Source organism: Electrona antarctica (assembly GCF_951216825.1).
Source record: "Electrona antarctica genome assembly, chromosome: 15".
In the NCBI taxonomy this organism is placed as follows: domain Eukaryota; kingdom Metazoa; phylum Chordata; class Actinopteri; order Myctophiformes; family Myctophidae; genus Electrona; species Electrona antarctica.
Window position 1 is genome coordinate 8,884,301 of NC_136796.1, and position 144,179 is coordinate 9,028,479.

Consider the following 144,179-nt stretch of genomic DNA (forward strand, 5'->3'; position numbering starts at 1 on the left):
CAGATTCCAATCTGGATGTGGCTCAGATCTGATTCAGGCTGGATTTGGCTGCCAGTGTAAATGGGGCCATAGAGCAGGGGTTCTAAATTTTTTTTGCTGGGGACCCCCGGAAATGCTTTTGCCATGTCTCGCGACCCCCGCACCCCCTCCCCACCCCCAATACAAACTGACTGCAAAAACAACCCTATAATAGAGAAAATATATCATAAATGAATACTGAAACCAGATATAATCATTAAGGAAAGTTTATGCATGTACTATGTGTACTGTATGTAAACTCTTCATTTCCATATTCCAGCCATTCAGTTGCAATTTTTTATTTTATTTTTTTTTATAATTTGGGTACCCCCCAAAATAATTTGGCGACCCCCCGAGGGTTCGCGACCCACAGGTTGAGAACCCCTGTCTTAGAGGCACCTAAACCATTGTATACTACCACATTGCGAACCCTGCATGTAAACACAGCGTGTCCATGTTATTAGAACGTAACATAATACGTCTTAGCACCTTGAGTTCCACACGACGACAAGATGTTCCTTCCGCGCACTTTGAGGCGTTTTGAGGCGATCTCGCCCCGTTTTGCTTCTACCTATCCAAACAGCAGTTTCATATCTCCAGTATCTGGGTGGGAAGGTCGTACGATCTGGTCGTTTGGCGTACTATAGGCTCACATCCAGGACGATGCAAGAAGGAGATGGGGGGGGGGGGGGGGGGCTGGGGGTCAGCGGTTGTACTGTAATGTACAGGATAACCACAGCGGAAGATAATTTCTGCCTCCAAAAGCCCTCTGACATTGTGGTATAGATTCTTTTGTTATTTCGTCTTTGTTTTTGTTACGATTTTGTCCAGTGCTCTGTTGATTGAGTTATTTAGTGTTGTTGTTGCTGTTGTTGATGATTTCCTGTCTGCAAATTAATCACCTGCGGGCAGTTTTGTGTTTTCAAGTTTTTGTTGATGTTCTTTTTTCTTTTTCTTGTTTCACTCCATGACAAAGTGCTGAAGTTTCAGAACACTTCCGATTATTATCACAGTACATTCTGGGCCTGTTGCCCAGGGAACCAACGACCCGGCTTCTTCTGTCAAACTAGACGAGAGAGAGAGAGAGAGAGAGAGAGAGAGAGAGAGAGGAGGGGGGGGAGAGGGAGGGGGGGGAGACAGGGGAGAGAAGAGAGAACAAAAAGGAGATGGGGAAGAGGAAACATAGGATGAAAGCGAGAGAGGGGTGAGGGATGGCGAGGGAGCCATTTTAAGACTTCCTAAACGTACCGTGGTTTGTGTTGGTTTTGACAGTTGGCTGGTGAGAGAGGAGGGGTGTACAGAGTCCAGACTGCAGACTCAGCCCCTGTGTGCGCGCATATGTGCACACAAGCGTGTACAGTGTGTGTGTGTGTGTGTGTATGACAGATAGAGGAATAGAGAGAAAAGAGAATGTGTGTGTGTGTGTGTGTGTGTGTGTACAGTATGTGTATGTGTGTCTCACACCAGTGTGAGCTGCCAGTCAGCGGCGGGACGTGTTTGAAGATTTGTGGTGAGGAGTCAGGAGTCTGAGCACCGCAGCACTGAGCGCTGCCCATGGCACTCACACTCAGCACAGATCAAACCATCCTGCTCTGCCTTGGCAACCCAGAGAAAGATACCATTACATTAGATAGACACATTACGGACAGACAAACACCCACAGTTTGACTCTGAATAATCGGAACGAGCGACATCACAGAGTAGGAACTGCTGTCGTGTCAATTTGAGACAGCCGTATGTTGTACTGTTCAGGTTAGGGATGGGACGATAAGAAGATTGCACGTTGCGATTATTGTGGCAAAAATGATTGCGATTAACGATATTATCGTGACAATCAAAATATGCTTAAAACTTAAAATGGCACTTTTGTTAACCACTTGAACACCCAGCATCCCAATTCTGTCCGGGGAACATTCGCCATAAATAGCCGATCTACAAGCTCACACTGTGAGCTTGTAGATCGGATAGATTAGATATTTGTTTAGATTTTAGTTTTTGGCAAATCGATTTGTGTAGAGTGAGCGTACCAAATGCGCTCTTTACAGGTCTGTTTTATCATGTATAGAGGGTTCAATTAAGTGCTGAATTTGCAGCTCAACAAAAGCTAATTCATCCTAGTGTTTGAGGACAATTTCCTGAGTGTTTTTCTTTTTTCTTTTCACAATTTTGTTAAACACAATAAACGATAACGCTTATCGTCCTATCCCTAGTTCAGGTCATTTCCAATTTAGATTTTAAGCGATACTCATTTTTACTTTAATAGATCAAAGGCTATTGGATTACTTTTAGCTTTAGTGAATAACAGATATGTATTATATAATATCTGTATTTTGTGGCGTTTCCATAGCATCCTACTGTTTTCATTCTAATGTATACAAACAGATACTTGACAGTAAGGTAACTTATTAAAACTGAGAATCAAATCCATAACAGCATCTAGTGGAGGTAAGTATTCACATTCCATGTGGCCCGTTCTCAAACGGGCTTACAGGTTGTCGTTGCAGACAGTACTGTACAACGATGAACAGATATAATGGTTACGCACATTTATTTTCCAAAGTGGGTGATGGCTGGAGGACAAGAACAACCAATGCCAGACAAATATTTGTTTGCTTTTCTTCTAAGCATATTCATTTAGCTTTTCCATGTTGTTTTAAATCAGTTTTAGCATTGTATATATTTCATAGCATCATGTTTAAAGGAGAATTCCGGACCAGCGATTTTCTTACCCAGTGTCGGAGCTGTGCTGTGCTTTGGATCTTGTTACGTATTTCTTTCACCCGTACCACTCATTATTTGATATAATTACAACAGATTAAGGAAAGAAACGGCTTATCCAGAATTCTCCTTTGAGCTTTAAGTGGGATTTAGTTTTTTTGTTTTGTTGGAGGGGTGGGAGCAGTAAGCTTCGGTCAATACTGTTTCCAGCATTTTATTAAAGATGGCAATATAAAACAATGATAGGCCTACCATAAACAAAAACGGAAAAACAACCACCAAACAATTGCAGTTTACAGAGTCGTCAGCCTACTGAAGACTTTGAAGGAATCTTATAAACGGTATTAAGTACATTTCTGGCAAAATGCAATTTGAAGTTATCTCTACATTAACCCATGGGCGTATGGAACGTGCTTTGTGAAGTCACCTTGACTTTGGACAGACAAGGAGGTATAGCTACAAATACCTTCTCGGAGTCTGAACTGAAACTGAATTGACCCGAACTCTACTGCACATGTATAATGTGGGGGAGGGTGCGGGACTCTCTGAGAATGTATAACCAGTTGTAAATATCATAACCAGTGGATCAGCAACAGAACAAAACTCCCTTAATTGTCAGTCGCTCTTGGACGATATCAGACAATACCTGTCCAGGTATCACACAGGATCAGCAGATCTCTGGTCTAAAATCGACATGCACCAATATCATGATTTCGGGTGAGCGTTTGGCACAACTGCCAATCAAAGTGACTGTACTGGCCAATCGCAATCACAGTGCATCATTTCCGGGACTTGGCTAAACACATAACAGCAAAACCATAACATCTGATTGACTTTTGAACGCAACAAATAGTGTAAAAGTCCTTTAACTTAGCTTTCTGCTCGACTGGGATGAAGAAATGAAAGACGCTAAATGTCAAGGAGTGAACGATCTGGTCTCTCCGTGCCTTGCCAGCTTTGATGTAGCAGCACTGCAGCGGTGCAGGGAAACATCTCAAACCAGGGCATGGTTGGAACTTGAAAGACTTCGGGGTTCGAGGAAAAACTAAAAAAAACCTGCAGACACGTTGGTGTTTGCAGGTGACTGGCTGCTGCTGGAATATCTCACCGTCTGGTTCACCGCCGTCTCAAGCAACGTGCTGTGTGTGATGTTAGAATGAAAGTGTGTACTGTATGTGTTTCCTCTAGGTCATAATAAACTCCTAAAAATCTGTGCCGCAGCGTTGCTCATTGTGCCAGATCTTATCGATGCAGATCAGGACAGGATGTGGTTATAGCACCGTTGCTGCCTCACAGCAAGATCGAAGGTCCTGGGTTTGACCCCGGCTGTGTGGCGCTTACTATGTGGATTTTAGACATTCTCACTGTATTCAAGTGGCTTAGGGACAATCTGATATCGTTACATCATCTTGTAGTCATCGTTTTGTACACATCAGGCCGGAAACCCTCTAAACCAGAACATCCTTTCCCTCAAACCGGAAGAATAATACAAGCGTGACTCGTACTACGCCACATCAAGCTTTTATTGGGAAGGTATTATTCTTCCGGTTTGAGGGAAAGGATGTTCTGGTTTAGATGGTTCCGGCCTGATGACTACAAAACAATGACTACAACATGATGTAACGATATCATCCGCTCCGACCAGATCACACAGCAATTTAGTATAGTACGGCAGCCGGGGTTGTGGGGTGGGAAACTTGGTATATAGTCTTTTTTATTGGCCTAAAATATTGTCTATATACATACATTCATGAATCCACTTGCTGACTGGCTGTCAGTATTGAGCTTTTTTTTTCCCATTAACATCATATATAGGCCTAAGGCAAAAATGTCAACATTTAATTTTGCTTTAAGTAGCATGTCAAAACATGGGGGTTTCATGATTCTGAATCCATTCCAAGTATAAGTTTTGCACACAAAAAAAAACACTCTTTGGGCTAAAAACGGCCATTGCAATCATCACAAATGTGATGAGGTTTTTGGGGAATTTGGGCACATATGGGCAAGTGGCTATGGCCGTTTTTAGCCCAAGGAGTGTTTTTGTGCAAAACTAATGCTTGAAATGGATTCAAAATCATGAAAACCCCCTAGTTTGACATGTCACATGCTACATAAATGAAAATTTTAAAATCTTGCCTTATATAGGATGTCAATGGTATGGTTAAAAATAATTGCTCAATGCCGACAGACGGTCAGCAAGTGGATTCATGAATGTATGTATATTTCAGGATCAACTGTCATTTGAGGCCGGTGGAAGTTGATGTATTCACTTGTGTGAGAAAAGGACAGGAGACAAAGAAAGAGTGACTGACTTTTGTCACAGTGTGACTTTGACCTGTGACCTCTACGCTTCTGACAATCAGCACTTTACCCAAAGCCCCTGGCGAACTTTGACCCCAGAGTAGCCCCATTCACCAGCCCTTTTGTCAATGAAGTTCTCAGAACAAACAAACAAACATTCTGAAAACGTTGACCAGTTTCTGTTTGAACCCGGCATCCCCGTTTTGGGCATGGCAAAAACATAGCCGATCCACAAGCTCACAATGTGTAGCCATATGTAACGTGCTGTGAGCTGTAGATCAGCTATTTTACCTATTCGTTAGAAGACAAAGTATATTTGACTTAAGTGGCTAACTAATGAGAGATGGAAAAGAAAGGAAAAAAGGTTTGAGGACAGACAGACAGACAGACTGATGAGAGGACCCACGGCATCGGAGACGGAGAGCGAGCGAGCGTATGAGTGAGCATGCCTTAGACAATGTTCCCCTGTGGGGTTTTGACACAGCAGTGTGACAAACTGCACAGACACTCAATGTTCAAACATTATTAAACGAGCCAGTGTTTTCCTTGGCTGCACTCAGCACCGATCCAGTCCCACTCAGGTTTCACCAGACGCACCCACCAAGCCAAACCTCCCCTCCTCTCTAGGATAGATTTATAAGCAACTAAAGGTTTTATAAATCAAAGGCAGGTGGACCGAAATTAATTCATTCCTGCTGAGTAAACTTTCAGATACAAAAGTTGCTAATATACTGCAATTGGCCCTGCTGGAAAGAGAGCAATCCCATCACAACGTTCTATTCCGTCTCTCTTACACGGTCTCCCTCTCAGCTTTCCTACTGTCCGTCGCTCCTACACCTTCTCCCTCTCAGCTTTCCACCCGTCCGTCTCTCCTACAGCTCGCAGCTTGTATGCCTCGTCTCTTTTACACCTCAGCTTTCCTACTGTCTATTTTGTGTTATCCTTTTAGCCTAAATGTCTTGACTGTACCTCGTGCAGTTTAAATTTCTGACTAATAAAGTATTCAATCAAATCTCTCAGCTTTCCTGTCTCTCTCCTACACTGTCTCCAGCTCAGCTTTCCTACTGTCTGTCTCTCAAGCTTCCCTACTGTTTACAGAAAAAGACTAAGGCAAGACAAATTAACTGTCTACTCTCTTACAAAACAAACATTGCAATGATGGCTAACAGATGAAGTTTGGAAGTTTACTTTTTGTAAAAAAGGACTGTAGATAATGTAAATATAAGACATTTCTTTATTTTAAAATAGAAAAAAAACAAAATACAGTGGAGGGCTGAAAACACTAAACATTGAGACTGCCCTCATCATTTTCATCATCATAGCCATTGAGCCCGATTCGATTCGTACTTTGTCGAGGGTACTCGAATGTCACAGGGGTGGAGTACCTCTCCACATCAATGTGGAGTCTAGGGGGTTTGGATCCACCGCATCCGGCTTGGCTGAGCGTCTATACGAAGCCAGGTGGGGAGCGGAGCGCATGGAATGCGTGTTGCTGCACACATTCCTACGGGCGGTGCCTGCCTGTCAGTGGAGGGGGGTGTTGAGCAGGCGCAATGTCCTCCCAGTGGGGGCTCCTCACCGGCAAGGTGAACCAGGAGTAGAGAACAACAGCAGTGGCAACACAGACGTGTGTTTTGGAGAGGAATCAATTGTCAATAATGACAATTAAACGATAACGACGATAAAAACAAACAAAGAAAAGGCCACAAGTCATTTCCTCATTGAGTCACCACGTCCACCCTGCTGACGAGCATACTAGTGCACAAACTCACACAGCGTAACAAAAATCTCCAACATCAGGAAAAAAAAAAAACTGTGACCAGTCAGGGCAGCTACTGTAAACACTGGCAAATAAATAAGAGACGAGAAGGGGGTGGGGGTGAGTCGGATTGTTTTTGCACTTGATTTTCAGTCTTTAGCCAGTGTGATTGTGATGCTTTCTAACTCTCCTCAGTCATCCAGGAACTCATCGATGAACTCCACCACCTCCCCCTGTGGACGAACACGAACACACACACACACACACACACACACACACACACACACACACACACACACACACACACACACACACACACACACACACACACACACACACACACACACACACACACACACACACACACACACACACACACACACACACACACACACACACACACACACACACACACACACACTTAGAGCTTTGTAATGGTGTGCCTGTCCATGGCACACCATTATAATGTTCTTATTTTGACCAATACTGAGAGTCAAGTCTCCAGGTTTTCTTCAGAATATGTATGACACGTATTAATGACGACACTATGGCATATTAGGAGTCCAACTAGTGCTACTGGTTCTCAAATGGTTTATTTGCAAGGACCCCCATAACTCTGAGACCCAACTCCGAGAACCAAAAGGACCCATCTGTGTTTCCGCTGAACTACTGCTCATTTTGTATGCCAAAGGCAAAAAAAAAGTATTTTGACAGAAATGTCCACCACAAATCAGCATGGATTACCCCTAATTCTCACAGATAAAACTCAAGTGCTTCGTTGCAGTAAATACCTTACTCTAAAATCTTAGTGTCACGCTGCCATCTAGTGGCCATTTGCGGTAACGCGTTAGTGATAAACAGGCCAATGACTGCAGGCAGCGATCAACCATTGACTGGATGGCTCGAACTAAAGACACTTTGTTTATGTGCTTAATTCCAGACAGAGGCTAGATCATGAGGACTGTAAACAAGCTCAAACTGTGACGGTCACACTTTTCCAGGGATCACGCAACGCGATTTAGATGTGCATCTACTCGCCTTAAATCAAAATGCCAGATAACATTCAGGAAGCATCATGTGACATGCCTGCATACACATACACACAGACACAAATATGTGAACACAGACAAGACACGTACCTCATCGTCGCTCATTAGGCGCTGTTTGGAGAACTCCAGCATTTCTAGCTGCATGGTGGTCTGGTTGAAGTACCGCACTGCCTCCTGTAACACAGACACGTTCATGTTTGTATCAGCATTCATGGAAGTGGGGGGAACAAATTCATGGGTAGGAAATTCTATGCATATTCAGTCATTTTGATCTCATGTCATACTCTGGGCGGTATAAACCCTGTAGTAAATGTGTGTCTGACCGCTCTGGGGAAGAAGTCCTCGTCCGTCAGTTCCCACCTCTCCCTGTGGAAGCGGTAGTACGCCACGTTGTTCTTCATCACCTCGTCGTTGGGATCAAACAGCATGTAGCTGGCCACGCACGGCACCGCGTTCTTCAGGTCGTCCACTGGCCACAGACACACAAACCACACATTGTCATTTAGGAATGGCGAGACCGGGCCAGCTGCAGAGCCGTTAGCCTTCATGGCTACAAGGACTCACAGCTCAGAGAGAGAAACACCAAAACAACCTATTTAGAATGATGATCTATGATGCAAGGTCTAAAGCGCATGGTGTAAGTGTCCACCTCCAGGTTCGCTAGTTAGCCCATTGAGACCTGAGGCCGATTCTAAAAACGCCTTCTAAATCCTGACCTAGGCCTAAGGCCCAATAAATTAAAATGATGTATTGAGCAAGTACGGTAAATATTTCCTTGCAAATGATGCAAGATGGTGAGTGCCGTGGAAGTACTTTCTTCTGCATTAGTCAGCCTGTGGTCTTCTCCGACACACTTGTCGATCTTTGAGCTTTCTGACTTCTCACTGTGGCAGCGTTACTATATCTCTGAAGCTGGGAATGCGTGCACATCTCCTTGTAGTTTTTTGAGTGGTGTAAACCACTCCTACAACTGGCTTTGTTAGTCCGTCTGTCTGTCTGTGCTCAAAAAATGAGCACGGTTGCTATGGTCACCCAGTTCACACGGGTGTGATTTCATTACGTCAGACATTACGTCAGACCACAGCTGATCAGTCTATATAAGACCTTACACCACTCAGTTCACACGGGTGTGTTTTTTTGTACACACTCAGGTTGTGTATTTCATAAAACTGCCTTGTGTTTTAGGCCTTTTAGGCCTCAGCCTAAATGGGTTAAGACCAACATGGCCATGGGTAGATTAGTCTGTATAGATTAGTGCAAGACGTACATTTGGTGCTTAAACAATGTAGACCCTGGGGTGAAAAGTACATCTGCGCTGGTTGTAAACTAGCAGTGGCGTTTGCGCTGTGAGAATGAAACCAGGTGTGAAAACACGCTCACTTTTGTAATAGGCGAACTGCAGGTAGTGGTACATGGTGGCCACAAACTTCTCCACAACGAAACCTCCCACCACCGGGGTCAGGTCACTCTCACACGTCACCTTCCTCTCCAGCACCTCGATGTAGTGGTCTGCACGGGGAACACAAGAGAGCACAGGGTGAAGCTAAATTAAAATCTCATGACTGTCTGAAACATTTTATTAGAATTATGTATGTTTAGGTATCATCGTTCAAAACCTGTTCTACATACAGCCAACCAGTTGAAGAAATCACAGATTGAGGCTTTAACCTTTGCTTATATGAAATATCTGAGACCATTAGGGTTTTGTGTATGATGCTTCTGAACATACATTCTATTCTGCTACTTGGACCAATCCTAACACTCTTCAAACACTATTTATTCTATTGCTAGTTTGACCACTCTTTAATCTTAAAAATGAATAACCGAAAATAGGACATCAATTTACAATTTACAATTTAGGCATTTAGCAGACGCTCTTAATCCAGAGCGATTTACATTAAGCAAGAACAAAAAACATGGGAATACATCACATATATAAAAAGCATTTATCATGAAACATGCGTAAGCTAAGAACGTAACAGTGGAATATCTATATAATGAAACTATACATATAAACTATACATATGTACTATGACGTGCTAGGACTACATACAATGCAATTATAGTGCTGTCTACATAACATGCTAAAAGTCTGTATCAAATGCTATCTAAGTCTACAAAGATGCTATCTAAGGTGGTAGTGTAAGTGCTATGGGCCATGATGGAGTCTGAAAAGGTGGCATCTACATACTTATGGTGAGTGACACGCTTCCGTAGAAGATAAAGTTGAGTCTGACTTATATGGAATCCAAATGACTGAAATCAGTCGTGGCGACTGAGAACATCAACCCATACAGAGAGACAACGCAGTTGATCTCAGAGAAGAAGACATACAGGTACATGTAGACAAAAAGATAGGGACAGCAGACAGACAGACAGACTGACCGGCGATAGACGGGTAGAAGTCTTTGAAGTCTTTGACGTCCCTTGCGCCCTCCGAGGCGGCCAGACATTCATCATAAACTTTGAAGAAGTCCCGCAATGCCAGCTCCATGTCGGCCACCGAGGTCCGGTAGTTGGCTCCGTTGTACGCCCGTACAGAGCGCACAAACAGAGTCTGGGACACAACATTACAGAAAAGGTTGAAGTGGTTAACCTTATTTTGAATTAAAAGGTGTTAAATAATAATAATAATATAACCATTGGGGGCTTTTATGCTTTTTGGAAAACAATTGAATAACTAGAAAAAAGTGGTTGTAATTTCCCTCGAGCAGCTCACTAAGTACAGTATGATGATGATGTATTGACCCACATGACATCATAAAAAGTTTATCCGGAATAAAGTCAGGCAATTACTATACTCTGGTTGCCTTTGGAAAACACACTAATAATAAATAACACAAAATAAAATGAAAACATTTACACTAGGAGCCAATAATGATTAACTGGTCCAAGAATAATAATTCACTGTTGGATTTTGGCTCAGAAACTCTTAAGACTGTAAACGTTCATTAACTTTCTGGGCATTAGAGAAAAGGAGTTGGTATTTGAAGCAAAACATGTGCTTCTGTGCCTCAGTGCACGCGAGCAGCTGATGAAGAGCATTAGCTTGAAATGCCACTGCTCTAAATGTCACTACACTCCAATACTTTGTAGGAAAATACAGTGTACAGTTCATTTGTCTTCTTTTGGTCTAGCACCTGCCTAAGGCTACAGCCACACCTAATTTTGTAAAGTTTGTGTCTGCCTATGTGGCTGTCTTTTTTGCATGGTTATAAATGTAAACGGACGTTTTGTTTTGCAGCGCTTTCTGTGTGTTGTGCACACTTGCGTTTATGTGCTACACAGCACCTCAAGTAGAGTCTATTTGAGGAAAGATAAATGCTTGAGACCGTTGCTGATTCCCCCCCCCCCTGTCCAATTGGATGAGTCTGGGAACATCAACACAGAAGGCACATCAAGCTACTCCTGTTTTTTAGGCTGTGTTGGCTGCCCAAAGCGTATATCTATTCTACGTCCGAGCATAGACATGGTAACGCACCGCCTGCCTCTGATTGGCCTACCGACACTGCCGGCCTTACCAGACTTTCCTCCGAGGTGGGTAGCTATATGCTGGATAGTCTGCCAAGAGGTTACTCCGTGGTGGGAAATAAATAAATAATACAAGTACGATATAATACAAGAGAATGACAGCTTGGCACGCGCGACAGTAACTTTTATGTTTTGTAGAAGAGGCAAACTAATATATTGTTTATGCCGTTTATTTTACATGTAAACTTGAAACATTATTGTACTGTAAAAATGTGTCTTTTCCCTTGATCTTTATTAGTATAATAGTATTAGTTTACTATAATTAAATTAATACACGATAATCAACACTAACACTTTAATTTAGAACACCCAAATCAAATCATACAAATACGTGTTCAATCAATCAATCAATCATTCATTCATTCAAAGCAAACGGCATAAACAATATTAGTTTGCCACAAATAAAAGTTACAAGTTACTGTCATTCTCTTGTACTTGTATTGTTTCCCACCTCGGACGGAGGTGAGACCAGCGGTATTCTGTCGGTAGGCCAATCAGAGGCAGGCGGGGCGTTACCATGTCTATGCTCGGACGTACAATAGATATACGCCTGCCCAAAACAAGCTGTGTACAGGTGCTGCCACACTATCGAAAGAGCCGCGCACGTTCTCGGCTGCGCGCAGCTTAAATTCTGAGTTTTAAGCTGCGCAGAGCTTAAGAAGTGCGTGGCTGTCGACCGTTTTGCGCTTAGGTGTGGAAAGGGCTTACCACCTGCATAATCAGCCCACAACCAGTGTGCAGGTGTGACCATAGCCTGGCTAAAACCTTTATGTACTTGTGTGTGTGTGTTTACCTCATAGGATTTGGTCTCCAGGTCTTTCAGGTGGTCTTCGGCTCCAGGCAGGCTCTTGTAGTAAGCCATGTTCCTCTGCATCATCTCATCGTCTGGGTGTTTGAGCAAGAAGGTGTGGGCTGCCGACACTGCCTTGGCAAGGTTGTCAGACTGCATGGGGGAGTGCAGTAGCTTAATTAAAACCTAATTTCAATATAATTTACTTCTCTTGAAATTCTTATACAATGGAAATAATGTAGACAAAAATCTTAAGGCCTATTCATGCTCCAGTTTTAAGTGATAAGGTGAGTAAAAACAGAGAGATGTGTTTGGGTGAGCGGTGAGTCGCTTCCCAAGTTCCCAGCAAGCACGGTCAGGACCAGGACGAATTAGTGAGCAGAATGTGACGAAAATTAAAGCCTGGGAAGTGGGTACCGAGGCTAACGAATTAGTGGCGTCTCTATTGGGGCCAGATCAAGTCAAACCAAGACTAGTCTGATCTGGCCCAGAATATCACCTGATTTCAACCAACATACATTCTGCCCACTAAAACGGACATCCCTGGATGAATCGGAGAGAGTCCGATTGAGGCCAGATCATAACTAGTCAGATCTGGCCCAGAATAATCTATATTATTTCAACTGGTGAAGACATCCTGGAATTGACGTAAAGATGATCTGGCCTAGTAGTCCTGACCGTCACCGGAGGACATCATCATAACGTAATTTGGCTTGCTGGGTTACCACCAGGGACGAATAGTTTTCATAATCCTCAAGGGGGCCCGTGCCGCCCCGCCTCCCCGCACCCCCCCCGCGGGGAAAATAAAAGTTGTTGTTTTTTCTTTTCACACTAAACTCAAGCGTTTAGGTTCTAAACACTTATTTGTAACACTTTTTAAACGTCACAGTGTTTAGTTTATAAACAGAAGAGCATGTTTAAATGCCATGATTGCAGGCTATAGTCCTGTCTGGCATCATGAGTTCTCTTTCTCTCTCTCTCTCTCTCTCTCTCTCTCTGAGGGCCTAGCTGTCTCTCTCTCTCTCTCTCTCTCTCTCTCTCTCTCTCTCTCTCACAGACGCGGTCAATAATATATAGCATAAATAATAGGCCAAATTTCCCTCTATCTGTGACTGTGATCAGCTCCTCACACACATACCTGGCAGGTTAAGCACCCAGATTAGCATTTCAATGCCTGATCTGCATGTGTACAAGGGACAGGCAACGCGGTCCACCCCCCACCACCACCACCCCCGCCCCGGACAGTGAGAAAAACAGACGTGTTAAGGTGCCAGACTTGGATGGTTAGAGCGGCGCGATTGTATACACAGTCAATGCAAGACGAGAATTGCGCGAACGGGCGCGACCTGATGCGGCACAAACGGGACGAACCGAGGCGAATATATATTCAGGTCCAATTCCTCTACTAGAAATCCCCTAAAATCATCAAGGGGGCTCGAGCCCCGCAGCCCCCACGTAGTCGTCGTCACTGGTTACCACTGTGGCGTGATGTCATGTTGTAGTTTCCGGTGGTCACCTTATCACCTATCCTTGGAGTATGAAAAGGCCTTTAAACATCTTTGCCTATTTTAAATGGGGGTACAGTGGGCTAGTCAAATTCAATGTGTGGGTCAGTGACATGAAAAAAACAACAACAACCAAAAAGTGTCCCAATGAGAACACGTTTTGCCTGGTGGAAAGCCTGGTGAGGCGAGGTTACGTTTTGCCCTCAAATGACCCTCACAGAAGAAAGTTGGTTGAAGGACAGTGAGCCCCCCATTGCGCATCCGTGACATGTGGGTCATATGCCATAACGTTTATTACATAATAATAATAATAATAATAATAATAATAATAATAATAATAATAATAATAATCCACCCGTGAGTCTGACATTATATTATTGAATATGATGCTTGATTGAACCATGATGGGACACACACACACTGGCCTCACATGCATGTTTCACACAATACAACATTTTGTATGGAACTTGTTTGTCTCTCTCTCTCCACTCACTTTGAAGTAGGCGTACTGCAGGAACCGGTAGGGCTCCCGTCTCTCGAACTCGTCCACGGTGTCGCGGCTGGGCATGGTCTGCCTGAATGCGGGCAGGCCTCCCTTGCAGCGCTTCAGGCACTGTGCGCGCTTCATCACGTTGCCGAACACCCGCAGCTCCGGGAACTCCGTGAACTTCTCCTCGTCTTCCATGCGCAGCGAGCTGCAGTTGAGGTTGCAGAAGGCCTCGCTGTCGCGCAGCAGCCGGTAGAGGCGCAGCGACACCTCCAGGTACTCCACCGTCTCCTTCCACTTCTCGCCGGTGTACTGGTCCAGCGCGTACTTGTACGCCGAGTCCAGCGGCATGAGCTCGTGTCTGGGGAAGCTCCGAAAGCTGTACTTCTCGTACTGGCAGTAGGCCGAGCAGAATAAACAGAAGAACAGCACTACGGTGGCGAACAGTTGAGAAGATGTTGAGGAGGAGGCCATCTTTCTTTTGAGCTTCTCGGGTAGCTACGTCCCCAAACTTTGCTTGTGGTGGTGGGTCTCTCTCTGGTCTGGTCTTTAGCACCGCCTCAACTTGCACCACGTATCCGGACACATCACTCCCTGCCCCCGGTTGACTGGGCTGGGGTGGGTCGGTGAAGGAGGGTGGGTGCTACTGGAGCTGCTTGCTCCTCCCAGTTTAAATCACTGTTGTGTTTACACTTTACAGCCGGGCTCAGTCTCATGTTACATGTTACAGAAATACTCACAAGTAGAAGTCCAGAATTAAAAATGTACTTGAGTAAAAAAGTACTAAAGTAGCCTATTGGTATCAAAATATACTTAACAACGGTAAAAGTATTGTGCAGAATGTCCCATTTCAGAAGTTTTCAAACGCATAAAATCTATAAAGATCTATAAAGTGATGTAGCCCTAGAATATCTCCTGTTGTTACATACAGTTGTACAACTTAACTGTATGTAACAACAGGAGACGAAGTGATGTAGGTGTTAGGTTAGCCCCTCTCGGGACCCCCGTAAAGGTTAAACATTTGGAAGTTTGAAGGTAAACATCCAAATGTTTAACCTTTACGGGGGTCCCGAGAGGGGCTAGTGTTAGGTGTATGTTTTGTAATAATAATCAAAATCTACAAAGCAACAAAGTTTGCCTCTGAGATGTAGTGGAGCAGAAGTAAAAGTACAGAAAATTGGAAATATTTGAGCACTGCTACTGTAACTTAAGCACAGTAGCAGTAGCACTGAACATGATTCACTAATCACTATTCAGTAGTAGACAGAAGGTAGTTGTTTTATTCCCTGATAGCATTACATTTATCCCCCCTGAATTAATACAAACTTTTTGGATTCGCAAATATAGCCAATATGTGTTTAATTTTTGCACGTTTAATTAAACCATCTTCAGTCTGTTTACAGTCAGACTGTGGATGTTCCCTGACCACTAATTAGACCCCTGGTGGTACCGAGTCGAGTGTTGAGAGACAGAGAAACGTCATAAATAGCAACCCCCTCCCATTGCCACGTAGAGACATTCCTCCCTGGGAAATAGAGGGGACCCCCCTCCTTTTTTATTATATCTAAGTAAACTAAACTTTTAAGATCCTAAAGTGCGATGCCTTCTTAATCCTTCCCCCACACGACCTTTTAAACAGCGAGGAATGCGCTCTGGGCTGGGCTGGGGGCAAAATAAAAATGAAAGTTTGGACGTTTTATTTTTGGAGGCGGGGTCCAAAGGGATCTTCAGGACAGTGGGAGAGCCCTATAGCTACTACGCCACACAGTACAAATCCCGAGTGATCGTTTAACCGCCCCCGACTGTCCGACACTGTACCAAACGGAACCAAACGGACCATTGCACGGGCTCCACTGCCACTCTGGATTTCACAGTGTACGTTACCACGTTTACACATCCGAGACGCCAAAGTGCGCATGAGCAATACGTGGTGCCGCAAAAAGTGCTTCCATTCAATCCGGACGGTGAGGATCAGAGTCAGACACGGGGAGGAGATCAACTAGAGACGGAGAGCCGATCGAGGAACCGAACCAGCCGACCGGACCCGTGCGAAACAGAAGACGGTGCATCAGTCATCATACAGTCGGGTTTTGACGTTATAGAGCTAGTGCTAAAGGGTATGAAAATGTTTACGTGCGTGCACGGGATGTTGTATCTGTCGGTTCTGGTGGCGTTCTGCGCCTGTGACGCGCCCCCGGTCCCGTTAGACGACATCGTCATCGAGAAGACCTTCGTGCCAGAGCAGTGCGTGCGTGCGGTCCAAGTAGGGGACTTTGTCAGGTACCACTACAACGGTGTGTTCCCCGACGGCAAGAAGTTTGATTCCAGGTGAGTTTTTTATTTTTTACTAGCGAAAACTTGTGTTTTCCTCTGACTGCAGACTAGCTGCTGCTTCGCACGGATGTGTGTGTGTGTGCGTGTGTGCCCGATGAGGAGGGGGGGGGGGGGTGTAGTAGTATAGGTTTGCCCCGTGAGCCACGCAAGCAGCTAGCAACCACAAGACCAGAGCTCTGTTTCTGATAGCACTCTGGTTCTGAGGACACCCTACAGACAGACAGGGCTATTGCAGTGATGTAAATAGGTTTTCAATGTAATGGGTACAGTAAGGGGTCCTTACTCAATTTAGTGAGTCTAGGGATGCAGGATGCAGGCTAATTGCATCACTGGACTATTGGTTCTGTTCTGGAGACACAAGGTTCTGAAGACAGACAGGCTGAGGCAGGTCTCAGGTTCTTATCAGACAGAGCTGTGGTTCTGAAGACAGAGCTCTGGTTCTTGTCTGTACTGACTAATATTACTGACTGTCGTGTGTGTGTGTGTGTGTGTGTGTGTGTGTGTGTGTGTGTGTGTGTGTGTGTGTGTGTGTGTGTGTGTGTGTGTGTGTGTTCTCCAGCTACGATCGTGGCAGCACCTACAATGTGTATGTGGGTAAGAAGCAGCTGATCGAGGGAATGGACAAAGCACTGGTGGGCATGTGTGTCAATGAGAGGAGACTGGTCAAGATCCCCCCACAGCTGGCCTATGGAAAAGAGGGCTATGGTAAGTGTGTGTGTTGTCTTGTGTCTGTGATGGTCTGTTTGCCACACAAAGAAGACATCTTTGATTGGTTATTTGTGTACAGTATGAACCGGTTTTAATCTAGGGGTGGCGGACTGGCGGTGGCTGAGCGGACATCAGAAGGTTGCCAGGCTTCATGTCAAAGTGTCCTTGAGCAAGGCACTTAACACTGCACACTCACCTGAGCAGCACACTGGTGGTTCAAATGCAGAAAATTAGCAGAACGTGGTTCTTCTGTTACTTACTGGAACAGAGAACATATGAAGCATAAACTGATCCAATATGTGGCTCAACACGGTGCCATGAGTGGAGTGGAACAATGGTGTGTGTTTGTGCATGGAGGAAGCAGAGGATGCTCGTCACGTTGGATCTTCATATTGGACTACATGTACAGCCATAGAGGAAGTGGGCCTCTCCCAATCCATACTGAATGATGTCACTGTGACATCATAGACCAGGAAGTGGGTCTGAGGTCTCGTCCCTCTCGGTGTTCGAGTTTTTTCCCCGCAATGTCCCGCCCCATATATGAATACTGGGACCTGGTTGGTTATAGCCTGGTTCCAGACTAATCTGGTTGGCCGTCACCATTTCGACCATGAAGTCCTCCCACAATCGTGAGGGGCGGCCTGGGGCAATATGCATTGCAAAGGCAGATGAAGGCTTGCTATACTACGCGAGGCTAGGTCTGAGGTGCTAAAGATCTTTAATTAAGTAAAGATCCTTGTTTATAACAACATAGACAATCACCCGTCCTTGGTTCTGGTGACTCATACTGCCCTCCTAATAATATAGGCGGACATGTTTTTTCAATTACTTTTTTCACAAGTTTGTAATATATATACAAACATGTGTTTTCGATGAGTCTATCATGGCACTTAAAATGGTGTTTGAAGTTACAATGGGTTTGTATAGGAAGGGGGCGGGGCAGCTAAAATGAATATCAAATATCTCAAGAATGAATCGAGAAACGTAAAAATCACACTTGTGTGAAGTGAGGTGGCGCCCACTGTGCAAACATTAAAAGTCCATAGACTTAGCTGCCACATGATGTCATGAGTGAAAGCCAGACGTTGGATTGGCTAGTGCTCCTCAAAAACGGTCTGGGGTGTTCACACTTCACAGAAGCCAGAGTAGATGATAAAATGACAAAGTTAGAAAAGAAAAAAGTGGAATATCCCTTTAAATCTCTTGACCACGAGACCTCGATGATGTATTACCATGTTTTTTGTTCTTGCTTACTGTATATTGCTCTGGATTAAGAGCAATTTACAGTAAGCAAGAACATGCTAAATGCCTACATGCTAAATGCCTAAAATGTAATTTTAGGTACAATATCATTGGTTACAAGGAAGCAATATTAAACGACTATTTGTGTCAATATAAATACATGAAAAAGGCCTAAAGGTCCTTCCAGACTGGAATCACTGGATGTGTTTTTCGGAAAACCGGAGGAAAAACACTGCTAAATATGTGAAAAACGCAGCAGTGTGTAGGGACCTTTAGGGATGTTTGCAGGACAATACCCATGATGCACTGTGTGGATGGACAGTGACAGTTCAATTTAGGCATTAGTTTGTAGTTTAATTCATTTCAGTAACTTATTAATGACTATAGAACATTACGTCCCATATAAATAAAATGTTGCAGTATTAAGAAACAAATCCCACGAGACTGCAAAACATTGCAGTATTATTTGGTAGCATATGATGAGCAGTGAATTTGACAAAGCAAAAAAAAAAAAAAAATAAGTTGAAGAGTTGACTCATGAAGAACCACTGGTCCCCTATGAAATAATACACTAAAGTCTCTAGTAGTGAAATCAATGAGTCTACAGACCCAGCGAAGGGTGGGATCTGTTGTGTATGAACGAAACCTTGGTTGGAGATTGGTGGTTAAGGTTAGGGTAAGAAAACAGGTTTAATATAATACGTATTGACTGTTTGAGTTCACTCACTGCCCAATCACCGCAATGCATGCTGTATTGTCCTGCTAACGGATCCATTGTAATTCCTGTGGATCATTAAGCGTTCTGTTAATTTCAGTGGAAACCAAGTACCGCAACAGTGGCAGAGATTATGTTTATTGCGTTGAAATCAAACCAAAATCAAAGCATCTGTAGTAACTGGCCTGTTATGTGTATTAGCATGGCTACAGGCTACTGTGTTCTGAGTCACCAAAATTAAAAAGTGTGTGTGTGTGTGTAAGTGTGTGTGTGTGTGTGTGTGTGTGTGTGTGTGTGTGTGTGTGTGTGTGTGAATGAGGTATAATTGGAGAAGACAAGAAAGGGTAAGGCTTGTGCTAACATGTTCAGGATTTGCTCTTTGCAATACTATAGCCTATATGACAGACTGAGTGAGAGAGATAGAGATGGAGAGAGAGAGAAAAGAAGGAACACAATGTGACCGAAGAAAAGGAGACGGGAGGGCTTTGCAGGAGGAGGCCCAGTACAGTGACAGAGACGGGAGGGCTTTGCAGGAGGAGGCCCAGTACAGTGACAGAGACGGGAGGGCTTTGCAGGAGGAGGCCCAGTACAGTGACAGTGAGTCTGAGCACTGCACACAGAGCTGCCAGCTCACCAGTGTAGTGTAGTAGTCGGGGTGTAATCACCTCCCTGCCCTCCTCCTTTTGTGCAGCGTGTTCCCCCCTCCTCCCTTTCATGCCTGTGTGGAAAAAACACCCAAGGAGGTACCGGTATTAACTTACATGACGCTGTATTTTGCCTCTTTTTGTTTTTGGCATGGATCTTCCTTGTGATCGTTGCGTCGTCCCAGTAGTACCACTCACTGGTTGCATGTGGTGCGAGGGAGACACCTCGTGCAGATCGCTGCACTTTGCAGGCACCTCATTAGTGGTATATGTCAGACATTGATTGGTACAGTTTACCTCGCATGAGAGCAGCACGGTTAAATGAAGAAGAAGGAAAATAAATATGTTGGAATACTGTTTGGCGTACATCAGTGATTCTTAACCATTTCAGGCTTAGACCCCCCCCCCCAAATGATCATATTTGAGCTGGGGACCCCCCACCCTGATAAGCACTTGGAATAGGAGTTGAGGCATTCACTTTAGTTCGACTCTGTTCAACACAAAAAATATTGTGGAAAAATAGCCTCTTTCTTATATTATTTGGCCAATCTGACCAGTTTTTATAGTATTGTTTGATGATTACTTTTGATGCTGTAATGATCAACGCGTGGCTTTGTGTGTATGAATGTCTGACTCTGTCCATCTGCGTTTTCTCAGAATTCCCATAGACTTCAATGTGTGGCTTTGTGTGTATGTTCAATCTATGTACTGAAAATATACACCTCTGTAAGTTATTGTGGGACCTTATCACGTCGTCCATGCATAGTGATACAACGCACGATTCTAAACTACGTCCATCTATAGACAAAGACCCGCCCATGGTAACGCCCCGTCTGCCTCGCCTGCCTCTGGTCTTCATTGGGTCTCAGAGACCTGATACATTTTGCACAAAGTTCTTAATTTGTCACTGCTGTTTGATCTACAGCACTGGTGTGTGTGTGTGTGTGTGTGTGTGTGTGTGTGACTGTGTGTGGGTGTGTTTTAGTTTTAGTTTTAGTTTTAGTTTTAGTTTAGTTTATTTGATCATCCTTCAGTTTCAGATACAATATTTAAAGACAATGAATGGAAGCTGTTACAAAAACAAAACAAACTAGAAAAAGTGCCCTTCTGGGCACAGGTCTCCACCAGGAGGATAGGATTGTTTAGGAGTAATATAAACGTGTGTGTGTGTGTGTGTGTGTGTGTGTGTGTGTGTGTGTGTGTGTGTGTGTGTTTTAAGGCTGTACCCTAGCCCTTTTTTTAGGACTCGAACTTCGGCAGGAATTTTCGAGCGAACATCCGGACCATTTATTTCTAATTAATTTAAAAAATAACCTTTGAGATGTCTCGATCAGAGCGCAGCGCGTCTCCCCTGCTCTTTATCAATCTCTCTCGTCTCTCCCAACACACACACACACACACACACACACACACACACACAGTCAAGCGGCTCCGCGAAAACAGCTGATCTGCGAGCTTGCTGGCAGACGACAGCGTATAGTTTGCTCGTTAGCTGTCACTCGTTCATTTGTTCCACCTGTGTAGAAGCGCATTGAAGTGGGCACAGGGCAAAAGCAGAACCTCTGTCACCGTGACCGTTTTGCTTAACAATGATCAGAGTTCACTTCTTTTTAGCAATAGGCTATGTGATGCTAGAGAGCATATGCTAATATATTATGGCTGCTAAGAACGGTTCCCTCTATCAGCGATCATGCTGGTGTGTGTGTGTGTGTGTGTGTGTGTGTGTGAGTGAGTGAGTGAGTGAGACGCGTCAGACATTCCATTTAATGGAACTCTTTTGTTCTCACAGAACAAGGTGAGAAAGGTCAATCACCTCAGCTGTAGGCCAATCAGCAAATTAATGTGCAGTTGTGCACGGGAGACTTTGGAGAGGGACAGAAGAACAAGGAGACATTTCTTTAAAAAAGCATAACTTCTGACAGGAATGCACTAGAAACCTACTTTTTTTTACATGCTCATATCGCATTCTCGCCGAGATATATTTTCGAGTAAATAAAAAAGGAAAAAAATAATATTTTTGTTTTAATAAAAATAATAAAAAATAAAAAAAACCGAATGGTTCAAGCACATTAATTAAGATTCGAGTGCCAACCCTAACGAGCGAACATTCGAACCTTGAATGTTTGGGGACAGCCTTAGTACTGTGTGTGTGTGTGTGTGTGTGTGTGTGTGTGTGTGTGTGTGTGTGTGTGTGTGTGTGTGTGTGTGTGTGTGTGTGTGTGTGTGTGTGTGTGTGTGTGTGACGCGACTTGGCCTGTTGTAGCGCCACCATGAGGCTGATTTGAAAACTGTCAAGTGGCATTTCTTCCTCAGCCTAGTAGTGGGAATAGGCATGCACAGTTTCACCGCAATCGGACGCTGCGTTGCGGAGTTGTGGCGATTTGTACAAAACGGGCTACTCCTGAAAACTTTAGAAGACAATCGTAGCCAATCAGGATGGATAATTATGCGAAATCAAACAAATCACATGATCACATGTGTTTTACATATGTCGGCCTCCTGGTGGCGCTATAAAGAGCAGATGTGAAAAATTCCAGGCAAAGGTTTTTACTTGGCCTCTAGGGAGTGTGCATACATGGTTTTACACAGATCGGTGCAGTTATAGGTAAAAACACAAATCGGCCAGTTATAGCGCCACCATGAGGCTGAGTTGAAAATCTTCAAGTGGCATTTCTTCCTCGACCTAGTGGGAATGTGCGTGCAAAATTTCACGGAAATCACACCATGTGTTCATGATTTGCAGCATTTTGTTTGAAACAGAGCACTCCTTCGAACTTTGGAAGCCAATCTTAGCCAATCAGGATGGAGTCTGAAAAATCTGAAAGACCCGTTTCGTTGAATGGCTCTAGAGAGACTGTGTACCAATTTGCGTAATGTTTGGACAAAATCTGTAGGTGTACTGTCAAAACATTTGTTTTGCACAAAGCGGCCTCCTGGTGGCGCTATAACAGGCCAATGTGAAAACTTTGGGGCAGAGGTTCAGCTCTGGCATTCAGGGAGTGTGTGTGCAGAGTATGGCTGCGATCAAGCCAACGGTGCCAGAGATTAGCTGTTCACAGACGGACGGACGGACGGACGGACACACGGACACACGGACGGACGGACGGACGGACGGACGGACGGACGGAGTGCAAAACATACTCTCTCCCCATGCCTTCGGCCTGGTGGAGACAAACATGAAGATGATCAAAATGAGTAGGCAGAAGCTAAAAGCTTTTAAATGCCTATCCTACTTACAACAGAACATGATTCGTAATACTCATTACATTAACATTAACAGATTCACAAAAACAAAAGTCAGATACGAGAATTCCACCCTACACCAACCCCCCCCCCAGTGTCACCGTAGAGATCCACCAGGATCCATATGAGTTACATAGCACTATATAACCATTAGATTACACATTATTATTGTTGTTATTATCCTTATTCACATTACCCTCATTACCAATGATCATTTATGTTGTTGCTGAGTAATGTCATTTTGTTCACATTTTTAATGTTAACATAATTACAATAATATTAATTAATTAATTATGAATAATGACAGCACTAATGACTATCAATACTACCACATTGATAGACTATCAATACTGTGTGTGTGTGTGTGTGTGTGTGTGTGTGTGTGTGTGTGTGTGTGTGTGTGTGTGTGTGTGTGTGTGTGTGTGTGTGTGGGCCAATCAGAGGCAGATGGGGCGTTACCATGACAGACGTAGTTTAGAATCATGCTGATACAACGTAATGTCTCTTCCCTCAAAACACGTAAAATAATGATAAGTTGGTCACAAAAAAATAAACCTCCCTTCCTCCTTCTCTCCCTCCCTCTCTCAGGTGACGTCATTCCCGCTGACTCCATCCTGCATTTCGACGTGCTGCTCTTGGATGTGTGGAACCCAGAGGATGCCGTCCAGACCAACACCTACCACACGCCCGAGGTCTGCGTCAGGAAGGTGGAGGTGTCCGACTATGTGCGCTACCACTACAACGGAACACTGCTGGACGGGACTCTGTTCGACTCCAGGTGAGACGCACGTTTGCAGCAGAGTAGCTCTCCTAGGATTTCTCTCTCCTTGGATTCCTTCTTGACATATTTTCTTTCGATTGACGCTAGTGATTGACAAAGACATGGCTTCCTACTATGCAGACATATCTTCGTCACTCTGTAACAAACAAGGGTGACCAAAGGTTAACAACCTGTGGTCACGGCTCACAAGTTGGGAATTGCCGTTTTTAGAAAGTGTTAATAATTTAACATGTGAATGCACCTAATCTTCTAGTCACACCCGCCTGCGTACCTATGACACCTACGTCGGCATCGGGTGGCTGATCGCTGGCATGGACAAGGGCCTCCTGGGAATGTGCGTGGGAGAGCGACGCATCATCACCATGCCTCCATCCATGGGCTACGGCGAGAACGGAGACGGTGAGTTTACTGCCACTTCTTCACACGTTACGCTGTAGATGACTTCAGATGAATCACAGGCCAGTTTTATATTTTCTTGTACAATGGTGCAAAAGTGGCGGATCCAGCCTACTCTAGATCTGATATTTTCAGCTTAAAAAAATTTGACATGCCCCAAAATAGAATTAGGAACGCTAGGTAGAAAGGTTAAAATAGATATGATCATTTCATATTATATATATTTACGAATAGAATTTCCCTCTGTATTTGGAAATGACTGCAGACAAAGTAGTGATATAGAAAATTAAGTCTATAATTCTGTAATGTCTCTCCATTTCTGTCATCCTCTGACGTGTCTCCTGGTGGTTTATTTGTCTCATCCTTCGTGTGTCTGTCCCCTTGCAGGAAGTGACATCCCAGGACAGGCCTCTCTGGTGTTTGACGTGGTTCTGCTGGACCTCCACAACCCCAGAGACGGCATCACGGTCGCCAACCAGGAGGTGCCAGAGCCCTGCACCAGGAAGACTGTTGAAGGAGACTTTGTGCGTTACCACTATAACGGCTCACTGCTCGATGGAACCTTCTTCGACTCCAGGTGTGTGTGTGTGTGTGTGTGTGTGTCAGTGTGTGTTTGTCTATTAGGTGTTTGTCGGGGTGGGGGTGGAGTTCACATGATTATTTTGGGGGGTCACGGCCTGAAAAGGTTGATAACCACATCCATAAACAACTGGGAAAAAAATCACACCTGTGTGAAGTAAGGGGTGCTCTTATCATCATATGTACATAATCTCATTCTGGCCAGTCACAATCTGCATCCTCACTTTTGTCTTCAGTGTTTGTGTTTACACAGACCCACAAAGCTGGACATAGGAGGGGCTAGCACCCCTCAAAAAAAGCATTGATACAACTGAACGCACGTTGACCCTTTTTACTGTTGAAAAGACATATGGGTTGTCTTGCTCAGTGATGAAGCATTAGGTCATGATGACTCATAACTCTGTGTTTCCACATAAAAATGGTTTTGGATCATTGAATTTAACTATCATTTACTGCATGATGAAAGGCAACGTGTGCCTGCCCTGCTGTTACTCATTTTGTCCACAGGGTGGCAGCATCTCCTCATTAACCAACAGGGCGAGTGAAAGGAGATGAACCTTTCTTGTTTGATGCAATCCATTTATTTTATAGACATCCTGCATGTGAAACTTTTTTTAAATGCCCAGAGTCAAGCCTTCACAATGCCACGGTGTGTGAGCGGAGTTCATCCCGAATGTTGAACCATGGAACGCTTTACAATTTGTTATGGTGTCAGAGCCAGTGTTGGGCAGTTCTAACTCATCACTAAGTAATATATTACCCAGTGTGTGTCCCCAGTGACAAGTACTGTGAGAGTATACAAGGACCAAAACAGTATTTTCAGATTAAGTTACTAATCCGGGTATTCCTGCATTTCTTTCTTGTTTGGTTTTTAGAATAGACTTTATTAGCCATTTGCACAAGTGCATAGGAAATCTTGGAGCGCAGCTCCCAGGGTCAGCATTAAAAAAGTGAGGGACAGGTGAGAAAAGAAACATAGAACATACAATCCTGAATAAATAAGTGCTTCACAATCTGCCTAAAACAGTGCATAAGTGCACAAATTCATCTTTCATGGTTCAGTTCATCTATCATATTGATTTCCGTTCCTAATGTCCTCTGCTACTAGTCGCACAGTAGCAGGGAAAAAACTGTTCGAGAAGCGTGTTGTGTGGGTGGAGAGATGCTCTCTGGCCGGTGGTGTCTCAGGTTGTGTCCTGAGTCCCTCCACACGAACAGAGAGAGAGCAGGATGGTGTGGATCCTTAAGGATGCTCTGTGCTCTCCTCCTACAGCGCTGTGTGTAGATTGTGTCCATGGCAGGGAGATTTAATCCAATAATTCTCTCCGCACTTTTGACAACTCGTTGCAGCGATTTCCTCTCATCTTGTATTGGGTAGTGTTTCCAAACCACACCGTGATGCCGCTGGTGAGGATGCTTTCAACGAGTCCTCTGTAGGTCAGAGTAAGGGGCTGAGGACCAAGTCTTTCAACGAGTCCTCTGTAGGTCAGAGTAAGGGGCTGAGGACCAAGTCCTCTGTAGGTCAGAGTAAGGGGCTGAGGACCAAGTCCTCTGTAGGTCAGAGTAAGGGGCTGAGGACCAAGTCCTCTGTAGGTCAGAGTAAGGGGCTGAGGACCAAGTCCTCTGTAGGCCAGAGTAAGGGGCTGAGGACCACGTCCTCTGTAGGCCAGAGTAAGGGGCTGAGGACCAAGTCCTCTGTAGGCCAGAGTAAGGGGCTGAGGACCACGTCCTCTGTAGGTCAGAGTAAGGGGCTGAGGACCAAGTCCTCTGTAGGTCAGAGTAAGGGGCTGAGGACCACGTCCTCTGTAGGCCAGAGTAAGGGGCTGAGGACCAAGTCCTCTGTAGGTCAGAGTAAGGGGCTGAGGACCAAGTCCCCTGTAGGCCAGAGTAAGGGGCTGAGGACCAAGTCCGGCCTTCTTCAGCATCCTAATAAAGTACAGCCGCTGCTGTGCTTTTTTCACTGTAGCAACAGTGTTTTCCTTCCAGCCCAGATGTTTTGACACATGAAGGCCAAGGAACTTGAAGCCGTCTGCCTGCTCCACCTCTGTCCCCCTGGTGGTGAGGGATTCCAGTGTGTGTGAGGTCCCTTCCTAAAGTCCAGAATTACTTCCTTCGGTTTGTCCACGTTGAGGACGAGGTCATTGTCCTCCCTGTGGCTGATGATGTTGTTCACCTGTTCCCTGTACGTTGACTCGTTTCCTCCCTTAATAAGGCCCAGGATGATCGTGTTATCAGCGTACTTTATTATGATGTATCATGTTACTCTTCTGGGTGGAAACGCAGTCATGCGTGTACAGGGGAGTAGAGTCTAGGACTTAGGCAGCAGCCCTGAGGTGTTCCAGTACTAACTGTGAGCTTTTAGATGATATCTATATATATATATATATATATATATATATATATATATATAGGGGGGTACAGGTTGGTTGACTGGTTAGGTTCATTATTGTTCCAGATAAAGTGCTAGTGGATTCAGTTATAAAAGGTGCTTAAATGTCCTAGGCAGGCACCTGGGCTGGTAATCTGGCAGTGTGTTGCGTGTTCGAGTCCCGATCCCGACAAACTTTGCTGCGTGTCTTCCCCCTCGTCTCAAAGGCAAAAAAAGCCCCCAAAATAATTTAAAAAAAAAGGTGCTTAAACAGGTTGTTTTGCACATCACCTTTTCGGAAAGTGTGGTGCGTAGCAAAAGTAATATAGCAATGTAACGAGTAATGAAACTAATTACTTTTAATAATTAAAGTAACTTATTACACTTCTACAGTAACGCTGTTCAGATGTCACAACATCCTTTGGCACAAGACTACTATTATCTAACTCCTAGAAATATCTCTTTGTAACATTTTCCCTTCTTTTGGCAGCACATTGTTTTGGTAATATTAGTGGCTAATCTGTTAAACTCAATAACAGAATGTTTTTGTCCAAGGCTGAATTACTGTTAAATGCCAGCCAGTTTAACAGTTTAATCAAGCATAGTGCATCTTTGAATAGTCCAGTGTTTCCCTTTGCAGAAATAGCAGTGTCTGCAGTTTATACCTCCGTTTGTCTTCTGACAAACGTAATAAAGCGGCTTTGTGTGCTGAGGTGAGGTGACCACATCACAGCTTATCCCCCACACAGCTCAGTGGCGTGATGTTTTATTTATTCCCCACCCATCGAGGTAGGTTTATATGGTTGATGGCGAACATTGGAGCATGTAGGGGCCTCTGGCTTAATTTGTAGTTGTTGTGCGGCGGTGGCTTCGGATGATGCACTAAAAGGGTTGTCACTAAATCACAGCAAATCAGATGATCCAAATCCAATACGTGGTTAATTGTGGAAATGCACAACGTATGTCGCATCCCTGCCACGTTGAATACATACACCTTTAGTGCCCTGAATGTTCTCCTGAACATTCCTAGTGTGTGTAATATGTTCCGCCGTGTGCAAATGTGTCTCTCTCCCTCCCCACCCCCTCAAATTCTAAAGTTTTGGCCATGTTTCAAGGTCTCCCAGCTGCCACATAACTGGTTTTACAGACTTCATGTCCACTTTTATAAAACCTCCCACAGACGGTTCCGCCAGGGACAACCAGAGAGCTAATATCATGACCATCACACAACCACTTTTGCATAACAGGTTCTTACTGTGCCAGTAAAAGCAGATGTTGCTGCTCTTACTACTATTATTAGTAGTGCTGGTGGCCAGGGATTCTCAAATCCTTTTCTGAGTGTCATACAAGGAAGGAAATGCATTCTTAAAACTAAATGGGTAAAAAGAACCAACCATGTTTGCAGGACATCGTCTTTAAAGTATGGAGAGTGATGCTGAATTACTGTCATGATCATGTATTTCTGTCTCTCTGCATTACTGATGTTTGCTAATAACCGAACCATGCTGTTAATTTCACAGCTACTCTCGTAACCGCACCTACGACACCTACGTGGGGCGGGGCTACGTGATCGCCGGCATGGATGAGGGTCTGATCGGGGTCTGCATGGGAGAGAGACGCACCGTCATCATCCCACCTCACCTCGGATACGGAGAGGAGGGCACAGGTGTGTGTGTGTGTGTGTGTGTGTGTGTGTGTGTGTGTGTGTGTGTGTGTGTGTGTGTGTGTGTGTGTGTGTGTGTGTGTGTGTGTGTGTGTGTGTGTGTGTGTGTGTGTGTGTGTGTGTGTGTGTGTGTGTGTGTGTGTGTGTGTGTGTGTGTGTGTGTTGCAGATAGTAGTGCACTATCTGTAAAACTTTTAACATAGATTACAAGAATAAACATTTATACAATTAGATTAGATTACATGCATACACAAAACAGGAGGCACTCAACAGAAGAACAAGTCAATATGTGTGTGTGTTTAGCTACCTTGCAGAGATAACTTGGTCATTAGTTCTCATGTTTTTTGTTACTGCTTTTTCTTGTCCACAACGTCACTCAGGAATGTCATTTAGATAGCATGTTATTTAAACACACACACAAATGTAAAAACCAGGAACTATCCCTTCTATCAAATCTAGTATTAGTCTTTAAAAAGTAATGACTTTTATCTTTTTTTTTTTTTTTTTTTTCATCAGGCACTAAGATCCCGGGTTCGGCTGTGCTGGTGTTTGACGTTCACATCATCGACTTCCACAACCCAAATGACAGCGCGGTGACCGTCACCACCCACAAACCCGAGCCGTGTGACAAACTGACCAAGAAAGGCGACTTCGTCAAATATCACTACAACGCAACGCTGATGGACGGCTCGGCCATTGACTCCACGTGAGTGAAGCCATAGTGTGTGGCAGAAATGATCTAGCCAAGTTTATACTGGAAACAAATGTGTCAAATAACGTGGTAAACATTCGGATGCATCTTTTGGCAAGCCTTTTGACAGGTTCCTGGGAACCAATCAGATTGCAGGCATTTGTACAGGTCATAGATAGGACAAGGTTACAATGCGTCACGCTGAACTTGTAGATCGGCTATTTTCAAGTGCAACTCCCGGCGCAACCAAACAGATCTCTTCTGTACTAGTCCCTCCCTAACATTTTTCCCTAGTTTTCATTTGTTGACGAAATTGTCAGTATATTTAGTCTTAAGGTGGCCTTACACTAGCCGATTTTTTTCAATCTGAAATCTGATACACACTACAGGATAATCGGAGCGGGGCAGAGCAAATTCTTGATGTTGATCGGGCCGATCACGCTTTGAGCGGTCGGGCACCCCCCGAGCGTCAAAAATGCCTGATTATCGGCTAGTGTAAGGCCACCTTAAGTCATCATAGCTTAGTTTCTATTTAGTTTTCGTCCCTGAAAGGTAGTCAACGGACATTTTCCGTCATAGTTTTAGTCGACGATATCGACACTGTTTTGCATCCGCTCTCACAGATACAGTAGAGACAGGAGGGTTTTCAGTTTGTTTGTGGAATGTGTGGGAGTCTGGGAGAGATTACAGTCACCTCAGGTGAAACCACCGCCGCAATACTGGCACGGTTCCCATGTTGGTCACTGTCACTGGCCTGAAGTACAGTAGCAGAGATAGTCTCTCTCATTCACCACCAGCCTATAAAACCCATTGATGTATATCACATTAAATGTATAGCAAGGTTCTCTCAGTTCCCACACTGTTTACCGTTCCCATGACCTGTGTTCCTATCTAGGCTGAGGGATCGTAAACGTAGCACAGGCACCATCTCTCTTTCACCACTATCCTATGAAACCCATCGAAGCCCTCATGTCACGTTAAACATTGACAGAATTATCCTTTGATGCTTTGAGTCCCGGGCCGGCAGCCAGGTGTAGCATTCTGTGACTGTTCATTTCCAGGTCAATTTTGAGGTGGCGCTCGGTCTTAATGGTGCACAGCAATTATGTCACTTCCACGTGACCCATGGTTTGTTTGTTTTAAACCCTGCAGTAATCCGTTCACTTAAGGTCAATTTAACAGTGCTTGTTAAGCAAGACACAAAGAACAGTGAGCAGGTCATTACTGAGAAATAAATAATAGACCTAATCGAATCACCCTGTCGCTTGTCACACCACTTGATATAAATATATAGAAGAACATAGTCCATGTTAGATTATGCCAGATCTGTTTGTCAGTTATGTGTACCCACTACCCAGCATTCACATTTTGGTAAAACATTTTTCATAGGATTGATTATTTTGTTGATTGTTGACACCCCACATTGCTCCTCTCTCTCTCTCTCTCTCTCTCTCTGTCTCTGTCTCTGTCCTGGGTGTGAAGGCACAACTATGGTAAGACGTACAACATAGTTCTGGGAGCCAACCAGGTGGTACCAGGGATGGAGGAGGGACTGAAGGACATGTGTGTGGGAGAGAAGAGACATCTGGTCATCCCTCCTCACCTAGGCTATGGGGAGAGGGGAGTCAGTAAGTCTAATGCACTCACTCACGCACGCACGCACACTGGTGCTTGTGCGTCACACCTGATCTCAACCGGTATATTGTGTGTGTGTGTATGACAGCTGATGAGGTTCCAGGCAGCGCAGTGCTGGTGTTTGACATTGAGCTGGTAGAGATGGAGGAGGGTCTCCCTGACGGGTACATGTTCATCTGGAACGATGACGTCTCCCCGGACCTCTTCACTGAGATGGACAAAGACGCCAACCTGCAGGTGGAGCCCTCTGAGGTACGTGTCATCATAGTGCTGTGTGTGTGTGTGTGTGTGTGTGTGTGTGTGTGTGTGTGACGGCTGTGCATCCCAGAAACGGTTCCCTTTATTGTCTGCCTGCCTTTCCTATCTCATCTGCCCTATGTTGTCTTTGGTGGGGAAAAATCTGCAAACCCAATGAATTTTGTGGCTAACAGTTGACTTCCACACAATTCAACGAAGACCGGTAGACTCGAATACACAACTCCGGGACACAACGCTCAAGGCGATGCATTCTTTAGTCAGTCTAGAGTTCTCAACGGGCCTGTAAACTAAGGCCAGGCCCTAACTGGAACCTACTGGGCGGGCCCGAGGCTCGGTCCAGCACGAGCCCAGCAGATTGGACCATTGTTTGGCCATTGTCGCCCGTTGTTCTCTAATAACACGGGCTAGGAAGGTCGGACGGCAACAAACTAGATGCCTGAGCAAAGTTCACTTTGAGCTGCCTCATCCACTGCCATGTCCGTCCGTTAGGTTGACATTTATTTTTTGGCGTAGTAGATAGTTTTATTTTATTTATTTTTTCACTTAACCCGAGGCCAGCCCGGCTTGAAAACGTCGGGTAGGTTCGGGTTTGGGCAGAACTCTTTAAAAAAAATAACTCTGATGAAGCTATAATGCCGTCGAAATAAAGAGAATGATAATAAGGTTTGTCTTGCAAACCTTTTATTTTGGAGTGCTGCTTCCTTCCCCCTCAGTGGAATTCATCTCAGTGACTTAACCTTATCAGCTGTCAGGTTAAGTGTTGATTTTGACAGCACATTTTGATATTAGTCAGTCTTTTGACAAAAAATGTATTTAGTTTTAATCACATTTTTGTCATCTGAAATGTTTTCTGCCTAGTTTTAGTTGACTAAATATCATATTTTAAATGACTAAATATACAGTTTATTAAGTCGACTAAAATGTATTTAAGCAGGCCTTGATGGCGTCGTAATGACTGATTTTACACTTGGCTGCATGCTGATAATAATCGATCAGTCGCCGTTGTGATCTTGTAGATTTACTATTTTCATGAGCTTTAGTCCCTCCATAGAGCACCAAAGTCCTGACGTCACTGCCCTCTACTGTCAGTAGAGGGCGTCAGTCCACAGGTTCATGTACTTTTTATTTGCATTGTAATCTCCATAGGGGGATTTTAGATCGCCTCATATAAGAACTGTGTTTGAAAAATAAACGGATCACCCCGGCCTTTTCACTCATATGGATATGAAGCATCGACTGAAGGTGGAAATGTACAAATATACCCAAAGAGTAACAAAATAAGCGTTAGAAACGAGCCAAACAACCCAGAGACTACATTTCCGGGTAGGGGGGGTGGCTGCATCTGCCTGTCGCACAACAGAAACTGAATGTCAATTACGTTTATTTTTATTTTTATTTTATTGATATTTAATGTTTCGTGGTTAGTACGAGTCGAGTCACCACCAGCTGAGCTTATGTCAACGAGGAATCTCAGGAACGCAATGTGTTGACAGCTGGGCGTGACGTATATTAGCAGCGACATTGCCTTCACATGTAGTTTCAAGGCTTTTGCGGCCACATTAATTCCATTTTCTCCAGAAACTGGCTGTATCAAATATGAATGGACATCATTAATGACGCACAGCCACTCCCCTGACAGAAAGGCCGGGGTGGTCGGTTTATTTTTCAAACACAGTTCTTATATGAAGCGACCTAAAATCGCCCTATGGAGATTACATGAACCTGTGTGTTGGTGCCCTCTACTGAAAGTGACGTCAGACTTCGGTGCTCTATAAGATTCTAGTCTAGTTGTTGTTGACAAAATTGTCAATATATTTAGTCTTAGTTTTAGTCATAGTTTTTATTTAGAGAGACATTTTTCGTCAGTTTTAGTTGACGAAATCAACACTGCTGACCACCCACCACGTCCAAGGCAGCCAGAGGACGCGCACCTGGCTCCCATCAGAAACGTAGTTTGAGCTGACTGCGCTGCTCTCTACATCTGTAATGTAATGTTGACATTTCCAACTGCAGGTGTTTTGCATCTCTCCTTGTCCTCTTTGTTCAGGTCCTGTTAGAGCCAATCTGCCCAGGGCTGTGGTCAGACTGTTGGTCATCTGTTGGCCACTAGATACACTGTGGCTGATGTTGACTTTGTCAGATTTACATTGTGTGCTCATTAAATTTACATCTCGTGCTTTTCCACCTGATGCTCTGAGTCTGTCATGCATGGCATGACACGAGTACATTCATGCACACTGCTGTTACTAAGCCATGTGGAATTTATGGACAAAATACTATATCATTGTTTTTCCTTTCCTATTTTTCCTTTCATATCTCCCCTCTCACATCTCCCATCTCACTTTTCCCATGTCATCGTTCCCATCTCGTTAATCTGACCTCTCCTGTCTCCCCTCTCCTCTCCATTTGTTCCTATATTGCCATTCATATCGCACCTCTCTCGTTTTTCTTTCTCGCCCCTTATATCTTGCCTTTCCTATCTCACCATTCCTATCTGACCTCTCCTATCTCACCTCTCCTATACCATTTATTTTGTTTGTATCTTGTCATTCATATCTCACCTCTTCCATCTTTTTCTTCCCTTGTTTTTACTTTGTCGCCTTTCCTATCTCGCCTCTCCTATTTCGTCTTTCCTTGTCTACTTTCTTTTCTGTCTACTGTATCGTCCTAAAAGCTGATTCTCTACTTTCCTCCCCATAGTTCACTGACTACATCCTGCGGCAGGTGAACGAGGGGAAAGGTCGCCTGGCGCCCGGCTTCGACCCGTACCGCATCATCGACAACATGTTCTCCAACCAGGACCGCAACCAGGACGGAAAGATCACAGAGGACGAGTTCAAACTGAAGGCGGACGAAGCGGTCGATCACGACGAGCTATGACGGCCCTGAAGTCTAAAGATCTGTCTCAGGTCGACGGTGGGGAGGGTTGGGGAACAGATTAAATGTTTGGGGGTGTGGGGGGTGGGGCGTTAAAGGAATGAGGATGGGGCGGATGATAATGATACATAATGTACATGTGTACACACTGTACAGTAAGGTCAAATAGTAACGGTCAATTTATGCTTTGAGCTTCAAGTGTCTCTCAACCTTATGACTTCTGAACAGTCAGTGTCTGCGACTCGCCGACACGGCAGTGTTGCCACAAAACGTAGACAAGGACGTGGATGTAGTAGTCTTGTGTGGCAAACATAATTTGTCGCTTTGACGTCACTTTCGTCCTGCGACATGTTGGTTGAAACTTGTCGCTCAGAGCATGAATTGGTCGTATAAGTCTAAGCTAATGTTTTACCACTGAAATGATCCAGGCATTCCAGGGTAAAATATAGTTTCAATAGGGTCTCTTGTCCGTAATGCAGTCACGTTCTGAAGAGAGCACGCAGTAAAATCCGGAGTATTAATTCAACCAGGGTCTGTCTCCCGGGGTTGCCCAGTTTGTCTCAGGCTGGATGAATGGGTCTGCAACGGCCTGGGGCAGAACTTGTTCATTTGACAGGTCATGTAAAATTGTTACCTGCACCAGAGGGTTAAATTACGCCTCAGGATTTTGCTGTGTATGAAAGTGTGTCGAGGAAGAAAAGAATCGATGTCGAAAGAGGGCCGTGTTCGTTGTTACAGTTGTTCATGGGGGGAAAATGCCTAATTTCAGGACATTGCGGTTGACGGCGGTTCCCTTTTTTTAATATGTCCTCTCACATCAAGTTCTTTCTGTATTTTGTTTCACGTTTTGCCGTTGTTGTGAATTTTCTATATTGAATGTGATTTATTTGGTGAGAAAAAAGAAAAGGAAAAAAAAAGAGCCAAGAACACTCGGCACACAGAAGGCACGATCTGAACGAACAAGACAAAATAGAATAGAGACATAGGCGAGGAACTAAAGATGATGTGTTCACATGCAGGTAGATTCTGTCTGAGAATACAGGGGAGAAGAGAGCTGCACTGGAGACAACCATTTTTTTTTATATATATACATTATTTCTTTATTTTTTTTACCTTAAAGAACCATCGTCCCACTCACTCCAATCTCAGATTAAACCAGTGCCTTATTACGCCGGGGTTGTGTGCCAGTGTTGTGTGCCAGTGTTGTGTGCCAGTGTTGTGTGCCAGTGTCGTGCACCGCGAAAATAGCCCATATATTAGCTCACAATGCATTGCAAGCTTGTAGATAGCCTATTTTCTGTGTGCATATAAATCAGGCTTTACTCATTGATGATGATGCACTCCGTGGATTATGTAGTCTGTATCTCTACACCTTTTTATTGTTAACAATTGTCTCGTGCAGTCGTGCTTCCACTTCACTGGGTTCTCAAGCTTCCAGGTGAGCTTCCAACTGCTCACTCGGGAAGTTCACCCCTTGGGTCTGAATTTGGGCTTGATGCCTCACTTATTTATTTGAGCAACAAGTACAAACAGGACGGCTTGATCAGCGGACATGTCCTCTGTATAGTATACACACGTCAGGGTAAGATTTCACTACATTTGTGGATTACAGGGGACGCTAAATGTGCTCAGATGTCACCTGTATGGCCAGTTTGGCCACAGACGTTTGCAAGACCACAGCTCATGACATGTGACACTGAAATGCCCCTGAATCCTGAAATGTTACTGTTGTAATTGGGTCTTGTATTAATCTTGATGTGATGGTTTTCAAGTGTATTATTGACATTTGTCTTGTCAACTTAGCATATGACCCGTGTGTGTGTGTGTGTGTGTGTGTGTGTGTGTGTGTGTGTGTGTGTGTGTGTGTGTGTGTGTGTGTGTGTGTGTGTGTGTGTGTGTGTGTGTGTGTGTGTGTGTGTGTGTGAGAAAGAACTGAGATGTTTTGTTTGTGTTTGAATTATTTCATGCACAGGAATAGTGATGTTGGTGCAAAGATTTAATTTGAATAAAGTTCCACTCCTAAACACACCTATTGTCACTGCATCCGTTTCTCTTTCTAGCAATCTCATCTAGTTCAAATAAATTACATTCACAAAATACGTCAAACAGTTAGAGTTACAGTTTACAAGACAATAAGATCACGAGTGAGGAAATATTGTAAATATATTTCTGAGAGATTAGCTCCAGACACCGACACACAGATGCACTCAGACAGACAGACCCTCGAATAGCCTTTTGCAGACTAGAGCCATGCCGTGAAAAGCCTTAATTTACCTAAACATTGCAGCACAATGGCCTTGATCAGAGTGACATCATAATCTAAATAAATTGATGTTCCAATCTAAAATAGAAAAACATTAGAGTTACACTTTGTAACTTTCATATCCTGCCTCATATCAGATTTGAACCTGGGACTCCTTCATTAAGTGCTAACATTTTGACCACTGTGCTAATAGAGCCTGCCTGCTTTCTCTGGGGACACAATCAGTCTGTGTTTAAGAACCCATTTTGACCTGAGATCAGATTCTAAAAATGTCTTCTACATCCTGACAGTTTTCTGAAATATCTATGTTTCTATGTCAGTCGTTATGTTCGATTTTTCAAAAATAGCAGACCTACAAGCTCGTAGATCTGCTATTTTTCAATAGCTAAAGCATAACATAATGCTAACACCAAAAGGGGTTCCCGCCCAAAATGGGTTAACCCGACACAGGATCTAACTCTAAAATGTCTCTATAGGGCCGGCTGGCATAAACGGCTGGGCAACTATAGGCTGCTAATCCAGTCTGACAGCTGGTCGTGCGTTCGAATCCCGTTCCCTGCGAGTCGCGACCTTTGAGCTGTGTGTCACTCCCCCATCTCTCTCCCCATTTCCTGCCAGTTTACTGCACACGATCACAAAATATCTTTAAAATGTTTCAATAGAACAGCAGGGATACTACCCCAATTGTATAAGTCAGGATCTGCAACCTTTTTTAAACCAAGTGCCATGTTTTTTTTTCTAGATAGTCAGTGTGGCACACATTCATCATGTTTAATTATGACACCACGTCAATAGAAATAGAAATATTTCCAGCATAAAAATAACTTATAACCTAATAACTTTTAAGATATTATTTTGGGCTTTTTGCCTTTATGAATAGATTACAGTAGTTTTTACAGGAAAGGGGGAGAGAGATAGGGGTAAGACACGCAGCAAGGGTCGTCGGGATCGGGACTCGAACCCGCGACACGCTGTCAAGCTGGATTACCAGCCTAGGTGCCTGGACCGCTTGGCCAGCCCAGGCCTTAATCTTTTCATTTCTTTTGAAATATTTTCTTTCACCTCAGTAGTGGACATTGTAATAATGTAACAATGAATGATCATTAGACTCGGTTCAGATCGAGTTTGAATGAATGTGGAATTATGTGCAGGATTTTTGACTACATTTGGCTACATTTAAAAAAAGTAATTTTATGTTAATTTTATGTCTCACACACTTATGCCATGTGATTACCCGGCCTTCCCTGTGCCAATGTTGGCACCCGAGCCCAAGGTTGCCTAACGGCCACGCTTTTCTCGCGCGTTGCTCGCGCGTTTTCTCCCGCGCGTGCGTTTAATTTAGGTCCAGTCCTATTTTAAAAAACGCACGCGCGAGCCGCACGTTTAGGGTAAACGCGCGAGAAAAGCCTGGTGTAGCTTGGCCGTCTTGCCTACCCCTGGTATAAGTTATACTGTGTTAACACTACCAGAGCACTCTACCATACAGCTTGGACACGCACGCACGCAGCAGCACGCACGCACGCACGCACGCAGCAGCACGCACGCACGCACGCACGCACGCACACACAGTTACATTGATTAGTGCATCTTTTTTTTTCCAACAATGTATTTATTTTCCTTTTTTACACACAAATGACAATACAAATATACAAAAAAACCCAACAATGAACATTACAAGACAATTACTGATATAAAGAAAGCAAAACAACAATAACCAAAAAACAAAACAAAACAAAAAAAACAACAACAGCACTACTCCTCTTCAGCTCCATCCATTAAATGTGACAAATTATTGTTCTTTATGTATCTTGTAAAACGGCCCCACACCTCCTGAAACATTTCTTGTTTGTCCTTAAGAATGTATGCAATCTTTTCCAAAGGTAAACATAAAGACAATTCCCTGAACCACTGTGTAATACTTGGTTTGTCTGGCCTCTTCCAGGTCAATGCTATCACTCTCTTAGCTTGTAAAAGACATATATCTATAAACATTTGTTCATTACGCTTTATCTTGTGTCCCTCTGGATATAGACCGAGCAGGAAGAACTTTGGTTCTGGTACAATATTTATTGACAAAATCTTCTGTATTTCCTGCCCGACCTTCCCCCAAAACTCCATACATTTTGGACAGGACCATAGACAGTGGAACAATGTGGATTAGTGCATCTTTAATGAAGCATAAGAAAGTGTATATTCAATCTGATGAGAGTGTGAATAGTACATCATTAAGTATCTTGACAACATGAATATTAAATGAGTGAGTGTGAACAGTAAATTTAGGATGACTGTAGAAAATCCTCATTCCTGCCCTGTCCTAGGTGGGTGGGGCTTAGGCCTAATGAGGCACACCTGGTCTGATTGGAGCAGGTATTTTAAAGCCTGGCCAGTGTGTCCTTTCTTTGTGGAAGCATGCTGGTGTGTTTGTAGTGGTGTTCCTCCAGCATTCCTCCAACTACACTTGGATGCACTATTTAAGTAAGTGTTTGGTCTCATTGCCGTTTTCCTTATTCAATGGTGAATGGATATGGTCTTATTGCTGTTTTCCATATTCAATGGTGAATGGGTATTTTGATTTCTAAGATTTATTAGAGCATTGCTTTTTGATTGTTTTTGGGTTATTTTGCCTTATGGTTTAATAGTATTCTGTGGTAGAGTCAGCCAAGTTAAACGAGGACAATGTTGCAAATGTTTATCAACTTACACCCCCCCCCCCCCCCCATCCTCATGCTTTTAATGATGCGCCAATGTGATGTTGATATATACCGGCAAACGGAGCACCTTTTACACTGTCCTTAGAGCCCGAATGCTTGACTATTGGATATGGATGAGGTTGACCAGCATGATGGAGAGGAAGCCAGGTGAGGAGCACAGCACAGGACTGTTATGAGCATTATCAGGCAGCCTCTCACCTTCCCCTTTCAAACCAAAGGAACCCTTCCACATGGTTCCTTCACATACTACCATATGTACTACATAATAATGAATCATACTATTGTTCCATATACTGTTGAGTGCATAGCATACTATCTGTGGACAATGACATACTAATCACATGGTATAGAACTCCATGGGATGTTAGGCAAGTACCCCATCTGGTGGCCAGCAGCCACTCCCACATCCCACCCACCTCAGGCCCACCTACACACACCTGTTCCCAGTCCCTTCATCAGTCCCTCCCTGTACCTTTACTTCCTCACCTGGCTGTTTCCACCTTCCCTCATCAGCTGTTTGCCATACGACTGCATTCTTTCCACCCACAGATTGACAAGAAGTTAAGATGTGATTTTTGGTCTTGGCTCCTTAAGTTTTTGTTCTAGTGTTTTCTTGTCTTTATTTGAAATTTCACTAGAGGATACTCCCTTGAGTTGCAGCAACTTGTTTTCAAGGGGAGACTCTTTCTGAGTCCCGTCACAGGTTGTGCTCTACTACCGTCGGCTTGTTTGACCTTTCACATGCTTGGAAAGTGGATTATTGCCCTGGCTCTTGTGGATTTGTTTTCCTGAATTGGACAGCTCCTTAATTGGCTTTGACCCGTGCCTTCTTGTTTGTGTGCCTTGCCTCTCCTGTTGGTTATTTAATCCATTATTTTGGGCCATCTGGGTGGTCACAGAGGTAAAGTCCATGCCCATTGCCCGCCACACTGAAGCCGTTTGGATTTGCCCAGGGTGCTGCTGCTATAATACCCTGGCACCCCTGATGAAAACAAATGGACGTGTTCACTGGTGGGAAGCCGGTAAGGGAGCTTGATTTCTGTCACTTGTGCAGGTTGGTCGGGGGGCACCTGTTCAGCAGGCAGCATGTTCCATCACCACACACATTACTTCCACCCTCCTGGGGAAACTCCTCACTGTCTGTGAAAAGGAGCAGCTGGCAACTTTATGTATTCAACTATTCATGTGTTGGGATTCTGATTTTACGGGGGCCAGTTTCGAATTGCAGCCGTCCGTAGGTGCCCTTTGAGAGCGGATTTGAAGGAGTCAAGGGATTCGCTGTTGGTAGGGCGTTCCACATTTTGGTGGCATAGGAGCGAAAAGAATTTGGTCCCTTGTTTATGCTGAATCTGGGTTGCACATGGTTTGTTGCACTCCCTCTGTAGTCCAGAGGCTTAGTGCACTTTTTTAGGAGAATAGTGCACTTGCGGATAAAAGCGCCAAATTTTGTATGAGGCTTCTTTATGTCATGCTAAAGGATTTTAGCCTAGGAGCCCTTGTCAAATATCTATTTTAAATATCAAATTGCAAGACTATCAATATCAATGAAATATGTGAAATATGTGAAAATCCGCCTAGTATTTTTCAGACTATATACATCATAAAATGATCAGATTACTTCCAAATGTGATAAAGTTGACTTATTTTGACATTATTGAAGTCACAGAACATGAAATATCATCAATAACACCTTTATTGCAATGAAGAATACAAATGAATATGCATCATAGTGCGAAACATGTTATAGAGCTGTGCGCATTCTGCCTAGCTGTCACAATTGCATTTGCAAAGTGGGGAACAGTCCAAATTTGCATTGCTGCATTGGCAGGTATACATCACCTTTACAGGTGCATCTGATCAGCTCTCTGCAAGCTCTGGAAACCTTTGGAATGGTCAGTAAACTAGCACCCATGACCCTTCTTCCTTGGCCCATAGTTTTGTGGAGAAGGAATCATTTGATGGCTTTGTGTGCTGGTGGCCCAGATGCCTGCTTGGTAGACTGCCCGTTTCACATGTGAGTGCACCCTGGGTGGGAGGTAATTTCTCTATCGTTCGATTTTGTTCACAGAAGAGTTATTTTCTTTTTTCGTTGATGGAGCTCAAAGGACTGGATTTGTCGTACAAAATTACTGTCAGTCTTTCAAGCTCCCGGAAGTGCTGGCAGTCAACATCTAGTTGCTGGAAGGGATTTGCCAGATTGACGAATGTTTCTGTCGCAGGCAGCATCATAGGCTTGCCAGGTCCGCCAAGCTGACTTCTTACCCTTTCCATTAATAGCCGGGGAGCGGGAATAGAGATGAACCTGTGATGTCATGACATACTTTTTATTTGTGTTTTTTCTATTAACTTGGTCATTAAGGAACACAGAATGAGAGGTCTGCTCTGACCAAATTAATAGAAAAAAACCACAAATAAAAAGTATGTCATGACATCACAGGTCCTCTCAAATTTTGGGTGACTGGCTCCCCGGCTATTAAGGCATATGTTGTGTCACAACCGGAATATGCGTGAAACATAGGCAGGGCTCGAGATTTGGGTTCCCCTAGGCTATTGCAGTCTACCAAGCGGGCATCTGGGCCACCAGCACACGAAGCCACCAAGTGATTCCTTCTCCACAGAACTATGGGTGGGTTAAGTGCCAGTTTGGCTGACCATTCCAGAGGTTTCCAGAGCTTGCAGAGAGCTGATCAGATGCACCTGTAAAGGTGACTGTAGTGTAGTACCTGAAAATGCAGTAATACAAATTTGGACTGTTCCCCACTTTGCAAATGCAATTGTGACAGCTAGGCAGAAAGCACAGCTCTATAACATGTTTCACACTATGATGCATATCCTTGTACTATAATGGAAAGGGGGAGCAAACCAATATATTTATCCGTCCGGCTTCTCCTACGAAACTTGGCAATTCTGCTCAGCAAGCCATCCTGGGAAGCAGTATAGGGGAAGGCCTCTCGGAGGACATGAACACCCTTTCTTCATACCTGAAGGACTGCCGCCTCAAGCTCAGTGTTGAGAAGACTGTAGCAACAATGTTCCACCTCTACAAAAGGGAAGCAACTCGCCAAATCAACATCATGGTCGACGGTGCCCGGCTACAGTCCCAGTCCTCACCGACATACATGGAGTGAAGCTCGACAGAACACTGTCCTTTAAACAACACCTGGACAGTGTTAAGGGAAAGCCCGTGCCGCACTGATACAGCATCTAGCTGGCACCACGTGGGGAGTCACCACAAAGACACTGCGCATCTCCACCGAGGCCCTAGTTTTCCCTGCCGCTGAATACTGTGCCTCAGCCTGGAATCGCCCCAGCAGAGGTCAGGCGAGAAGCAGCCACACTGGCCCTCACTCGGAAGGCACAGTTGAGCAAATCTCATCTCCTCCACAAGGTCGTCACGGAGACACCACAGCGTACGCATCTCAAGTCCCGGCGGCCCTTTGCCACACAGGCCCAGGAACTGCTCGGCACAACACCAGCCGACACCTCCAAGGCTTCCTGGGTGAAGGCAAGATGGAGGGACCAGTGGAAGGCAGCAGATCCTTCCAGGCTTCACTACTACATCGAGGATCTCACAGATGTTCCTGCCTGGCCAGCGCCTCCCCCGCAGGGAGTGGACAACCCTCAACCGCCTGAGGACGGGTGTGGGACGCTTTGGTGCATCCATGCAGAAGTGGGGTCTCACAGACAGTGCCCACTGAGAATGTGGGGATCCATTACAGACTGTAGAACACGTGCTGACCAGCTGCCCCACATACCGGCCACCAAATAGTGATCAAGGCTTAATTGACCTAGACAATGACACACTGGACTGGCTTGCTGCAATGGAGCTGAAGGTCTAAGGACATATACGACAGAAGAAGCACAAACAAATTCTACATGCCACAGGAATCCATCTGCACTATATTGCCTCCGCTCACCTGTCATATGTATTGTACAAATTTGTGTGCCATACTGTTATTGTGCAACATTTAGCTGTGAGGCAAATTATATCACAATTTCCACATTCACCGACCCCTCCCCTTTTCACTTCACACACACACACACACACACACAGCAGCACGGTATGGTACAGTACAGTATTGTACGGTACGGTAACGTACAGTCTGGTACAGTACGGTACAGTAACATACAGTATGGTACAGTAACATACAGTATGGTACAGTATGGTACAGTACAGTACAGTACAGTACAGTACAGTACAGTACAGTACAGTACAGTACAGTACAGTACAGTATTGTACAGTACGGTACGCTACAGTATGGTTCAGTACCGCACCCAAAATGTAGTCTGACTGAACAAGTGGGCACCCGGACAACTGGCCACCTGGATGGTGTGGCGCGAGACCGTCCGATGGCCGGTCGAGTTATAGTTCATTTGTATGTATTCTTCATTGCAATAAAGGTGTTATTGATGATATTTCATGTTCTGTGACTTTCATAATGTCAAAATAAGTCAACTTTATCACATTTGGAAATAATCTGATCATTGTATGATGTATATAGTCTGAAAAATACTAGGCGGATTTTCACATATTTCACATATTGCATTGATAATAATGTCTTGCAATTTGATATTTAAAATAGATATTTGACAAGGGCTCCTAGGCTAAAATTCAATAACTGACCCTAACGAACCATCATGCAAAAAAATACGCTTTTATCCGCAATTGCACTATCCTTTCACTAAGCCTCCGGACTACCAACCCCACAAGGCCACAGGCCATGACAATATTCCCTCCACATTTCTCAGAGACTCAGCCATCTCTATAGCTCCAATCATCACCCACATAGTAAACCTCTCCATCAAACAGGGACAGGTCCCCCAAGATTTCAAACTGGCCAAAGTAACCCCCTTGCACAAGAAAGGGAGTAAATTAGACCCCGGCAACTACCGCCCTATTTCTATTCTTAGCTCCATCTCGAAAGTGATGGAAAAAATTGTCTATGAACAGGTTGAAAAGTATCTTGCCACTAATAAATTAATGTACGAGTTCCAATCTGGCTTCAGAACGTCCCACTCCACTGACACATGCCTTCTCTATTTGAGCGACCACATCAAACATGAGGTGGATGCTGGCAAATACTGCGGCATGGTCATGCTGGACCTCCAAAAGGCTTTTGACACCGTGAACCACTCCATACTGGTTAACAAGCTAAAGGCAATTGGTTTCGATAGCACATCAGTGAGCTGGATGCAATCCTACCTGGAGGGGAGAGAACAGATGGTGGAGGTAAATGGAATACTGTCCCCCCCCCTCCCAGTGAGCTGTGGCGTTCCACAGGGGAGCATACTAGGACCTTTACTGTTCCTAATATATGTTAACGACATGACTTCAGCTTGTGACTGCAACTTGTTCCTGTTCGCAGATGACTCGGCACTGCTAGTCTCGGACAGGAACAAACTGCAGAACTGGGAAAAACTGAATCCATTCTCTTTGGCTCTAATAGTAATCTCAGCAAGGCAAATGGCTTCTTGGTTAGAGTGGGTGACAATGTTATCACACGTAAAGATGAAATTACCTACCTATGTTCCATCCTGGAGGCTAATCTTTCCGGTGATAAAATGGCCACCAACGTAATCAAAAAGGTCAACCATAGAACAAGATTCCTTTACAGGATCTCCTCACTGGTCAACAAAAACACCTTGAAGACCCTAACAGGAGCCCTTGTACAGGGTTTATTTGACTATGCATGCACCTCCTGGTACCACAGCACCTCAAAGGCCCTTAAAACCAGGCTCCAGACTTCCCAAAACAAACTGGTCAGGCTCCTACTTGACCTAGCCCCCCGAACCCACCTCACCCCTGCCCACTTCGACAGGCTGGAATGGCTTAGGGTCGACGACAGAGTACAGCATCTTGCAATGGGTCTGGTCCACAAGATTCGATACACCACCAAGATACCCATGTACCTGTCTAGATACTTCCTTAATGTTAACGAAGTCCACACCCACAACACCAGAGGGAGTGCAACGAACCATGTACAACCCAGATTCGGCACAAACAAGGGACTAAATTATTTTCGCTCCTATGCCACCAAAATGTGGAACGCCCTACCAACTGTCATTAAGACATGCGAATCCCTTGACTCCTTCAAAACCGCTCTCAAAGGGCACCTACGGACGGCTGCAATTCGAAACTGGCCCCTGTAAAATCGGAACCCCTCAAACACGAACGCAAGGACAACACAAGAGACTGTCGCGGCCACACAGCCAACTCAAGGTATGGCCACTGAGCCGACTTGGGGACCCATCGCAAGGACAACACAAGAGACGGTCACGGCCACACAGCCAACTCAAGGTACGGCCACGGAGCCGACTTGGGGACCCAACACAGCTCCTCCAAGGAAAACAAACAAATGAACGGAGCTGAACGTGAATCCCCCCCACCGCCCACCCCTTTTTTTTCCCCCTCACTGTATATGTTTCTTTTCCCTTTTTACCTCCTTTATGATGAATTCCTGTTCTGTCTATAGAAGTGTCTATTTGTACGTCTCTAAATGTTTTGATGATTTGAACATGGTGGACCCTATTGGAAACAAGTGTAATGCTTAATTGGGTCGTCCACTCACAGTTAACAGCCTTTGTATTGAGTTTGTGCTTGAAATGTACTGTAATTCTGCAAACTGTTAATAAATTCTTCAATCAATCAGCTTGAAGTTGAGTCAGCACTGGCAGCCTTCAAAGCTTGAACAATTTTCACAGCAGCCATTGCCATTCTGTCAATCCCTTAGTAAATTAGATGTAAACTATAGAATTGTGTTCTCATATAACTTTGTGTTGAACTACATTACATACTTTACATGCATTACATATCTCTTTCATCATGCATCTTTCCTGTGCACGTCAACATGCTGTTATCTCAAATCTGCTACGCCAGAAGGTTTTTCCCCAATACCTTTAGAAAGCCTGGCTGGTTTCTATTGGTTAAGACGGGTTCTACTCTGTGCTCTGGTCCGGTCTAGAGCCCTACTATATCCGGTACTTTTGCGAACACGAACTAATTTGTCTGAAACGTACGCAGCGTTTCCGCATCGTTCGCATCGACCGGATCAGCGAGCTGCAAAGCGACCTGACTCCAGGCGAGCTGCCTGCGGCCAGTGTTGCCATGTCTGGCTGTTCTAAGAGATTTTTGGGCTCGTTTTTCCTGTAAAGTTGCTTCCAAATAATATTGGTTTGTTTCACAATGGGGCGCGGGCGTTGTGTTGTTTCTAAAGTGTAAATGCTTATTTGGGCTTGCTTCGACATTTTGTTTTCATTCTTATTTAAACCAAGGAACTTAAGGAAGGACCCCCATCCACCAAATTAATTTGTCTGCAGACTCTCATCTGAACATCATTTTATGCCAGGATTTTACAAAATTTCGGTTAAAAATAACGCGTTGTGTAAGGTAGTACAGTAGTACTAGGTTCAGGTTGTGCTGCTGTAGCCTTTTTGGGCTTGTTTTTGTAGACCTGGTTTCCCTGGTAAACCTAAACTTGGCAACGCTGCGACTTGTGTGACACATGTTTGAGTGTGATTCCCTCTCTGTCACTCAGAAGCGTCCCAGACTTCGCTCCCCACTCATATCACGGCAGCAAGGCAGCAACAACAACTTTAGATGAAAGCGTCTTCAGTGGTAAGCAGCGCAACGTATAGTCCAGTCATTCACTTTGCACTTAATGATAATGCTTTTTAACTCTTAACTTGACTCATTTATCGTTCATAAATGTGCGTGTAAGCGAATCATAAGGCTTAGTTTAGAAGCTCGAGTTTCGTTCCGGAATCAACAGGTAAACAACTACCGGTATAGCTAACGTTAACCCAACGGATGCAACGCAACTCATTTTAGACTGTATAAATAAGGATGATATTGTTGATATTGAGCCATTTAATTGTAATCTGCCAATTAGTGGGGATTGTTATTGAGTTATTAGTCATCTGCCACCTGCCAGGCTGCACAAAAGGATGAGATATTGTTGGTATTACCTTAATGAATTGTGACGCCCAACCTGGCACCTAGCTGGTGCCTGCATTTTGAACAAAAAACATGTAATGCCCCCAACTATAGCTGAAACGTCTTTAATACAATGCACATTTCATTTCAGCATAGCTCATGCTCAAGTGGTTACTGGTTGGTGATTGTAAAAGTATTTTACAAACGATATTTCCTTTTAGGCGTTGATAATGATGTGATGCACTGCTGACTGCTCATGTATAATGTCAGTTTATGTCATTTTCAGATGAATAGTGTGTCTCATTGTTACAAAATATGCATGCATACACCATGGTGCATTAATGTCACTTGACTATATGTTTGTTGTGGTTTCTGGACCTTTACATAAATTATTTAAAATGACATGTTGCTTCAAACCAAAGTTCATAAGTAGGTTTGGGGTCTGAAATCTGATCCAACATTGAGGAATCGGTTCCATCACAGTTTCTGAAGCCGGTTTATCTAGGGCTGTCACGATTACATGTTTAAATTGGTGATTCATTCTCACACAAATAATTGTGATTAACAATTGAATTGTGTTTTTGGCATTGAACATTGCAACATAATGAATGCAACTTTATGTTAGATATATATTTATCACACATTTACTTTAAATAGCTGATCTACTAGCATACAATGTGTCACAAAGTTACGTGTTGTACGCTTGTAGATCAGCTATTTCCGCACTTTTTGAATGTTTTCCAAAATGGAAATGATTATGCAAAAATAATTGTAACGGGCATAGGTTTATCACATTGGGGGCTGCCCTAAGGTTCGACCTCCCGTTAGTTCGACCGGATTAAGGTTGGTAAGGGATGCGTTAAAACGACCGGATTAAGGTTGGTGAGGGATGCGTTAAAACGACCGGATTAAGGTTGGTAAGGGATGCGTTAAAACGACCGGATTAAGGTTGGTGAGGGATGCGTTAAAACGACCGGATTAAGGTTGGTGAGGGATGTGTTAAAACGACCGGATTAAGGTTGGTGAGGGATGCGTTAAAACGACTGGATTAAGGTTGGTGAGGGATGTGTTAAAACGACCGGATTAAGGTTGGTGAGGGATGTGTTAAAACGACCGGATTAAGGTTGGTGAGGGATGCGTTAAAACGACTGGATTAAGGTTGGTGAGGGCTGCGTTAAAACGACTGGATTAAGGTTGGTGAGGGCTGCGTTAAAATGACCGGATTAAGGTTGGTGAGGGATGAGTTAAAACGACCGGATTAAGGTTGGTGAGGGATGCGTTAAAACGACCGGATTAAGGTTGGTGAGGGATGCGTTAAAACGACTGGATTAAGGTTGGTGAGGGATGAGTTAAAACGACTGGATTAAGGTTGGTGAGGGATGCGTTAAAACGACCGGATTAAGGTTGGTGAGGGATGCGTTAAAACGACCGGATTAAGGTTGGTGAGGGATGCGTTAAAACGACCGGATTAAGGTTGGTGAGGGATGCGTTAAAACGACCGGATTAAGGTTGGTGAGGGATGCGTTAAAACGACCGGATTAAGGTTGGTGAGGGATGCGTTAAAACGACTGGATTAAGGTTGGTGAGGGATGAGTTAAAACGACCGGATTAAGGTTGTTGAGGGCTGCGTTAAAACGACCGGATTAAGGTTGGTGAGGGATGCGTTAAAACGACTGGATTAAGGTTGGTGAGGGATGCGTTAAAACGACTGGATTAAGGTTGGTGAGGGCTGCGTTAAAACGACCGGATTAAGGTTGCTGAGGGATGAGTTAAAACGACCGGATTAAGGTTGGTGAGGGATGCGTTAAAACGACTGGATTAAGGTTGGTGAGGGATGCGTTAAAACGACCGGATTAAGGTTGGTGAGGGATGCGTTAAAACGACTGGATTAAGGTTGGTGAGGGATGCGTTAAAACGACCGGATTAAGGTTGGTGAGGGATGCGTTAAAACGACTGGATTAAGGTTGGTGAGGGATGAGTTAAAACGACCGGATTAAGGTTGTTGAGGGCTGCGTTAAAACGACCGGATTAAGGTTGGTGAGGGATGCGTTAAAACGACTGGATTAAGGTTGGTGAGGGATGCGTTAAAACGACTGGATTAAGGTTGGTGAGGGCTGCGTTAAAACGACCGGATTAAGGTTGGTGAGGGATGAGTTAAAACGACCGGATTAAGGTTGGTGAGGGATGCGTTAAAACGACTGGATTAAGGTTGGTGAGGGATGCGTTAAAACGACCGGATTAAGGTTGGTGAGGGATGCGTTGCTCCGCTGCTTGAGGTTATGTTTAGGTTAGAGATAGGGTTAGTAATGGTCGATCTAACGGGAGGTCGAACCAATGACATGTTGGTATGTGAACTTACTATCATCTACCATTCAATAACAGTGGTTCTGAAACTTTATCATTTCAAGGATCAACCATAATTAACCATAAGTGTACAAATTTCAAATCAACTTTATTTGTATAGCATATTTAAAAACGACTCATCGTACCAAAGTGCTTCACAGGTCGGAGAAAACAATACAATACAGTGCAATACAATACACCAGTGTAAAATAAAGCAATACAATCAATGCATAGTTATGGTACAGAGAAGAAAAATATTAAGAGCAGTTTAAAAGCAACAAACATATCCTATGTATTAAAGTCAGTGTATTAAAGTGCAAGAGCATCAGGGATACTGAAAGGCTTGTGAATATAGAAATGTTTTGAGTCTTGACTTAAAGTTCTCAACGGAGTGGGCAGACCTGACAGCAAGGGGGATGCTGTTCCATAATGTCTCTCCTAAGCCTGTTTTTATTTTCCTCTAATTCATGTAACCTGTCAGATCAGGTGTTTGAACCTCTCCATTATGTTCTCTGTGTGTGTGTGTGTGTGTGTGTGTGTGTGTGTGTGTGTGTGACTGTGTGTATGTGTTGTTGGCAGCCTTAAGGAAAGAGCTTGTTGCTGAACCAAAAGACTACACTTGGAATGGACTCCAGCCAAATGCCCCGGCTGACACAGCAGAGACCCAGGCTCCAACTGCAGACACCCAGCCCCGCGTTGAGCCACCGGCCGACCTACCGGTTCAGATGGACCCCGCAGTTGGAAACGCAGCCCTATGGCAGTACCTCAACAGCTCTGAAAGAAGAGAGCCAGTCATTGGTCAGCATACATACTCTCATTATTATTATTTTTTAAAGGCTCTCTATGACACGTCCCGAAAATATCATAATGATACTGTACAGTGTACATCAAGGTTGTCTTTATTTGTCTCCTTAAGGAGAAATTTGTCTTGGCGACAGAGTCACAGCTGCATACAAATAACATACACATTCACAGAAGGAAAAGAAAAACACCATGAAAAAACTGAGATATTGCACACATTCCCTTGATAAAGTGCAACTAGTCAAAAATGCATCTAGTCAGTTACGGTTACTTTACTGCCATTCGGCAATCTCTGAGCATTTTGATTGACAGGGGAACAAATGAGTGTTTCAATCTATTATACACACACCGTGGAGTTCTATATCACATGGTCTCAGTGAAAATGTTCTGAAAACGCACACGATGGGGCGCACTGATATGAACACTAAAGCTACTAGGCTTAGTAAGCTAGCGGGTTAAGCTAGTCGTTTGGATGGCAAATTTGCTTTCGTACTGGCTAAATATGGCAGTAATAAAAATATGAATTTCTATCCGATATCTTAGTTACAATGAAATTGAGTTGGTAAATGGTGCATTTATATAGTGCCTTTATCCAAGGCGCTTGATGTGTGTTGATGTGTTATTTGTTTTTAGCATAACTGTTAATCTCAATAATATAATAATAATCGCAATATCACACTCGAGCCCCACTCCCATGGTGTCCTCCTGGTAACCAAGCCCCCAGTGTGTCCCCACTGAGCGTGGAGACTGTCTGTTCCTTTCCGTCCAGCTGAATCACAGTTCTTCAAAAAGAGTGAACTCTAGCCATTTTCTCCGAAGCCGTGGATAGGCTTTGTTATGAGGAAAGGGGAAAAGAGAGTGGAAATTGGCACAACCAAAACACGTATCTCCTGTTGACTGTTGTGTTGACTTCCTCCTTCTGCTCTCTGAGTCTGAATGAAATTAATGGGGGGGGGGGGGGGGGGGGTCTGATCACGTGGATGGAAGTAAGAATTTGACTGACAAGGCATGGGCCGGGGAGACAAAAAATATTATATTATTCTATGGCGAGGGTATACCGAGTCCCGACTGACATACACAAGTAAGATGAATTTCATTGGTTTTTGATTTGCATTCCCGATGTTGACATAAAAATAATAGCTAATCATAAAGTTAAATTACCCCCTTTTTTTTGGATGTCACAAGGTCTTTAAATGTTGTTTTGTCTTGGAATGCTGAAGTTTGCGAGATGTTCCTCTAGTCAGCAAAGTATATTATGAAGCAATATTGTGTGGGATCCCTTAAAAAGATGTGGAACAAATTACTGATTTGAGGTCATGATCTTATGTCCATTATGCATCGTTGGATGGATGTGATCAGTCTGTCTTGTACGCAAGTCTGAGTGACGATATCTCATGCAAGCTGTGAACTGATAGATCGGTTATTGTTGTACAATGAATTATATATCTACAAATAAGGCTTTACTCGGCTCAAGACATCTACATGGGTAAATGGTGCTCACTGCTCGGGTGGGGCAGTGGTAATGTTACCTTCAACCGTGGAGTCTATGGGTTTGAATCCACCACGGTGTGTCTGGCTTGGCCCAGGCCACACAATTGGAGGGAAGCCGGGCGGGGAGCAGGAGCATATTTGCCACTGCACATACTCCTACGGGCTGGGGTAGGGAGTGTTGAGGAGTAGGACGAAGGCTCTTCGTGCAGTGGTAGGAATTTAGCACTTTGGAAAACCTTTGAGAAACGTATCGATCTGCTATTTTCTGCAAAGTGTCCGTCCACACACATGCTTTATTGTGCGCACAGTGTTTCATGCGACTTGTTCTCGGCAAAACCAGGATGTCTGGTCACGCGATATAAAATGCATCTCGGGTGTAGTAGATGTTACCATAACTGTTATCTGCAATTTAGTAAGAACAGTCATACATTCATTGTACGGGTGAAATGATGGCTTGAATTGATTTAATATTTTAGTAAATGGATAATCTGTTTGGTAATTTGTCATGTACATATGCCGGTTGTGACTCTTCATGGTCTTCCACTTAAGTGGTCAGCCACCTGGTTTGGTCTGTAGTACTCTGTACAGTATGTGAATGCCACCCACAAACGTATACCGATCACAGCAGAACTCACGTAATGGCTAAGCTGATGCTTCTAAGGCCAATGACCGCTCGCCTCACCCCGCTAAAGCTCACCGTGGCAGAGTAGCACACCTTTCCTCCTCTTTCACACAAACTGCAGCTTGCCACGACGTCATTAGAGCCTGTCTTGTTTTGGTTCAGATGACGTGTGATGATGAGCATTCACTGTTCTTACTTTCTGCTGTGTTCACCATGTGACTGTTCTGTAACACTGGTCCAGGTCTGAGCATGATGACAGAGTACCGGTGGATGGACAACCAAGTCCGCAATTGTTTCTGTTGTCACTGCTGTATGGATTACATCCTCAGTGCCAATTACATGAGTCATCTCATATCTGCTAATCACCGCTACAACTACATTGTGAGTATTAATTTACGCTTTGTTGTACAACGGTATCAAGATCTACAAACTTTAACTCTCAATGCTTTTTGCTTTTTTCACGCACGGATGTCCTAGAACCAGTCAATAATCCTGATCCATTCGCAACAATCCGTTTGAAAGACGCAGCCTCTGGTGTAGTTGTATTACATAGGAATGCATCATGTGGTGTTTTTCCCCGGGCTCTCGAGGCCTATTCAGACCCCAGTTTTAGGTGAAGAGGTGACCTCTTCACCAAAGAGGTAACTTCTTCACGTCCATGGCCAACAATTCCTCAAACTCTATCTGCCTCTATTCCTTTCTGGTCCTTTTCTGTTCCTTTCCTATTCTTTCTCTCTTTCTGCCGCTGCTCTGTTTCGCGAGTTTGTTGTTTGTACTTCGGGAGCTTGCAAAATCAAGGTGGCTGCCCACCCAACTTCTCGGTGGCCGTTTTGGTGGTTAATAAAAACAGGGAGAAGGGCTGGGATAGTGTTTGTTTGCTCTTCACCGAAGCTCAGTGACATGTTTTCGGTTTTCGGTGATAGCGGTGGTCACCTTTATGACCTAAAACTGGACTATGAAAAGGTCTTCACAGGCTTAGAAAAGATCGATGTGTCCCGGGAACTCCCAAAACCAATGTTTTGGCGAACAGCTGCAACCAACATAAAAAAAAAAAACGCGTGTTTGTTTGTTTGGCAGCCTATGTCTTAACTGTGCTGTGTTACTACAGTTGTGCGCTTTCTGCATAAAGGGGGAACTCGCAGCAGAAATGTTGCTCTTTCAGCCTGAAACTCTGCTGCAAGGTGATTTGTGTCCAACGCATTTGTGTCCAACGCATGTTGCAAGTGTGTTTGAACAAGAAAAATAAATTCTGTGTCCACTTGCATGTTGCAAGTGTGTTTGAACAAGAAAAATAAATTCTATCTGTTATGGTTATGACTGATAACAGAACAGTGACTTCTCTATACGTTTAATTTGCAGAAAATGGTGTATCCTCATTTGGTCCATGATTGGCCAAATAGAGTGCATCCCAATGGGCGTCCCAGAGAGCTACGAGTCCTGGCCCAGCAGGTGGAGAGTGAGGAAGGATGGGGAGCATTGAGGGTAATATTCTGTCCTTTTACCAGGATCTTTTAATGAATCATGGTTTAACCACTTTTATGAAAATTATAACAAAATTGTGAAAATGGCAAATATACAAGCTCAGTGTGTTGCATCGTGCTTGATTTATTGAATAAGTTATTACCAGTTTTCCAAAAAAAAGTACAGGGTTACAGTTTACAATAATGCAAATAGGATGACACAAAAGGCACATTGTTCAAATAAAAGGAAGGCACACAAGCAATATGACAAGGACGTGTTACCCTGAGGGGGAGGGGTAAAACGGACAATTCCGAGTTGAGTGAGTACTTGTGAATTTGTCATGCCATCATTGCCAAATGGATCGCCATGTTTCAACCTCATTTTGCAACAATGTGATGTGTGATTTCCATGTGCGTTCAGTTCAGTACAGTGGTCTGGGGACAGCAAGGGAGTGGGCGTCACTTGCAAGTGTAGCTTGCAGTGTCCGCTCACAGAAGGCTCTGTGACCTCCCTATGCCAGGTTACAGGGGCTCGCAAGAACTCACAAGGCATGATGTTTTTTAAATTATATACAGTATATTTCATGTTAATTTATTTTTAATATCGCATCATAGGTTTAAATATAGCGTCGAAATGCCAGTCATCTCTTTGTATTAGCACCAGAGGCTTCAATTGTCTGAGCTGCTCCAGTGTGTTCTCTTCTACAGTAGAATATGTGCTGACAGACCTGCCCAGCATAGGTTCACTCCTGTCAACCATTCATGTAGGGTTTTAAGTCAGCGGTAAGCAACAGGTGGCCCGTGGGCCAGAATTGCGCCACCAGCGATAAGTGGCCCAGTATTTTGTGAAGAATTTTCATTATCTGACAGGTCCTACCTGAAGAATGTTTGTTATACTTTTATCCATGGTGAAAGTGAATCAAAGTTTATTTATAGCACATTGACCGAAGACAAACCAAAGTGCCGAACAAGAACATGTAAAAACAATAAGTGACATAAAATAGCAAACCAAGCAAGTGAATGATGGGCAGGTATTTCACATTCCATAAACGATAGTTTCTCTCTGTATCTAAGAACATACCTTGAGCATGACTGTTTGTCTCATGATCCAAGTTTTAATGAACTAAACATCCTCTAAGCGCAACATTTCAAGGATGTGGTCTGGCTGCACAAATGTATTACAATTTATTACTACACTTGTAACATTTGATTACACACACCCAGTTCAGTCAGGATACAGTTATACCACAGAAAAATGTCAAAGGGAAAACCAATACCACAGAAAAATCTCAGAGAAAACCAACACTCACAGAACTCTCGTTTTTAAGGCACTTTTAATTAATTGGTTACTTGGCATGGTACGATGCAGAGCTGTACAACGTAAGTCGTTTTTACATTGTTTCCTAGTTACGGTATGTAGCTCTACTTGTCTTCCCATCAAATTAATAACAAGCCTGTTGGTAGTGATTTTTTCACATTATAGTGTTCATTACAACTTGCTTTATCATTTTATTTTGTCATTCTAATTCCAGTGACTATTATTTTCAACAATGTGTTTATTTCTTTATTTTTCACACAAAATGACAATACAATAAAGATACAAATAAGTGTAATTATTTTAATGCATTTAACTGAATGAATAGAATAATAGATATGGGATAAGACATGTGCAGCCCACCGTATTTGCCTAAATGTTAGTTGGCTGTGAAGTGTGAAGTCATGGTATGTCTACACGGAACAGAGGAAGTTGTCTCACCTAGGGAGACTATAAATGTGACACTTCCTTCCGGTGCCTATAGCACGCAACTTTGATGAAGGCTTGAGGGCCGAAATGTGTACGTTGTGCTGCTCTGCAGCCTACCCTGCCAACTATTCAATGAATTAAAATGGCCGGAACACGAGAGTTCTGTGAGTACTGGTTTTCTCTTTTAGAGATCTTTCTGTAAAGTTACTTACCCAACCGTGCACCTGGTAAAAATGCTCAGATTTGGAGTCGTGTGAGCTACCTTGATGTACAGTTATACCATGGATATTCAAAAAAATGATGCCTCGTTGGCTGCTGCAGTTCATTGGAGCGGTCGACGTGTCTCCAATTACGGCAGGAAGTCAAGCGGAAAAGTTATTTTATGACCTGTGGAGATAAGCAAATGCCCAAACTTCAGTGGACCCCCTCCTGGGTAACTTCAGTGGACCCCCTCCTGGGTAACTTCAGTGGACCCCCTCCTGGGTAACTTCAGTGGACCCCCTCCTGGGTTTATCTGTCCGGACAATGTCCCTCTGTCCCATGCAAGTTGCCCTTATCAGTCAGACGGCAAACTCGGATAGCAGCATCCTTCCACTGGAACTCCTGGACTCTATATATATATATATATATATATATATATATATATATATATACTGGATCTAGTAGGACATTAAAGGAGAATTTTGTGCTAGAAGGCTTTCTTACCTTTAGTTGTAAGGTCCACACTAAAGTGGTCCAGGTGTTATTTTGTGCAAAAACGCATTATTGGAGAGGATATATAATTGTCCGTCCGTCAGTCAGTCACTCAAAATCCCCATACAGTGAAACTTTCATAGTATCTAAAACCGTTTTAGATACTTCCAGCAGCACTTGGCACCTGCCCACAGAGCCAAAACTACTAGTAACTGGTGTACCGACTATGGTATTACTGTGCTTAACTGACCAGTCAACTGGCCTGACCTGAACCCCACAGAGAATCTAGGTTGTATGTGAAGAGGAAGGTGTGAGACATGAGACTCAACAATACAAATTAATTTACGGCTGTTATCAAACAAACCTGGGCTTCCATAACACCAACAGTGACAAAGGCTGATCACCTCCATACCACGCCCCATTGATGACATAATTTGTTCAAAAGTAGTCCAGACCAAGTATAGAGCGTCGCAGTCCCACCTCCTACCCTGGACCAGGAAATGAAACCCAATGCATTTTCCTCCTAGACATTTCTTAAAGTATTTATTTAAAGACGGTTACGCCGCGGACAAAGCCAACTCGAGTCGTGACAACTCATGACAACACAGACAATATTTTGGACCAAACAAATAATTACAAAGAAGAAAAACAACAAAAAAAGTGTTGTAACCTGCCGTTTTTTTCTTCTTTCTAATATTGTTTGTGTTGTCATGAGTTGTCACGACTCGAGTTGGCTTTGTCCACGGCGTAACCGTCTTTAAATAAATACTTTAAGAAATGTCTATGAGGAAAATGCATTGGGTTTCATTTCCTGGTCCAGGGTAGGACTGCGACGCTCTATTGACTGCATACATTAATATACTTTTCAGATGGTCGACATGTCTCGTTTAAAGAAAGGAAGTGGTGCAACCACTTCCTTGTGTGTGTGTGTGGGGGTGGGTGCCTGACTGACTGACTGACTGACTGACTGGGTGGCTGGCTGGGTGTGTCTGAGCACGAAAACAGCATGGTTGTTTTTCACCACCTGTGCGCAACCTAACACAAACACACATATTAACTGTATATATATATGGTGATTTTGGGTGTGCCAGTATAGTACAGTGACAGTACAGTACAGTAGAGGGACCCCCACACGGTAACTCTGTCATTTCTCAACTGTTTCGGACGCGGGGCGGCTCGCCGGAATCGGTCTGGCATCCTGGGTGCGTTCCTGTGGGTCTGGACCCCCCCCCCCTTGTAAAATATTCTAATTTGTTGTGTTTTCATGAGCTGTACACCATAATCATCAAGATTAAAACAAAAAGGTTTTAAATACTTCACTTTATGTACAATGCATTTGAGAATATATGAAAGTTTCACTTTTTGAATTATTACGGAAGAAAATTTAATTTTACACAATATTCTAATTTATTGAGATGGACCTGTATGTCAGAACCTGTTCTGACATTCCATATGTTGATCCTTCCCCATCCATCCTTCCTCTTTGATGTCTGTCTTCTGACTTCTACCTGTCCATTCAAACTCTAGACAGGCCCGCTCCAAAGTTATTCGTGCAGCCACTCCCGGCAGCCGGCGAAAACTAGAGTTCTCAACAGGCCCAAAATCATGCACGGCCCTACATGGGCCATCATCAAACCCTGTACACTCAAGAGTGTCCCTGCTACCACCCTTAGATCTCCATATATGTTGCTGACCGTTCTGACATTCCGATCTGACCTCATCAAACCCTGTACACTCAAGACATGCTCCTTATATGGCCAGTACAGAATTCATTCCATGTTTATCTGACCCCCCCCCCCCCCCCCCCCCCCCCCCCCCCCCTGCCAAAGCGCCAGTGCTCGTCCATAGGGATGGGTATCGTTAGCATTTTTGTGAGTCCGGTACCGATTCCTGTTATCGATTCCGGTTCCTAATGGTTCCAAAATGCTATAAAATAACTTGCCTGTAAATAAGAGGTCAAATGTTTATTTTAAAAAAAGCTTTACTTTATTCCTTTAAGCCTGAGTAAATTTAAGACATGTAATGAATAGAGTAAGATCCTCTCCTTTATTCAACAGTTGAGCCATTTGTGGATAATATAGTGATATGTTTTCCTTAAAATATAAAAATATATCTACTATTATTTACCCAGGGCAATAGCCTAGTGTTGTAGGCTACTTCTCTTACTACTACTGACAATAAACCAATACAAGCCTGTCTGAGAGAGACACACACACACACACGCCCAGTCTAACTTGAAAGAGTGTGCGAGAAAACAAGAAAATCAACAAGAGAGCCTACTTTGGCAGCCCTTGTGCATGCAAATTTCTGTTAGTAGCAAACCACAGCATGCAAGCTGCCTTTGTTTTCAATGGTCCCACATTAGCACGTTGGCAAAACCGTTCTCACCTATCGGCCGGAGATGCGCTAGCAGGGCTCTAGACTAACCTTTTCACAGGTAGCACTGGTGCCACCTACCTTTTTTCATTTGGTAGCGCCACCACAAATTAGGTAGCACCCAGTGGTTTCCACCATTAAAAGTTTTAATCATAAAACCCCCTACAAAGGTCACTGTGTAAAAAAAAATCACACCGTGTGAACCCAGTGGTGCAACCCTCCCTGCTGTGTTGTGAAAATTTGCAGAAAGGGGGCCTAGGGAACTTTTGAGGTCATTTACGGATTTTTGAGGGCCAAATATGATGACTTCAGTTTTATTTTGGTTTAATTGAAGAAAATGTGTAGCCATCCATCCTTTGATGTCATTGAGGCAGTTAAAAATGTTGTTCAGAGAAGATGTGTCAAGACACTTTTCAACCTGTTCATAGACCATTTTTTTTCCCCCATCACTTTCGAGAAGGAGCTAAGAATAGAAATGGGGCGGTAGTTGGTTTTTGTAGAAGGCTTTGAAGTGCTCTACACCAAAACGTTCTTATTTTTGTGACCACAGGTCACAGTTACTATGAAAACCAGCAGGAAGCTGTCACGCACTTCCTGCTGTCACCAGCTTCCTGTTAATGCTTCCAGTTACTCTCTTGCACACCACACACACACACACACACACACACACACACACACACACACACACACACACACACACACACACACACACACACACACACACACACACAGTAATTAGTGTTAAGACAGTTCAGTTGTGGTAGATCGGCTCAATTGATGTCCAGCACACATGAAACTCTGTTACTCTCTTGCATGTTAACAGTAACACTGTTAACATGCTTGCCACCTACATGCTTTATGTAACTACACCTCTAATTTGTGCAGTGGTGGAAAAAGTACTCAATTGTTTTACTTAAGTAAAAGTACCAATACTGCAATTTAGAACTACTTCGTTACAAGTAAAAGTACGGAATTGAAAACGTACTTGAGTAAAAGTACAAAGTATCGGCATCAAAATGTACTTAAAGTACTAAAAGTATTCATATTGCAGAATGTCCCATTTCACAAGTTCAAAATGTGTAGACAATCTATTGAAAAGAGCCGATCTACAAGCTCACAATGCGTCGCGACGCATTGTGAGCTTGTAGATCGGCTCTTTTCAAATGGCCGAAATGTATAGGGTTGAAGTGGTTAATGTATGTTTTCTAATCAAAATGAAAATCGCCAAAGTAACTAGTAACTAAAGTTTTAAAATAATTGTAGTGGAGTAAAAGTACAAATTTTGGCTCCGAGATGTAGTGGAGTACAAGTAAAAGTATTGGAAATTGGTAATACTCAAGTACAAATACCTCAAAATTGTACTTAAGTACAGTACTTACTTTCCACCACTGAATTTGTGTTAAGCCCTTTTCCTCCTCACGTGTGCTTTGAAGAGCCTTTGCTTGTAAGTTTTCATGCTTTAGTTCCTGCGGTCGCTTCTCACCCTTAAGGCGTCTTACTGGTAGGTATCCGGTACCCAAGCATGTTCGGTTCGGTACCTGTTCAGTCCCGAGGATCGGGTCCCACCCCTACTCGTCCAGCAGTCTGCCGTCAACGAGGCGGGTGCGTGCACGCGACCTCTCGCGCTCGGGCGTCTTAGGGGTTATATTGAAATATGTTAATAATTCATAACTTGGAATGTTAATATTGAAATATTACGTCCTGTCTGTATAATTCCTTCCGTTTATTATAGTGTTCCAGTTCCAATTTTGTCTGCTCATTTCTTCGTGTCATCACTTCTAATTTCACTTGTTTATTCTGTATGAGTTCTCTCTCCTGATTGGCTAAACTTGGTATCCCTGTCTCTCAAAAGAGAGACGGAACAAACACTCTATGGCCATGATTACTATCGAAATGTATATAGTTATTCAACACTTGTTGAACAAAGGAATATCACTTACTAACTTAATACTAGGGATGGGTATCGTTAGGATTTTCTGCTTATCGATTCCGGTTCGTAACGGTTCCCTATTTCGGTTCCAAAATGGTATAAAACAAGTAAGACGCGTGAATGTTTTTTTTTGTGTGCGTGCGTGCGTGCGTGTTTTTGTGTGTGATACAGCTGCGCCCTCTGGTGGCGGGCGGGTGGTGTTACAGCGTGACAGACAGACAGACACAGACATGATCTGCTGGGTCTCATAGTAAATGCTCACTGCATTCGCAATCACTGCGTTCGCAATCACTGCGTTCGCAATAACTGCGTTCGCAATCACTTAAAGTGGTCAAATGTTTAACAAAAAGCTTTAATTGTTTTTTAACCGATAGGGAGAACCGAAATTGAATTATTTGAAATGGTGCCCGGTACCCAAGCATGTTCGGTTCGTTACCTGCTTGGTCCCGAGGTTCGGGACCCACCCCTACTTAATACTGATCAGAACTAAGATGTTATAAAAAGCTCTAATGTGGAGGTCCACATTCAAGCCGTCTTTTTAGCATCCCCGTACTGTATAATACAGTACGGGCCTGCTCACCAAAATATTGCTCTGTGTTCCATAGTTGACGACATGCATATGATTTTATGATTATTAAAGATACACTAATGTTGAAAACATTAATGAAACATCGCACCAAGCTTACAGACTTAAAAAACGATGGATTTAATGTCTCAGTTATTCAAACTACTTTCTTTTTAACGCTTCACTGTATTAATATTTACTGTATGACACGACCCATGTCTCTTACTCCCACCGCCCAGTAGAATAGTCATGTGTCACACATTTAATATTGCTTACATAACATAGAGACTTTAAGAATCCATCGTAGAAGATTCAAGATTTTTAACAGTGTTGATATTGTGTGCTATTTTAAAGGTGACGGAGATGAAGCCATCCAAGAAAGCTACTGCCAAATCCCCTTTGAAAGCAGACGACGAGATGTTGTTCTACAAAACTACGGATGATTTTCTTAAAACGAAAGTGGCTGAACTGTCCAAATCTACTGGCACCATGTCACGCCTAAGTCTGACGAACTCCACTGTGACTCCAACCATGTTCAAATCCACCGCTACTATGCCTACTAAACCAAGTGCAACTCCAGCTCAGGAAGCTCTCTGGGAAATTCTGGAAGCTCCCTTCGTAACCGGAGCTGCGTCTAAAGATACGAGGGCTTCAGGTAAACAAGACACCATCTCCAGTGCAACATCTGCCATCTCCAAATCTACTGGAGCCATGCCACACCTGACCCAGACAACCTCCAGTGCAACTCCAACCATTTCAGTAACTACTGCCAACTCCAAACCCACTGCACACATCCCCATTCTAACTCCACCCATGTTCAAATACACTGCAACCATCTCCACTACATCTACGACCACCTCTAAACCAAGTACCACAGTCTGCCATTCCGCCACAGTCATGCCCAAGCCTACAGCAACCTTCTCTAATACAATCCCAGGCATCCCCAAACCCTCTTCATCCACAACCACCTCAACCTTCTCTGAAACTCTCTGGGAAGCTCTCTGGGAAAGCTTTGAGGCTACCCTCGACGCTACGAGCGCTTCGGATAAAGCTGTCGCCACCGGTCCGACAGGCACAGGGGTCTGTGATGCTGTAGGTTCCCCCAAAAACAAAGTCACCTCCAACACTACCAAAACCCCTTGGAAAATGTCAACAAAAGCCAAACCCCACACGACCTTGACTACCTGTCCGACTACTAAAGCTGGCTCCAAGACCGGCCGTATACAGACGGCCAGTCATGATGCGACACAGAAGAGACACACACCGTACATACTTCCATCACAGGCCACAGCTGTGTCTCCCGCATCTCCCGATGAGAGCAGCCCCGTACAAACATCAGAATCCACCAGGCGATTCGATTCCAAAACGAATGGACCTACAGTGGGTCAGTATTGGTTTTTGAAATTGTCACCTGGTAATTCTGTTGCTACTTGCCTTGCTGTTCCACTAATCTGAGCCCTGTGTGCTGCTGCTCTCTTGTGGACCTTTTGCAGGTTTGAACTTCCTGGTTCGCGTCGTTTATGACAAAAGGCTTGCAATCTACTGCCAACTGTGCAAGATCAAGTTGGAAAGAAAGGACCACAGGTTCGGCTTCCGACACCGATCCAACTACGCGGTGAGTCTACTGACTGTATGTGCTGTACAGTTTAGGCAACGGGTTGGTTTTCTACATGTTAACTGAATGTTCTGAATGATGCATTTAGAGGTTCAAGCGTCCAGAGTTACCCTCGGATATCTCAGAAACGGAGATCCAGACGATCGTCGTTGACTTGGCTAAGAAAGAAACGGGCACCAGGACACAGGTAACTCATATCGGGTTTTCCAAACTTTTGTCTATTTGTATTGGGTTTTGGGCAGTGGCGTAATGGCGATTAGATTTATTTTCCTGTACCACAGTCACACACACTCACGTTCACTCGTGCACACGCTCCTACATGTGCGCACAGAACTGCTGTTTATTGTATATGAGTTTTAGACACACACAAAAGTAGAATTAAAATTAAAGTTTGCTTTGGACGAATCTCTTCTTTGATGGAATGATGGTGGAGGAGGCACCAGCATCACAGAAGCGTTGGCCTACTGGAGCCATACGGGGTCCGTACGCTTTTCCGACCAGTCATTGGTCCGACATGCGCGTGCACCGTTCCGTTCCGTACCTGCGCGTGCACGTCAAAAAATGTTTGGTACCACGGCGTGGTACTGCGTTCTACGACCATGACACCACTGGATTTGGGACACATAGACACCCATTAAAAATTGTGGGTGTGGGCGGGGTTGATATTTCTGGGTATAATGGCATGAGTATACTACACACGCATGCTTACGCACACAGTCCACTACTCCAGCCAGTATGAATTGATTAGATTGCCTTGTCTCTTTTATCTTTGCATAGACGGTGACGATGAATAGTGAAAGAGAGTACGAAGAGCTGACTAAAGCAGAAGTACCAGAAGGTAAAACCCTGGCCATTTGAATTGTACTCGTCTTTCCGAGTGTACAGCATGCTGAGAGACAAACTGACAAACAAAACAAGTTAAAGCTTTATTTTCGAATGGCAATCTTTCCTATTGTCAGTAGCAGGGATCTTAATTATTTTAGTTTCAGTTAACACAATTAGTCGTTTCGTTTTAGTCTTAGTTTACTATACTTATCTTACTGTGACAGTGTTTATCACAGAGCTGTTTTTGTGGTGTTTCTCCTTTTTTAGCCCTGGCTAAAATAGAAGCCATCCTGAGACGGCAGAGATGGCTTCATCTCAGACAGGATTCATCTTCTGCAACTAAACATCAGCCAGAGAGCCTGAAACACCAGTCACCAGTCATGTCAACTGGTTTACATGAACTTTTACATCAACCTGATGGTAAATGTACCAACGATCCTCACTGTTTCACCTTCACATCACATTGATGGTAAATGTATCAGCCGTCCTAAAAAATATCAAAATATCATCTGAATTCTGGCTTGCACAGACTTATACTGGATTCAAAGCTAATACATAAGATAGGATTGCTTTGTTAGTTTTAAGCTCATACTATCCTGTTTTCAGTTCCTCGTCTACATCCGTTTCTGACCATCGTCGTTCATTTGCATTCATCCACCCACAATCACTTACACTCTTCGCTCCATCCTTAGGTAATGGAACAAATCAAAGCCCACTGGCCACTGGATCACAGTCTTCACCAATGCACACCTCACCCACTGACACCCAGCCAGAAACCTCACAGAGCTCTGATGTTCGTGACCCCAGGACCCAGTCAGTGGCTTCTCGTGACCCCAGGACCCAGTCAGTGGCTTCTCGTGACCCCAGGACACAGCCAGTGACTTCTCGTGACCCCAGGACAACCAAGAATGCCAGAACGTATCCAGTAGCTCCTCTAGACACCATGATACAGCCAGTGGAACCTCCGAACCACAGAACACAGCCAGGGGCCCCTCTGCTTCCCAGGACACATCCAGTAACTTCTCCGGACACCAGGACACAACTAGTGGCCACTCTGGACTTGAGGACACAGGCAGGGAGTCTTCAGAACTCTAGGACACATCCAGTGGGTCCTCCAGAAGCCAGGATGTGGTCAGTGGCCCCTCTGGACTCGAAGCCACGGCCCGTGGCCCCTTGGGACGCCAAAACACAGCCAGCGGCTACTCTGGACTCCAGGCCACAGTCACAGGCTCCTCCGGACCGCAAGACACAGCCTGGGGCTCCTCTGCTCCCCAGGACACATCCAGTAGCTCCGCCAGACACTACGACACAACGAGTGGCTACTCTGGACCGCAGGACACACCAAGGGGCTCCTCTGCACGCCAACACACACCAAGGGGCTCCTCTGCACGACAACACACACCAAGGGACTCCTCTGCACGACAACACACAGCCTGGGGCTCCTCCGGACACTATGACACAACGCGTGGCAACTCTGGACCCCAAGACACAGGCAGTGGCTCTTCTGCACTCCAACACACAGCCAGCACAGCCAAGGGCTTCTCTGCACCCCAAGACACAGGCAGCGGCTCCTCAGGATGTCAAAACACAGGCAGTCGGTCCTCTGGACCGCAGCACGCAGCCAGGGGCTCTTCTGCTGCCCAGTACACAACCAGTGAATCCTCAAGAAACCAGGACACAGCCAGAGGATCCTCTGGACTCTAAGCCACGGCCCATGACCCCTCTGGACGCCAGAACACAGCCAATGGCTACTCTGGACTCCAGGCCACAGTTACAGGCTCCTCCGGACCACAAGACACAGCCTGGGGCTCCTCTTCTCCCCAGGACACACCAAGGGGCTCCTCTGCACGCCAACACACAGCCTGGGGCTCCTCCGGACACCATGACACACCAAGGGACTCTGCACCCCAACACACAGCCAGCACCGCCTGGGGCTCCTCTGCACCCCAACACACACCAAGGGGCTCCTCTGCACCCCAACACACACCAAGGGGCTCCTCTGCACCCCAACACACACCAAGGGACTCCTCTGCACGCCAACACACACCAAGGGACTCCTCTACACCCAAACACACACCAAGGGGCTGCTCTGCACCCCAACACACACCAAGGGGCTCCTCTGCACCCCAACACACACCAAGGGGCTCCTCTGCACCCCAACACACACCAAGGGACTCCTCTACACCCCAACACACACCAAGGGGCTGCTCTGCACCCCAACACACACCAAGGGACTCCTCTGCACGCCAACACACAGCAGAGGGCTCCTCCGGACACCATGACACAACGAGTGGCAACTCTGGACCCCAAGACACAGGCAGGGGCTCTTCCACTCCCCAGGACACAGCCAGTAGCTTCTCCGGATGCCACACAACAGGTGGTCACTCCGGACTTGAGCGCACAGCCAGTGAATCCTGAAGAAACCGGGACACAGACAGTGGATCCTCTGGACTCGAGGCCACAGTCACAGGCTCCTCTGGACTGCAAGACACAGCCAGGGGCTCCTCTGCTCCCCAGGACACAGGCAGCGGCGTCTGGGAATGCCAGGACACATTCAGTAGTAACTCCAGACACCACGACACAACGAGGGGCTCCCCCGGACCGCAGAACACCCCAAGGGACTCTGTACCCCGACACACAGCCAGCACAGCCTGGGGCTCCTTTGTACCCCAAGACACAGCCACAGCCTGGGGCTCCTTTGTACCCCAAGACACAGCCACAGCCTGGGTCTCCTTTGTACCCCAAGACACAACCTGGGGCTCTTCTGGTTCCCAAGACACAGCCACAGCCTCAGGCTCCTTTGTACCCCAATACACTGCCACAGCCTGGGGCTCCTTTGTACCCCAAGACACTGCCACAGCCTGGGGCTCCTTTGTACCCCAAGACACTGCCACAGCCTGGGGCAACTCTGGACCCCAAGACGCAGCCAGGGGCTCCTCTGCTCCCCAGGACACAGGCAGCGGCATCTGGGAATGCCAGGACACATTCAGTAGTAACTCTGTACCCCGACACACAGCCAGCACAGCCTGGGGCTCCTTTGTACCCCAAGACACAGCCACAGCCTGGGGCTCCTTTGTACCCCAAGACACAGCCACAGCCTGGGGCTCCGTTGGATCCCAAGACACAACCTGGGGCTCTTCTGGTTCCCAAGACAACGCCTGGGGCTCCTCTGGATCCCAAGACACCGCCTGGGACTCCTCTGGATCCCAAGACACCGCCTGGGACTCCTCTGGATCCCAAGACACCGCCTGGGGCTCCTCTGGATCCCAAGACACCACCTGGCACTCCTCTGGATCCCAAGACACAGCCTGACTTGAGTACACAGTCAGTGAATCCTCAGGACACCCGGACACAGCCAGCGGCCCCTCTGAACACCAAATCAAAGGCAGTTGCTCCTCCGCACTGCAGGACACAACCAGGGGCTCCTCCCGACTCCAGGACGGAGCCAGTGGGTCCTCCAGAAGCCAGGATGCGGTCAGAGGTCCCTCAGCACCCTATCACGCAGCAAGGCGGTCCTCAGGATCCCAGTACAAGGCGGCGAGCTCCCCAGGATGCTGCTACAAAGGAGCAGGCTCATCACGACCCTGGTAATGGTACAAGGCAACGGGCGCCTCAGGATGGTGGCACACAATCCTTGGCTCCTCAGTTCTCTGGTATGACTCAGAAAGCACCTCAACACCCTGGTATACAACCACAGGACCCAGAACGGAGGGAGGTAAGAAGAATGCAACTAGAGGAAACACCGAAGCCACTGGAACGTCCAGATAGACGGATGTTCTTGGACCCAGACATTGGATACCGGCAGCCTGTAGTGAGGAAAAGCAATTCAGCAGGTATGTGTGGATTGAATCACTGCATTCATGCATTTTATTTGATGTTTCACTGACCGTGTAGGTGTGTATCTATTGGTTGATTTGTCTGTCACTCACAGGGAAAAGCCGTGTTTCCTATTACCTCACTGTGAAGCTGTCCGAAGCTGAGAGAAAGCAAATCGTCGGTGAGTATGTGTTTGCCATTATGCACAAATGGGAAATCCTTTGTGGTGTTGTGATTTGGTTGGAGGGGTGTCAACACTGACACACATTAAAACCTGGGAGCTGCCCAATACAACCTTATACTGTTGACCACTGGGGGGTTCAGTGCCTTGCTTAATTTTCTATCAATCACACACCCCATGAAGTCTTGAGTTCATGGAGATTTTTTTTTTGTTTGCATTTAGTCAATAATTTGATAATTATTGATAATTACCGCCGGTTTGTGTCTCCTATGGAGACACAAAGGAGACTTTGTCTCCTTAGGAAACCACTCATGGGCATTAAAATATTGGCTTAGTAATAGGAATGTATAAAAATATATATCCATGAATTCAAGTCTCCATAGCGTGAGTAATCGATGGGGGTGAACTATCCCTTTTAAGCCTTATTTTAACACCCCGAACGCCCAGGGTTATTTAATCCATTAAATCATAGCGCCCAGCAATTTATAGCAGCGGAGCAATTTTACCGACGGTCCGGATGTTATCCCGTATGTGGCTGAAGCAGCTACATGTAGCCAAAACACTAGAGGCGATCGACAACAACGGGAGGTATGATTAATTCTACCGCGACTAGCGACGGGACAGCGGTGGGCCGTCTAACACATAATCTTTGCTTAGAATTGGACAGGAAGATTTAGATCAAGAGTTATTCACGTTTTAAGATTTTCGGTCTCGTCGGCTAAACGGGGGGAACATTATGATGTCAAATCAAGCGTTGGGAACTTGGGATGTAAATTAATTCTGGGTCCGGGCTGAGGAGAGGAGGAGGTAGAAATGTACAGAGTTGTTTTAATTGGCCAATGTGTTAATTGTGTGCTAATTCCCCATCTGGTCCTAGGCCTAGCTCGTCCCACCTGCCCTCTTCATTCCCTTCATCTGTGGTTGAAGAGTTGTGTAAATTATATAAGGTTGTGAGTGGGGTTTATTTTTTTGTACGCTTTCAGTGCAAGAGGTGAAGAGGCTTGCTTTAGTCGGCTGACTCGAGTCCTCACCTCGGCCTTGAAGAAGCGTGTGTCATTGTGTGTGTGTGTGTGTACCCCAGGTCTGAGCTCAGTGCTGGAGTGTCAATGTGGAGACATATCTGAGAGACTCTTCCCATTCTACATGTGTCGCAGCTGTGAAGAAACTGTCCAACTCAAACACATCTGTGGACACATCACTAGCGTCGATCACCAGCTCAACTATATGGTCAGTGGCCTCTCCGGTACTTCTCACATCAATTTATGACCGTTTTTACCAAACTGAGGAACTCTTGTAATTGAGGACCCTTGAAATAATCTATATCATGATTTGGTTAATTAATCACCATTCGTTAATACAATGAATAAACTTGTGTTACCGACTCCACTGGTGCGTTATCCCATTGCAAGTGAAGGATCACACTCAAGAGTGGCAAGATCAGTGATTTTCTTTTCGTTCACTTTTTTGTTTGTTTTTTTGCATTGTTCAACAACAATCTTCTATACGTTCATAGCTATGTTGAACGAACCTGAAATGTCTCATGTATTTTTGTGTTAGTCGAAGAACCCTGATTTAATGGCTGGCTGCAATCTGGAGGTCTGGAGTGAGAAGATGGAGGTCATTAAGGCTGCTGTCGACCGAGTCGCCCAACGGGAGCAGAATCCGTTGTACGGAATGGATGCTGAGGTAAACGGGTTGATGCTGTACAGTATGTTCCTCCAAGTTGAGCTCTGCTGTGGGTTCACCGTTGTGTTATAGATGCTCTGTTATAGATGCTGTGGGTTCACCGTTGTGTTATAGATGGTCTGCTGTGGGTTCACCGTTGTGTTATAGATGGTGGTGAGACAGTTCACTGTTGTGTTATAGATGGGTTCACCGTTGTGTTATAGATGGGTTCACCGTTGTGTTATAGATGGTGGTGAGACAGCTCTGCTGTGGGTTCACCGTTGTGTTATAGATGGTGGTGAGACGGCTCTGCTGTGGGTTCACCGTTGTGTTATAGATGGTGGTGAGACAGTGGGTTCACCGTTGTGTTATAGATGTGTTATAGATGGTGGTGAGACAGTGGATGGAATATAGTTTATACACAGGCAAGATTAGCCGTTTCCGTCCGTAGGACGGCTCCACACGTCCTAGGGAACCCAATCGACGCCTTCATAGGACGTGTGTACACGTCCTAGCGCATCCTCAATGATATCAGGCGAGAGAAGAACATTTTGATTATTTTTTTTTACTGAGACTCTAAGGCACCCGTAGCTTCGCTCTGCCTTCATATTAGCTTACCGTTCGATTAGCTGTTAGCGCGGCAGAAAGAATGCCTCGTCTCTCCTAATCCAGGGCGCTCTCCGTGGTTTTGATCTGATGGATATACTACGCGCTTCATTTCTGACTTCAACATGCCTCTCGTTCAAAATATGAATGCTTTGGAGCTTCTAGCGATATAATAGACTCGAGACCAAGGTAAGCTAACAAAATATTTCTCAGGGGGGGGGGGGGTGTCAGAGTAAAAGCGGCCATGTCTTTCCGGCACCCCAGAGCTTCTATTTTGAAGGAATCCCGGCATTGATTGTGTTAGAAGGAAATTAAGTGAATTGTTGTTTGATTTAAAAATAGGTTTGGATTGTATTTATTTGTGTGGCTTTAACAATGTTATGTATGTTTTAGCTAACGTAATGTATTCTCTTGCCAAGGTTATACTGCTTGACAAGAACTCATATCATCGTGTCCAATCGGCACCATTCAGTGAAGGTATTTTATTTTGTCTTGCGTTCGGTGTCATTGATTACACATCCATGTCTATAAACAGCTGTGGCCCTTGAATGTGTGCTGTTGTAACTGTAGTGGATTGATTGTTGTCTGTAGGCATCCACATCCTGCAGGACATCTGGAGACAACAGAATGTGACCTCCTCCTGTTCACCTGCTGACCAACGACCACCAGGTGAGAACCTCTCCATCTACAGACAAGCTTTATGTTCCACTAAAACAATGTTAGAATGAGATGGACATGTTCGTCGTGGTTCTGCCTTCTTTTGAACGGACCAGCAGACCCTCCTCTCATAAGACACTCTGTGAAGTTCATAATCTTATTATCATTGTTTCTTATACAGAAGTGACGGCCAACAAAGAAAGCGTACGTTTGAAAAGGAGTCTGATTGAGACGACTCCAATAAACTTGGCCATCGTGAAGACTGAGCCGATCCCAGAACAGAACAGTTCACACCCAGAGCGTCTCACAACCCTGAACACTCACAACTCAAACACAAAAGGTGTGAGGTCAACATTACTCCCCCACACATACACATAGACCAATTAGACATGGTTTTATATTCAATATTCTAATTGTCTCTCTGCTGTTTCCAGTCACCATTAAACGGGAGGTGAAACAGGAAGACCACACCCACCCCTGTTTCTCTGGACATACTGGTAAATACTGACACCTACAGTTGGAGGCCATCGATATTGTCCTTTTCTTTTTGCTGAGGTTTGCATGATATGCGCAAAAGGACAGTTAACCCATTTTGGGCGGGAACCCCTTTTGGTGTTTTAAACATGTTATAATTTAGCTATTGAAAAATAGCAGATCTACAAGCTCATAGCGCGCCACCGAGTGGCGCGCTACGAGCTTGTAGGTCTGCTATTTTTGAAAAATCGTGAAAATATTTATTTCAGAAAACTGGAGGATTTAGAAGGATTTTTTAAAATTTTGAGGTCTAAATGGGTCAAATGATAAGGGACAATATCGGTGGCACCCAACTGTATACTGGAACACAACTTAAAATAAGGTTAAACCAATTAAAAACCCCAGAGCAGCATACAAGGCAGTAATGTCGTACCTGTATGAAAGAAACCTCGCGTCACCAGGCTTTCCACGCCTGTGTCTGTGTCTCAAAACCGCTGTGTGAACCGGTCTGGAGCGGATGGTAATTTACATCATGTTGTAGACACTGATTTGTAGTCCTCAGGCAGGAAAGGCGGTATAAGAAGTACCCATTCATAGTACTGATTCCGCCTTGTGGTTTCCTGCCAGATGACTACAAATCATTGACTACAACATGACGAAACTTACCATCCGCTCCGATCGGATCATAGACCCGAAATGGAATGCTGCCCAGGCTAGTATGAAAGCAATGTATTTTTTTTCTCTGCATGTGTGACAGTCTGGTATTCTAATGTACATATTTGCCTTTTTGTTCCCCCCCCCAGACATGAGAAAAGCAGTGAAATGTGGTTTGGATCACGCATCATCAAATGGAGATGGAGAGATGTTCAAACGGAGAAGAATAGGTACTGGAATCTGTTAATCACTTTACTTTTCTAGGGCGGGTGTGGCTCAGGAGGTAGAGCAGGTCGTCCAATGATCCCTGGGTCGGTGGTTTGAATCCCGGCTCCTCCTGTCCACATGTCGAAGTGTCCTTGTGCAAGACACTGAACCCCAGATTGCCTCCAATGAGTCCGTTGGTGTGAGGTTGCCACCATTGGTGTCTGAATGTGGGAAGTGAGGACGTTGGCGTCTACTGTTCGCCGCTTCACCTCCTATGAATGAATGAATGAATGAATGAATGAATGAATGAATGAATGAATGCGCTTTGAGCACTTGGAAAAGCGCTATAAAAATGCAATTCATTATTATTAGAGGAAAAGTTCTGAGACCACGATCCGAAGTTCTGAATGACATAAATTGGTATCCTAACATATTTGCCTTTTTTGTTTATTCTCCCACCAGAAACGAGAAAAGCAGTGAAGCGTGGTTTGGATTATGTGTCACCGAATGGAAATGGAGAGATGGTCAAACGGAGAAGAAGTTCAAAGTCTTCCGATGGCGGAGGAGCACGAGCAGGGCATTCAGGTTCTTGTTCGAATGTGTCTGCCAGTCAGTTTCCCTCTACCCTAAACAAACTGCCCAGAGTGAAAGCGCAAGCCAGTCAGTGTCCCTCTCTCCTAAAACATGTGGTCAGAGTAAAAGTAGAACCCAGCCAGTGTCCCACTTCCCAAAACCAAGAGGCCAGAGGGAAAGTGGAAGCCGCATCAGCACCTACAACTATAGCTTCTCAAGTGCCACACTGTGAGCCTTCACAAATGCAGCCTAGACCCAAATTACAGCTGGTCTTGAAGTCACTTAAAAAATTAGCTTCCTCTAAGGTAACTATTGAAAGCCCTCATACAAAGCCAGCCCCAGCTGCATCTGGCGGTTACAAAGATCTGCCCTCTAGTGCACCGATAACATCCATCGTCAACAGGACAAAGTTGAGAGCCATTCTTCCCAAGCAATCGGGGAACGATGTGTCTTCCAGTCAGGCAAGCCCTAAACATGCCATTGATTTTGACGCCGTGACATCAACATCCACCCAAACCGCCATAAGTCGTGTGAAGCCCAAAAGGCAATTGGACTCAAAATGTAAATTTCTGATCACCATACCAAACCAGAGTGTCGACACAGAGTGGAAACGTATGGCTCCGAAGCCTGCAGACGACAACATGAGCAATGACAACCGGCAGCTAACATCAGAAAGCAGAGCTGCCGACGTCATCGATGATGACCAGTCCCTGGAAAGCCACTACAGAGCAGCCAACCCTGCATGTGAACCCAGCGCCACCTCAGCCACAGTCATTAATCCAAACGCTGCTCAAGCTCTGCAGGCTAGTATGTACAACACCATGGCGCCTCCTTTTAATAGCGGTCCATACATGGGTGATTTTGTCACTATGGTGAACCCAAACCCAACTAGCCAGCAGTTTACTGGTACTGATTACAGCATCAACCAGCCCCCCGTATCAACGGTAAGCCCCAGTGACTCTCTGCCAGCTGCAGGCTATGGAACACCAGTTTATCCTTACGGTCAAGTCACCCAGAATCCGTATTTCACACACGGATATCCGTACGGAACTGGCACCCCGAGCTACTATGTCACACTTGGATATGCGTACGGACCTGGGGCCCAGAACCCTTATTACACACATGCATATCCTTATGGAACCGGACCAACGGTTGGCTATCCTGGAGTGTTAATGCAGACTCCCCCTCAGCAGGGGGGAGGACAGGGTGTGATGTTTGGAGGCTCCTACACCACCCAGCCCACTACAGAGACCTATCCCGACATGCAAAGACAACAGCAGCCACAATAATGATGATCTGATGATGGCACCCACTGGTGCTCAGAGTGTACAAATGGGGGTCCATTTGGTTCCATTTGTACAATCAAGAGTTACACATACATACCCGTATGGGGCCATTTGGAACCCACTCAAGGACACTTTGAGACCCATAGGTGTAGCAGAGTGTTTCCAGTGAGCAAACATGCACAATAGCAGCACCCTGACTCTGTTTGACCAGAATAGAACAGAGCCTTCATTGGTATCATCGGTAACACCTGTGAAGGAAGTAGGGAAGTTCTTTCCAAAATGGCTGCTGTGCCTATTCCTCTGAGCCTATCCTCTGGAGAGCTGTGCATAATGTCAGCCTCACAATAAGATTGTTTGACTTTTTTTTTTAAATGTTTTGTTTGACTTTTTTTGAATGTTCCCTTAGTTTGTGAATGCACAAACTACCAGCAAAGTGTAATTTGAATGTGGATGGATTTGAAATGTTATTGAGTGGAGTGAAGTGTCACTTGATGTCTTGATGAAGGATGAGCTGCTGGACTTGCTGCATTCTCAGTGATTTTGGACAGACAGTCCACTAGCTGATGGAATACAGTGAGTGAAGGACCTATTGATGAAAGACTCTTAATTTCTTGGAGGCTGTTAATGTTTTCAAGCCATGTTGTCTTCAGCAATGACCCAGTTGCACCTTATGTCAAGTTTTGGGGTCATGTTATTGTGTTAAACTAATATATTTGACTTTATTTATATTTATATCCCTGAAATTTTACATTGCTGAAAAGCTTATTTTCTTTGTTTAACAAGGATATTGTTTATGCCGAAGTGGTTGAGTTTGTTGTTCCAATTTATACAGTACAAGAGGAAGGGAAGTCTGCACGCTTCTTAGCTCCCAGTAGAATTTATTTTTTATTATTATCAAAGTTTCAAGCCTAGCGGGTCTTCATCAGTGTGCAGACTTCCCTTCCTCTTCTAATGTATCCATTTTAGTTCAGCACCTGCACATTTTTGTTAGGATGCACATGCTTCACTTTGGAGTCTGTTTCTAAAAGAAAATGCTAGTTGTTTTTAGCTAAATTTAATTTTTTGTATTTTCATACTGTACCTTTTTTGTTTTGTTCATAAAAATGGTACAAACGGTACAGCTGGCAAATTGTTATTTCAGGTGTCCCTTCTGTTGTGCGAGCAAGAGACTAATTGTCTCTGCCAGGCCAAAAACATGGCCGGTGTGGGATGATTCATTTACCTCCCGATACGATCTCGATACCTATGGTGCCAATTTGATTTATATCGGGATTATTATGTGATTCTGCGATTCAACAATTTTTCTTTAGCCCCCCCCCACACACACACACACACACTTTTAAACCATAAAGTTGATGTCAGTCAGTCAAAATACAATAATAAATATTATGATCTTTAAAATCGCAACATTTGGCGGAGACTGTTTTGAACCCCGTCCGTCCGTCCTGGACTGTGCCAGGGAGTGTGTGCAGATCGGCCTGTTATAGCACCACTATAGCATTTTTCCAAAACACTTTTTTTTTTTTATCTACAGATTTGTCATGCAAATTGGTACACATTATTATCACTAGACGGTAAATCAAACGGGTCTATCAGATTTTTCATATTCCATCCTGATTGGCTAATATTGGCTTCCAAAGTTTGCCGGAGTGGTCAGTTTTGAACAAAATGCCTCAAATCATGAGGCGTTTCTGTGAATTTTGCATGCATATTCCATGACATTTTTCAAATGAGCCTCATGATGTCACTATAAAAGAGTGCACTTGGATGTTGGGTATGGGCATATTAAGCCCATCACGAACGAGTTGGGCTCGCCAATTTCAAGTATATATGTCTGAAGTGGTAACTAGTGGTGTACAAAGTACTATATTTGCCTCAGATGTAGTGGAGTAGAAGTAAAATGATTGGAACTCCAGTAAAATTCTTCAAATGTACTTGAGTAATTGCTTCCCACTCGTTCAGAGTCTCCAACACACACCGAAGAAATTTATTTTTATTCTAGTTAAAATATATATTAACTTCTAAGTTCTAACCCTATATATTGGCCCCCAAGTTATTTGCTGGTTATTTCAATGGGTACACAAAGTGGGCTGTCATCTATACATTTGATATTTTAAAGCTAACCCCATTTTTCTTTTTAAATAAATGGGGTTACTAAACTGGTAACTATGTCACCAGTTTAGTAGCCTCGGAAACCCAACGCAAGGACAACACAAGAGACGGTCACGGCCACACAGCCAACTCAAGGTACGGCCACGGAGCCGACTTGGGGACCCAACACAAGAGACGGTCACGGCCACACAGCCAACTCAAGGTAGGTACGGCCACGGAGCCGACTTGGGGACCCAACGCAGCTCCTCCAAAGAAAACAAACAAATTAACGGAGCTGAACGTGAATACCGCCCACCCCTTTTTTCCCTCACTGTATATGTTTCTTTTCCCTTTTTACCTCCTTTATGATGAATTCCTGTTCTGTCCTTTGTCTATATAGAAGTGTCTTTGTACGTCTCTAAATGTTTTTGATGATTTGAACATGGTGGACCCTATTGGAAACAAGTGTAATGCTTAATTGGGTCGTCCACTCACAGTTAACAGCCTTTGTATTGAGTTTGTGCTTGAAATGTACTGTAATTCTGCAAACTGTTAATACATTTTTCAATCAATCAATCAACGTACCAGTTTAGAAGCTATATGTTGTAGGCCTGTTGCTGATTTTGTCCACTTGAGGCCGACAGAGACCATAGAATCAAAATATAGACATCGTGCCTCCATGCGGTCAGGCAAAAAAAAATGCAAATGCACAGGTGATTTCTGGGAGGGGGAGGTTTGTTTACGACTCGAGGCTATGCTATAAGGACATTACTGGTAAAACTGGTAAATGTGTGCTGTTGCAGCACTGAAAAAGCTTCACGCAGCAAAGGTTGTCGGGATCGGCACTCAAATCCACAAGCTGTCAGGCTGGTGATCCAGCCTAGCCTGTCCCCGGGCCAACATAATATGTTGATATTAAATAATGGACAGGTCATCATGTCAGTTCCTGTAGTCCAGACTGCATTGCCAATAATAAATTAATGAAAAAAAGAAGAGGGAAGTCAGGGTCATTGGCAGTTATTCTATGTCCTGTTGAAAATACCAGGCCTCATAGAAACACACTGCTGACATTAAAGATGGAATGCTGTGTTTGTCTCCACCAGGCCGAAGGCATGGGGAGAGAGTATGTTTGTCTCCACCAGGCCGACGGCATGGGGAGAGAGTATGTTTGTCTCCACCAGGCCGACGGCATGGGGAGAGAGTATGTTTGTCTCCACCAGGCCGACGGCATGGGGAGAGAGTATGTTTGTCTCCACCAGGCCGACGGCATGGGGAGAGAGTATGTTTTGCACTCCGTCCGTGTGTGTGTGTGTGTCCTTCCGTCCGTCTGTTACCAGCTAATCTCCGGCACCGTTAACCTGGTCGATGCCAAACTTTGCACACACACTCCCTGGATGCCAACGATGAACCTCTGCCCCACATTTTCCAGAACGGCCTGTTATAGCGCCACCATGAGGCAGCTTTTCACATTGTTTTTTACCTAAAACTGCACCGATCTGCGTGAAACGTTGCATGCACACTCCCTAGAGGCCAAGGACAAACCTTTGACCTGCATTTTCCGCATCTGCCTTTTATAGTGCCACCAGGAGGCCGACTTTTGTAAAACACATTTTTGGATATTACTCCTCCAGATTCTGTCCAAAAATCTCACAAATCGTTACACAGTATCTCTATGGTCATGTGCTCAGCTCAAGTCGGATCTGTCCGATATTTCATATTCCATCCTAATTGGCTATAATTGGCTTTCACAGTTTGCAAGATTGCCCCGTTTTGAACAAAAGCCTCAAATCATGAACGCAGCATGCAATTTACGTGAAATCTTTCACACATTTTCTTACTAGGCTGAGGAATATATCCCACCCTTTTCACATTGGCCTGTTATAGTGCCACCAACAGGTTGATTTTTGCAAAACACATTTTTTGAACAAAATGCCTCAAATCATCCAATTGCCATCAAAGGCGTATGAAGAAATGGCACCCTTTTCACATTGGCCTATTATAGCGCCACCAGGAGGCCACAACCTGACCTGCCCTGGTGGAGACCTGTGCCCTGAGGGGCACTTTTTCTATTTTTTTCTGTTTTGTACGTGTCTATGGAGTTAACATTACTAGACCCCCAGGTGAGATTATAATATTCAAATTATAAAAAAAGGCCCAATCGAAATACACTACTTTACTGACATCATGAAATCATCCCCTCCCCTAACCCCTCCCCCATTATCATACAACAGCTGTGGGTGTGGCTTCAGTTCAGGTGAGTGGTGCTAAATTGAAAACTAGGTATATTTAATGAACTGGTGGGTGTGGCCACCTAAATACATAACACTTTCTGTACACGTTTTTGAAGAAAAAAAACAGTATAATCATAGTAGGCTACCTGATGATCATGTTCTTTCTTTTTTTTATTATGAGTTTTTAATGTTCTTTCAAATGTTAATCCAGAATCCGTGTGTGTGCGTGCGTGCGTGCGTGCGTGCGTGCGATGATGGAGAGACAAAATGAGTGCGACTGTGAAAGAGGTGATAGGAGAAAATGATGCAAAAGAGGCTGAGAGACAGACAGACTCTCTAAGAGAGACAGAGAACTGAAATAAAATAAGAGCAGGGGAAACAGGAAGAGAGCGAGAGAGAGGAAGTGCATGGATGTTGGGGTCAAAGCACACACACACGCACGTGCACACACCGCTACGCAAACCAATAGAAACACCAAACACAACTACCTCAAATTCACATTCACTCCATGTCTAAGTATGTGCATCTATAGATCGAGCCTCCTGTAGATGTTCTGAGCGGTGAGACTAAACCACCTGACCTGACCTGCACCGGAATAACACTTTGATATCAGCAGGTAAGGAATATATAATTATGTAGATCTACTTATTATAAACTTTGTTATTTCATTACATAATGAGCATATATATGTCATCATATAGGCGCGGGGAAAACAGATCTTGTTGTATAGATCAGGGGTTCTCAACCCATGGGTCGTGACCCCTCGGGGGGTCACCAAATTATTTTGGGGGGTCCCCAAATTATTTTTAAAAAAACATATTTTTTTGCAACTGCATTTTTTGACGTTGCCAAAGCATTTTCGGGGTTCCCCGGCCAAGAACGTTGAGAACCCCTGGTGTAGATCATAAGTACATCTTGTAGATCTGCTATTTTTGCTTTGCATCACCTTGCATAACTGGTTAAAGGCCCCACCAGGGATTGTTTCGACCGCATGCGATACATTTGGGTCACATTCACACTGTACAGTCACCACAGACTTTGATTTGTGGATGTAAAATGTGGAACTGTAAATCAAAATATAGATTTACGTTTACCTCAATGTTTACAATCATCATGACCAATGGTAATGTAAACAAACTGGCTCAAGCTACACTTTAAATGTAATGGATGTATGTTCTGTAGCGCAGCGGTTCCCAAAGTGGGGTCCGCGGACCCCTAGGGGTACACGATGCATAGCCAGGGGGTACCCGAAATAATTTTATTTTTAACATTAAAATTATGTTTATCTACGTGGTCATTTCTGCCAAGTTGCGCAATAAACGTATTTTTTGTGTTCATTGGGTTTCTCCCATGTTTGCTTTGCGCCAATAGCTGACATGATTACTAAAACTAAAATCAGTCAACCTGTCGTGCTTCTGCGGCCGCTTCAGATGAGGGGGTACCTGGAAAAATGTCTACCCCAAAAGGGGTACCTGGTCCAAAAAGGTTTGGGAACCCCTGCTGTAAGATAAGAGTAGCTGGGTCAAACAGTGGGGGATTGGATTGGGCCCCAACCTTTTCTAGATCAGGGTCCACCTGAAAACGTTGATGGTGATGATAGCCCACTTGCAATAATCTCAGGGCCCACTGGTTAGTAATCTGAACTAGAGAATCAACTATCTCATCACTGGCTCACCCTGCCTGATGCTGCAACCTCACTCTATTCGCCACGCCATCTATCTTCACCACCGGCAGATCTGTCTTATTTTGTAGCGCCCACTGCCCACCCAAAGGGATACAAGAACTTATATGCCCCCAAAACACCCTCGCCCCGGGTCAGATCCGCCGACTTCGGAGAGGTCGCCACCAGGTATTCCTAAATGTAACCTCAGTAAACCTGTGTCTAAAGTAAACCTAACTTTATTCCTAAACGTAACCTCAGTCAAACTATATGCCTAAACCTAACCTTATTCCTAAACTTAAACTCAGTAAAACTATGCCTAATTAACCCTATAACTAACCTTAACCTCAGTAAAGAACAAAATACAAGAATACAAGAGTGGTCCGTATAAAAAATGGAGGCAAAGGACTGTCACAATTATGACACGATACACCAAATCGTAATTATTTGAGAGATAATCACAATCATCAGAATTGTTTCCATTCATCAGTATAAATTCTGTTGTTGAACATAATTGCCTACTTGGTACATTGTTTATTTGGTACCGGTCATTGTCATTTCTTTGTATATTTAAGTTATTTGTCATATCCTGTGCAATTTTTGTTTACAAAGCCTTTTTTAATCCCCAAAATGGGTTCCCAGATTGTACTAAGTACATTTACTAAGTACTGTAATTAAGTACAATTTTGAGGTATGTGTACATATTTCCAATTTACTATACTTTTGCTTCTACTCCACTACATCTTAGAGACAAATATTGTACTTTAACTCCACTACATTTATTTTAAAACTTCATTTACTAGTTACTTTGTAGATTTTGATTATTATTACAAAACATACTTTTCCCACTTGAGCCCTTTTGGCCATTTCAAAATAGCCGATCTACAAGCTCTCAATGTGACACATTGTGAGCTTGTAGATCTGCTATTCTCAAAAGGTTTTCACAGGCTTCATTTGAAAACTTGTGAAATGGGACATTCTGCACAATGAATACTTTTACTTTTGTACTTTAAGTATATTTTGATACCAATACTTTTACTCTATTTCTGTATTGCAGTATTGATACTTTTAGGTAAAGAAATGTGAGTACTTTTTACACCACTGGACATAAACCTGTCAAAAATGCTTAAAAAGTAGGGATGCAGTGAAAGGGAAATTCTTGGTAGAAACCTAATACCGAATAGGAAACAGTTGGCCGAATATCCGAATATGATTAATATTATATCTTTTTTCCTACCATTGCTGTCATGGCCGTACCTTAAAGCTACCTGATTTATGGCAAAATAAATGGCAAAACTTAACTTAAATAATAATCACTATTATGGGTCCATAACACATTTATTCAGCTCTTTTGAATGCATTAATTGCATACACTATTCGGTGATATATTTTCTGCCTATTCGGGCCGAAAATGCATTTTAGCCATTTTCTGCCGAATATTTTCTGTGGCCGAATATTCGGTGCATCACTATTATCAGAGCCTCAGTCTCATACGGATCTCTCTCGGGATTGATCCGTAGCTGGACCTGGTTGACGCGCTAATGCTAATGCCGTACTGTACTGTTGGTTCATTGTGTGTCCGCCTCAATAACACACACATGCAAGCTCTTCATGCGTTTTACTTATTTATTCCACCATTCACTGTGTACAGCATCAGATCTGCGTTTTCAGAAACAAAACCATAATTAGAATAAATTACAGACAGAATGGATATTTCAGAATGAAACTGACAACATTTCGCTTCACAGCATTTGAAAGTGCTGACATACCTGCGGTCAAAGCCATTTGCCCTTCCGGGTCAATCCTCCCTAACCATGCCCGTGAACTTGACGCTTATGTAAACACCAGCGCCACCCCAAGGTTACATAAATGCGTTTGTGGTCATTTGGCCCTTACAACTATTAAAAAGACAACTGAATATGAATGTGGGCAGAAGTTAGAAGTTCACAGGACATTATAGAGGAATCTGGTTGTTTTCTTTTTTGTTATTATAGTGCTGTTAATGCTACAACTACAGTGACATTGTAATCTATAGGCAAGTATATGGGCTTCCAGATTTGTGGCAACATGCAGTTTGCAGAAGTCCGTTTCCTGTTTCAGAATGACTCCAAATGTGGCCATTGTGTCTCAATCATGGGTACAAATCGTTGCTGTCGGGTGGAAACCTTGTATGTCCAAACATATATATATATATATACACACACACATTTTAAAATAGTGAAAATAGACAAACTGCTCTGCGACACGTTGTGAGCTTGTATACTATTTTCACTACTTTTGTGCGACACTCTTCATGAGCAATTTAGGGAATTAATTTACAAAACATAAAAAATTGAAATATGAAGATGCAAGGTTTCTGTCTGACAACAACAATATGCAATAGTTCAATCATCACGCGACTCATGCAGACACTGACAAAACACAAACAGACATCTCATCTGCCCTTTGACACACTCTTATATCTATACGTATGCACGCATGAACAAGCACACACTGACTCCCCTCTGTTCAGAAACGTCTCTTTGATTGCTTGTGTTTGATGGTACAGTCTACAGAGTATGTGCAGAAAAGGAAATATTACAAAATCGTGCCCTTCTACAAACCACGGGGAAGGGCGCTAAAAAAAGAACATTTTAAGGTGTTTGAGCATCTTCATGCAAGCATTCTTTTCATTGTATTGTTTGGTATTTGAGGTCTCAACTATAGCTTTAATGTATAAAGACTCATGTATACAAAAAGACTCATGTATTTTTGTTACTATCAGTGGAATGAAGAAAGGTGATGAGACAAATATGAGTGAAGTGACCTGAACATGTCTTGTCATCCACTAGTGTTCTTCCCTTCCGGGATAAAGAATGTCGACCAACTCCTCTATCCCTGTCTTCACCATCTTATCAAGTAAGAAGGGACAGGACACGTCCATGGACATCGATGACGTCGTGGACAGCATCACTATCGTCATTTATACACTCACTGTTTTTCTGGGAATCACGGGCAACTCTTTGGTGATCTGGGTTGCCAGCTTCAAACTCAAGGTGCATATGAATTATGAAACCTTTACTTTTTCAAATACTAGTCATTTTTGGGGAAAGGTAATTTTCTCTTATTTTGTCATCACATCTGATTTACTTTACGCTCTCTCATGATCACATCTCCCTCCCTGTCCTGTCGCTTCACTCTATCTCTCTTTCATCCCCAGCCCATGGTGACTAACGTGTGGCTGGTGAACCTGGCCGTGGCTGACCTGATCTTCTGCTTCACGCGTGTCCTTTCCCTCATCAAGAAGCTCTTCTTCGACTACTGGCCCTATGGCGTGTTCATCTGCAAGTTCAACGGATTCTTCAAGTACGCCAACATGTTCTGCTCCGTCTTCCTACTGGCCGTCATCAGCATTGACCGCGTGCTGTGCGTCTGGTTTCCAGTCTTCTCCAAGAATCGCCGCACCGTTCGAGCTGCGACGGTGGTAAGCGCCTGCGTCTGGCTGTTGGCGTCCGTCTTGAGCGCTCCGTACTTCCATTACAGGGAAGTGTACATGCGGAAGAACTTGACCAAATGTAGCCTGGAGGTGAAAGAGTCCAACAACGCCGATGACATAGCTGCCAATCTAGCGTTAAACATCATTCGCTTCTTGTGTGGCTTCCTGCTGCCTTTCATCGTCATCCTTGTCTGTTACGTCCTGACGGGCGTTGGCATCCGACGGACACGCTTCTCGAATAAGTCTCGACCGCTTCGCATCTTGGCCTTACTGGTCATTTCTTTCTTCTTATGCTGGGCGCCTTACCACTGCTTCCTGCTGGCTAAGATGTTTCACAGTAAAAGTCTGGTGGTAAAGATCGGACTGACCGCGGCAAAGGCGCTTGCGTACTCCAATAGCTGTGTGAACCCGCTGCTCTACTTCTGTATGGGTCTGAAGGTGAAGTCCAGGTTCAGACAGAGCTTGGCTGGGGTGTTCCGCAGGGCGCTGGATGAGGATGGGAGATCATGCACCCAATCTCACACACAGACGGTGGACGACAGCTGTAGCGGGACGCAAAGCAATATGATCTAATAATGCCGACATTTGTTCAATTTGTGGACTAGTCTTTTTGGTTTTTGACCCCATTCTGAGCCACTGGTCATTTGCCTTCAAAGAGGGTTGCCTAAAAAGCAAAAAAACTCAATGTGTTAAGTTTTAAAGCGACTGTTTCATGAAATGATTTGCATTGATAATGAATTGCATTATACAGTATAGGACTACACATTCTCACATCTACACTGATTCTTCTAAATGTAAAATTGAATCAGTAATGAATAAGCAAGCCATGCTTATAAACTTAAATTAAAAACTACTTTATTGTGTAAATACTCCATTATCATTTTTTGTGATGCGTAGAGTTAACACAATTTGTTATCCTCCATGCAATACACAGTGGTGGGGCGGCGGTGGCTCAGGGGTAGAGTCTCCGGATGGTAACCGCAAGGTCGCCAGTTCGAACCCGGGCTCCCCCAGAGTTAGTGTCGAAGTGTCCTTGAGCAAGACACTGAACCCCTAATTGCTCCTGATGTGCTGGTTGGTACCTTGCATGGTTTCCGCTGCCATCAGTGTATGAATGTGTGTGTGTGAATGTAATGCACAATCTATGTAAAGCGCCTCTATATAAAAAAAAGCACCAAAAAAAGTTGTGTATTTCATGGAGGATATGGAAGTTACTCTATTTCTGTCATATATAGCCTAGCCATGTTTCAACTATTTTGAGCAATTCTGAGAATGTAACACAGACGGGCAAAGCAGAAGGAAGTGAAACTATTAAAAGGAAAGCCAGTAATAAACTTAGTCATGAGTCAAGTGTCGTGTGGTTAGGGTTCAGATTGAAGACAAGAGGACAGAAAAAAAACCTAACACACTTCAAAGGGAAATTCATCCTTGCTCTGCTGTTGCAATGCCATGTATTTACACTGACACTTTCTTTCTCACGTCATATCATTATGGCAATATTGCAGGCATGGGGAATACATAAAGCACTGGGTTCCCCATTACGGTACAATGAGACATTGTACATTGCTACTGTATAGACAAGACAAGTTCTGAAAACAGCCATTGATGATGCAATGGGTAACATGTTGAAATTGTATGTATGCATTATTTGTAATTGTATGTCATTGAGAAAAAAAGAAAAAAAAGTATATACATGTCAAAAACATATCACTCGTTTTACACACACATTTGCAAGGACCACAATGGAAACTTGAAAAAGTGCCCCGGGGCAAAGGTCTCCACTATAGGCCAGGTCAGGTTGTGGCCTCCTGGTGGCGCTAATAGGCCAATGTGAAAAGGGTGGCATTTCTTCTTACGCCTTTGATGGCAATTGGATGATTTGAGGCATTTTGTTCCAAAAATTTGTTTAGCGAAAATCCACCTGTTGGTGGAGCAATAACGTAAAAAGGGTGTGATATATTCCTCAGCCTAGTAGGAAAGTGCGTGAAAGATTTCACGTAAATTGCATGCTGCGTTTGATGCTTTTTGTTCAAAACGGGCCAATCCTGCAAACTTTGAAAGCCAGTGTTAGCTTTATGATGAATTGAACATGATGGGCCCTTTTGTAAACAAGTGTAATGCTTTATGGTGTCGTCCACAGTTAACAGTTTTGTTTTGAGTTGTGCTTAACATGTACTGTAATTCTCCAATCTGTTAATAAATCCATCAATCAAATCAAAGTCAATCAAAGCCAATTAAGATGAAATATTAAATATCGGACAGATCCGTCTTGAGCAAATTAGAGATACTGTGTAACGATTTGTGGGATTTTTGGACAGAATCTGGAGGAGTAATATCAAAAATATTGTTTTACAAAAGTCGGCCTCCTGGTGGTGCTATAAAAGGCAGATGTGAAAAATGTAGGTCAAAGGTTTGTCCTAGGCCTATAGTCTACGGAGTGTGCATGCAACGTTTCACACAGATCGGTGCAGTCATACTGTAGGTAAAAAATGTGAAAAGCTGCCTCATGGTGGCGCTATAACAGGCCGTTCTGGAAAATTTGGGGCAGAGGTTCATCATTGGCATCCAGGGAGTGTGTGTGCAAAGTTTGGCATCGACCGGGGTAACGATGCCGGAGATTAGCTGTACACAGACGGACCGACGGAAGGAGGGCAAAACATACTCTCCCCATGCCTTCGGCTGGTGGAAACAATAAGCTATCAAGCTTTTTGGTGTTTTAGCCTTTGTACAAATCCTATATACATGTTTGTTTTTAGTTCAATGTTTGTTTTAAAAACGCCATTGACAATAAAGAGAATTTAATGTTTCTTTTGTCTCAATGTTTGTTTTACATCATCATGTGCTCTGAACAGGCCCCTGCCCAGGGTCCATATATGGAGCTGGCCTGCTCTGACATCATTATGACGTCTGCATATACTCCATATTTGGGCATGCCTGACAAAGAACTTCATATATGGGCATAAAAGGGACACAGACATAATATCTGGGTGGGGCATTCATTTCCAACTTGCATCGTTCCAAGTAGGCCAGTGCCCAACGGGCACAGCTGTAGAAGCTCCAACGCATAATATCTGGGTGGGGCATGCATTTCCAACTTGCATCGTTCCAAGTAGGCGAACGCAGTAACTTAAAAACACTTAAAAAATTAAAAAATTAAAAACATGAGAACTAAAAAAAAACCTTTAAAAAGTACGTAATTTATTCTAATTGTTGTTATTGCAATTTACGAGCTGCGTTCACTTCCCGTGTTCGCGCGTCTTACTTGTTCCAAGTAGGCCATGCAGTGACCCAACGGGCATCACTCTACTGTAGTTTGTCAAATGTAAGTATGTTGTTGATTATTTCAATGTGCATTCATGCAGTGCTGCTAGTAAGGCTGATATGGCTGTGATGATTGATAAAATGTTTTTGATGAATTGAACATTGTGGACCCTATTGGAAACAAGTGTAATGCTTAATTGGGTCATCCACTCACAGTTAACAGCCTTTGTATTGAGTTTGTGCTTGAAATGTACTGTAATTCTGCAAACTGTTAATACATTTTTCAATCAATCAATCAATCAAAATGCCATTGATAATGGTGGACTATACATTATCTTGATTCCAGGCTTTATGTTGAAAGTTCTGTCCTTGGCTCCTCATTATAACACATTGTTGTCCTTCGGTTCTAAAGTGTGGATAAGGAGGGACACATTTTTGAGAGGGGTTTTGCTCTCCTGCTAGATTACATTCACAAACAATTGACAGAAATGCAAATATGGGATTAATATTTAATTGGATTAAAATAATTAGATTGCCCAGGCGGTGGCGTAACCGTCTGGACACCCGACTGGTAATCCAGTCGCAGTGTGCCGCGGGTTCGACTCCCGAGCCCGACACGGCCTTTACTGCATGTCTTCCCCCATCTCTCTCCCGTTTCCTGTCAGCCTACTGTCTGTCCCTTCAAAAACCAATAAAAGGCGTAAGCCGCAAAAAAATATCTAAAAAAAAATAATAATAATTAGATTGAAACACTGCATCACTGTGCAGAGTACAATGCTGAATAGACGCAAGATAGATATAAAATAAATTACCCTTTCGGGTCCATTTGGTTACATTCATACACTCTCTTCGTTGAGAGCCAATGATCTACACAGCAATGGAAACAAGTGCCCAGGATTATTTTGTGTTATCCTTTCTGACTAAAGTATTCAATCAATCAATACAACTGGAACAGTTATTGTAGCGTTTCGGGCACTGTTGTATCACAGAATAATGTGTGGAAGATATAGACGATAGTGAGAAGTAAAAGTGGTGCTGTTGCAGTGTCGGACTATTGGTTGTCGGACTATTGGCTGTCGGACTATGTAGTCTGTACTGTACTGTACTGTCCCTCATCATGCACCTGTGCATGTGCTACACCGTAGTCTGTACTGCACTGTGCTGGTGTTACACTAACACTCAGCTTCCCATCATGCACCTGTGCATGTGCTACACCGTAGTCTGTACTGCACTGTGCTCTGTGCTGGTGTTACACTAACACTCAGCTTCCCATCATGCACCTGTGCATGTGCTACACCGTAGTCTGTACTGCACTGTGCTCTGTGCTGGTGTTACACTAACACTCAGCTTCCCATCATGCACCTGTGTACAGTGAAGCTCAACAGCGCCACTTTGTCACCTGTTGGTACTCTAAACAGACAGACAGACATAGGGACAGACACACATTGCTGTTCCTTGGAGTGGCTGCACCACTCAAAAACTATGATGCCTACTTTACTGGGAGGCAGGTGAACAACTTGTCTTATGCACTTGATCATTCTAAAAACACATTAGTGCCCTCTTCAGGCAACACATTATGATAACAGTACACATTCTCAATTGTCCAAACTTCTACTTACTTCACTTTTTTTTTAAAAACTCTTTATTTTTTGAATTTTTGAATATGCAAGAGACACAAAAGACAAACAAGGCATACAATAAAACAAAAACATCAACAGAAGAAACAGAATAATAATAAAAAACAAACAAACAAACAAACAAGGTCATGGGATGTACAGCAACAAGCAACAACAATACATATTACAGACTTTTGGATTCATTGACAACCGGAAAGACACAGCCCATATTCACTCCATATCCGCCCCCCCAGCTAAATACTCTATCCATTTCTCCCATCTTCTTTCACCCAGCTCTTTTTGCAGTCTTAAAGAATAGGACATCTGTTCTAGGAGATGTAGTTGTTTCACAATGTTGATAAATAGGTCAGCAGTAGGACAATTATTTTGTAACCAATTTCTTTTAATAGCTTTTTTGCTTGCTACAAGTACAATCTTAAGTAAGTAGGAGTCATCCTGATTTAGCCCATCTGGGAGTTGTCCCAGGTACAAAGATGTGAATGTATCATCTATTCCAAAACCCATAATGTTTGAGATAAGTGTTGTCACTTCCTTCCAAAATGGTTGAATTACAGGACAAGACCAAAAGACATGTGCATGATCAACCACTGTATATCTCCACATTCTCTCCAACAGTCCATATGGTTGCCAGTCTGTTTGGACTTCTGTTTTGGAGTAATAAAGAAGCGAATCTGTTTTTTCCAACAAAAGTCTCTCCAAATCAAGGAATTAGTGGTCGTTGATTGCGTTTTCCATGTATTCATCCATACTTCATCACTTATATCAATGCCCATCTCTTTTTCCCATCGCTCTTTTCAACGACATAAGTCCATTATATATTTTACTAAGCATTTGTAAATATAGTGATTAGGCTTGTTGTAATACCTGGAGTAGACCCTTTTACCTTTTTACTTACTTCACTTTTATACTTCACTTTGGCCAAACTGGTACAAACTTGAAACAAACTTATCTTTCTGAAACAAACATCTGCTTCACTGAAATAAGATTGGATGCAGTGTGTGCGTGCCTTCAAGCACTGTGCTTTGTCAGTTTGCAACCTGGTCTCACCCAAACACGGTGAAATACATACGGAATTGCCAATCCATGCTATTTCACTGTGTTTGGGTGAGACTGTGTTGCAAACTGACAAAGCACAGCTAGTGCTTGAAGGCACGCACACAAGGCATCCAATCTGATTTCAGTGAAGCAGATGTTTGTTTCAGAAAGATAAGATGAATGACTATTCCGTACAGTGGCGTGCACAGACATTTAGAGGGGCAGGTGCTCAAGTTAAAAAAGGGCACCTTGTGCAGCGCGTGGAACCGGCCGGTTGCCTTAATCCATTTTGGGCGGGAACCCCTTTTGGTGTTAGCATTATGTTATGCTTTAGCTATTGAAAAATAGCAGATCTACAAGCTCATAGCGCGCCACCGAGTGGCGCGCTATGAGCTTGTAGGTCTGCTATTTTTGAAAAATCAAAAAAAAAAAGAGAGAAAAAAATGTTTTTCTTTTTCTTTTTCTTTTCAAAAGGGCACATTGCCAAAAGGGCAGGGGGTGCTCTAGCACCCCCTAGTGTCTATCTGTGCACGCCACTGATTCCGTACATACTGTACACTCCTAGAAAACCACAAAACACGGTGAAATAGCACGGATTGGCAATTCCGTACATACAATACTAATTTAAGCCACGCCTCCGTCGTGGTCAAAACAGTAGTAGTGTAAGTACGGATTTGGGGGTTTCTAGGCGTGTATGTATAGAATTGCCAATTTGTGCTATTTCACCGTGTTTGGGTGAGATTGGGCTCCAGTTTGAGTGATAGATTCAGTGATGAAATAACCTCTTCCATGAACATTCTTTACTTCTGTTGAAACTGCACAGTACAGTGATTCACAACACTGACGCAATATTGACTTATTGTGTCATTCCATATTTGGGTATAGACCGTCTATATTTGCTTGTTTGTAGGGACATACATACAGTACAAACAGTCAGACAGACACACTTTGGTGCCATGCCATAAAAATGGGGCCATACATTAATGAATGTGACTCCAAAATGAAATTGACTATGCATCACGTTGTCGTGTGAGATTGGGAGGGTGTTGTCCCGTCCTCATCCTCAGCCAGGGCCCTGCGGAACACCCCAGCTAGGCTCAGTCTCTCCTTCACGTCCAGCCCCATACAGAAGTAGAGCAGCGGGTTCACACAGCTATTGAAGTACGCAAACGCCTTTGCCACTGGCAGTCCGATCTTTACTACCAGGCTTTTTCTGTCAAACATCTTGACCAGCTGGAAGCAGTGGTAAGGCGCCCAGCACAGGAAGAAAGCGATGACCAACGACGCCAAGATGCGAAGCGGTCGAGACTTCTTCGAGAGGCTCGTGCGTCGGATGCCAATGCCCGTCAGGATGTAGCAGATGAGGATAATGATGAAAGGCATCAGGAAGCCACACAAGAAGCGAATGATGTTTAACGCTATTGTGGCAGCCTTGTCATTGGTGTGGTCTGAGTCCTTCCCCTCCAGGCTACATTTGGTCATGTTGTTCTTCCATATGTACACTTCACGGTAATAGAAGTACGGAGTGCTCATGACGGACGCCAACAGCCACGCGCAGGCGCTTGTCACCCTCGCAGCTCGCAGTGTTCGTCGATTCTTGGTGAAGACAGGAAACCAGACACACAGCGCGCGGTCAATGCTGATGACGGCCAGTAGGAAGACGGAGCAGAACATGTTGGCGTATTTGAAGTATCCGTTGAACTTGCAGGCCAACATGCTGATGGGCAAGTGGTTGAAGAAGAGCTTCTTGACGAGGGAAAGGACACGTGTGAAGCAAAAGATCAGGTCAGCTACGGCCAGGTTCACCAGCCACACGTTGTTCACAGAAGGCTGGAGATGAATGACAAAGACGATGGGATGGTGAGAAATGTAGAGGAGAGGACAGGGAGAGAGATGAGAGAGAAAATAACATTTATTTGTTAGTCACTCACAGTACATATAAGCACCACACTTGAAACCAGTAACGTTTATATTATTGTTTATAGTTTAGTTTTTAACCTTTTAACTAATTTAGTATTTTTCTAGTTTTTTTATTTTTTATTTTCTTTTTATTAAAAAAGCACCATATAAATTGTATGTATTATTGAGTGAAAAATATTTTTTTTAGGTTTACATTTCATTTCAAATTAACCCTGACCGTAACATAATATTATTATTGAGACAAAATGACAATGATCAGGAAATGAACTATGCCACAGACTTAATAAAGTAGCTTTTTAATTTTTTTATATCCACCTTGAGTTTGAAGCTGGCGACCCAGATCACAATAGAGTTCCCAGTGACTCCTAGAAAAACTGTGAGTGTATAAATGACAATAGTGATCTTGTCCACGATGGCATTGATATCCATCATCATGTCGTGCCCCTTTTTACTAGACGGGAAGATGGAGAGAGGGTCATTTTCAGGTTTTGGCTTACGGGTAAAAAAGAAAAAAGTCATTTAAAAACTTTTTTTTACAGATAAGCCAAAAACTGAAATTAATTAATGGGGGAGCGGTCACGCACACGCACGCACGCACGCACGTGTTTGTGTGTTTGTGTGTTTGTGCGTGCGTGTGTGTGCGTAACCGTGTGCGTGACCGTGTGTGTGTGTGTGTGTGTGTGTGTATGCGTGTGCATGCGTGTGCGTGTGTGTATTATTCCCCCATTAATTAACGTCTGTTTTTGGCTTGTCGGTAAAAAAAAGTAGTTTTGAAATAACTTGACGTGTCAGCACGCACGCACGCACGCACGCACGCACGCACGCACACGCACACACACACACACACACACACAAACATTTACATATCAGGGGTCAGCATGTGGAATGCCTTCCCACAATAAATAATTTTGATGCAGTGTTCCTGTCATATTTACACCCGATCTGTACACAAGTGTACAGTATGTATAAATTAATTATGAAATTAACTAGCGACTTTTCACTGGCAGACAAAAATTGTTTCCCGTCCAAATAGCATTGATAGCACTGATAGCATTAGGGTAATGATTGAATAGACTTGAAATCAGCACACTTAAGATCGAATAAGTAATTTTAAGGCCTTTAACAAATACACTGATGAAATTATTACAAAAAGTTTATCTGTAATACTGTATCTATTCTAATCTATATTGTACTAACTGAACCATTATTCTGCAGAGTACACTGAAGGACATACCTGAATAGCAATGAATGAAGTTTCTGTTGAAGGAAAATGCATGTCACCTCACCTCAGAATGGTTACTGGATCAAATGCATGTGTTTTGTAGAAAAAGGGGGTATGTTTGTGCCACTTCCTTTTAATCACATACTAAAAAAAAAAAAACGACTCAACTTTTCTGAGCAGAGTGGAATCATCAGCTGATGGCAAACAGTGGTCATATGTCATATGACATCTCCAAAATAGATTATATGAATGAACATGGGTGTGGAAATATCCAGGATATTGGGATGTGTTAATGTTTAATAAATATTGATTGATTGATTGAAAATTTTATTAACAGTTTGCAGAATTACAGTACATTTCAAGCACAAACTCAATACAAAGGCTGTTAACTGTGAGTGGACGACCCAATTAAGCATTACACTTGTTTACAACAGGGTCCACCATGTTCAATTCATCAAAACATTTAGAGACGTACAAATAGACACTTCTATATAGACAAAGAACAGTACAGGAATTCATCATAATGGAGGTAAAAAGGGAAAAGAAACAAATACAGTGAGGGGAAAAAGGGGGGGGGCGGTGGGGGGGGATTCAGATTTTACGGGGGCCAGTTTCGAATTGCAGCCATCCGTAGGTGCCCTTTGAGAGCGGTTTTGAAGGAGTCAAGGGATTCGCATGTCTTAACTAGAAAAAGTGCCCTTCTGGGCACAGGTCTCCACCAGGAGGATAGGAGTGCGTGTGTGATGTTTGGCAAAATGTTTAGGAGCAATATAAACGTGTGTGTGTGTGTGTGTGTGTGACGCGGCTTGGCCTGTTGTAGCGCCACCATGAGGCTGATTTGAAAACTGTCAAGTGGCATTTCTTCCAAAGCCTAGTGGGAATATGCATGCACAGTTTCACCACAATGGGACGCTGCGTTGAGTAGTTGTGGCGATTTGTACAAAACGGGTACAAAGCGGGCTACTCCTGAAAAGTTTAGAAGCCAATCGTAGCTAATGAGGGTGGATTATGAGAAATCAAACAAACCCGTCTTGATCACATGACTATGAAGAGCATGTGTACCGATTTGCGTGAAATTTGGATAAAATCTGAAGGAGTAATATTAGAAAATGTGTTTTACATATGTCGGCCTCCTGGTGGCGCTATAAAGAGCAGATTCCAGGCAAAGGTTTTTCCTTGGCCTCTAGGGAGTTGGCATACAAAGTTATCCACAGATCCGTGCAGTTAGAGGTAAAAACACTTTTCGGCCAGTTATAGCGCCACCATGAGGCTGAGTTGAAAATGTTCATTTGGCATTTCTTCCTCGGCCTAGTGGGAATGTGTGTGCACAATTTCACGGAAATCACACGATGTGTTCATGATTTGTAGCATTTTGTTTGAAACTGAGCACTCCTGCGAACTTTGGAAGCCAATCTTAGCCAATCAGGATGGAGTCTGAGAAATCTGAAAGACCCGTTTCGTTGAATGGCTCTAGAGAGACTGTGTACCAATTTGCGTGATGTTTGGACAAAATCTGTAGGTGTACTGTCCAAAAACTTGTTTTGCACAAAGCGGCCTCCTGGTGGCGCTATAACAGGCCGTTCTGGAAATTTTGGGGCAGAGGTTCATCGTTGGCATCCAGGGAGTGTGAGTGCAACATTTGACATCGACCGGGTTAACGGTGCCGGAGATTAGCTGGTCACAGACGGAAGGACGGACGGACGGACGGACGGACGGACGGACGGACACACACACGGACGGACGGACGGAGTGCAAAACATACTCTCTCCCCATGCCTTCGGCCTGGTGGAGACAATGACTGTTGGTATTGCGTTCCACATTTTGGTGGCATAGGAGCGGGTATCTTGGTGGAGTATCGAATCTTGTGGACCAGACCCATTGCAAGATGCTGTACTCTGTCGCCGACCCTAAGCCATGCCAGTCTGTCAAAGTGGGCAGGGGTGAGGTGGGTTCGGGGGGTGAGGCCAAGTAGGAGCCTGACCAGTTTGTTTTGGGAGGTCTGGAGCCTAGTTTTAAGGGCCTTTGAGGTGCTGTGGTACCAGGAGGTGCATGCATAGTCAAAGAAGCCTTGTACAAGGGCTCCTGTTAAGGTCTTCAAGGTGTTTTTGTCGACCAGTGAGGAGATCCTGTAAGGAATCTTGTTCTTTGGTTGACTTTTTTGATTACGTTGGTGGCCATTTTATCACCGGAAAGATTAGCCTCCAGGATGGAACCTAGGTAGGTAATTTCATCTTTACGTGTGATAACATTGTCACCCACTCTAACCAAGAAGCCATTTGCCTTGCTGAGATGTTGTGGAGTAACAGCACATGCACCTAGGCCAAACTGCCAGGACCTCTGGCAGTTTGCTAGAGGAACAAAGATAAGAAGTGTGAATTACGACACCACGCAAGGGTAGTAAGGACTGTCCCACTGCCGGTAGAAGAACAACACATCAACATTTACTAACCCAATGACTGTGTCTAACTATAAAACATTATGTCTGCATTTATCTAAAGGTGGATATGTAATCCCAATGCAGGTTTTTTACCTAACCAATCACCAACTAACCGAACCCTAAATAGCTAGTTCATGTGTTAAATGTATGTTTGTGTTAAAGTGACAATAAAACTATAAAAGACACTTGAGTTATGTTAATTTAGGCTGGAGGTTTGAGTAAAGACGAAACTCTTTGTGTAGCTAATTTTCCTTCCAGAGGGAGTAGCCAAAACGATATGTTATCAATTTAGCAAAGACTTTGAATAAAAGCTTTTAAAGTGAAAATAATGTATTTACCGGTAATTTAATTAATGTGTGTGTGTGTGCGTGTGCGTGCGTGCTCGCGTGTTCTTATTGTTCAAGGCATTTTAAGTAGAAATTGGTGTCCGGACTCTTTTTATTCTTTAACTTGTTCAGGCCTATGACATCTTTCCAGTATAGTCTGCGTGCACGAAAGTGTGTGCACGTTTTCGTGCACGCACACACGCACGCACGCACGCACGCACGCATGCACGCACGCACACACATGTGTGGCGCTGCTCTGCGGCGACATGGGCATAAGGGCTACGCTTGCATGCGGGCCCTTGGTCTAAGACAAATTTCTTCCTCGGGAGACAAATAATAAAGAACCTTGAACCTTGAACCTTGAACACACACACACACACACACACACACACACACACACACACACACACACACACACACACACACACACACACACACACTTTCACGGACTCGGCACCATGTATCGATCCAAACAATACAGACATAAGGTGTAAAAACAGCAGAGTACTACTTTAAAACTGTCTCGAGGTTCTTCTTACCCCGATGTTGAGTGTGATGGTCTGTCCGTCTTTGAAACCCAGGTCCAATTTTGGCCCCGAGTCCCCTGACTGGGCATTTTTGCTTCTCTCATTCTCTTGTTTCACCCATCTGCACACACACACACACACACACACACACACAAAACCCACGTGAGGCCTTTAGGGGGGCCATTCAAGGCACAAGCGGAGGCTGCGGCACCACCGTTTCCCTGCCAGTGGAGCCTGCATAATCTCCCGAATGAAGTGTCTGGTGCTGGGAGTCTGGTGCAACGCACAGGTCCTGGCTGCACCTCGTTGAGAGCAGGAGTGGACCTGGTGAGGCGTAGGAGGTGCCCAGCCAGGAGTCAACCCACAGTCCGTCCATGCGCCGGGTGGCCCGGCCAGTACCGGCAGAGTAGTTCTGGAGCACGAAAATAGCGTTTGGTTGGTTTTCACCACTAAGTGTCACTGTTGTGCAGCCTAACACACACGCACTGTATATATGATGATTTCAGGTGTGACAGTACAGTACAGTACAGTACAGTACAGTACAGTACAGTACAGTACAGTACAGTACAGTACAGTACAGTACAGTACAGTGACCCCCTGGGGACCCCCACACGGTAACTCTGTCATTTCTCAACCATTTCGGACGCGGGGCGGCTCGCCGGAACCGGGCCTTGGCCCCCTGGCCGCGTTCCTGGAGGTCTGGATGTTCCGGGGACCCCCCGGGGACGCCCACACAGAGTTGCACCACTCACTTCACATGGGTGTGATTGATATAAAAGGCCACTTTGGCTTATAACTCTTGAACCATATAGGTCGTATAATCAAAATGACTGTTTGTCAGATTGCAGCTTTAACCATAATCAAGGATGGAAATTGAGTTTGGCCACCGCCCCTGTGTCATTTTGTTGTGTGTGAGATAGTGTCTTTCTTTTGAGACTTGACTATAGTAAATAAGAAACCTTACATATGTTATTTCTAATATGTCAAACAAAATGTTATGAGCTGGCCCACCCCACCATCTAGACTCTAGATGGTGGGGTGGGCCAGCTCATAGATTCTAGAGCATTGGTTCCCAACTTTTTTATACTGAAGTTAGTGAAGTACCACCTCAGAAAATATTTGGCTCTCCACATAATAACTGATTTTAAAATACAGGAGCAGAGGAGCTAATACCTGCCCTTGTTGTTCCATTGCTAAGCCAATAATGCTGCTGCTCTGAAAAACTCTGTCTATTACTAATCAGCACAACTGATGATATTTCTAATGTGATTAATCCGTTCTCAAATCTTCTATTAACGACTAGGGGCTCCATTATCCCTAAACTTCTTTGCCCTTTTTTTTAATTTATTTTTTTACTATTTTGCAAAACATTTTTGAATATTCGTTAAAATGGCCAGTCGACAAGCTCATAACGTGTCAATGTAGATTGGCTAGTTGTAATGTTTTGAATAGAATAGATGAAAAAATGATTGGTTAGTCTGTGTCCAATACATAAAAACGACAATCATGTAGTTTTTATTATTAATTTGAAAGTGGGTAAATCAAAATGTGATGGGCTTGTACTGCACGTCGACGACGCCCTCCTGCGGTTGGAGGCTGGAGCAGCACCACTGGTACCAGCCCCACACACACTGTCTGGCACACGCACACACTCTCAGCTCTCACTCTCCTCTCACACACACATACACAAGCCCCCCGAAAGAGGATCGAGCGAATAAATGAGTCTCTACCACCACCGCCACCACAACAACTCCCCACATCAATAATAGTTGAATCAAGATGGCGACTGAGGGTGAATACGAGTCAATCCTGTGCGTTAAACCCGATGTCAATGTTTACCGCATCCCGCCTCGGGCCACGAACCGCGGTTTCAGGTAAAAATGTGCACTGTCCGTGTGTTGTGTTTATAAATACCCCCGCCGTCCTCGTAACGTACTGGTATGATGGAACGTTGAAACACGCTGCAGTGCTGCCTGCTGTCATCGCCTGTCTGTCAGCCGTCGAAATAATGTTCATCCTTTAGTTTCCAAACGCTGTAGGCTATACTAATATAAATGATCGTAATATGGGAAAAGTGGTCGTTATTTTTGGCTGGGCTGCATTGTTATAGAGCGGCTCGGTCGATTCACTGCCCAGTATAGCAGTGATATCATGATGATGATATCATTGGCAGATCGATATGATGATGATGATGATGATGATGGGCGATGTGTTGTGAAAACGTAGCCAGCTGACTTTATTGGTCCATGTCCTGTCCTACACGCAGTAAAAGTGAACTGACGTGAGGTAGGCTATACAGTGTGGTCTGTGGACACTATCAATAAATTAAATACATGTCCTATTGCCAACTGATTTAACCATCTCCACTGCATTTGAATCGTGGCTAGAGTGAGATTTATTAGGTTAACATAGCGCGGGTGGGCATATAGGCTATGCACTGTCTGGGGATGATGGAGTGATTATTACTTTTGGCCCAGATACATTTTTATATAGTGCGCTGGCCCCATTATGTAGTTCACCTCAAATGATGATGGATTATCTGGGAATGTATGTCACCAGTGTGTCAATTAATTTGAATGTTTTTTTGTCAACTCAAACAGGCTGCTATGTCTTCTGAAAAACGTTTCAGAAGCTTCCTAAATTAAGTAAATAATCTCTCCCCTTCAGATAAAGGCTAAATTACAGAAAAGGGGGCCATTTTATTTTAAAGAAAATCCTTAAATGATTAGTCTGCTACCAAGCTGACTGGTTTGAATATCTTCCTCTCATAATCTTGTCAAAGTTTTCAGATTGAATGATTTGTGTGGTATTTACGATTGAGGCCTTTCATTGTAGTTTATTTCTTATCCTGCTACTAACATGATGAGGCAAAACCCCTCGTGACATCATGCATTTCTGTTCTTTTTGTTGGTTCACATCACAGGGCTGCAGACTGGAAGCTAGATGCTCCTGACTGGTCTGGTCGCATGAGGATCACAGCCAAGGGCAACGTAGCCTACATCAAACTAGAGGACAAAGTCTCAGGTGAGACATGGCAGCACTTAAAGTTCTCATTATTTATCCAGCTGTCGGTGGGGCTATCCAGGGTGCCGCCCTGGTAGTTTTGAAGATGCACGCAAACCTGCACAGCGGCCAGTCGCAGTTTTCACAGAAATGTGCACCTTGCAAACCTCACTAACAAAACCTGCCGATAGACGCTGAGTGTCACTGAGTGGGCATATCAATGGTTGTAACTTGTCTCGACCAGAGTCGACCCGCTAAGTAGCCGCCTACTGTAGCCTAAATATCAGATGTTCTGTCTGAAGTAGTCTGAAGAAGAGTTGGATAACAGGCTGTACTGATGGATTCTTGAACTAATTAAATTACAGAGAGAGGTGACATTTGCAAGGTAAATGCATAATTGTGACAACACTAAAGCTTCCCCATTATGCAAGTAAATAGAATAAAATTGTATAAACAGTATATTGTGGGTTAATAAATAGACCTACATTAAAGAGGTTATGTGTACGTTGTGCACGTGACATAGCCCCACTATAGTCAAAAAGTCCACAGCACATCACTATATCCCACTGTTGAATCATTAGACATATCGTTGCTGTCGGGCAGAAATCTCTTATCTCCTTATTCTATTCTTTATTTTAGTTAATTCATGCCCTACTTGATCACCGTACAGAGTCAAACAGAAGTAGCAGAACCACAGGCTCGAAACGCGCCGTGAATCGACACGTTTTGAGCTTGTAGATCTGCTACCTTTGATATATATTTTTGATTTGAATCCTGAAAAGTAACAGTTTTAATTTGGACATAATGAGGTTTCAGAGCCGTTATACACATTTGAATATGGAGCAGGTGCATTTGCTCTGGTTGCCTCTGAGGCCCTGGCTGCTCCGCTACAAACACTTTATAAAAAACAACAACGACCCAAAAAGTAGGAATAAATATACTGTATATAGCGGAACTCCAAAGATTTCGACCGTAATTCGGATCCATTTGGCATTTGTGACCAGATTTGACTGAGAGCCAGAGGAGAAAAACTTTTTTTTTCAAAATGAGTTTATAGCACAGGCAGACTCTTCACATACTAGAGCATGTCTGAAATAAATGTCAGAGCTGAAATCGACATGTAAATATGAAATAAATGCCCAAACATGTAGCTAGGTGTAATGTTAGAGACCACAGAAGTGAACCTTTCAAGCCTGTTTTCTCAACTCGCTGTTTTCTGCAAGACATTACTCTATAAGCCATATCTCCTAAACTGGTGGGTCAAACTGAACAACCAATATGTCAATTTGAAGCTATGATTCCCTGCTTTAATATGACATGAAAAAACGAAAATTCAAAAAAATCCAATGGCAGTCCCTCAGTCAAATTTAGTCACATTTGGTCCCATTTGTACACTCTCTAAGTTAAATGAACACTCAGGATTTGTGGTTTGTGGTTAAAAAGCTGACCAAGTTAAGTTCTGTTGGAAAACGTTTAATCGAATGGATAAGTTAAAGCTGCTGTGTTGTGTTGCAGAGCTGAGCCATTAAAATCCAACCGTAACCGTTCTCCCTGTTGAATCGAATCCAGCCTCTGTCTTCTTTCACAACCTCAATACAAAGAAGGTGTTACATAAACTCCACTTTGTTCACAAATGCTGCAGCCAAAGTATTAACTGAAACGAAAACATCAGAAAACATCACTCCATCACATAGCTTCTCTTCACTGGCCCCCAGTGAAATGAAGAATTTACTTATTTTGGGATGTGCAAGAGTTCATCGAACGAATCGACTTAAAAATAAACGATAATCAATAATTTTATAAAATAATTGATTAATCAGTCGATCACTATTTTGGGCATGTCAGTATAGGACGCATAGGTCCAACGCATTGCATCGCAATGCTTTGTGAGCTTGTAGATTGCTATTATCACTATTATTGCACTGTTATTGCATTTTGTTCTGATCCCTTTGATCATAAGATAAATGTCTCCTAATTAAACTAAATCAGGTTATGGTGCCTTCATGTATTAAGGTCCTACTCTCTGGAATTCTCTAGCTTGAATTAAGGTCTGCTACAAAAGTGTCTATGTTTTTAAAGCATAATCTCTTTCCACAAGATTTTAATTAGGCTAAAAGTTTTTTATTGTACTGTATGTTTTCATCATCTTTTATTATGTTTTCATATTCAATACCTTCAATTTAAAATGGTCCTATCATCTTTGCCTTGTAATTTTGCATCCTGTCCTTCAGGAGAGCTGTTTGCCCAGGCACCAGTTCAGGATTATCCCGGTATCGCTATCGAAACAGTGAGTGACTCCAGCCGGTACTTTGTGCTGCGAATACAGGATGACAACGGTGAGGATGGAACAAGCAAGCAACAGCATCTATAATGTATTTTTACCCATTTAGACCTGAGGCCGATTCTTAAAAACGCCTTCTAAAACCTAACCTAACTTTTCTGAAAACCTTCAAATTCTTATTCAAAATAAAAATAAAATAATAATAATTATGTTGGTACATGTGTAGCAACAACTAATGAGACACAGAGGTAGCGTATACAGGTAGGTTGCACCAGGTTTAAATGGGTTAAACACTCAAACATTATTTTATTTTATTATTTGAACCATTCAAATTTCACAGGAATTCGTCTCAGTGACACTGGGGCCTGCCTTGCAGAGTATAGCCTGATTTATGCTATTATGTCACAAATAGACATTTACAAGCTCACAACGCATCCAATTACAATGCGTTTTGGTGAGCAACACAGGCTATGGAGAGAGTATAATTTAGTACAGGCATAAAGGTGTTAAGATGTAGGCATTCAAAACAAAAACAGCCAATATCCAGACCTGTACTGTATTCTAAGTATGAGGTTCCCACTGTATCTAGTGCAGTGACAACTGAGCTTCAAACAGTTGATGTGTGTAAATGGACATACAGTGTTTGTATGTTAATTGAAGAGCACATGCACGGCTTGTAGAAAATGCATTAGGTAACGGTTGCAGACGAAGGCAACACAATTAACAAAAGTCTGTACAGTACATATCTCTCTACTTAACACCTTACAAGCTACTTAAAGTAAAGGAAAACAACTTTTTCCAATACTACAATTTCCACAACAACAATCGCTACAATTCGTAAGTGTTACGTCTGTTGTCTCCCTCTCCCGACAGAGGTAATGGGAATGTTGTCTGGAGTCTGGAATAATGAGTGGAGGGCTGTTCCAACTCTTCTAACATAATGTGGTTTTGTGCCCTGACATATCTCCAGGACGCAGTGCCTTCATAGGAGTCGGCTTTGGGGACCGAGGAGATGCCTTTGACTTCAACGTGTCCCTGCAGGACCACTTTAAGTAAGGGATGAAATTAATGGATGAACACTGCTGGTGGGTGTTGGCCAGATGGGGGCGGTATTGAGTTCACAAGTTCACAATACAGCCTCCATCTGGGATGGCTCAGGGATTGGCCCCGGGACAAACCAATCAGCGGCAGCTACGGGCTGGATCTTGGCCAGATCGGGTGTGACGCCATTGAGAAGCACCTGTTGCAATTGTATTTCCTAGCGCCTTAAAAAGTTAAAATTGGAAAATCGTCTTCTATTCTTGAAAGCAAGTGAAGACATTACTTACACATCTGACACGATAGGGAGGGGTTTTAAAAAGTGAACCTAATGCTATCAGGCGTTTGTTAACACTTTTGTTCGTTCACACTTCGCAGTGGTTGTTTACTTTCCTCCTGGTGTAGCTACCATACGTCAGGTATACACGTCAATATTATTGAAAGACGATCTCATCTAACCACCTGCCAGGTAGCTTGAAAATAGGGACGACTTTACCTACTGTAAGTCCTGGCGTCACTTGTTCATCCTCTGGTTTGCGGAAGTAATTTCTCTATGGAGAATAACATTGGGTCATCTTAAAATCGTCTCATATATGGTAAGCAACTAAGCATTGTTGTCCAGAAATAAACAAACTGTCTCTGCAATATTGCAGAGTGTAATTTAGTCATCAGTTCCGACAAATTTAACTAATCCGGTGGCAGTAACATTACGTTTTTCAGGCCGTCAGTTGATTCTTCATTATCCATATGGGTCAAAAAAAAATAATCAAACCGGGTAGGATGTGAAATTACGTCAGACTTCGGTGCTCTATACCAGGGGTTCTCAATCCGTGGGTCGCGACCCCTCGGTAGGTCGCCAAATTATTTTGGGGGGTCCCCAAATTATTTAAAAAATGGAAATGAAGAGTTTACATAGTACACATAGTGCATGCATAAACTATCCTTAATGATTATATCTGGTTTCAGTATTAATTTATGATGTATTCTCTCTATAATTAAGGTTATTTTTGCAGTCAGTTTGTATTGGGGGTGGGGAGAGGGGGCGAGGCGAGACATGGCCAAAGCATTTCCGGGGGTCCCCAGCCAAAAACGTTGAGAACCCCTGCTCTATACCGTATAATACTGCATTGACCGGAGTCCCCCAGAGCACTATATTAGGTCCGCTACCCTTTTCACTAGTCTTTACACATATATAATCTCTTTAAACCAGAATAGGGACACTAGGATTCAAGTGGTTAAACTGTAAAAACGGTACTATATATAATCTAACGGCAAAAGAACAGTAATCATGTTTCAATAGTGGTCAAAATTCCCAACTGGATGATTGTGACCTTATAGTGAAGAATGTTATCGTACCACCCAGTATGTTTTTATACAGTAGGTCAGGGACTTCTCTCTTATCGCAGCGTGCAGCTTACAGCAGTCCCAGCCAAGACCAGCTGTCAGGGATATGTGCTTTTGTGCAAAGTCACTCACTGCAGCCTTTCTGCTGAAAGGTGGTGTTTATTTCTGTATACAATGTGTGTGTGTGTGTGTGTGTGTGTGTGTGTGTGTGTGTGTGTGTGTGTGTGTGTGTGTGTGAGTTTGTGAGGACATATCCATGAGTTTGTGAATGTAACCTTTACTGCACCTAAAATATTTGATATTTGTGTTCCTGTATGCTTTAACTGTGTGTGGACATAAATAAATTGTTAAACTGTGTGTGTGTGTGTGTGTGTGTGTGTGTGTGTGTGTGTGTGTGTGTGTGTGTGTGTGTGTGTGTGTGTGTGTGTGTGTGTGTGTGTGTGTGTGTGTGTGTGTGTGTGTGTGTGTGTGTGTGTGTGTGTGTGTGTGTGTGTGTGTGCGCGCAGATATGTTAAACAAGAGGATGAGAGAAGCAAAAATGCCCAGTCAGGGGACTCGGGGCCAAAATTGGACCTGGGTTTCAAAGACGGACAGACCATCACACTCAACATCGGGGTAAGAAGAACCTCGAGACAGTTTTAAAGTAGTACTCTGCTGTTGTTACACCTTATGTCTGTATTGTTTGGATCGATACATGGTGCTGAGTCCGTGAAAGCTCCCTCCCTGCAGTGCCGAGGCAGAAAAGTGCATCAAAAGTGCCACATCAAATTCTGCAGCTATTCTCCCCTCTGACACTAGAGGTCACTAGGGGCATAGTGTTGAAGAGAGAACCTGCAAGCCTAGCAGAGATTGTAGGATCATGTTCAGAATGGGCCTGAAAATGGTGTTTTCTCAGCCAGTATTGCATATAATCAAAGCTACTTTGCATTCATCGGCTTGGTTAATGTCATAAATATTGACTAAACTAATGGTTCTCAACGTGGGTTCCAGGGGGACCCCCAGGGGTCCTTGGAGGGTTTGCAGGGCAAAATAGTTTAATATAGCATTAAAATCTCTTTAAGGCCTAAATGGAAACAAGACCGCAAGGACTTTTTTTGGTGCTATCTGTAATCTGTTGCTGTTTTTACATTCTATTTTTTTTTTTTTAATGAAATGTAAGGCAAGAAGTTGAAGGTTAAATGTAGGTCTGATAATGATGTACCGTGCATTTTAAAATTAAAATCATGTACACTTTACATTATTTCCGACCATTTTCCAAAGCATTCATTCATTCTTAATTCTTTCACATTTTGGAAAGATACGGCCACTTTAATATTGAGGTGCCCACAAGGTTTAGGTGCCCAATGGACCTGCATCCGAGCCAAAGCAGTAGCTGAGCCTGTGCAGCTACTGAACACAGTATAACATGACTGAAGTAGATCCAGGGCTCCGTAAAAACATAAACTCGCACTACAGAGCCGCAATCTGAGATTCATAGTAAGGGAAATCCATTAGCATTTATTATTATGGTACCATGCTCATATAAATTCTAATTCGGGAGCATGGGTGATCCTCATTTGGGGAGGCAGGGAGGGAGAGAGTTTTATAGTGGAATAGTATACTCTTTATTTATGATTCTTTATTGCCTGATTTAACGCAGAGTGAAATTGAGAAGAACTGTCAGAAGTACCGCTCAAAACTAGGGCAGCAATTTATAGAGTGTAAAGGTCGTTACAGTTACAGGTCCACACCGTGAGTGTTTATGTAGTGCGTTTGATTTGCAATAATTCAAACTGTTGTGTGTCATGAGTACATCAAATATATCCACACAGATATTACGCAGTAAAGCTTAAGCGTTGTTTCTCCGCAACAAGGTTAAGTTTTCAGCATTAATAAAGGCATCAATCTGTTGAATGAGCCATTAACTATATGAATAATAAAGGGGGCACGGTGGCACAGTTGGTAGCGCTGTCGCCACACAGCTGTAAGGTCCTGGGTTCGATTCCCGCTGGGGACGCTGTGGGTGATGGGGACGTGTCCTCTCCTCCGTGTCATCAGTGGTCATACCCTGGGTGGGGTTGGCAAAGGGGTCTTTCTGTGTGGAGTTTGCATGTTCTCCCCGTGTCCCCTAGGGTAGGTACCCTCCCTGGCCAGCCGGGGCACCTGATGGAGGGGAAAGGAAGTGGTTGGAATAACGTGTTCCTTCCACGTGCTACGCCCAACCAGGGAAACTCCCCCCTGTCAGGTGAAAAGAAGCGGCTTGGATGCTCATGCATTGAAGGAAGCATGAGGTCAGTCCGTCGCTCTCCCCAGGTTGGCGGAGAGAGTGTAGGAATACATTAGATAATTGACACTGGTTGAAAAGAATGGGTTACAAAATCATGGGATAAAAATGATAGAAAGAAAAAATAACTATGAATAATGTGATGTAAAATACTTCAGACACATTTCCAGATTGTTTATTCGTTCTGCACCCAGTGTGTATACCTTAAGGCTTGATTTGTTGTGCAGCTTTTCGATCGGATATTTTCAACATATAAATGAGATCGGCTTTTTATAGATCGGCTTTTTCAATCAGATATTTTCAACATATAAATGAGATCGGCTTTTTATAGATCGGCTTTTTCAATCAGATATTTTCAACAAAAGATCAGCGATTTAAGATTGGCTATTTTAAGTATGAATCAGACTTAAAGCCAAGCAAGCAACAGTGCAACACACACACAAATGCACTGATTTCCCTGTTTTTGTGTACATGGCTCTAATCTTGATTGCTTGCAAAGATGACATCACTTCTTTGGACTCCTATGAATAGCTGATGTACAAATAATGTCAGGAGGAGCTGTTATGACCTCATCTGACTGAGATATGGCTGTCTGTGTGTGCTTCTCATCTTACAGAATCCTGATGGTTTTCATTCCAGCCATCTAGTCCAGGACTCATTTAGACCTAATGGCAGCGACAAAAAGATGCAAAACCACAAAGCAATGCAGTATATCCGTCGCGTTAAGTGTTGCACAACATGCTCATTAACGTCACAAGCGGGCGTCCGACAAATATTAAGCCAGCTCAAATGTATTGTGTAGCCTTGTAGCGAGGATCAAAAGCTAAGTGTCGGGTGTCAGTTTGGATCTTTATGTCGCTGCATTCCATTGAAAATGAATGATGGACTGTAGCTGTGTAGCTACCAGTGTGAAGATAAGTCAGCATGTTTATTGTTGAATACCATTATTTCCCAGAACACCAGATAGGGAATGAGACTCTGCCCCAAGAGAAGGAGTTCAAGTATCTCAGGGTCTTGTTTCACAAGGGAGCAAGACCTCCCACTGGGAGGAGACCCCCCCGGCAGACCTTGGACCAGATGGGGGAATTTTACTGTATCTCCACACTGGCCTGAAAATGCCTGGGGATCCCCCAGGATGAAGTGGCTAATGTTGCCTGGGGAAGGGATGTCTGGAGCTCTTTGCAGGGATTATTGCTCCCATGACCCGACTCTGGATAAGCGGTTGAAGATGGATGGATGGATGGAATAGAAAGTTGCTCTGTTGTCATCTCTCTTGTCCAGGGACGTGCACACATAGACATCAAAGGGGGCTTCCTGACCACGAATGCAGCATTTACTATGGTTAAAGAAACGCACATGCCCCTCCTTTTCCATGCAATACCATACCGGAAGGCAGCATTCAGTCTCCTGAACTTGAACTTGCGTTGAATACCTTTTTTGTTGTACACCGCATCTCCACTAGCTAAAGAGTGCTGGGTTGCGACCCGAAAATAGCTGATCTACAAGCTCTCAATGCGTCGCAGCACGACGCATTGTGAGCTTGTAGATCTGCTACTTTTGTCCAAAAGTGTCCTCTTACGGGATTTCAGCCCCTGCCTCTCTAACACCCTCTGCACGTCCCTGCTCTTGTCCTTCTGTTTTCCCTCTCTTCCTCTAGCAAGGTAAAAAGAGGGACAAGAACCGCTCACAGGGGTCAGGTGGGTTTGGACTCCTCCCACCCCCGCCGGGAGGAAAGATAGCCCCGCCATCATCATCAGGCCCATCCAATCACAACACACTACCCCAGACAGGAGACATGATGACAGGTCAGTTAACCCATTTTGACCTGAGATCAGATTCTAAAAATGTCTTCTACATCCTGTCAGTTTTCTGAAAAAGCTATGTTTCCATGTCAGTCGTTCTTCGATTTTTCGAAAATAGCAGACCTACAAGCTTGTAGCGCGCCACTCTGTGGCGCGCTATGAGCTTGTAGATCTGCTATTTTTCAATAGCTAAAGCATAACATAATGCTAACACCAAAAGGGGTTCCCGCCCAAACGGGGTTAACGTGGTTTACCAAGCTAAATAAGTTCAAATCAGTTTAACCAATTTAACCCCATTTTATGCTATTTTCAAAAGATTTCGAATACATTTAGAGAATTAATCCATTTTCTCTGTGTCCCTCGAGACTGTCTGCTGGAGTTGGACAGCAGTAACTCTAACACAGTGGTCCAGTCTAATCAGCCTACTTCAGACATGTGGGGAGACTTCTCCTCTTCAGCAAGGTAACATCTCTGCTCTACTTTATGTACTTTGTTCATCACCAAGTTAAAAGTAGCAATACCACAAAGTACTAGTAGAAACACTCTTCTGAAAGAAGTCCAGTATTCCAAAGTTTACTTAAAGTAAAAGCTGCACTATATAGTACAGTATGTAACGTTCCTCTTCTACCCCGGATTTGAACCCGGCTTTCCAAACATCCAGTGCAGACAGAAATTGAATTTGTGTCAAACCAGAAACAGGATCAGGATTCATATTTTTCTCTAAAAATAATAATAATAATATGGACTCGCAAATGGTTATAATGAACAATATTTAAGAATAGTTTATCATACTAATTAAATGTATATGATATGATGTTATTATGTGTCTAGCGACTCTAGCCTATACATTTCCCTGTGTGGGACAGAGCTCAGTTACGTTTCGTCGTGCTGTACTAAAAGAAAATTGTTGTTTTATTTTTTATAATACAGCTCTGTTCCACAAACGCCACCACCAGAGAACGTGTCAAACTGGATCCAGTTCTGAAGGCCGGTCGGCAGCCAGCTGCGTCTCCTCATCAGCAGCACGCCATCGACTGTGCTTGTCGTCACTCCGTCATCATCATCGCTTAAAACAGCCATTCCCAACCGGCGGGCCGTGACGATGTTGCAAGTGGGCCCACACATAATCGAAAAACACTACGATTTTAATGATATTATGACATTAATATATACAAAAAATTATCATAACAATCCATGGTATTTTTTCGTTAAAGGAAAATTTGTTTTATTGTGATACCGACAAATAAGAACTTTAAAAGTATTTATACCTACATTGGTTCCATTGATTAAAGCCAGAACACAATCGCTGGATTGATCATTAAAATAAACATGTTCTGAAAATGCCCGTGGTCCACCCATCTTTGACCACTCGCCGTGTTATGTGGTCAGATGGGTGGGCCAGGGACGCTTGTTTCGAGATTTTTCAATTGGGCCTTGATCCAGAAAAGGTTGAGAATCGCTGGCTCTCTGAGCATCACTGAGACAACGTGCATCACTCACACTCACATTCCCACTGCAACACAGGCAGTCACACAACTCCTTCACCGTTCTAGAATGTTCAAAAGCAATGCCTGTTAAAAGTTCATGAAAAGAAAGTGGCACATTTAATCTGTGGAAGTTAGTAGAGTATATATGATAAGCCACAGGGTTTTTGCAGTAATATCTTAATTGAGGCGGTTCTCAACTCCCATCCTGGGGAACCCGGTTTGCTGGTAGTTTTCAGTTTCACCAGTTTCATTCATTAAATTCACCTGCTGTCCCAGGGCTCAATCAATCCCTAAGATGGTAAAAAACTAAAAAAAAAAAAAAAAAAAAAAAAAACAGCAGCTGCAATGAGGGTTCCTAAGAGGGGAGTTGAGGACCACTGCTTTAAGGGCTATGTAATGTCCTGACTGAGTAGCTGGTGTTTCAGCCTCGGAAACCCAGACGTTTCTGTGTTTTTACCTTTTGCGCTCCCACCTGGCAGTTAAGTGAACTGCACTTCATGTGTGATCCGGATTTGTTTTGTCACTCGAATTGCACTCCCGTGAAGCAGCACTTACGTGCCACTTTTATAATGACATAGACGTACTGACGCTTTAACTGACCCACTGTGAATACTGTAAACGCATTCAACTTGAAAAGCGTGTGGGTCACATCATGTCTTCTAAAATCAGGGGTCTTCAATAGGGTGTCCGGGACTCCTAGGGGATCCTTTAATGTGTGACGGGAACGTAACACAAATGTCTTAAAATACATGTTAACATAAATCCAACATACGATTAGGTGTAAGCAAATAAACAAAACAAAAAAAAACCATTACATTTACACAGCACTGATGTCAAACGGATCTATGATTGAAGCCATCAAAGCTTGCAGCATCACTTGCATGCAACCCATAGCCACTTAAACGAACAACCTGTGTAATACTCACTCTCAAATCTCTCGGCGGTGATCAGACATTGATAAGACAATCAGCTACATATGAGCTAGCTTTCAAAGCCTCTCATGAAGTTAAAAAATATATCTAGAACATGCAACAACGTTTTTCTACAATACATGAAGTGGGGGTGTCCCTGCTTCATTTCTCTCAGCTAAGAAGAGGTCCCTGGCCTGAAAAATGTTGAAGACTCCTGTCTTATGTAATGTCTATCTGTAGGTGATTTTTAGTGGAAAAACAAGACTTTAGAGAAGCTGCCTTGAATGATCATTTTGTTCCGGTTTTGCAAAGGGAATAATATGTTTGGAGTTGTTACCCGTCTTACTATGTATGGAAATCTGACTATGGGTGCTCTTTTATAAAAGTCTCCTGCAGTTGCAAACATTCCCAAAGTCAGCCTTGCCCTTCTGTATAACTAAATTAGGGCTGCAACAATGAAGCAACTAATCTATTTAAATCACCATTTAAAAAGAGAATCATTATTTAAAAAATCACACCTGTGTGAACTGAGTGGTGCAGTGACGTCACACACTAACCATAGCAACCATGCTCACATGTACGTGGTCCCACGTACAGGTACACACATACATAGACACATAGATACAGACAAAGCTGGTCGTTGGAGTGGTTTGCAACACTCAAAAGAGAATCAATATAAAAGAAATATCAATAATTGATTAGTTTTTTTGGGAAAATACAGATCAATTAAAAAAAGAAAAAGATCAATAATTGATCCCTATTTTGGGGAGGTGATGGGCAAAGGGAAAAAGTAAAAAAAAATCAACCGCTTAAATGGTTATGGTTAATCGATTAATTGATATATTAAAAATATATTTTTATAAACCTTGATTATTCGATGAATCAAAAAGTAATCGATAAATAATCGCTTAGAAAATAATCTATACTTTAGTTGCAGCCCTGATTCAATGGATATAAAATGGGAAGTGATCCTATTATAGAGAAAAGCAGGTGGTGTTGACGATTAGGCTATAGTCAAATCAATTCAAGCAATTCATTCTTGTGTTACAACCTCCTAAGAGAGAATCTGGTGGGCGGTCCTTACCACTTCGAGACAACTAAGGTAGAGCTAAATTATGAATTACAGAAGTTTACACTAACTTTCAATTGCCATCCTGTGTTTGACAGTACAGTTGACAGTTCTCCTGTACTGCAGAAAAATCCTAACCTGACTCCGCCAGATGGGGCAGCAGAGAGTACACTGGGTTCCCCCCTCAGCGGCAGCTAGAGGCGGGATCAAGGCAGCACTGTGTATGCCTTGATCCCGCCTCTAGCTGCCGCTGATTGGCCAGGCCGTTTTGTGGCCGGAGCATCAAGTCTGCCTGAGAGTTCCCAGATGGGAGCAGGAGGGGGGAACCCAGTGTACTCTCTGCTGCCCCATCTGGCGGAGTCAGGTTAGAAAAATCCCACCAGCAGCTTGAAACAACCGCTAAAGGTGTGCACACTGCTGCGTTTTTCGGATATTTAGAGGCGTTTTTCCGCAAGGACCTTTAGAATGATTTTGTGCCTCAGTGAAACCCAGGTGCAATTTAGATTAATCTGTGAGTGCGACGTTTTTATTTTATTTTTTTTAAATGGCGGAAAACCGTGCTTAAAAATCTGAAAAACGCAGCAATGTTGAAAAACAACTTGCTAAAATCTTTTCCCACATCCCCTGCACTTTTCATGTAGTAATCCCAGGAGAAAACAATGATTTTCTTAATTTGCTCTAATGAATATTCATCCCAGATGTTGCCATTTTTGCCCTATTTTCTTTTACTCTGCTTTTTAAAACATGATTACTGGATATTGAATTATGAGCTGACATAAGTTGATGTTATTCCTAAATGATAAATTAAGAGCTGCTGTTATTTTGCCATTGGAGTTGTGGTGTGATAAAACTGCTTTGACGGACTTTGGATTAATGTGCTTAAGCAGACCTTTTAGGGCAATGAATTGATATGTTCACCCATGTGTCTGTTACGGTTGATTTATACTCTGTTGCATGGCAATATCGCGTGCCAAAAATTCCAGATCTACAAGCTCACAAAGTGGCGTCAGGGACGGATTAACCCCCATGAGGGCCCCTGGGCCGGTCATTTTTGCAGGGCCCCCATAGCGCGCGTGCGCGCAACATTTTTGTGTTTTTCCGTGTTTTTATCATGTTTTTGACCTAAATTTAACTAAATCAATGGCCAATGAAGGGCTCCAGGAGCCCTTTTCAGGGCATCAAACCTAGTACTGCGCGGTCCAATTTCCCCGAAGGGCCCCTGAGAGGCAAGGGCCCCTGGGCCACGGCCCCACTGGCCCAATGGCTAATTTGTCCCTGAGTGGCGTGATGAGTTGTGAGCATGTAGATCTACTATTTTAGGCACGTGGCAGGGTCATATGATGAAGTTTAAATCGGGCTTTATGTTTACATTGAACTTAGAACTGGAATCAGTAAAAAAAAGAAGCTTGTTTTACATTCCTGTCTCATTCCACAGCGGGCTGTAGAAGCACTGCACTAACACTTTTGATTTATGACCAATTTCAACAGAAAGTGGCAATAAATCCCTTGAAATTATGCTTAACGTCTTGTCTGAATTAATAATCATTCTACTTTTGTAGAATTTAAGTTACACTCCCTCTCTCTCTCAATCTCTCTCTCTCTCTCTCTCTCTCTAGGTCGTCCTCAGGCGAGCCTTCCATCCAAGTTCCATAAATTACGTTGTTGCTACAAATGGTTAATTTTGTCAACTAATTCTGACAAACTGCTGAATGAGTATAACGTTTCACAGTCCTCAAATTGAAACAAATGTATACTCAAAATAAGAATACACGTTTGAGAATAATTTCAAACAATGCATTTACACTTTACTTGTCAGGCCTATACTCCATTAAGGGCGAAAAGTGGTATTCTAATTTGACCATGAATATGGAATAATAAAGTTGTCGTACCATTGATATTTTTCACTGGAAGAAGAGTAATCGAACCCAAACACTCACATGTGCCAAATACATAAATGTAAATATTATGAATTATGTATAACGTTACGTGGCACAAATCTCCTATATCTAACATGATGGCTTATCTTGTCTTAATTAAGTTTGCTACAATTGAAACAAAGTATTTCTCTTAGTTTTCTCAACAAGAAAGATGAAGAAGCAAATTAATCCAAGTAGTATACCTTCTTGTGACGCAACACAATGTATTCTAGTCAGACACTCCCTAGATACACAGATAGGAATACAGGTTGTTGAACTTGTTACACACTCCCTAGAAGCAGCGGCCCACTAATTGACAGTTGACACGTTAGCTCCGTTTTGTTTTGAAGTGAAACAGTGACATAAAACCACGTATGTAAGTTTACGCCACATGGAAGTTCGAGTTCCGTTGTCAGTGTTATTGTCAGGGGGTGAATAATGACAGAAGACATCTGTAGCAGCAGGTGAAGTTGTCAGAATAATGACCTGCATTTTCTTTCATTCCAGTTGAGTGGGTTTATCCAGGTGAGTTAGCTATTTATTAGCTTCCTCCTGTAAACTGCTTCATGCTATAATAATAGCATAAACGTTCCCATGTATTTGAGCTGAATTAGTATTAGTGTGTAATTATTTCCATTAAATATTTTACTGTACTTGGTAAATAAAAAAACGAGTCAGTAGGCTGAAGAAGTGTGCGTGTGTGTGTGTGTGTGACTGTGTGTGTGTGTGTGTGTGTGTGTCAGTTGTACAGGTAATGTCAATGGTTCTCAAAGTGGGGTTCCGGAATCCCCAGGGGTCCTTGAGGGGGTTCCAAGGGGTCCTCACGTTCATAAATCAGTTTAATGTAGGCCTAACTATTTTATACAGCTAGTTCACAAGCCAACAGGCTTTGCGAGCATTGTGGGCTTGTTGAGTGTCTATTTTTGAAAGATTTTTAATAATAGCCTATAGTTAGTAGGCCTATAATAAGCACACATTATTATGTCCTTGACATAAGAAAATGAAGAAAAAAGGCACAATAAGATATATATTAGTGGGAAATTTAAATGAACAGTCGAATTGCCAATAATGTGCTTGAACTTGAAGTTATTGCTGTGTGCATGGCCCGGTCATATACAGTAGGCCTACACTTGAATGATAAACATGATAACCTTTTCTACAAATGATAACAATGTTTATCAGCTGCAAGAAGCATGATTGCCACTTGACCATTTAAGGACAAGTGATAGTGATACCTATGTCGATATATCGGTACAATCATGAATTATCATTTTTATTTTGACATACATTATTTTACAGTAATAAAAACATGTAAAAATACAATAATTGGAAATATGTTATGAGAAATCTAAAAGGTGTGCAGTGTGCACATTGGCTTATGGTGTCCCTCCTAACGTACTCTTGGCCATTTAGGAGCCAGGTACACGGGTACAGGAGCCATGCTGATGACCCCAGCCAGACAGCAACAATGAGGAGTTTGACATCCTGGCAGAGGTAACTTTTCATTACAGTCCTGTACTATGCAGTCCCCTTAGACAACAGGAGGCATTGCATTGAAATACGTAATTGGCTGTAAATAAATACCTGGCCTCGTGGGTCAATGTCACCTTAAAGTGAGAAAATCACTTGCGTGGAGGGCTCTGAATGGCATGGCCAGTGTGTGGATATTCTTCCCATTAAGCATCAGCTTCTTCTCAGCGACTGTAGAGTTCGTAATCGTTCTGCTATATAGCCTACAGCTGTGAGCGCTGGACCCCGACGCCTGCCCTACACAGGTCCGAGGCCACTGTGCTACACAAGAATTCTGCGTGCAGAACTTCAACATCAACCAGGATGAACACGTGACCAACAAGCATCTGTATGGGGGGCTACCAAGCATCTGTATGGGGGGCTACCAAGCATCTGTATGGGGGGCTACCAAGCATGAGTGAAAAGATGGCAGCCGGGAGAATTATGAGGTTGGTCGCTGCCATTGACACGTTGATTGATTGAAATATTTATTAACAGTTTGCAGAATTACAGTACATTTCAAGCACAAACTCAATACAAAGACTGTTAACTGTGAGTGGACGACCCAATTAAGCATTACACTTGTTTACAAGAGGGTCCACCATGTTCAATTCATCAAAACATTTAGAGACGTACAAATAGACACTTCTATATAGTCAAAGAACAGAACAGGAATTCATCATAGAGGTAAAAAGGGAAAAGAAACATATACAGTGAGGGGAAAAAAGGGGGGATGTGAAGGAGTCAAGGGATTCGCATGTCTTAATGACTGTTGGTAGGGCGTTCCACATTTTGGTGGCATAGGAGCGAAAATAATTTAGTCCCTTGTTTGAGCCGAATCTGGGTTGTACATGGTTCGTTGCACTCCCTCTGGTGTTGTAAGTGGGTGTGGACTTCGTTAACATTAAGGAAGTATCTAGACAGGTACATGGGTATCTTGGTGGAGTATCGAATCTTGTGGACCAGACCCATTGCAAGATGCTGTACTCTGTCGTTGACCCTAAGCCATCCCAGTCTGTCAAAGTGGGCAGGGGTGAGGTGGGTTCGGGGGGTGAGGCCAAGTAGGAGCCTGACAAGTTTGTTGTGGGAAGTCTGGAGCCTAGTTTTAAGGGCCTTTGAGGTGCTGTGGTACCAGGAGGTGCATGCATAGTCAAAGCCTCCTGTTAAGGTCTTCAAGGTATTTTTGTTGACCAGTGAGGAGATCCTGTAAAGGAATCTTGTTCTTTGGTTGACTTTTTTGATTACGTTGGTGGCCATTTTATCACCGGAAAGATTAGCCTCCAGGATGGAACCTAGGTAGGTAATTTCATCTTTACGTGTGATAACATTGTCACCCACTCTAACCAAGAAGCCATTTGCCTTGCTGAGATTACTATTAGATCCAAAGAGAATGGATTCAGTTTTTCCCAGGTGTAAAGATAGTTTGTTATCAGCGAGCCAGGTGCAGATTCTACCGAGTTCAGATGGAGATGACTGGAGACGCCGCTGGAGGGCTCATCTGAGGATCATGAACTAGAGAGCTCTATCTCTCTATCCACAGGTTGCAAAGTTGGAGTCGGGCCGTCACACAACTGATGAAGTCAAGAAGATGGCTCATATCAAGGTAGGAACCTTAATAATTTTTTTCCTTCGCTGCTGTTGCTTGTGTTGTGTGCTGTGTATCTGCTAATGTGACTCAAGCTGTTTTGGGGACCCTATGACTGGTTGGCAATGAAACATGTTCATTGACTGTTTCTGTTTCTGGCTCTGGATTTGGATGCTGATGTGGATTCTTCAGTGTGTCTGTTTTGTTGTGGCTGCATTGGAAGTTGTGAGTTAATTGTGACATCTGTATTGGTCCGTAACTGCCTTGGTGACAAAACTATCTTGGTGACCTATTCTATTCCTTTCTTTCTTTCTTTCTTTCTTTCTTTCTTTCTTTCTTTCTTTCTTTCTTTCTTTCTTTGTATTTCTTTGCTGAGCTGCTGCTGTGGATATGATGTGGATACAAATGTGATTCAAACTGTTGCTCTATTGCTGTCATATTGCGTTGTGTATGTGCACTAAAGTGATTCAGGTTGTTGCTCTGTTGCTCTCATATAGTGTTGTGTATGTGCACTAAAGTGATTCAGGTTGTTGCTCTGTTGCTGTCATATTGCGTTGTGTATGTGCACTAAAGTGATTGAGGTTGTTGCTCTGTTGCTCTCATATAGTGTTGTACTAATGGGGTGACCAAAAACAGTATGGTTCAACTCCCAGAATAGTTCAAAGCATGTGTCGACACACTGGTGATCCACATGATGGAACCCCTTATCTAGTGCAGGCATCTCTAATCTTTGGTGTAACTTGACCACTTAAACCCTGTATACTGCACTCAGTTGGCCTTTCCACCCTCTGCCCTACATATCCTTGGCGGAAATAGCCTAATCTACAAGTTCACAGCTTGAAGCTTGTACACTTGTATGCATTAGATTGTCTAGTTTGCCTAATAAGAAGAAGCCCAGAATAGGGATGCTGTAAGGTTCTTGTGGTTGATTGTCCATTCTCACGATTTTTGCTCTTACATAATACTCAGGGGTGCTGCTGTCCTTGACCGCATTACGCAGAGATACTGGACACATTCCAGGCATGCAAGACATACATTAAATACTGGACAGTATTGGGAATTGGTTATTCTCAAATGCTTTAAAAAAAACAAAACCCACATAAAAGGGTCTTCCGTCATCCGAAGTGAGCTGAGGTCAAGAGGGAGGGAGATTAGTCACACATACCGGGGGTTGATTGTAGGACCACACAGAAGAGACGTGGAAAATGCATGTGGCCCTGCCCAGGCCTGAACTAGACAGAGGAGAGGAAGAGAGGGAAAGGAAACGCTTAAGGTCAAAGGAGCAAAAGAGAGCAAAATGGCTAGACAGACAGACAGTTAGACAGACGGGGAGGGAGAGGGGAATCATGTCCAAGAAGGCCAAAAATAAACATTGAGAGAGTGCTCGTGCGAAAGAGAGAGAGAGACATATTGTTTTGTTTTTGACCTTCTTGATCATGTCTAGACATGTTTTCAATCTCCCCTTACTCTCTCCTCCAGGGGTACGACCACCCTAGATAGAACTAATTAAGTTGAGACAGATGGTAGATCCATCATAAATGCATAAATGATTAATGCCATTTGCAGTGTGCCTTTAAGAACATATGGTATCTTTACCTGAACCCGGGACAATTTGGTCATGAATGCTGAAAACCAGCAGATATTTGTGGGGACTCGGGACCAGCTTGAAAGTGGGACAATCGCAGCCAAACCGGGACGTCTGGTCACTCACCATAGTGAAAGTTCAGAGGTCAAGATAGAAGGGAATGGACAGTGCCAGGCGTGGCTACTTTAATGATGGAGAGGGCCGCTAGTTCCACACTCACTTCAGATAGAAGAAGGCCACATTGACTATAGCCTACTGTCGGGCAGAAACCGCTTATCTCCGTGCTGCAGTGCGACACGTTGTGAGCTTAAGTAGATCTGCTATGTTTTGCTATATTTGAATTGAAATACTGAATAATTCTTTGCTATTTTTCAATTGGAATCCTGAAAAGTTAAAATTGTATTTAATTTCAAATTCATTATAGGCTACTTAAATACAAATACATTGGACATAAAAGACAATATTATCTAATAGTAGTCATTAAGCTACTAATATAGACTTAAGTAATTTTTTTGCAGGTCATGTTTGCATGTTTGACAGCTCAGTATTCGGATATTAACCTGTGGGCCATATTAACCCTTTCAGTGCTATCATTAATTGAAAAATTAGGACCTAATTCACGCCAGCATTTTTTTAATTTGAGCTCTTATTTTGAAAAGCCACAGTTCCAGACTTCCGGTAGGGAGCTTATTCTAGGAAGTTTAACAGGTCCCGTTGTTTACATGATCGATCTATGCCGGTGCACTGCAGAGCTCTATATCGTCAGCTCTGTGCCGTCAAAGAAACGCTGTTTTGACCAAAATGCCATCTGGGACAAGGAATAGGAGATACAGGCGATTGAAAGAAACGGATAGAATGGATTATTATGGCGACGACGATCTAAGATGAACGATCCAGTGCTGTGCTAACAACAGTTCTAGCCGGTTAGCTAACGTAAGGAGCATTATGGCTTGGACGATCGAATGCACTATTAAAGCACAATAAATCGACAAAGGTCTTCGGCAATGGTGTTAAGTGTCAGTATCAAAATTAGGCTTCAATTGACAAAGGACTTCGGCAATGGCGCTGAAAGTATTAAGTGAAGGTGGGGGCCGCATGTGGCCGCCGGGCAGCCAGTTTCCCATGCATGGACTGTGCCATCCTCTAAAGTCTCTCTCTCTCAGAACTCCTTCTCAGCGTAAATAAAGAAACAAGAAATGATCACATAGTGATATTTGGCAGGTGAAAGAAGCGCTGTCTCCTTTGTGTTCTTGTCTCCGTCCCCCATATTATTATTATTATTATTATTATTTTAGTAACGTGTATGTTTGTGTGCGGCCGTTGTTTGCGTTTGTCTGCAACTGTTTGTGGTTCAACAATGTTTTGTTGTGGCTTTGCTGCGGTCCGTTCTTGCAGTTTAGCGCATAGAGGCAGCCTTGACTGTTCATGCCGTTGTTTGCTGAGCCAATCAGGACTAGTCCCATAGGCTAGAGAGGCATGCTGTTGCTTAGAGACGAGGCAACCAATCATGACTAGGTCCCGACTAGGAGCCAAAGTCTTCATTACATTTGAGTAAGACATAAGGTCAGGTTTCACCTGACAAAAAATGATAACACCTGTGTTTGGAGATTACATGTCTTTTCTTTGGATGAATTGGAAGTTGATGCTTCATTTCCATATGAGTAAAATCACCCAGCTGATTTGTTTATTTTTGTTTTTGGAACACAGTTCTTATATGACGCATTCTAAGATTCCCCTTTGGGATTTCCAATGTAAAAGAAACTCAGTGACCCAGGGGGATAGTGCCCTCTAGCGGCACTGATGTCAGACAGTGCTCTATTTGAATAGCCTGACACTGAATTTTCACCCACAGCATGATTCAAATTCTAGCTGAATTACAGTAGTCCCCTGAGGAAATGTTCAAATGTCTGTGACTTTTAACCGTGAAGGACTTATAAAACGTATTAAACGTATTAAACCAACTGAACAAAATGTAACAAGCATGTAATTCATAATGAGTACGGTCCAGGTGTTTTTTTTATTGTATAAATGATAAATAAATATAGAAGAAGAGAACTATTGTTTAAGCATTGTCCTGGTGATTGAAGGTGCTGTGTGTGCATGCTCTTCACTTCACTCATACGTACAGTAGGTCATCAACATCAGCTTGTAAATCATTGTGTGAGCATGCAGAAGCTGTAAAGTGGCCTGTCCTTGGCGTTGTTCACCGCAGTGAACCGGCTCTTGAACGCGTTGACCGGCTCTTGAACGTTTAGGCATATACGCACAGATCAGTCCCCACGACAGACGGAACAGAGTGGCTTATACCAGCTGTGTGCCCACAGCTAAAAAATAAAGCCTTTAACCAATTAAAACCTCTGTTAATATATAAACAGTGTGATGAATACTTTAAAATCTTGAATACATTGTAGATTATTTTCTTTTTAACCCACATCTTCTCTTCTGGGCGTCTCTGGCAGCCAAATACATGGCATGAAAAGGTTTGGGAACTACAGGCTACTTAATTATTTAGTTGGCATTTGTAGAATCTTATGGGTTAATAATATGTACTGTACATTTTATAGAGCCGAAGCTGTGTGAATATAATTTTTCTTTTTCGCATGTTTTCCTTCAATGCATGAGGAGTCAGGGGATATCCTCAGTGGTCAGGGGTAGGGGCACGGGGGAGAGAGGAGAGGGGAGGCGGGGGGAGGGTAAAGGAATGAACAGAGGAGGCAGAGGGAAACTAGAGCCATGTTAACCTGTCCAAAGTGTCCATGGCATGTGATACATTTAATCATAACACCATTTATCTTTCTGCGCTTCCCTCCTGTGCTGTGCTGTGCTGTCCTGTCTGGCTTGCCCTTTTTAGAACATTGGAACACACTCAACTCTGACTGCCCTGTGCTGTCTGTGATAGACAGCCCGTAAGGCATGGGACATCATCACAGAGGTGACGTCCGCATGCTAAAATTGACTAGGCCTTATCGGTTTGTGCTGTAGGTGTGTGTGTGTGTGTGTGTGTGTGTGTGTGTGTGTGTGTGTGTGTGTGTGTGTGTGTGTGTGTGTGTGTGCGTGCGTGTGCGTGTGTGTGAGAATGTACGCATACATGTACTGCATAAGTGTGTGATTTATTAATTTGTTTGTGTGTGTGAGCAAAACACTAATGTGCCCTTATTTGTACATGCTGAATGAGCTGTGTCGGTTGTGTGTGTGCGAGTGTGCATGTGGACATGCACTGTGTCAGTGTGCTCACATGAAAACGTACTGTATATGTGCTGTGTGTGTGTGTGTGTGTGTGTGTGTGTAAACTAAGTGTGCTTAGTGTGTATTGGTATATAACTAGAATCTTGCGCGCCTGCGGCACACTCGCGTCTAACGCCACGCTGTCCGTGTCGCTGTTTCTCCGTCCCACGAGGGTGTTTGTGTGTGTGTGTGTGTCGCAGTGCGATCCGAGTGTGTGTATATCGTTGGCCACTGACCGGGTGTTTTCCGTGCTGGGCAGGTTGTGTGTTGTTGTTGTTCCGTGTTCTCCGTGAATGTTGTGTGTCCGCTCGCTGCACCGTGTATATTATCAGGCCATCGCATCACGGAAAGGGAAACCACGGAGCTGGGTTGAAAACGCAAGGGGTAGGGTGGGCGACGCATCGTGGCCGCGGAGCACGGGCGTAGACGGCGCTTCCGCTGAACTGTGCACAAAGTGTGCACTCACAACTTGTTACCATCTCAAATGTAATAATACGAATAATAATAATAATATATGCAGCTGCACTTGAATAGATGTTGTATGTTTATTTAATGTCAGTGTGTGTGTTTGTGTGTGTGTGTGCGCGCGCATGTGTGAGTGTGTTGTGCTGTAACCCAAACTGAGCATCCACATCATCGATAGGCCTGTCATTTTGATAGATTCATCTGGATCACAGCGCGGCCCGCGAGCATATATCGCAAAATTGTTGAAATAATGAAATAAGACACACTTCTGGTACATGAGACACTCGAGCTGAGCTCGCGGTTCGTTTCGCGGTGTGATCCAAAAGGCGTTGTGAGCTCATCCATCTGTCCAACACCTCTCTAACCGGTGCTAAGGTGTCACACTTTAAAGATTCATTACACAAGTCAAAACTCAACTAAAGTGGTAGCCAGCGTTGATTTTGACAGCACTTTATTTTTTTTTGTTTATTCAGTCTTTTCAATAAAACATATTTGAGTTCAGTCAGATAACTCACAAATAGTTTTAACCAATATTTATTATAGAAGGAGAATACAAGTGTGCATATAATATTTCATCTTGGCGTTCGACTCTGCTACATTTTCTCCCTGCTCGGCACAATTAAACACCATCATTAAACATTAAGAGCAGGGAGATAGATATACAATAACAACCCCCTTCATGGGACAACAGGAATGGCAGAGCCCACCCGTGGTGCTGGCTAGGGTGGCGGTGGGAGAAAACATTGCGTTACAACAACCAGAAAAACCATATGCATGCCGCACAATTGGTCAGCTGACTGCCACATCAGCGTATGACATGTGGGTCTTGCAAACACTGTATACACCCACATAGTAATGCAGTGTATTAACCCCTCGAGTATATGAATGCACCCTTGAACATAGCATGAAGCCACTCGAGTATATCTGAACTAACTCTGCAAGCTACGTATCATGTGTAGTAATTTTTGTCAGGTAACTCCACCTGACTAAAGAAAGCCCATGAAAACTTCTAAAGTTCTAGCCCTAGTCATACTGACGGCCTAACCTGATTGGCTCCTCTGGCCAATGGGACACCAAGCAACGGCAAAGCTGCACTCTGACCAATGCGAAGAGGAGGGGCAAATATCCCTGGCAGTCACGCAGGCTGCAGAGCAACGCAGCAGAGAAGCACTGCATGATCACAGTCACACTCACAGGGTGACGGGGAAGGAAGAGTATAATTATAATAGATGTGGGGTTTCTGGATCTTTAGGCGTAGTCAGCACTTCACTCCCCCCCCCCCCCCCCCCCCACACACACACACACACACAGAACACAACAGAGACAGCGCGCACACAAACAACGGCTGCGAGGCGTGATGTTGTGACACACAAACATATACGGTACTAAAATAATAATCATACTAATATGGCGGGGAGAGAAGGAGAACACAACGGAGACAGCTCTTCTTTCACCTGATAAATATCACTATGTGATAATTTCTTGTTTAGTGAAAAAATATATTTTGGCAGGCCTTGGTAGCGTTGTAATGCCTGATTCTACACTTGGTTGCATGCTGGAATTGGTGATCTACAAGCTCACAACACGTCACAGCGCGACGCGATGGATGTGCTATTTTCATAGTGCAGCACACACCTCTTGGACATCAATTTAAGTTTCATCTGCTTAGGAATATATATATAAGCATTCTAATGTTTTACAAATTGGTTTGTATCCACAACATAGCTACAAGAATGTATGTGTTTTTTTGTTTTGAATGATGAAATGTTGAAAATTTTAATGTTTTGCATCAACAAAACCAGGTTTTCAGACATATTTGCAGGTACAGACAGTCTCTCACATAGACATATAAACGTAGACGCCCTTTCCGGCTCTGGAGCGTATGTGCTCAAGGGGGGTCAAAACGCTCCCGAGATTCCTTGCGAAGCCCCGCGGAAGCATGAGCGTGCATCACAGAGCGCATGTTCGGGTCTGATAAGTCCCGGAAAAGATGTGCTGTGATTGGCCAGTAATCACTTGAGTGACAGCGTGGCGTAACGTGCCTTCCACACTTCCTGCGCACTTCCGCCTCCTCTTGCACACATATGGCTCCAACAAACTGCAACGCCCAATGAGGCATCTATTCTTTTAATATCTATGGTCTCTCATATGTACACACATTGGTGATAGTTTCTATTCTACCAGGAAATGCATTCACATGGTCTTAATGGCAAACCATCCAAAACATCTATTACAGAAACCTTCACACAAACTCAACTGACTAAACAGGAACTGAAATGCAAACTTACGCTATACAAATTTGAGATATTATTTGCTAAAATTCAGGATTGTGGCTTTATCATGTAGGCCCTAATCACACTGGAAGCCAGCCAACAGGTTGGACAGATATACTTGCTGGCCGACTGTCCGTTCACTCAAAAGACTTTGGTAAACAACTCTAATCTTAGTTCAACTTGATACAAACCACGTCCAGTCCACATCAACACCTACTGCAATGAAAATTAATGGAGTTCTAAACGAATTCCTGCTTTGCTCCGGCCACCAGATCCATCACGTGTCTGTGTCCAGGGATGAGCGAGCGTAGCAGTCATTCATTTAATACCATTGGAACTGCCTGTACCACGGAAACTGTCAGGCCTGGTCACAACACTACATGATTGCCTATAATGTCGGTATTTGAGACAGTCGCAATTATTAAGCAAAGTCGTTATAATTGTTTCCATGCTAAAGAAAGGTTCATGCATTTTTTCAGAAATAGTGGAAATAGCCTATCTACAGTACAAGCTTTTAGGTCTGCTATTTTTAAACAGACTAAGTATAGAATAGGTGTTTTAAAATAATAATAAATCAATAAATCTACAAACTTGTAACTAAACTTCAAATATCGGAGTGGATTAAAAGTGCTATATTTGCCTCTGAGATGTATAGCCAAGTAGTAGTAAAAGTAAAGTAAAAGTACCACAATATGTCACTTTTCTCTTTTGTCCTGGATTTGAACCTGGTTTGCTGCGCAAGTGCTGAAATGTTTACCATTGAACTAATAGCTTGCTCAGGTGATAAAGTGAATCTTGACCTTCAGGTCAAAATATTCGGGTCAGATCCTGTGTCTAGGTGAGACATGACCTTTGATACGATCTAAATGTCTCAATAGAAGAGCAGGGAGACTCAACGACCGCAATCACCCCAATTGTATTTAGTCGTATTGTATTAACATTTAGACTGTGGGATTAAATAATCGTAATCCCCATTTGACTGTTTTTTCACTAACCTTTGAAGAACCACCTGGCCGCCATCGTTGTTCCATTTCAAGATTTATATAGTGTGATCGTTTGTAATAGTGTCCAAAAATATTCCACAGTCCCGACAACAGCAGCAGGGCGAACTGGGAGACACGGGCGCCGCATAGACTTTGCATTGCGCCTCAATTTCCCAGAAGCCAGTGTGACTGATTTTTTTTCCGGTCACATGATCCAAACGTGTAACGTATCCTACTGTGTCCGACGGAAAGGTTATCAAAAACAGCGAATTAATCAATGAAAATAAAAGTCGGGAATGTCGTGATCTGCAGGGAAAGATATCTTTGTCAATTAAGTCAGGAATGTCGTGATCCGCAGGGAATGTGTTAACATGCTCTTTTACCATACAGATTGTACAACATTACGTTTTTATTTAAAAAAAAAAGAAAGAAAAAAGGTTACATAGTGCCGCTTTAAGTACACAGTACTTGAGCAAATATGCTTTGACTTTCCACCACTGCCACAGAGAGACAGTTATTGCAGTTCTTCAAATTCTGCCTCTCTACTCATGTGGAATATTTGGTGCCACACGTTATTGTAAGGGCTCCGGGTGTTGTTTCAGCTCCTACTGTTGCAGTAAAAATGCCTGCGTGACTAACTGAGAGCCGACTACAAAAGTGACTAACATTTGTAAACCTTGAGGGACTGGTGGTGGTGCTGGGAGGTTTGCCAGGCACGTCCAATAAAACTGTACACCCACAATGCTCATAATACTGACCTCTCAATGAAGACGAGGCACATTATTGGCCCTATCTTACACCTGCCGCGAAATGAACTTTTGGGAAAGTAGAACATGACCTTTACTTTACTTGCCCGACGGACAAGTGCCTCTGAGACCTTAGTGTCAACCCCTGGTTGCTGTCGGGCAGAAACCTCATAGCTCCATATTTTAACTTTTTTTTATTTTATTTTTATTAATGCCTTACTTTGCCATACTACAGTGTCATTCAAAAGTAGCAAAATAGCTGATCTACAAGCCCAAAAGGTTGCTAGGTCTGCTATTTTTTGCTGTATACTTTTGAATTTGAATCCTGACATATGAGGTATCCACCGGCCGGTGCTATGAATTAACGATAACCCACCTTTTGAAAAATCTATTGAATAATATAACATTACAAATAAGAAAAGGAGTGAAATACTTGAAATTAGACCACCCTGAGCACATTTACTTTAAACTGTGTGCAGTTTTTTCAATTTTCTACTTTCTCGCACATAGCACCTCTGCGTACCCCTAGGGGTACACAACGTACCCCTAGGGGTACACGACGTACCCCCATTTGAGAACCACTGGTCTAGAGACATACCGTGTGAGCACATGAGGTGAGGTGAAATATCAGAAGTGGAGCTGGGATTGGGATACAGTAATATTCCATCCATAGACCCCCTGGACACTTTCAACCACATACATGCCTTGGCTGTGAATATATGATACCCCAATCAATCTGTCCGCCTGTAACAAGCCTGTTAATGACGGGTTCTGGCTCGCAAGCTTATGAGCGGAGTTCCTTCTGGCAGGGAGAATCCCGACCTCTTATCTTTTTTATCACCAGCAGTACTGCATTGCTATCACCTACAAGTACATTAGGCCTACACTATTAGAAACTCGTAAATATACAGTTAAACCCAGTGAACTTGGTACTGGGCTTAGACTCTGATTATGACTTAAGGTATAGATACATTTTACGAATAGCCCTATATGTTGCACGGCTTACAATTCTACAAAAATGGTTAGATGAGGATCCCCCTGACATAAAACTGTGGTACGAAAAACTCATGTCGATACTGCCAATGGAGAGGTTATCATATGTATTAAGAGGCAATCTTACTGACTTTGTTAGAGATTGGTCACCTATTGCAAGATTTTTAAAAGAGGAATGGAAAAGAGTAATATGTATGGGTGTAACTGTATGAGAATAAGTTAAACAAGTATGTGTTCAACTGTATGATGGGAGTATACCTGACTGCTATTTTCTGTATTATTTGCTGGCATGTTGTCTTTTGTTTTGTTTTTGTTTTTTTTGTTTTGTTCTATGTATGTCTTTGTAATGTAATGTATGTCAATAATTGAGAAAATCAAATAAAAACATTGAAAGAGAGAAACTTGTAAAAGTTTGGAAGCTTGACTTCGGTAGATTATGTCTCCCCTTCAGTAATACCAATTGGTATTGTATTTTATACTTTTGTTGTTGTTGATTAGTCACCTTGACAACGAGGTACAACGTGTAAGGTAATAGCAACACAGCTAAACGTGTGGGTATCGCCCCCTCAAAATCCACCAATATGTTTTGAGTGACCTGCCAGCACACACCTGTTTAACCAATATCCATTAAGTTTATAAACTTGGATATTTACTACTTTAAATTTAAAGATTCGCAAGTTTAATCTTGGAATTTTTTAAATGAATAATAATCTTACTGAAATGTTTTGATTTTCTTCTTCAATATGTTGACTCATTTTGTCATTTAATGGCATGCCCAAAATAGGGACGCCGGTCAGGCTGGCTGGGTTTAAAATCCTTCAAATTGAAAGGGGCCATGCGCTGCTCATTGCATAAATCCTGAAGGTGGTGACAGGAAATGTGACCCAGCAGCATGTCTAAATGACCTGCAGGGGGTGGAGTGTACAAGGTCAGCTTTGTTGTGGCATTATAAGCTGCAATCCATATGCCTCATGTCATGTCCTATATGTTTTTGTGTAGAAACAGGAACTCGGTTTGGCTCCTCCCGTTTCTTTGTCCACTTCCTCCCGGGTGCTTCTGTGTTTATTCCTACTAACCACAACAATACACATTTTTGGGCAGCGGTGCTGACAGGTTCTGCCGTTTGCAGAACCTGTCTTCAGAGATTAAACCTGAAGTGGCTCAGAGGGTATAGTAGAGTGGCCGGCCGCATGTGAAACGGAAAGTTCCTGGTTTCATTTGTATATATTGTATACAGTATAGACAGCGAGCATTGCATTCTAAACCATTTTAGCCAAATCCAAAAATAGCAGCAACTGATTGCCCAACATTGATGATCTATAAGCCGTGTATGCATACATGCCACTTCAGATACCTGCAGAGATCAGACGCACGCACGCACGCACGCACGCACGCACGCACGCACGCACGCACGCACGCACACACACAGGTCTGTATAGGTAAGTGCACATTGCAGTTTGACTTATTAAAAAATATCCCATTATGCTTTCTTTTTCGTTTTAATTATTACAAAGGAATAAATAAATAAACATTTAACACATTTCTCTTTTGGGTCACGAGCTAAATAGTTTGGGAACCACTTGTCTAGACCAGGCACCAGGGGTGGGCAACTTTGACGATGGAGAGGGCCACTATATTTCCACACTCACTCCAGAGGGCCACATTGCTGTTGTAGCAAAAATAGCAGATCTACAAGCTCAAAACATGTCGCACTGCGACACGTTTTGAGCTTGTAGATCTGCTATTTTTGCTATATTTGAATTGAAATCTTGAATTATCTTTTGCTATTTTTTTTATTGGAATCCTGAAAATTAACATTTTTATGTCATTTCAAATGCCTTTAATTAGGCTATACTTGTGTTGAGCATTGAGCTACTTATTTAGACTGAAGTAATTAAAGCGGGTCATGTTTGCATGTTGTGGAATTGTAACAGCTGAAATCAATGTTATATCAGTATTCGCCATTCGGATATTAACCTGAGGGCCACATTAAGTGAAGGTGGGGGCCGCATGTGGCCCCCGGGCCGCCAGTTGCCCATGTATGGTCTAGACAGTGGTAAGCCTAGACAGCACCGTAGCAGCCACAGAGAGGTCCCAGAGGGAGAGGGGCTCTCACACACACGCGCGGGGCACACACTAGAGCCCATTGGCACCATGTTTTTGTCTGCCTACTAATGAGTGATTTACATCTAAAGCTTTATTTAGGGCTGAGCAGTAGCTGAACATTCCTGAACCGCACGCTCCCACGTTCCTCTTTCTTCAGTCTTACTCGAATTTGAAGTCGGTGGGGCTAACGGTTCTCGAGTTACATGGATTACAGACGAACAGATGTACAGACGTATGTACGTACGTACAGAGACTTGGTGCATTTATAGTTAGATAATAAACAAAGAATTTTGAATTCACTTCAATTCATTTAGTATTTCTACATTACATATGTATTGATACTTACACTTCAGTAAAACAATGTGAATACCACTTCCACCACTGTGGAAAAGACACTAGGGGCGGCGGTCGCTCAGGGGTAGAGTGGCTGGATGGTAACCGCAAGGTTGCCTGTTCAAACCCAGGCTCCCCCAGAGTTAGTGTCGAAGTGTCCTTGAGCAAGACACTGAACCTGATTGCTCCTGATGTGCTGGCTGGTGCCTTGCATGGTTTCCGCCGCCATCAGTGTATGAATGTGTGTGTGAATGGGTGAATTGATGCACAATCTATGTAAAGCGCCTTGGATAAAGGCGCTATATAAATGCACCATTTACCATTTACCATTTACACTAGCATAGAGTCCTTTTGTCACTGCTTACTCCCCATCTTTTCTTCCATGTCCTATCTCGCTCTCCCCTCTTTCTTTTCTTCCATGTCTTATCTCTCTCTCCCATCTTTCTTAGCCAACTTCTCAAGCCAACTTCTCTCACCGTCCGTCTCTCCCCACCCACCCATGCTGCCACCCCAACACCCTGACCTAGTTCCCCTCTCAGTTACAGAATGACATGCTGATTTCCCTTTTCCATGCCATGAGGAGCGTGACAGATCAGATGTGTGTGTGTGTGTGTGTCTGTGTGTGTGCTGGGCTGGCGCCTGGCGGACAGCGTGAACAGCTGCTTAAAGCAAACGGACGCGGAAAAGGCAACTAAACGAGCAGACTTTGTACTGGTGATGCACGGTCATCATAAGCGGCAATATCGGCCTTGAAAAAATGCAATGCCGGTATAGGTACTATATCAAAATATTATATTGGTTTCTGACGATATTTATGTTTGGAGTGTGAAACTTAAAAAAGAATCCCTTTGTGATGATTGAAGGCAGCATATTGTGTTTTATCGTCAAAGCGTCAATATGGGAAGTTGTGTCGTGGGCCAAGGAATCTGGATACTGCAACCTACAGTTCAACAGTTATCAGGCCAAAACGCGAAGCGGCACCACTATGAGACCAATTTGAAAACTCTCTGGTGGAGGTTTTTCCTTGCATCCTTGCAAAATTTAGAAAATAGTAGATGTACAAGGCAAGCTCACAACACTGTAAACTTCAGAGCAGCCAAAGACAAAACAGCTCACTGTTTGTTTGAGATACTATCCCAGACATTTATTTGAAGTGTGTGTGTGTGTGTGTGTGTGTGTGTGTGTGTGTGTGTGTGTGTGTGTGTGTGTGTGTGTGTGTGTGTGTGTGTGTGTGTGTGTGTGTGTGTGTGTGTGTGTGTGTGTGTGTGTGTGTGTGTGTGCGTGCGTGCGTGCGTGCGTGCGTGCGTGCGTGCGTGCGTGCGTGCGTGCGTGCGTGCGTGCGTGCGTGCGTGCGTGCGTGCGTGCGTGCGTGCGTGCGTGCGTGCGTGCGTGCGTGCGTGCGTGCGTGCGTGCGTGCGTGCGTGCGTGCGCACCACCATTGCGTGTGCGGCCACCATTATGTCCTTCAAAATGCAATAAAAGTCATGTATCACATTTTCACAATCGTACAGTAAAAAGGACCCAGTGTTAAAAAATATGAACTGCATTTTATTGATTTTATCTCATAGCATTTACATTTCACTGTGCATTACACATACTACAAACAGATTAGCAGTATTTTTTTTACACTACAATATAAACTATTACTATGTATTACACTATAAAATATACATTATAAAAAAATAAGAATAACAAAGTGACAGAATAAAGGTTAATAGCTTAGTTATGTAAGTGCTGGAGGAGGAGTGTGAAAATAATCAGTTTATATACAGTTGGAGGCCATCGATATTGTCCTTTTCTTTTTGCTGAGGTTTGCGTGATCTGCGCAAAAGGACAGTTAACCCATTTTGGGCGGGAACCCCTTTTGGTGTTTTAAACATGTTATAATTTAGCTATTGAAAAATAGCAGATCTACAAGCTCATAGCGCGCCACCGAGTGGCGCGCTACGAGCTTGTAGGTCTGCTATTTTTGAAAAATCGTGAAAATATTTATTTCAGAAAACTGGAGGATTTAGAAGGATTTTTTTAAATTTTGAGGTCAGGCCTAAATGGGTCAAATGATAAGGGACAATATCGGTGGCACCCAACTGTACCTAATTTATGCGCCGTCTCACAATGGTGTCATGCATGGTAAAAAGCCCACCTACATCCTCAAAACGCGTCACATCCATGATGCTCTTATTGTCAACGTGCAGCACCGAAGAATGAATCAGGCTTTAATCACTAAAACACAGCCAGACAGCCTCCTGTTGTGTTAGCTGCCAACAAAGTGCTATGAAACTGTTAAAAACGGATACAAAAAATACTTAGACATGATTTAATTATACATTCTCCACATTTTTTAATAGAGTTCAAATGCATAAGCAGCGGCGGTGGTTCAGGGGTAGAGTGCCTGGATGGTAACCGCAAGGTTGCCAGTTCGAACCCGGGCTCCCCCAGAGTTACTGTCGAAGTGTCCTTGAGCAAGACACTGAACCCCTAATTGCTCCCGATGTGCTAGTTGGTGCCTTGCATGGTTTCCGTTGCCATCGGTGTATGAATGTGTGTGTGAATGGGTGAATGTAATGCACAATCTCTGTAAAGATAAAGGCGATATATAAATTTACCATTTACCATTTACCATTTAAAAAAACAAATGCACTTGTTATTTTCTTGTCAAATATGCTTTAGTGGTATGTTTTAGCGACACCCCTCACAGCTTCCGTTGTCATTACAGCATTTTAATACGGAAGGAACACTGATAAAGGAATGCTGCAGGATCCTCCTAAAGCGCCCGAGGATATGTTGTACACGCATCATTATCAGAAACTGTATTTATTCCCTTAAAATACATAAATATATGCTTTTCCAATATATTTCCGATGCCTTTGTCCCTATATGGCTTTGAATGAAAATAATGTTTAATAGTGTTTAGAGAAAACTACATTCACGTGGAATGGTTATTGTGAAAAATATAGTTATATACTTTTCATTCATTGAAAAAGTTACAGTGTGACTTTGGCACTACAATCCTGGAATCCTAACTTTGGGCATGAAAAGGTTTTAACATTTTCTAATATTTTTCCAAAATCGGCAAGATCATAACACATTACAGTGTACGGTAAGCGTGTAAGGGTAAAGTAGGTACTTTTACTTTACCCACGCTTACTATATGTCATATGTCACTGGACTGCATTCTAAATACAGTATATTTTTAGTCGAGTCATAGTATATGCTTGCTGATGTAATGAGGCAGAGAGTAGGTCTCTTGTAACAAGAACTCGCATCGCTTCAACTGAGGACAAATGGAAATGTCTCCTCAGCTGAGAATTCCACTACGCTATCCTCAGCAGCTGTTTGACAGCACAGTTTTGGGCATGTCATTTCTTTGAAGAAAAACAATATTTTGCTTTTTAAAAACATGCAAATGTTTAGTGCTTTTTAAAAACATGCAAATGTTTAGTGCTTCTCGTGTAACCAAGTGCTTTTTCATGCATGTATCCTTCATTAGTGCTGTGGCCATTTGTTGTATGTTGCAGTAGGTCCATTGCAGAAGTCCACAAGGATTTATTCCACATTGCAGCCAGTACTGCAGCTACTGAACTAGTTTGTTTCCGCCAACAGCAATTAATAAGGACACATTAATAATGCTCAAAGTGACATTATTGATGATCAAACGGAGATGATTAAACAATGACAAACGAAGATGTCGTTGATAGGTTGCCGCTTATCTCATCTCTCTCCTCTCCCCTCCATCTCTTTCACGTTACAAATCGCCCCTCCTCCCCCTCGGCTCTCCCTCCTCTCCTCCTCCTCCAGGCGTGCTCTCTCGTTCTCCCTCATCCACTCGCCTCCCAGGTAGGCCAGCGTGTCCTCTGCCCGCCCCCGTTGCCTGGGCCTGGGGTCCAGGAGCAGGTGGAACAGGGAGCAGGCCAGAGGGGTGAAGCAGGCAAACTGTGGGGACACGGGAGGCGCCTGGGAGTCCTTCTTGCTCAGCTCCTCTCCGTTCAAATTGTCCTTGTTGTTCTCCACGCTCCCCTCGCCCCACACGTCCAAGGCGTCGGCCGGGCCCGTGGCGCTGTCGAACCACTCGCGGTACTTCTGGTACGAGCGGTTGCCGGTGGTGGTCTCGGCCCACGGCAGGCCGCCGGTGAGCATGGCGTAGATGAGGATGCCCAGCGCCCAGCAGTCCGTGCTGGGGTCCACCGACGCCCACACTCTCTTCTTCTCCTCCTCTTCCGCCTTCTCGTCTTTGTTCTGCTCTTCGTCCGTGCCGCTCCAGCTGTCTGCGTTGCCCTTGGCCACCTCTGCCTCGGGGGTGCAGTAAGGGGAGCTGTACCAAACCTCAGGGACCCGTGTTCCCGTGGCTTTGACCTGGAGTTGGACAAGGGTGAAGGAAGGGCTTCATCAGCTCTTGCCATATTTTCTTCTAGGCCCTTCGATTTTATTGTAAAAATTACAGTCACTAACCCAAAAAATGGATTGATCAAGTTTTAAAACAAAATCTGAATATTTTGTATGTGTCAAATTGCAGAACGTTCTGTCACTATTGAAGAAATACATACAGTATATTCTGGGATAGTCCCACCAGATCCCACCCGTAACTTTGGAATTCATGACGCTCCCATAATGAAACTATTAATAATCAGCATGGTACCCACCATGCCAAAGTCTCCCAGTTTGACCCAGCGGCAGGCTGCGTCGCAGAGGAAGATGTTCTCCGGTTTGAGGTCTCTGTGGACAAAGCCCAGGGAATGGAGGTGGGAGAGAGCTCCACAGAGCTGGGACACCACCCTCTGACAGCAGCCCTCCTCTATACCCACCTAGGGAACAGAAACAGAAGGAAATCTAATTTAAAAGCCATGCAGAACATGTACATATAGGCTATTAACTTGAGAAAGATTGGTGGCAGTCTTCCACTAGGATTGTGTCGCTATTGAGAGAGAGTATAGGAGAACTAAGAAGGAGATACGATAGACAAACGAACGTTTTGTGGCTAAGGCACACCAATGAGCAAGTCAAAATCTCATGTAGGCCTATGTATAGTGCATATGTCACAATACAAAAATAGATAGCTATTAGATAGCTATTTTAGTTTTTTGCTTATTTTACAAACCAAACCAAGTGGACCTGTCAAACCTCCATTTGGTTCCATTTGTGCACTCTCAGAGTTATGGAGGCTCTCTGGGGGTTCTTGAAATGAAAAGGTTAAGAGAACCACTGCCCTAGTGTATGTATGTTTTACCTCGGGCTCAATGACCTCAAAGAGGTCTCCGAAGAGGCCGGCTTGCTGAGCAAAGACGTAGTGTGAAGGGGTGTAGTACACGATGCCCAGGGCTCTGGTCAGAGACGGGTGGGTACAGAAGGACAGGGACAAGTTGTACTCCCTCAGGAAGGAGACGAGAGACGTAGAGTGACGGGGGAAGAACTTCAGGGCCATGGGAGTGCCTGGAGAAGCAAGAAGCCTTTTATTTGTCACTTACTTATGTGATGAAACAAAAAGTTATAAGATAGGGAAGTCATGGAGATAGGAGAGGTGAAAGAAATAAGAGGCATTGCCTCTATATCCCCCAGTTAGGAGTAGCTAATGTGGCCTGGGAAAAGGAAAGTCCTGGATCCTCTGCTGTAACTGTTAACCTCTGCGACCCGATGCCGGATAACGCAGATGAAGATGAATGGATGAATGTCAAATAAATAAGAACCATGCTGTGGACAACATTGTTTCTTCCTCACCTCTCTTCCTGTGCACAGCCAGCATGACCTTGCCATATGACCCTGCCCCTAGCAGTTTGATGACCTGGAAGTGGTCCGCAGTGTCCAGTGATGACAGAGCTTGGGACGACAGGTGACACAACTCATCCAGGAGCGTGTTGGCGGCCTGTCAGCGGGACAAGGAGAGGTCAGAATCAGGGTCATCGTGTAAAACAGTGGGTGAAAAAACAGTGGGTGAAATTCATTTTTTGTGCGAGCTCCATTGTTTCTATAAAAGAGAAAGAAGAGAGGGGGGGGAAGGGAATGAATAAAAAGAAGGAATAAAACAAAGACTTATCTTCAGCCTACTGTCTGTCCCTCTATAAAAAATATAAAATAAAGGCGAAAGCCGCAATAAAAAAAAAACTATAATAGGATTTAAGTGATCTGGAATGTGAACGTCATTCCATGATTGCGACTGCGGAATCTAAAATGATTGTCTGGCCGTTTGTCTGGCACTTCTATACGGGGTATAGAAGGCGCGCCTACGTCACCAGCCCTCATTCTACTACCAATAGAGAACTGCAAGACTTCTGAACTTACTGATTCATTGCATGCAGATGAATGGAAACTATTCTGGTGATTATGCAAAGATAATTGCAACTATCTCAAATACTTTGAGATAATCGCAGGCGATTATGTTATAATTGTGTCTATGTGGGGTACCGTGTGCGTCTACATGGGCCAACGAAAGTCAATTTGGAGGATCGGCGTGTCATGTAACCATTTGAATTCCTGTGGCGTTGTAATGAGAGGGACACACACGGGACAACAAGGGACCAGAAGGAATGCCAGACAGCTGTTTGGAACAGGTCACAGAGACATTGTCATGACGACCATTGTCATGGCAATGTTGACAACAACAAGTGAACCACATTTATTAACGTATCTGTTAATAGTCACACACACACACACACACACACACACACACACACACACATGGAACATGGAACATGGAGCACTGCAGTCCATGTGGGAGTATCACTATCCGATGGATCTACAGTACACAGATACTGATCACTTCTCTATAGCTCTGGTTATACACTTTCAGTGTTTCATTTGAGTGATTTATTTATGGATGGATTCGATGGATGGATGATGAGCCATTCCTCCACTGTGTGTGTGTGTGTGTGTGTGTGTGTGTGTGTGTGTGTGTGTGTGTGTGTGTGTGTGTGTGTGTGTGTGTGTGTGTGTGTGTGTGTGTGTGTGTGTGTGTGTGTGTGTGTGTGTGTGTGTGTGTGTGTGTGTGTGTAAATGAAATGCAGCAAACAGCACTCTGGAGAAGGTCCTGCATAAATGCAGTCCATTTACCATTTTATTTATTTTTGAATATTGGATCATATACGACATACCTGACCCGTTCTTCACAAAACGGTTACAGAGCACAACACACTAGGTGGTCAGTCAGAGTGCAGTCAGTGGCATCCCTGCAAACGGAATTAGCGTGCCAGCAGTAAACACCTACGCTAGTAAAGGCACATGTCAATTCTGTAAACCAGCCAAGGTGAGATATTTGACTTCCAATGCAGCAGCCATTCATTTAAGGTCACACACAGTGTTCTGTACAGTTTGGGGAAGTAGGGTTTAAATCTAACCTTTTGAGCTTCTTTTAATGATACATTAAAATGTTGACAAGGTCAAGGCGGTCTCGAAAGGGAAGTTGGGTTTGGTGCTCAAAATTATATAGTACATACTAAATTAGAAAGTGTTGACAAACCATGTTTAATTTGATTCCTACAATTGATTCCTACATTTGAACAAAATGTACCTATACAATATCTTATCTTTTCAGGTGAGGTAAGCCCCTCCAAATGATAGTTATATTTTCAATATGTACAGATTATTATTTTTGATAGACTGATGCAGCGATGCTAGGGTCTTGGTTTACCTGTTATCCTAGTTTACTGAGGCACCTCACTGTCTCTCTGCATTTGATGTATGTGTTTACCTTGCTTAAGTTGCTTTGGTTACCAAGAGCGTCTGCTAAATGCCTAAATTGTAAATTGATAGAAAAAGGTCATATTTGCCATTTGTATTAGCATGTGCGTTGTGGCGTGAGTGACATAACAGGTCAAATGTGTACGCTGCACAGAAAAATCCTGTGTTAATGAAGCTAACCACCTAAACCCTCTATAGTTAGTTGACCGCAGAGTTCCCCCTCATGTTGTCCATCTACACTAAATAAACACTGTGTCTTCGCTGAAAATAGCTGATGTATGTACAAGCTCCCCACATCTCACAACGTGATGCAAAGATAAAGGCGAAAGCCAAAAAAACAAAAAAAATATAATAGGATTTAAGTGATCTGGAATGTGAACGTCTGGATCCATGAATACTTTAAGTACATTTTGATGCCAATACTATTGTACTTTTACTCGAGTAGCCTACATCTTGAATTCCAGACTTCTACTTGTAACAGAGTATTTTACATTGCAGTATTGATACTTTTACTTAAGTAAAAACATTGAGTACATTTTCCACCACTGCTGTGTGGGGACGAATGCCAGCCGTCCCCTGACAGCTTCCTGCTGAGTAGGACTTAAGGACTTAACACCTCGGTTATGTAACGGGGAGAGAGGAGTGATAATTTAACTCTGATAGAGTAAAAATTGTGTGTATGTATATATGCGCGCATGTGTGTGCGTGCGTGTGCGGTATGTGCTATGTGCGTATGTGGTTTACACCTGTGGATGTGCGTGTGTGCTGTGTGCGTGTATGTATTTTACACCTGTGGGTGTATGCGTGCGTGCATGTGTGAATGTGTTTACTACCTGCTATATTTGAATGTGCAGCCTTTCGATTTTCTAAGAAGTGAAACCCTGTTGACAAAATGTTGGCTACAAATTCTGTTTTTGCGCCATATATTAAGTTGACAGTAGCTTATCCTCGGTCATAGAAATGGATGAGTTAGAGGCAGGTAAACATCGCCAAGGAATTACAAGTTGTCCCACAGGTCCCTACTGTACACGCAAACCTTGGAAGTTGAAGATGTTATGTTTATACTTTAGATTTAGACTAAAGGTAATATAATTTATGTTTCCAAAACGTTGGTTTCTATAGTGGAATTAAAAAACTGCCATGTTTAGGCTACTTGTACACTACAAAACTCTGACTTCATCTGACCTGATTGTTAATTTAACTCTGAGAGTGTCATTGTCTCCACCAGGCCGAAGGCATGGGGAGAGAGTATGTTTTGCACTCCGTCCGTGTGTGTGTGTGTCCGTCCGTCCGTCCGTCCGTCCGTCCTTCCGTCCGTCCGTTACCAGCTAATCTCCGGCACCGTTAACCCGGTCGATGCCAAACTTTGCACACACACTCCCTGGATGCCAACGATAAACCTCTGCCCCGCATTTTCCAGAACGGCCTGTTATAGCGCCACCATGAGGCAGCTTTTCACATTGTTTACCTAAAACTGCACCGATCTGCGTGAAACGTTGCATGCACACTCCCTAGAGGCCAAGGACAAACCTTTGACCTGCATTTTCCACATCTGCCTTTTATAGCGCCACCAGGAGGCCGAATTTTGTAAAACACATTTTTGGATATTACTCCTCCAGATTCTGTCCAAAAATCTCAACAATCGTTACACAGTATCTCTATGGTCATGTGCTCAAGTCGGATCTGTCCGATATTTCATATTCCATCCTAATTGGCTATAATTGGCTTTCACAGTTTGCAAGATTGCCCCGTTTTGAACAAAAGCCTCAAATCATGAACGCAGCATGCAATTTACGTCAAATCTTTCACACATTTTCTTACTAGGCTGAGGAATATATCCCACCCTTTTCACATTGGCCTGTTATAGCGCCACCAACAGGTTGATTTTTGCAAAACAAATTTTTGGAACAAAATGCCTCAAATCATCCAATTGCCATCAAAGGCAAACATATTACTTATTTATATTACTCCTAAACATTTTGCCAAACATCTCACACAGTCCTATCCTCCTGGTGGAGACCTGTGCCCAGAAGGACACTTTTTCTAGTTTTATTTGCATTCATATTTTTGCTGTGTGCATTTTTGTCTCCACCAGGCCGAAGGCATGGGGAGAGAGTATGTTTTGCACTCCGTCCGTGTGTGTGTGTGTGTGTGTGTGTGTGTGTGTGTGTGTGTGTGTGTGTGTGTGTGTGTGTGTGTGTGTGTGTGTGTGTGTGTGTGTGTGTGTGTGTGTGTGTGTGTGTGTGTGTGTGTGTGTGTGTGTCCGTCCTTCCATCCGTCCGTTACCAGCTAATCTCCGGCACCGTTAACCCGGTCGATGCCAAACTTTGCACACACACTCCCTGGATGCCAACGATGAACCTCTGCCCCACATTTTCCAGAACGGCCTGTTATAGCGCCACCATGAGGCAGCTTTTCACATTTTTTACCTAAAACTGCACCAATCTGCGTGAAATGTTGCATGCACACTCCCTAGAGGCCAAGGACAAACCTTTGACCTGCATCTGCCTTTTATAGCGCCACCAGGAGGCCGATTTTTGTAAAACACATTTTTTTATATTACTCCTCCAGATTCTGTCCAAAAATCTCACAAATCGTTACACAGTATCTCTATAGTCATGTGCTCAAGTCGGATCTGTCCGATATTTCATATTCTATCCTAATTGGCTATAATTGGCTTTCAAAGTTTGCAAGATTGCCCCGTTTTGAACAAAAGCCTCAAATCATGAACACAGCATGCAATTTACGTGAAATCTTTCACACATTTTCTTACTAGGCTGAGGAATATATCCCACCCTTTTCACATTGGCCTGTTATAGCGCCACCAACAGGTTGATTTTTGCAAAACACATTTTTGGAACAAAATGCAAAATGCCTCAAATCATCTAATTGCCATCAAAGGCGTATGAAGAAATGGCACCCTTTTCACATTGGCCTATTATAGCACCACCAGGAGGCCACAACCTGACCTGGCTTGGTGGAGACCTGTGCCCCGAGGGGCACTTTTTCTAGTTAGTATTAATTTGGCCTGCACTGGGATGAAAAAACAAATAAAACGAAACATTTCTACAAGAAGAAGAGTTGTCAAAGTTATGCGCTTTGGATATTGCAATTTTTAAGAAGCTTTATCTGCTTAACTGCTTACAGTATGTCTGTAATTACTGAAATTAGTACTTATTTTACTTATCATCATCATCTTATTTTTTTATGAATGCATTTTTTTACATTATCATGTTAAAATATATATTTGTTTCAATATTTTTATCTTCACAGTTTTATGTGAAATTATGAACAAAATATCTATTCTGTCTATTCTGGGTTCTGTTCATTCAGTTTTTTGGAAAACAGAACTAAGATATCTGAACTCTGAATCTGTCGTTTGGCTAAAATCATTAAAAACTGCAGCCCTCTGTGCTTTCCTACACTGCTTACAGAGCCATGCGAAGAATTCACATGCAGTTAGTTACTGCGTACAGAACAGATTCACAAGCATTTTATTCCTAAGAAAAGAGTTCAATTGCTTTTTGCATGCGAAGCAGTGAAAACAACACATCTGATTGCAAAGATAATTGCAACCATCTCAAATACTTTGAGATAATCGTAGGCGATTATGTAATAATTGTGTCTATGTGGGGTACCTATGTGCGTTGTGTACATGGCCCAACGAAAGTCAGTAATTACTGAAATTAGTACTCATTTAGTACATTAGTACTTATCTTTTTCCAAAAGAAAACATCACATTGTAGATACAAAATGTTCTAGTTTTTCCAGCACTTCTCGTCCGTGCAATCAAATAGCTAGGACATGTAGTGCTTTTCCAAACAAAGTTACAAAGTGCTTTGGAGAACATATTAAAAACAGGGGAAAAAAATGTGTGAGCAACCCACCAAGTCAGATGATGTGACTTTGCACTTAATTTACTTGTATAATACAGTAAATTACATGCATATATACAGTAAAATCACCAGTGTTAATTTATTATCCATTTGTAACACAGAGTACAAATGTCAACAAACAGCACCATACATCCAGTTGGTTGAATTTCAAGTTAAAATTAACACAGAGGACTTCACACTGTGTGGCCTGAAAAGTTACCCTGCTTTTGTCCATTTGTATTTTTGTGTGAGGATTTTACTGTGCAAGTACATTAAAGTAAGTGCACATACAAAGCATTTGACTAGATACATATCTGTATAGTTACTACTAGACAGACTATTGCACTCACCGTCATTGTGAAGCCGTGGGGCGATCCTCTCTATTGTCTGAGATGTGTGTTAATCACCAAGTTATGTCCTTCCGTTCACGCAGCAGGTGCTCTAGTCGGTGGCCATGAACACTTGCACACATCTGCTGCAATGACAGAATGACTCCCAGCTCCCGCCACACCACAGCGATCATAAAGGTTATCTATAGCAGCTGTGTGTGTGTGTGTTTGCGTACAGTTAGCTGTATGTCGGAGCCGGAGGTGGACTTTATTGCGTGGAGCAGCTGATCATGTCCTTTCTCTGGATACAGTAGATACAGTTGTAGCGAGGAGTTGTTTTTGGGGTCCTGTTCACCTCACCCTGCTGCTGCTGCAGCGAAGAAGACGCCCTTCAAACTGTCAGACCCACCTTTTATACTCATCGTAAATCTCTGCTCACCTCCTGTCTGTCTGTCTGTCTGTCTGTCTGTCTGTCTGTCTGTCTGTCTGTCTGTCTGTCTGTCTGTCTGTCTGTCTGTCTGTCTGTCTGTCTGTCTGTCTGTCTGTCTGTCTGTCTGTCTGTCTGTCTGTCTGTCTGTCTCTCTCTCTCTCTGTCTCTCTCTCTCTCTCTCTCTCTCTGTCTCTCTCTCTCCCCCCTCTCCCCCCCTCTCTCTCTCTCCCCCTCCCCTGGGATTGTCTGGCGGATTCAGCCGGCTGTAATGCAATGGAGCCAGCTCCTCCCAGTGGAGAGAGAGTGAGAGAGAGAATGTGTGTGTGTGTGTGCGCGCGTGTGTGTGTGCTTGTGCTTGCGTGCATGTCGGCGCGTGATGGGACCGGACAATATTTAGCAAGAATGTGTCACTCAGCAAATTAACACTCACATATTTCTCTCTCTCTCTCTCCCTCTGTCTGCACGCAAGCACACATGCTCGCACACACGTGCACGCACGCACACACGCACACACTCTCGCTTGCACACATACACTCACACACGCACACACCCCACAACAGAATGTGTCTCGTTCCCCTCTTTCACACGACAACAGCTTGTGATGAGGTCAAAGGGCATGACCCCAGGACATACAGTACATCTTGACTTGAAGGTCGAAGCTGTCCTTCACAGTTCACACCTCCCTCCATTACGGCCTCATGTAACCCTGCTCTCTCTCTCTCTCTCTCTCTCTCACCCCTCTGTCCATCCTCTCTCGCCCCACCTGCTCCTGTCTCTTTTCAACAACTAAGTGAACGGTGCCGAGCCATGAAACGCTTTCCATACGCTGCGGCAGAGGTTCTCAAGCCTTTACGTATGGCAACAAGGACCCCCACATTGACACATGTTAGCGCGAGGACCCACATTTAAAAAGATATGCCAGGGAACCCCATAAGCTACAGTTTACAGATATGATTCTCATTTTATACCATTTTCATCTCGGGACCCCAATCTAGTAGTAGCATCAGTGTTCATTTTATACTGATGACAGCTTTGGTTCCATGTGTACACTCTTGGAGTTACATGACACTTCAGGGTCCATTTGGTTCCCACAAATCAATCATTTGGCTGGAGACCACATGACAACCCCCCCAAGGACCCCTGGGGTTCCCAGACCCCACTTTAAGAACCACTGCATTACGGCTCGGTTTCACATGATGTTCTCAGAACCTAATTTTGGCCCTGCTCAGGGCAGGAACCTATCTCCTGTTTCGGTAGTGGGACTGCGTGAAGCTGCTGGATGTACAAGTACACCCGATGCATGATGCTAGTATGTCGCAGAGACTCACCCCCAATCCAACCCCCTCATGCTGAGGACCAAGCAGGGAGGCATTGGGTCTAATTTTTATAGTCTTTGGTACGTATGACCCGCGGCCAGGAAATTGAACCCCGACTCCAAATTTCAGGGCTGACACTCTAACCACAAGGCTGCTGAGCTGGAGCCTTCTTCAGGGCTGGTTCTGGGAGAAAAAATAAATAAATTAACGTCACAGACCTTCACGGGTGCTGCAGAAAGTTTCAGGTTATGGAATATTATAGGGTTACCCTTTTTGGTAAAAATGTTATTGTCCTCTTTCTCTGTTACTCTCATCCACTCCCTTCTCTCTCCTCCTGTCCTCTCTTGCCCTTTCTGTCTGCCACCCTCAATTTCTCTCCACCAATCTCCGTAAAGCCCCTTTTTGAGGGGCGCTAGCCCCGCCTATATTCAGCTATAGTGTAGATTGTTGTCCTAACACAAACATTAAATGCCATTGACAATGAATGGAGAATTTGCATCATATAACGAGCAAATCGGCTATTTTGTCCTAACACAAAATTCCCATCGACAATATCATCATACATCATGAAGATGTATGATGATAAGAGCGCCCCTCACTTCACACGGGTGTGATTTTTACACAGAGATCCCACTATATTGCCATAAAGAAGATTCAGAATTGTTCTGCTTTTTGAGTGGTGTAAACCACTCCTACAACTGGCTTTTGTGTTGAGTGGTGTAAACCACTCCTACAACTGGCTTTTGTGTGCATAAAAAAATGACCATGGTTGCTATGTTCAAAATAATTTCTGACGTAATTAAATCACACCCGGGTGAACTGGATGACCGTAGCAACCGTGGTCATTTTCTCTGCGCAAAAAAAGCCAGTTGTGAAATCACATCCAGGTGTGATTTCATTACGTCAGATCAGAGCTGATCAGGCTATATAATACCTTACCTTATATAATACCTCACATCAGACATTACGTCAGACCACAGCTGATCATGCTATATAAAACCTTACACCACTCAGTTCACACGGGTGTGATTTTTTACATAGAACCAACCGAAGCCATCATAATGCCACCCCTGTGTGTGTGTGTGTTTGCGTTTGCATAGCATTCCAGAATCGGAGGCGTGACGTCAGCAGCGTCTACTCTAGTGTGACATCCACATTGGTATTGACCTGCTTTTGCTAGCCATGCACATTAAACATTCCATCCCTGTCTGTCTGTCTGTCTGTCTGTCCCTCTTACACCGGCGTCGATTAATCTCTGTCACTGACTCACTGCCCCCAGTCCATGTCCGTACCTTTTATACAGAACAGCCGGAATAACAGTGGAATTTACAGTGCAGTGCCCTAAAACGTTACCTAATTTTCTATTTTGCTACTACAGGGAAAACATGCACACATACATAGATTACTTTTTTTTTTTTTTACTCGTTTTCTCTTTCTTGCACTCCTTATTCTATCCCTTTGTTTGCTGTGCTTGCTGTGATTGATGTTTGATGTTATCTATGCTGCTGCATTGTCTGAAGGAAGCCAAACAAAACTAAGTTTTACTCTTATGTACCTGTACACAAGATGTAACAATAAAGTAAGCCTTTAACAATGAACCTTGAAACAGCAGTGGTGGAAAAAGTAGTTCCCCCCCCCCCTGCCTCTCTCTCTGCCTCGGCTCTGCTTGGCCTCTCTGGGACTGTCTGTCGCACTCTTTCTCCTTTACCTCTCCCGCCCTCTCGCTCTTTCATTTGACAAACTGGACAGCTGTAAATGTGAAACATCTTAATAGTGGAGGTGGAATGCTGTGGTAGCTTTGCTGGTTATGCCACAGAGCAGCCAAGCAGGACTGAACCGTGTTTAACACCTCCCATCCTCTTCACAAGCTCTTTCACGTTAATGGCCCGTTTTTATTTAGTTTACTCGTTTATAGCTGTCGCTTATGGTTCTTTCTTTCTTTCTTTCTTTCTTTCTTTCTTTCTGCCCCAAGTGAAGGAGTTTAAGTGACCTGATGAAGATGTGACCAATACATCGAAACATTGTGAATTTTTACTTGC

At 43.6% G+C, this 144,179-nt stretch overlaps 7 protein-coding genes across 9 annotated transcripts; 4 read left to right on the forward strand and 3 right to left on the reverse strand.

Moving 5' to 3' along the window:
* Positions 1-6,253: 6,253 nt before the first annotated feature.
* On the reverse strand, positions 6,254-14,788 carry crtap (cartilage associated protein). The gene is made up of 7 exons (XM_079523494.1): positions 14,165-14,788; positions 12,170-12,319; positions 10,231-10,402; positions 9,226-9,354; positions 8,169-8,314; positions 7,936-8,019; positions 6,254-7,029 (listed from the first exon to the last, which is right to left on the reverse strand). The coding sequence occupies exons 1-7, from the start codon at positions 14,630-14,632 to the stop codon at positions 6,988-6,990; spliced, it is 1,191 nt and encodes a 396-aa protein (XP_079379620.1). The 5' UTR covers positions 14,633-14,788; the 3' UTR covers positions 6,254-6,987.
* A 231-nt stretch (positions 14,789-15,019) lies between these two features.
* fkbp9 (FKBP prolyl isomerase 9) lies at positions 15,020-34,340 on the forward strand. The gene is made up of 10 exons (XM_079523492.1): positions 15,020-16,486; positions 17,052-17,197; positions 23,633-23,822; positions 24,079-24,224; positions 24,609-24,798; positions 28,689-28,834; positions 29,348-29,537; positions 31,005-31,150; positions 31,246-31,409; positions 34,116-34,340. The coding sequence occupies exons 1-10, from the start codon at positions 16,278-16,280 to the stop codon at positions 34,293-34,295; spliced, it is 1,707 nt and encodes a 568-aa protein (XP_079379618.1). The 5' UTR covers positions 15,020-16,277; the 3' UTR covers positions 34,296-34,340.
* Positions 34,341-38,983: 4,643 nt separating this feature from the next.
* LOC306938989 (uncharacterized protein) lies at positions 38,984-74,882 on the forward strand. 3 transcript variants are annotated; one of them, XM_079523412.1, is made up of 21 exons: positions 38,984-39,030; positions 39,352-39,413; positions 46,802-46,881; positions 50,122-50,340; positions 52,698-52,837; positions 53,816-53,938; positions 61,579-62,608; positions 62,718-62,839; positions 62,928-63,026; positions 63,617-63,677; positions 63,932-64,084; positions 64,357-67,497; positions 67,596-67,661; positions 68,743-68,888; positions 69,219-69,347; positions 70,352-70,409; positions 70,524-70,601; positions 70,771-70,929; positions 71,024-71,086; positions 71,867-71,947; positions 72,387-74,882. In XM_079523412.1, the coding sequence occupies exons 2-21, from the start codon at positions 39,376-39,378 to the stop codon at positions 73,784-73,786; spliced, it is 7,386 nt and encodes a 2,461-aa protein (XP_079379538.1). In that variant the 5' UTR covers positions 38,984-39,030; positions 39,352-39,375; the 3' UTR covers positions 73,787-74,882. The 3 variants fall into 3 exon arrangements, with proteins under 3 accessions (XP_079379538.1, XP_079379539.1, XP_079379540.1); XM_079523413.1 differs by having other exon boundaries at positions 70,774-70,929; XM_079523414.1 differs by lacking the exons at positions 38,984-39,030; positions 39,352-39,413 and having other exon boundaries at positions 46,813-46,881; positions 50,129-50,340.
* Positions 74,883-82,681: 7,799 nt separating this feature from the next.
* LOC306938739 (chemerin-like receptor 1) lies at positions 82,682-83,813 on the forward strand (the record flags this gene model as incomplete). The annotated part of the gene is made up of 2 exons (XM_079523006.1): positions 82,682-82,800; positions 82,965-83,813. Exons 1-2 carry the CDS (start codon positions 82,687-82,689, stop codon positions 83,811-83,813), a joined length of 963 nt encoding a protein of 320 aa, XP_079379132.1. The 5' UTR covers positions 82,682-82,686.
* A 6,377-nt stretch (positions 83,814-90,190) lies between these two features.
* LOC306938740 (chemerin-like receptor 1) lies at positions 90,191-91,534 on the reverse strand (the record flags this gene model as incomplete). Its single annotated transcript, XM_079523007.1, has 2 exons — positions 91,409-91,534; positions 90,191-91,003 (listed from the first exon to the last, which is right to left on the reverse strand). The coding sequence occupies exons 1-2, from the start codon at positions 91,526-91,528 to the stop codon at positions 90,191-90,193; spliced, it is 933 nt and encodes a 310-aa protein (XP_079379133.1). The 5' UTR covers positions 91,529-91,534.
* A 5,686-nt stretch (positions 91,535-97,220) lies between these two features.
* On the forward strand, positions 97,221-110,957 carry necap1 (NECAP endocytosis associated 1). The gene is made up of 8 exons (XM_079523495.1): positions 97,221-97,479; positions 98,529-98,629; positions 100,840-100,944; positions 101,860-101,941; positions 103,778-103,886; positions 107,192-107,339; positions 107,702-107,798; positions 108,267-110,957. The coding sequence occupies exons 1-8, from the start codon at positions 97,385-97,387 to the stop codon at positions 108,319-108,321; spliced, it is 792 nt and encodes a 263-aa protein (XP_079379621.1). The 5' UTR covers positions 97,221-97,384; the 3' UTR covers positions 108,322-110,957.
* Positions 110,958-131,155: 20,198 nt separating this feature from the next.
* Positions 131,156-140,822, reverse strand: LOC306938524 (serine/threonine-protein kinase SBK1). The gene is made up of 5 exons (XM_079522749.1): positions 140,416-140,822; positions 134,235-134,379; positions 133,747-133,949; positions 133,163-133,324; positions 131,156-132,875 (listed from the first exon to the last, which is right to left on the reverse strand). The coding sequence occupies exons 1-5, from the start codon at positions 140,419-140,421 to the stop codon at positions 132,234-132,236; spliced, it is 1,158 nt and encodes a 385-aa protein (XP_079378875.1). The 5' UTR covers positions 140,422-140,822; the 3' UTR covers positions 131,156-132,233.
* Between the last annotated feature and the right edge of the window lie 3,357 nt (positions 140,823-144,179).

Excerpts from the sequence above, each read along its gene's own strand:
- crtap (XM_079523494.1), bottom strand. The coding sequence starts at position 14,632 with ATGGCCTCCTCCTCAACATCTTCTCAACTGTTCGCCACCGTAGTGCTG. Across the intron at positions 12,320-14,164 it reads TGCAGTACGCCTACTTCAAA|TCTGACAACCTTGCCAAGGC; the intron begins GTGAGTGGAGAG and ends TCCCCCATGCAG. Across the intron at positions 7,030-7,935 it reads GCCTAATGAGCGACGATGAG|GGGGAGGTGGTGGAGTTCAT; the intron begins GTACGTGTCTTG and ends GTTCGTCCACAG.
- fkbp9 (XM_079523492.1), top strand. The coding sequence starts at position 16,278 with ATGAAAATGTTTACGTGCGTGCACGGGATGTTGTATCTGTCGGTTCTG. Across the intron at positions 16,487-17,051 it reads GGCAAGAAGTTTGATTCCAG|CTACGATCGTGGCAGCACCT; the intron begins GTGAGTTTTTTA and ends TGTGTTCTCCAG. Across the intron at positions 29,538-31,004 it reads GGCTCGGCCATTGACTCCAC|GCACAACTATGGTAAGACGT; the intron begins GTGAGTGAAGCC and ends CTGGGTGTGAAG.
- LOC306938989 (XM_079523412.1), top strand. The coding sequence starts at position 39,376 with ATGGATGAGGTTGACCAGCATGATGGAGAGGAAGCCAG. Across the intron at positions 52,838-53,815 it reads ATCACCGCTACAACTACATT|AAAATGGTGTATCCTCATTT; the intron begins GTGAGTATTAAT and ends TTTAATTTGCAG. Across the intron at positions 68,889-69,218 it reads ATCACCAGCTCAACTATATG|TCGAAGAACCCTGATTTAAT; the intron begins GTCAGTGGCCTC and ends TTTTTGTGTTAG.
- necap1 (XM_079523495.1), top strand. The coding sequence starts at position 97,385 with ATGGCGACTGAGGGTGAATACGAGTCAATCCTGTGCGTTAAACCCGAT. Across the intron at positions 100,945-101,859 it reads GCGAATACAGGATGACAACG|GACGCAGTGCCTTCATAGGA; the intron begins GTGAGGATGGAA and ends ACATATCTCCAG. Across the intron at positions 101,942-103,777 it reads TCCCTGCAGGACCACTTTAA|ATATGTTAAACAAGAGGATG; the intron begins GTAAGGGATGAA and ends GTGTGCGCGCAG.
- LOC306938524 (XM_079522749.1), bottom strand. Across the intron at positions 133,950-134,234 it reads GGCTGTGCACAGGAAGAGAG|GCACTCCCATGGCCCTGAAG; the intron begins GTGAGGAAGAAA and ends TTGCTTCTCCAG. Across the intron at positions 132,876-133,162 it reads AACTGGGAGACTTTGGCATG|GTCAAAGCCACGGGAACACG; the intron begins GTGGGTACCATG and ends GTCCAACTCCAG.